Source organism: Brachionichthys hirsutus, chromosome 2 (genome assembly GCF_040956055.1).
Source record: "Brachionichthys hirsutus isolate HB-005 chromosome 2, CSIRO-AGI_Bhir_v1, whole genome shotgun sequence".
NCBI lineage: Eukaryota > Metazoa > Chordata > Actinopteri > Lophiiformes > Brachionichthyidae > Brachionichthys > Brachionichthys hirsutus.
In genome coordinates, this window is record NC_090898.1 from 7301819 (window position 1) to 7433209 (window position 131391).

The following is a 131391-nucleotide window of genomic DNA, read 5'->3' on the forward strand; positions in this document are numbered from 1 at the left end:
GATAATAAAGCTGGGTGATAAGTGTGAGAAGCAAATGAAGGAAAAGGATTTCAGGCAATTCTTTATTTTATTTCTATGTCCTTTAAAAATATATATATATATATATATATATATAATTTTACCACCTTATTTTACTTTATCTCCTTTCTTTTAACATTTTCAATATATGATGTGCATCAGTTCATGATCTACACGGTGCCTGCAGGCTGAACGGTGGTTGGCTAAAGTTACCATTCACATGTATCCATTCATCACCCCGGTTAGGGCTTCACTGAACTTAATCCAGCTTTTACTTTGAGATTTGTGTTAAATGACATCAGTAGAGAAAATCCACTCTCTTCTCTATTTCTGTAACACACATCCGCAAGCACAAGATCATTTTCAAAATGGTTTCAACCCGGCTGGAACAACAGCTTCAAATTCAACAGCTCATATAATTGACTAAGAATGAAATGTTTGAAGTCTGCCCCAAAGTCTTGGACTGTTTGAAAGCGAGGTTCACAGCTTACAGTCTTTGGCGAAGCACAACTGTGACCTGCGACAAAAACCAAGAAAGGACGAGTTGCTGCAATTATTACACCTATAAATGTTGACACTGAGTGTGTGTTGCCGTGCCTCATCCTTCAAAGGGATTACTGAGCCATCTATAAGCGAGAGGACTCACTGGTTCAAAGCTTCTGAGATCGCTCCATGCAAAATTGATTAAAAGGATTGTGACAACAAATATTTAAGTAAGAGGGGTGGGGTGTGCGTCAAGCGTAGTAATGACTTACATGAATACACTAGAGATCAGCGTATTAACACATTTCCAACATTCAAAAATATTTAAGAATTAGAGGTTTTGTTTTGTTCATCCAATTTGTAGATGACAAGGCAGTCACTTACAAGAGGTGTCATTCTGCCATGTGTGAATGTATTCACTGACTGACTCACATTGCAGCTGTGTGCCTATGTGTGTGTGTGTGTGTTGCTACTTTTTCACTGGCTCTTTTTGGAAGCGGTTCTTTTTTTATTTTATGTAATATTTGTGCTGGAATCTGTGTGTGTGTGTGTGTTTACGGTCACTGCTGGCTTGTCTGAAAGTGGCACATGTCAAGTGGCTAAACCCTGGCGATGAGAAGCTGTCATGACGGAGACGGAGAGACGAAATGAATGCAGAGAGACAGAAAGATATAGGCAGAGAAATCCCAAGTGAGAAAACAGCCTCTTCATTAGCTGCATAGGATTGTGTGTGTACAAGTGAATGTGCATCCGGTGTGTCTATTTGTGCACATGCAGCAGCAGCAGCATGCTAACCGGGACATTTCCCAAAGCCTGATTTTAAATAGGATTCTTCAAATCTTAGTTTTTTTTTTAAACCTCTGCATTGAGCTCTGTTTGATGCTACATCCTGCACAGAGCTACCTCTCTGCTACTGAAGTGTTATGTACCTGTGATGCAAGGGCTTATATATCTTGAGTCACTGATACATCACCGCCTCATCAATTAGACTTTTATTCTAAGATGAAGAACTGACAGACCTCAAAAAGTCTTACTTCTCCCTATGAACACCCTATTTACAGGTGATTTTTCTCCTTCTGTTTTCAACATGCCATTGTTTTATCCGTCCCCGGGCAGGATGCCTCTGCTGGTTTTGGGCAGGACTTCCAAAGGAAAATCTCTTAGAAATTCATTAGACAGTCCTACTCGCCTCAATTTTTAGTCCAAATTGGGTTCATGTTCTTGGCGGCGCAACTTTGAGCAGTGGTTTTAAAGTTGAAGATTGAATTAGACTGAAGGGAATCACAAGTGGAATGTAGGTATGACTGTGTGAATGTGTGTGTGTTTGTGTGTGTGTGTGTGTGTGTGTGTGAGCGTTCCAGAGTGCAAGGCAGGGATATGTTCCATTTGAAGAGACCGGGTTTTTGTGATTACACCTCTGATAAGAATTGTGGGAAACCACACTCGCAATAAGCCATCCTGGAATATCAACTAGAGACACACACACACACACACACACAAAGACTTGGACTCTCAAATGAGCATTTCAAGAGAAACACCCAAGTGGCATGGCTGTTTCCGCTTCCTCTTGCAATAACTCTGAATCTGATTAGGTGCGTCACCTCTGCAATGTTTTTCCTGTTACACATAATATATACACAAAAACAGAGGTTTGCATGTGTGTGTGTGTGTCTTTCTTTCATGCTCAAGGGTGCAGCAGGCAAAGCCTAATAAATGATTTACTCAATATACAGTGACGGTGCCAGAAAACATCCGCCTCAATAGAACAGGATTTAGAAAATCAACTCAGATATGGAAGCAGTTGATCTCTCTATTCGGGCTCACTTCCTCTTCTTAGGATCACACACGATCAGAAAGCAGGCAATAATGACTGTTTTGATGCCAACACTGTAAACGGGATGTGCATAGTGATGAGCAGTAGCTTCCTGGTGGTATTTCAGCTCTTTTTATTTGCTGTCAGGTCCATATTATATTGTTTCAGTTAGTTACCGCTGACTGTTGTCTCACTACAATTATAGGCTGCAGCAGCCTTGGCAAACTGTCGGCACAATGAAAACTCATTGTTGAGCCAATCAGGCAGTACATTCACAGAAATGTGGATATGAAGTTTTTGTCATGGCAATAGCTATTTAGAGTGCCTTTCTTGTGACTCCACTGCACCCATCAATGTGGTTTTCTTTTTTCTGTATCTGTAATCTTTGAGAACGCACGGACCGAAATAATGCAGGGTTCCTCTTGAGTAAATCATTTTCCAGACATTTTTATTTGCTGTTCCTCTTTGAGGTAGCTCCAGTGAGGCAAGCGGTTGTTTTAATTTCCCAGTGGTCGGTTGCACATTAGCCAGTGCCTTTACATTTTATGCCCATTTATGTTCCCTCTACGTATGTAAATAGAGCCATTCGTTGTTAAACGGGCTATCCGTCAGCGCCTCCGTACTTCCCTGTGCCATTCAAGATATCAATACAACCTCGGGAGTAAAGGAGCATTTCAAAAGTTGGTTTGAGGAGGTTGGCATAATGACCTACTAAAAAATAATGGCAAAAGCTGCGGTAACAATACGCTCAATAGGGGGTCTGTGAGGACTTGACGGAGAATATTTCCACTTTCTTGTTTTGCTTTTTCTTCTTCTTCGATGTGCATTTGCAGTATTTCCATTGCTTCTTTGAACTCTTCTCAGCAAATGTCCAGTGGCATTGCTCGATTTCTATCCTTTTATATCCAACCGATTATCTGAAATCATGTTTGATTTTCACACAGAATGAATCCAGAAGCTATACGGAGGGTTCTGTCCATCTTTAACCCTTTATTGCCAAACGTATCATATTTGATACACATGGCCTTTGAGGATTTTGAGACTTCAACTTCAGAAGTTTGATTCCCCCCCCACCCCGAGAAAGCTGATAGATACAAGCCAACACATGCATCTGCATTTTCCATGGAGTTACATGAATTAGAGCACTTATATAAAAATGTCTTCTTTTTTTGTTGTTGACATATTTGTCAGAAGGTTCCATTAAGACCTTATTTTCCCAAAAAATAGAGCGTTCTGACGATTAATTCATGGGGTGGGCTTGAAAGGGTTAACTGAGAATAAGTGCATCTGTATATGGCACGGACGCTTTACTAATCTGTCTTACTCTTTTAGCACTGATATCAATGTTAGTACCTCCTCACCTCACCTGAACAGGGTGTTTAAAAGGGATTAATGAAAAGCCCTTTGTTTACTGCCTGCTCAGTGCAAAATGGCAGCTTGATAAAATCAGTTTAGCAGGAGAACTGAGATAATTTAGTCAAGCCAGTAAAGCTAAATCGTTTGTTATGTCTGACGGCGGGGGGTGTGTGTGTTCATCATAGTCTGTTACTAATCATTTGTAATGGGAATTTGGTGTGTGCCAAAAGTCCACATCTGCCAGACTAAGTCTCCGGGTGCTGCAGAGTAAGATGTGTAATGACAAGATGAATTGTGGGTAACTGTTCCGATGCTAATACTAACACTGATGCTAGCCATCCCGTTCCTGTATCAGTCTGTGCAGAAATGTTATGATTGGGATGAACGCAAAAGCACAATGTTCCATTATTTTGCACACATTCTGCACTTGCAGATCAGGAGTTATGATTCGTGGGACAGGGGTTTTGCTGCGTGCAGATTTGCATGTGTCTGTGTAACTGTTGTCCATCTGTTGTTGTGTATGCTGATACGGCAACTCCATCTGTGGGGAGCTGACTATCACATTAGGAAATAAACCACACACACACACACACACACACACACACAGAGAGAGAAGAGGCCAACGAAATAATGATAGTTTAGAGCAGGAAAAGCAGAAAGTAAATTAATCAGCTGACTTCACTAACCAGCTCACCCCGAATAATTTGACAGGGTGCTAAATGATCAATGTTTGACTTCACTGGATGAGTGTCACACTGGAAATCATTTTCCTAAATAACTAAATTTAAATTGATGATCACCAGTTTACAAAAAATGAGCATAATGAACTCATCAAAATATTGCTAAAAACTCTAGGTTGGAGTGATAAACACTAATTACAGCCGATGTTTATGGATCGATTCATCAACCCTCTGCCTCAGGGTGTCAACTGGCCTCTAACAATATCACCATAAGACAACTGGATGGAGGAAGGGACGAGGAGATAATGGATGAAGGCTGGAGAGGGATTGAAGTGGGGAAAGGAAAATAATGAGTGAAGAAATAATGGGCCGTAAGCAAATATTAGAAAAAAAACCTAGACGGGTAGTGATATAGTGATTGACAAGGTACATGTTTAAGGGCCCAGAGGTGTGTCGGATTAATTCATTCACTTCATCATGTGTGTGTGCATGTGCATGTGCACGCGCGCGCACGTGTTGATGAGTGTGTGTGTGTGTTCATCTGATGTGTCCAGGAAACTCACCCTTCACAGTCTGTTGTGTTGACCTTAGCTGCTGCTTCACTGTTGCATCATTAGGTTGAGTTATCCACCATTCATGCACTGCTGCTCTCTGGTTGCTATACACAAACCAACCCCCCCCCCCCCCCCCCCCCCACACACACACACACACAGGTCATATCAATTCAAACTACAAACTGTATGAAACACGTTGGCAAGTTTTCAGCAGCAGGCTGATGACAATAACAAAAGCCACGAGGAGGGATGTAGGAAGCAGACAAAGAAAGGAAGTGAAATGTGTGAAATGTGTGACGCTTTGTTCTCAAGAAACAAAATGAACTCACATTTCTGCTAATTCACCAATGGACCGAAATAAATACATTTGTGCATCCAGGCACTCACAAACACCTGGACTAACAAGCGAATAGCGCCAGGAGTTACTTATGTTGCTGTTTGCATAATAAACTACACTGACAAGTACTTTTGGAGATAATTCTAATGTTACACTGCTAAACTGTAATACACTGTACCCAGTTAAAGACAAACATGTCGTGTAGATCAAATGGACCTGTTTTAACGACACATTACATTACACTGCAGCAGAGGCAGTTTTATATTGATATATTTACAATTATATATATTTTTTTGCTGCAACATGAAATTTATGTTGCAATGCTCAAGGGCTACGTTACTATAGAAACGGTGACTTCACCCTCGAGGTGATTTGTGACTACTAACTATTTTTTGCTAATCTCTGCAGTATTTCTACTGTATTATTTGTCTAACGCTTCCTACATGCCATCTCTGCACAGCTTCTGCGCCAGAATCACACAGAACAAATGTGCTTTTGTAAAAGCCACACAGCAACCTGAAGTACATCTGTTACCACACTATACCCAACATTCTTTGCAAATGTCCCACCTTGTTATTTGATGAATATTACAGATTAAAACATTGCCATATGACATTACGTACGTACATGGATTTCAAAATGAGCCGTTCATTAGATAGTTCCTTGTTGCTAAGTATTTTAGGGGCTGTTTGAAAACTCTTTTTGAGCATTGGTGAGTGTGGATTTCTGTATGTGCCAGCCTCAGCTCGATACACATGGGCCTACAGGGACCACCCAAGCAGATGCTTCATTTGACAAAATTATGTATTTAGGGCAGAGAAATAGGTCTGAAGCAGTGGAGTTTAGGAGAGTCTGCAGTTTGAGACCACGTCCCATTCTGATTTCTGTGTCCTGTGTGCTGTCAGAGACGGACAATATCGTTACCTCCTGCCTACCCACATCACTGATCACCCCGCCACCACCATTACACCGTCCCCCTAAAATTCAAAAAAGAAACTAAAATAATAAAAAAAGAAAAGTGGATTCTTAACATCCTAATCTACTTGAATTAATCCATCACTTTATCTTTCAATAACATTTTAGTACATTCCAAGAACTCAATTGTGGCCAAACTTTGTCAGGCTCACATTGAACATCTGAGGTTCCATCTAGCACAAACAACATGATTAATATTCAACAAAATATAACATTTGGAGCTGCTGCACTATTCACACACCACTGGGTGCCGAGGCTTCATTCGAAACAGGATCTTTCGAAACCACCCACCAGTTGTAGTTAGTATAAGAGTTTATGCTATTAATGCAAATTCCACACAGATTATTTTCGGTTTTAGTTCAAAATAAGCGTACATTTTTTTCCCCTTTTTTTCCATTGAAACATCAACAATGCAATTCAACAATGCAGACCACTTGGGGGCCTTTAAATTCCAATATAAGGTTGTAAAATCAATTTCTCCACTCTAGAGTAAAACAAGTAATGCGTTTCCACATCGTCATCCAGGTCACCCCCCTTTCACTCCCGCTCGCTCTGTCAGGCACGGTAACGCAGGGCGACAGGAGTTGGCTTGACTACGGATGACAGGGGAGGCCGTAGGATGTCTTCAGGGATTTAACAAGATGGCTTACAGGTAGACTGGCAGGCTGACAAGTACACAAGTTGCTGACAGGAAAGCAACAGGTCCAGGTGATGGGAACCTCAATACAGGCAGAACAATGAATCCAACCAACAAAGCAACTAGATAAACTCTCGAGAGCTCAGCAAGATCCCCTAAATGTCATCCGATGGGCTTCATGATCTCCTGCTTCATGTTCGTCTTTGTTTTGTGGCACATTTACGCAGCTGTTAAATCAGGATGTAGCTGAGGAAACCAGCTACATTTATGAAGCCTGCATATGTGATCTAATTTTGATTTAAAATTGCATTGCAAAGACTGGCATGATGGGGAGAACCGATGCAATATAAATACAGTAGTTGAGGATGGCGGAAAGTGGAAATGTTTTAAATTAAGGTGAGAGGCTCGGGAAAGAGGAGTGTGTGGAGCGAGAAAGAAGGAGCGGAGAAAAAAAGTGCTTTTTCTGCTGGTCATTTTTGCCCGTCTGCCTGGGAGGTTGACAGAGGAAATCAGACTCCTAATAAAAAAGCACTGGAACGGCAGAACTGGCATTCCTCCTGCAACAGCCTCACCCTTATTCGGCATGCAGTAACTTCACAGTACCCGGAGTCAAACTGAAACAACTCAGCCTCAAACAGACTCAATCAATCCTGATGTTTTTGAAGGCTTTTGATGTTCAGCAACATAGTCGCTTTCTTTATAGAATGAAACAGTTTTTCATATTTTATTTTTCTTACAACCACCACTTGTTAGCAAAGGAAAATAATATTAGAGGGATTTCAGCTCAAATCACCTAGCACTTAAATGATGCCATCCGAAATGCAAACAAAAGTAAAAAAAATAAGGCATTTCATTGAATTAAATTTCTCCTGGATAATGCTAAGCTTGCACTCTCTTGTGCCTGAATTTATCCTCTCTCAAGGATCACACTGTGGACGTTATTTGCATTTTGCCTTAATATATTCCCTGAATTCTGAAGCCTCCCCACTTTGCATGTGTTTATTTTCCTCAATATGTGTTTTTTTTATTTTCTTCTGTTGTCCAGGAATCTTTTCTGAAAATTCAAGTGTAGTCAAATTGTGATATGAAAGTGGCATTCCATGTATTCCATGGAGAGACTGACTGATGCTATTTTTACAGCCTTAAACCAGCTTACACCCTTAGTATATAGCCCACGCTTGTAGGTGAAGCCTTGCAATTCATTTTCTCTTGTATTATTTGATACTGTTGGACTTGTGGGTGATAGAAAAGGTCAGACAAATAAAACCATTTACCACCTGGATCTGCACTGTCAGCAGACTCACTATGGCGATGCGTTGTCTCTCTCTCTCTCTGTGTGTGTGAGAGAGAGTCTTTGTGTATGACCCGGGGATGTTCTAGGGGTGGCTGTGTCGTGTGTGTGGACGATGGATTCATAGTGACATCAGGATTTTACCTCGCGGTGAAAGATTTCTCCCGGTTAGCAAAGCGAGACGGAGCAAAAGTGAGGGAGGGCTGGGAAACAGATAGAGTGTGACACCTTGGGGTTGAATCAAGCTTTCGGGATGAGTTTGGTGCACAAATGTAGCAGCAGCAGGCAAAAGCTGATTTGAAAGAGTGGGATGTCAAATCTGTGACGTAGCCTCCACTGAAGTTATAGAGTTCAGTTCACCAGTAAAGGATTGATAAGAGATGGAGGAATTGAAGAGCAACGGCTTCACGCTGCTCAGAAGTATCTCCTTCGTCTTTCTATTTCCCCCAACAACCCCCCCCCCCTCCCCCCACACACACACCCACACCCACACACACACACACACGTTCTTGCATTACCATACTTGTTATATTGGATGATGAGGGGATATGGCTGCCAATGTTTCCATCTGTCCCTTTGACATTTTGGCCTTTGCTGCAAACGCTGTTTTGCATTTTTTCCCAAGCTGAGACTGAGGGGTGGTCTTGTTTGTAGAATATCTCATAAAAAATACATTCTGGCTTCATCAAATTTGACAAAGCATCCTGTATTTGTTTGGCACACATTTATGCTTGAAGCATGAATGTTTGCATGTGTGTGTTTTACATCCTGTTTAAGACTCTGCCACCATGCTGGTTGCTGCTGTGTGACTGTACATAAGCCGTCTGTATTCTGTCAGGTTGTTTTCCAAAATGTAATGTCATGCTGAGAGCAAATGTGAACGTTGAACTCCTTTTGTTACTACAGCATTTTATTTTTTTTTGTGTGAAGGATTGAGACCAACAGTATAAAATCGTTCCCTAGCAGGCTCAAAATATAGACGGTCATCCCCATATTTAAATGACAATATGCCGCCGCTTTTTTAATGACAAGCTTTCCCTTTTGCTTTGTGTTGATGATAAATGGAGAACTCTCATGTGATACGTCTTCAGCTTATAGTTCCTATCATAGCAACAACAAAAGGAGATAGAGGCAACTCTTTATCCCATACTATTAATTGACAGCGGTTAGAAGCCTTCTACCCAAATCAGCAGAAGCATCGCCATCACAGCAATAATAACAAGAAGCACAGGCAGGGTCTCTGCAGATGTTACCATATGCCTCAGGTGCACGCACATATATTTTCACATTATTATAGACCATTTAGAAAAATATGTAGTGGCTGCTCTTGCAGATTTGACAAAAAAAGTGGCCTGTTGATCTTAGCATAGCTACGCGTACTCACCGATTACCCCTTTAATGAAATGTCATTGCGGGAAAGGACCCCTGTCCCTCATGCACAAAGATGGAGAAACATACAAACATAAAACAAACTTGTGTTTAATATTGAATGATATCCTAACGTATGGTTAGGATGTCACGTATTAGGACAGTTGTTCAATGCCCAGCTCCTGCCGTCTGTATGCTTAAGTGTCTGAAGCATACAGACATGCTGAACCCAAATTTGCTCGCAGTGGTTGTTTCATTGGTGTGTGAGTGCTTGAGTGAATGCGTGTTGCTCATTGCTTGGTAACATCCGCAACCAATGCATGCTTGTCTATATAAGTACAGTCCATTTACTAAATTTGCATTTGCACTAGAGTTTAATGGAAGCAACACAAACAGGTACGGTACAATTTTATACCATGTTTTGTAACTCAGGGGAACCGACATCATTTAAAGCCATTGGTTAATCTATTTTTTAAAAATGACCAATTCAGTTGCTCAAGAGAAGTAATAAAGATGTTTACAATAAATCTTTTGAAAGTAAAACCACTCGATACTAATTGCTGCAGTAACCTGTGGAGAGTACAGGCATCCAATTTTCCGACTGGCAGCTATCTCAGGGAGAGTCCTTGAATATTAGTGCATTTGCACTACATTTTTCAACCACAACTTGGAAGCCCCTGGGATGTCTGTCCAGCCTTCGCTAAGATTCATACAAATACACAGGCTGGATATATAGAGGGGAAGCTGATCAGCCTCACGGAGCGAAGGAGGGCATTCCAAAGGGACTAATTAAGTGGATGTAACAGACTGCAGAACTCATATGACACCACTCTTTTCTGAAGCTCGATCTCTCCTCTCCTCTCCTCTCCTCTCCTCTCCTCTCCTCTCCTCCTCATCATCAAGGGTTAAGGGATCCAATGTCATTTTTTTCCCGCCACTAAATAGAAGGCATGTCTGTTGTGTACAGCAGTTACTGCAACGGTAACGATTATTTTGCAATGCACGATATCCCTCCGGTTTAGAAATGTTTCTGCCATAATGAAAACAGTAACTGCTATAATCTACTGTAAATCCTGTCACGCCTTGTGTTACATACATTTGTCAACCAATTGCTGGGTGTTATCTAAATTGAACATTAATTACTTGACCGACGTTCCTCGGGTGTCAGCGAAGGGCAAAGGGTAAATTTAGCCTTATTGATAAATGCTGCTGTTCTCTGAAAGGCTTAAAATACTTGTTTGGATAAAGCACTCATAAGGGCTGGAAGAACCCATGCATGACACGGTGTCCGCAGCAGAAACACCGGGAGGAAATAAATCCAATCAGTTTTTTGAACGTCAACTCAATAAATCCAACAGTCCAGTTTTATGTCTGTCTGTCACACAATGTATTGAGTTGAAATAATCCATAGGTATCACAAATGCACAGACTTAGAAATAAATATTCATTATCAGGCACACATTAAATTAAATACGGAGTTTTCTACCCCATGTTTTGCAAATGCAATGATAATTTCCCCCGTGAAAACCCTTGAACATAGATGGGAGAGTTACAAGTAAATGAACGGCCACACCATATTTTATGTCACACGCCATATGGAGAAAGTTTGATCAGCAGAAAAAGGATCGTAATGAGCTCAACTACACAGTTTGCCTCATGTGGCAGCGGTTTTACGGCCAAGTGGCTATGATCGTAATCCCAGTCTGAAGTACCTGTTTGCAACATTTCTGCGTGCGTGGGTTCTCTGTCACCCAGGTTGAGGTAAATCAAGAAGAAACCGGAACACTGACTGGTAGAGAGTTCAGATACTTGCACTCCTGTTTCTAGCAGAAAACAACAAGTGAGCGAAAACACCATGACAATAAGTCTCGTTAGCATTTATAAGGGAGTCGTCGTACCGCCCACCCTCAGGTGATTGAGCTGCACCCAGGTGTGGTTGGGAGTTGTGGATTTTGGGGACAGAGGTCAATGCTGCATTGTTGTCAATCAATGTTGTTGATTGATGGTGTCTTACAGTAATCCTCCTCCACTATTCAGGGATGGTTTCTCCAGTTCTCTCAAACCATCTGTTTTCCCTGGGAAGAAACCTGGACATTACTGTTCTCAAAGGAGTGTCCTGTTTCTTTCAGGTGCAGGTGGACTGCCGAGTCTTGTCCTGAGGAGTTGGCTCTCCTGTTTTGAGCACTACATTGCTCTGTTTGTGTCTGGGTGTTTTGTCTTTCAGGTGGACCAGCATCTGTCTCGGGGTGTTGCCAGGTTTGAAGTGTATGGGAATATTGTGTTTACGGCAAATCTCTTGATTTTTTCACAAACAGCAGCGGTGTAGGGGATGACAATGGGTTTCTGTTTGTCTTCCCTCTCCTCTTCCTGGTTGTTTCTGTTGTTGGATTTGTCGGTATTGACAAAAGCCCAGTTCGGAGCAAGTCCAGTCTTTTTTCTCTCTCCTCTTCTTGATTTCTTCAAGACATAGAAACAATGCAGATGTGAGCAAGTCTAAACACAAATGTCGACCAGAAACATTTATCACCAACTACCTGTGTAGCTTTTTATTATCAAAACAAATGTGGCTTTTTGAAAGGATGTTAAGCTGTAGGTATGTTGTGATTCAATTCTAAGGGCAGTGATGTGAGGACATATACCATTATTGAGCACTTGACATGCTTCGGCTCCGATGATGCAGAATGAAAGTAATTGGTTCATCTGTGTTGCAATGATTGATTTTGTATATAGATTGTGTAAACATTTTGGCATGAATTTCAATAGGGTTAGGGACCAGCAGGACTGATTTATCCTCCGTTGTTCTCACTAACACACATGGGACGGCTATGTGGTGCTTTTTCTATCCCTTCTTCCACTGTGATTGGATAGCTGAGTAACATTTGACTGTGGCTTGCCCTTTGTTTCCCCAAATTGAAAATTTTACATCTCTCTGTGACAAGGTATGAAAATGTCAAAAGTGCTGGTCTCAGTGCCTTGTTCAGCTTCTGCTGTTGGTGTCAATGCCATAAATGTGTGACGGACACAGTGCCAGAAGGTAAACAAAACACGTAGATGTTTACGTCCAACTGGTTCTGCCACAATTTACAACCGAGACGTCATAAAGTTGACAAAGGTCCTAAAGCTTTGATAATTTGTTTGGGAATTTTATATGTGAATGTGTGTGTGTGTGTGTGTGTGTGAGAGAGAGAGAGAGAGTGAGAGAGAGAGAGAGAGAGACTCCATCGGTTGCTGGGTTTGATACTGTCGGAAGTCATCGGTTAGATCTTATTGATCAGAACCCAGTGTTTGCGGTTCTCCGGTTCCCCCTGCTCCTCCTATATTACACGCCCACTCATTCTGCAGCAGACAGACCAAACAAGCAGCCAAAATGAAGTGGCACTGCATCATCACAGACACTGCTGTGTGTCTAGATGAGTGGAGAAGAAGCAGCTCTGCTTTGTTTCCCAATTATTTACTATAAGCAGAGCATAGTTGAGGAAGGGGGCAAGAAGAGGGAGAGAGAGAGAGAGTGATGAGTGCAAAGAAGGAAAGCGACAATAAATCGTATATGTATGGATGATGGACACATTGGCAGCCATATCCCCTCATCATCCAATATAACAAGTCTGGTAATGCAAGAGTGTGCATGTGTGCATGTGTGTGTGTGCGTGTGCGTGCGTGTGTGTGTGTGTGTGTGCGTGCGTGCGTGCGTTCATTTGATGCCCTCTAACCAAAAAAAGCTTTGGCTCAGCCGGTCTGGCTTTGCAGCTTCTTCCAGCTCCAGAAATGCCTGACTGCGCAGAGCCAGATGACTCACACATCCAGCTCAGAACCAAAACCAGGGCTTAACACGCACATACACACTTCCTCACGGCAACACAGTCGCAACACAAATACGCTAATATGCTGAGGTAAAAACATCAGCACAGATCCATCGGGGTGAGTGTTTGGTGTGTTTTGCTCTCATGATCATGTCTTCTTTCTTCTTCTTCATTCGGCTTGTCCCGTGAGGGGTCGCTGCAGCAAATCAACCTTCTCCACTTCACCCTGCCCTTTGCATCGTCCTCCCCAACACCAGCCACTCTCATGTCCTCCCTCACTACGTCCATGAACCTTCTCCTGGGTTGACCTCTAGCCCTGTTCCCTGGCAGTGAAAACTTTTTTAATATTCATCACCATGTGACTACCGTTATTTATATCACCACAAGAAATGGAAGCATGAAGATCCTGGAGTGGCAAAGATCAACAGCGTGCAAATAAGGGCTGGAAAGCCAAAAGTATTTTGAACAAATCCGTATCTGCCAGGCAAACTTCCTGCGTATTATTGATGTTGACATGGAATGCTCAACATGATACAGTGCCGTTCAGTGCTTAGATTGTAAAGTTCTATAAGCATACGCATTACTGGTCAACATTTGTACATTGACAGAACATTTTATTTGGTGTTCTGCGGTGCTTATTCATCATCGTTTGCATCCTGCCCAGAATATCCACTGATGATACTGCTGACTAAGATGGTCTTTGTTGTTTTTTGCTTTCTATTAGACTTGTGTTTTCTTTCATTCATGTTTTTTAGAGGGTTGGTTGCCTGTTTTGTATGCTTCAAAGCTTTGGGGCTGCTTTGGTTTGTATTACAATACTCTTCACTTTACAACAGCAGATACCCTCAGAAACCACAACAATATAAACTTTGCAGCAACAACGGAGATTGTATTAACAGAGCTCGGCTGTTTTTGATGCTGTTTTACTGTTGGCTACAGACTGAGGTTTCATACAGTTAGTTTCCACATATATAAGCAGTGATAGCCTCCAAACTTCTTTCATCTCCACATTGTCTGTCTTTGTCTTTTCCTCCCTGTGGGAGTGCGTGTGCATGTGTCTGTCTGCATGTGTGTGCATGTCACTTACCATCTCCCCTTCTGCTTCCATGTATTTGCAGCAAACAGATATTTCCCCTGTGTACATGTTCTTTATCTATCTATATTTGTTTATCGTTGAACATTTATGCTTGTGTGCTAAAACAAGGCTAAAATTCTACAAATTCTGCAAAAGCAAAATTGTGACACTATTAGATTTACAACTTTACTTTCCTGCATGAAAAGCCAACTACATTAATCCAGTTCATTCTGAAGGGAACAAGAAGGTCCGTCCAAGTTGGTTGCAATCATGCTGTCAAATATTTTCAATCAGAGCCACACATTTTGTCCTTAGCAGAAGAACCACAGAGCACTAAATTTGATAGAATTAATAGTCTGGGAATCATGAATGTCTGGATAACATTATATCCAGCTCCTTAGAGTACAAATGCCCAGGTTGTCACAGTGGAAGTGTGAAAACATTGACCGATACAAGTATTTAATGGGGTCAGGAATTATTTTTATATTTTTTTCATCCCAATAATAGTTGAGATTTTTCAATCTTGGTCTCTGTGATGGAAAACCAAAATTACCAACCTCCTCTTATCTGCATTTAAAGTTCAACCATTAGCTGATCTGCACTAAATGTACAAATGTACTAGATGTACTAAATGTACTAATGTACTAATATACTAGATGTACTAAATGTACTAATGTACATCACATTACAGTTAAATTGATTGTGGACGCTTTTCTTGCGTGTCTTTCCAGCAGAATGCGGGAAAGGGGTCCTTGCATTTATCGAGTAGGTGTGTGGAGTTTGCTGCTGTCCCTCTGTCTGGCGTTCCTTACCGATGCACACCGGAGCCACACAGGTAGGTAAATATGTGTGTGTGTGTGTATACTACATATCCCTATCGGCAGAGTCTTTGTACAGTATTTGCAATACTGGCTCGATTGTGGAGTACTGCTGCAGGCAGTCTTTGCAACCAATTTCTTTCCCGACGTTGTAAAGCTGGAGAGAGTAAGCTTTGTGCTACCCGAGGGAATGCACAGGTCAGATTCACAATGAAATACAAAGCCACGGGCGCCAGTTGCCAGAAGCAACCCCCCAAAAGGAAAGGCGATACAGGTAAACCAACAAGATTAGTCTTCACAGATTAGTGCTGTTCACGTTTTTGCTCTTCCATCAGACACGACTTGGGTGAATTACCATTACCTTGATCCATCACAGAGATCAAGATGGAAAAATCCTGTGGAAGATGCTGCAATCCTATTAAGAATAGGATTGCAGCATCTTCCACAGATATTCTTTTGAAGATGGGTAATCGGTGAATGTGTCATCGCTGGGATTTGATGATCTACAATCATGGCTTTTTGTGTGTTTGTGTGTGTGTGTGTGAGAGAGAGTAGGTGTGAGCTGTTTCTGTTTGTGTGTAATATTGACTCCACTCTTGACAAGGCAAGGGCAAACATTTTCATAAATAGGATGGTGAAAAGATGTGGACAAAGAACACAGATGCTCTCTTAATGCATTGCATCGCAGGGCTTTCAATGAAGTGCTGAGACCTGCACAAAGAAAAAAAGAGAGATTGGTTGGAGCGATGGAAATGAAAGTGCAAGATAAATGTTTAGTGGCTGCAGGTTTATGGCACTGAAGACGATCATGGTTTGGAATATGCTCTCCACTGAAAGAGTGGCTGTAATGCTAATGTTGGTAGCTTAGCAGTGGTGTGGGAGCTTTGTGCTTCTATTAAAGGGTGATTACGCAGATTAGGTTATTGTTCGTCACTTAATATACACTGTCTCACACAGGCAGTCACTGCATGATGTTTGCTGCGGTTACATTCTCCGGTCCTCCTCAGTTGATTTGACTCATTCAGGATTTGTTTGCTTTCACGTGTGTTAAATAATTACATTACATTACATTACATTAATTACATTCTAAAATCAAGTCATGATTAATCCAAATGATATTTTACATGTCTCCCGGCATGTAAACTGTGACAACGTTTGTAATGCGTGTGGACCAATCCAGTGCAGTGCCGGGCCGAGACCTCTTGACACGAATTCAATGTGGAATGCGGAACAGGAATATCCGAAAACGGAAACCGCTAATGTTTAAGGACCAGGTGATGTATCTTATTACAAGCTGTGATATCATGGCAGGCAATATAGCACTCTTTCAAGTTTAACGAACTCTGTTAACCTCATGAACAGAAGAGTTAATTAATCTCTGCACAGAAATGTATCTTCACCGACGTTAAGATTTTAGATGTATGCGACACTCTGACTGGTCAAGGCAGACATGCCACGCAAATTGACTCTTGGATCTACTTGAGGTTTCTGCCTGTTAAAGGACAGTGACAGAAAACCTTTCCCCTGTAACCAAGTGCTTGCTCAGACCTGCTCCTTCCAGAAAATGCCTTCATGTAACCGTTGCTGTGATTTTGCAGTACATAAATGAAATTTACTTGACATTAGTGTTGGCAGCAAATACTTATTTTAATAATTAATAATTGAATAATCTATCAGTTATGCATACTCAGTAATAGTAATACATTTTCAGAGAAATTGACCAAGGTTTCTTTAGTGAACAACTGTTTCCATTTTTGAAAGCGTTTCTGTTTAAGTTGTCAAACAGTGTATGTTTCTGCAGTGTCAGCATTTCATTGGTTCTCCAAACAGATGACCAAATTATTCATTATAATTATTATATAAATATATAATGTCATTATTACTTAACACATATTATTTATTATGCAAATGTTAGACTCATTGTTCTTGCTTGACTATCTTGCACATTAAATCTGAAAAACATTTGAAAATTGCTAAAAATAATTCGTTTTTTTGGTGGCCATATTGCCCAGCGTTAATACGCCACCAGATCACAGGGCATGTGCTGTCAAAGAGCAGTGGCGACCTCAGGAGGAATACTGAAGGAGCTGAGAGGAGACAAAAGAAGTCTTGGCAAATACGTGTGTGCGTGTACATGGGTGTGTAAGTGCGGGTGTCTGTGTGTGTGTGAAAGAGTGTGCATGCCTGTTTCACTTTTATTTTATCTCTGAGCCCAGAACAGAAAAAGAGGTCTCTCCTTTTGTTAAATCATCCATCTTCCTGTCTTTTTCTCTTATTCACATGCTTCATTATACACACCAGCACAGCACTGCGTGAAAGTTACAGGCTTTATGCCCAGACCACAGAGCTCTGACATCCTTAGTGGACGAGACATCTACTGCAATGAAGAGATATTTTTTGTAGACAGGCTAAGCCTTGGTTAAATGTCTCAGTGACTTTGCAAATAGCCTTAGAGAAACAGCTTGCCTTGGATTTTGAAGTTAAGCGGAACGACGATTATGCTGATCACTTCAACACACACTGTTGAGTCATTGATTCTCAGTCTATAGGCTGCAATCACCATACATTGCAGCTTATTAGGGGCTACTGAGCATTTAACTTACTCTGAAAGGCATTCTGTATGCCAGGAAAGGGAAACAGAGATGTCAAAGGATGGCAGAAAGAATGTACTAAACTTCTTTTACACAGGCTCAGGGACATGTGTACTCAGTCGGCCAATTGGGACACGCAAAAAGATTCACATGGAAAGACGCACAAAAATACATGCACACACACTGACATGCATGCATGCATGCACGGCCAAAGAGGCTCTCTAATGTGATGTGCAGAGACAGTGTGTCTGCCCTCCTTAGAGGCTGCTGCACAGTAAAGCTGTGCTTTATGCTTGGTGTAAAACATGGCTCCATATGGCTCGTGAAAACTTCTAGCTGATAATTATAAACATGAATCTTTTTATGCTGACAAACATTCCAGAGTCCTATCGCTTAGCTCGCTGGTGAAGAGACAGTTTGAGTTTGTAGTATGTTCTTATGTGTCAGTGAGAGAGAATAAAAATCAATAAAACATCTATCGGTACTTATTACAAGGAGGACGATTAATCAAAATGTAAATTTATTCTCACTTTGTCTTTTGCGATACTGATATGTAAAACAAACATTCATCCCTCGGACTAACGATCTAGTAGTTCCTGCTGCAACCTTTGTTCTCTTGGTGAAGAGCCTACCTTTCCACCTATAGATGCATATTAGATGCATATTAAAGATTCCTTCCCAGCCACTGGATACATTTGTTGCATGAATTTCTTGTGGAGAATGCTTTTGAGGAATTGCCATCCTCAAAAGCAAATATGTTTGTATCTTAATTGTGCTGGACGTCTGAAACGTAATACTAATACTACGTAATACGTAATACTAACATCGCCGCCCCCACTCAGATTTTTCTAGAAGCTATTGTAGTAAATAATATTCAGTGTTAATGCATTAGTTATTTTAATACATTTTTTCACCTAGAGGAGGACTCCCCATCTCTTCCGTGTTTGCATTAGCGAGACATAGATTACAATCATGAAACTTTTTCATTCAGTGATTCAGGTTTTAATTACCTGTCCGTTTTGTTTTGAAAGGGAGGGGATTTCTGCTGAAAATGTTGCTTGAAGTGAAAAGCTTGTGATCAATGAACACTGAATGCATCCTTTCAAAAGTGGTGAGTTCATGTCAGAGGCAGTTCGGCTCAATCTGGCCACTATAGACTGTTCAATATCTTTGGAACTGAAAGGCTGGCCGAGCCATTCTTCCACTCCATCAAATGTTGCACTGAGCTTGCATCCTTTTTTAATCCGTCCTTGTTGACTCTGTGTTTTGTCTCTCTCTAGCCATCAGAGCGGTGTCAGAACCGCTCTATTATATACTGCAATGATATTACAGTGGTACAGCCACTAATGACTGTACTAAAAATATACAGTATATTAATGTTTTTACTGTTGATTAAAATTGGGCACTTGTTGAACTCCAAAAAATCGAATAAAATAATTTATTTCACTGTGCATTTACTGTATAATATAGATTGGATCAGATTGACTGCAGATTATATATTAAGATTTGTTTTTCCTATTAATTTTATTAATGTCTTTTCACATAAATGAAATGGATAATGGATAAATGGACCTTTAGATCTAGCCTGAAAAACGACAGAAACACATGCATGTTTTTATTTAACTTTTATCTGATCAACTTATGTGCTTGATTATTCACATCAAGTGTGTATCATTTAAATTATGTCAGTATTTAATTTGTAAATCTTATAGGTATCACCAAAATATGTTTGATAGGAGAATACCACAAAGATTAGATTTGACTAAATCAAAAGCTATGTTAGGTTAGGCCTTTCAGACTTTTCAGTCTGACATACATATATAAATGAATAAATTAATAAATAGCAGGATCAGTCAAATATGATTTGGTTGGGTTTGGTCTTTCAGATGTGAAAGCATAAAGTTTAATTCATGACTCTCCCTTAGGCAGTGCTGTAAAGGGCGACAAAACAAAATGCATTGCTGTCATCAACGGTAAACCTTAAAAGATTCTGTTGGTCTGAACCCTGTCAGAAATATTTGCCATAATGTAAATACACAGTCCAGCAAAAATATATAACAAAGCTCTCCTCATTTTCAGATGATTTAATTTAAATTATATCTTCAAAGGTACATCTTCTGCAAGTTTCAACAATTTTGTTAGTCCAAGCAGGTCAGAGTAAATAAAATTGTTTAAAATAAGCATTTTTACATGCGGCAAAACACATTTTGTAATACATGTTTCCACTGACGATGGAATGCTCTTTGCCCCATTGCCCTAAAGCAACTAAAATTCTTGTTAATTAGGAGCATTTGTTCATCATTATAGGTATTATATAGCCCCAAGCAATTGCGCTCTTTTCTCTACTTCAGTCCACTTATACTGGCTGGCTGACAAATTCCAAGGAACCAAATTTCCATAAACTAACCTTCACCAATCAGCATGTCCTTGTGTTATTTTAACCATAACTTATTCAGCTATTAAGGTGCCAGGAGTGTATTGATAACTGCCTATAGGCACTCTGGCCTTTGGTAGACGATCACAGGATAATCTTTTTCGTTTATTCCTACTCAGAGATATTTACATCACGTATTCAAGGGAGAAAGTGAATATATATGAAAGTGGAACACTTATGCCAGACAGAGAGGATCACTGTGCTAAGAGGAAGACTAATTCCTGGGCGATGCAGGTAAACAAAAGTGCCATGTGAATAGACCATCTAACAACGTTAATGCTAGATACATGAGAATGAAAGAGAGCGAAGTGAAGACAACTCTGGAGATAATGGCCGGGACTATGGCATAATAACATGCTGACATAGCATCCACCAATTAAATAACAAATATGTGTTCAAGGGCTCTTCTGAAAAAATGGAACCAAATATGACCATTTTATAAAGGCTATATTTTTTATAAAGACTTCCTTGTCTTGAGAATTTTTTTTAAAATTTTTCCCCCACTTGGGATCCAAAGCTTACCAATATTTAATTGACAAACACAACACCTGAATTCAGAGGAAGTTGATATATGTGCTGTGCACTCACACAAAACGCTTAAACCCTTGGAGTTATCAATAAAAGCATTTACAGTCGGTGTCTGGATGCTGGGGTCACTGTCTCGCTATACATTTGCTATAATTGGTGTAAATGGGAAGTTTCCTCTGGCTGCACAGTGAGATTACCTCATTGGGGCCCTCTTATTGAATTCATTAATGCTAATCGTTACCTGTTAGCTCACCAGCCAGCCCCACAGAAACCCAGTCTGGTATATCTGCCGGTGTCCTAAGGAGGACTACAGCCTGCATTGATGGTCAGCCTTTAGTTAGGCAGCTACCTGGAACTAGGATGTTGTAGGTTAACGTTGTGGAAAGAGAACTAAAGGGAGACATACTATAGTTAAATAGTAATGACTAATTAGTCTTTATTGCTGTTTTACAAGTCATTAATTAAATCCATTAAATCCATGTTTCTTTTGGTCTTTGAGTTTCTAAGACTCGAGCCATTCCCCGGCATGTCCTTCTTCTATTTTGCCACACGTTTCATATTTTCCCTGGCCTCCTCTTTCCTTACTTTGACTTTATTTCACAGCTATTAAACCAGGAAATTTCAATTAGGTAGCACAGTGTGAATTTCTGCAGGGACTGGAAAAAGCTGCATTTATTTAATGCAGCCTTTCTTTTCTTTTCTTCCTTTTCTCCTCTCCACCTCTATCTGACTTCGCCTTTCTTCTGCAGCTGAACTGGAACATGGCTCTTTATATTTTCTGATTATGTTTCCAATTTGTCCTTCTCAAGTATTTGGCTGGTGACTGGGCCAGTGGGTTTTGTTCTTATGTGTTTTCTTGTCTTTGTTATTCATAAAGAACATATTTTCATGGATACAGGCATTTGAATCTCTGAGTGTGTGATTCTGTTGATGCTAAGTTACATGAAAGCCACACTGAAAGAGAATCACTCTTTCAAGTGAGCTCCTGGTGAGTGAGTAGAAATGCTCTGAAACATGTGTGACAGGAGTTTACTTGGGGGCTTGTTGGTTAATTGTGCCACTCAGACAGAAAACTAGACAATGATGCAAAATTGTTGTTAATTTATTAAACATACGCACAAAGGCATTCTGAGCACAGAAATTAAAAAGGAATATAAAAAATAAATAAAAGGGAAACATTAAAATCTTTAATTATGAACTAGTTACCAGTTTGTAAGGATCAAAATAATCCCAATAAAAATAAAATAAATTAGCATACTTTTCACAGAGTTCTGAATTGATTACATGATGTTAGTTATCTCCATATCCTTCGTTGCCCCCCTGTTGCCATTAAGGTATGTTAAACTGAGTGTTTGTCCTGTAACCTGTAATGTCAGTCGTATTATTCAGGATTTAGTTTTGCAGATTTGGAAAGTGTGTCATATCTGACACACTTTGATTATGTACTTTGATGCTTGCTAAAACCTGTGAATTAAAGACCCTGCAGGGCAAAAATCACAGCACACCCTAGATTGGCTAGTCTATTACAGAATAACATATGACATTACAGTACATTTCTGTTCATAGTCACACTTACAGACAACGTGGAGGAAACCAGAACCCAGAGCACTTATAGAACACTTTAAGAATATGTTCTGAGTTATTATTTAGTATTTGTACAGGTAAGAAGTGGAACTGAAAAACCACGACTCCCTGAATGTTATTGTATATGCAAAAAGCCAGCCTTCAAGCATATCAACGTTGTTTCCTTTGCCTCTTTGGGGCCCATTTGCAATGTTTTCCTCGCCTGTCATTCTCCACATAGCCCATATTTTCCGATTTACAATCTCAGGAGGTTCTCCAAATGCCCAGATGTTTGGCAAGGAAACAAATGCCTGGATGCTACGTTTTGAACCATTTTGATATTTCAGGCAGGTTTTCAAGAGAGGCAGAAAGCCATCCAATGTGTTTGTTGCACCCCAAGAATAATTTGGACAAATGAGTGCTTTCATGTCGTGTAATCACAAGAACAAATGCAATATTCTTCACCAATTTACCAGCTTCTTTGGTTTCGTGTTTATTGTTCCTTTGTGGCCCATGTCTTTTGCTGGCTGAATTTGAAGTGGAATAGACCTTTTCCATAGTTTTCCCAGTAGAGTTGGACCGCTTGGAGTTATGTGAATAATGAATGGAGTGTATTATATCCTATAAAGCAGCTCAGCTCTAAATGTGGGCAGAGAAAATGTAAATCAAATTAGATTAGATATTAGATACACTATTGTCACTGTCCAGTGCGCAACAACAAAATGCAATTAAGCGTCAAATCCAGAGGAGCAAGTGGGGACATAAATGCACATGTGTGTAATGTATACATGTAAACTTGAGAATCACTCATTTGTAACAAACCTCCAGACATGTCATTGGATTCATGTAAGGCAAGCTAAGCATTGCGTTTGGTGGACCAGTCCCAGTGTTGAGTCTCAAATGTATGGAGCATTAGTAGTGCCCGTATAGCAAGCAGTTTGCATTAGGTGGTTCTCCTGTGTGCAGACACTGTGGAAAGGAGCCTTACTGTTGTTTTACAGCAGCAGCCATTCACTGATAGATGAGGCCATCTTTCCTATACTGATGTACTGGGATCAATGCTGATGCAAGGAAAGACGGTGTCTGGGTGGAGTTAAGGGAAGAGAGAGAAAGAGAGGTAATATGCTGCTGCTGCAAATCTTTTATTCTCTCTCTCTCTCTCTCTCTCTTTCTCTCTCTCCTAGGCATTTTTGCTTTAATCCCCTTCTCTCTCTGTAATTCTCGCACTCTGTCGATCTGCACTCTCACCAACATCATCGCCTTAACAGATATGACACGGTGTCTCCTAGTAAACCATATGCTGCACAGGGCAACATTCAGAAGATTACTAGATTATAGGTTAAGTACATAAAGTTAAGTGTGTGAGAAAGTGTGTGCATGTGTCGTTTATAGCCCCTTTCCAGCACAAGGTCTTTAAAGGGGATACAAACATTTTGTCTAAAAGTCCAGCACGGCCGCTCATGCAGCCTAAATGTGGTTAAGAGGCTTTTATTTTTGGTCTTTTCCTGTTGTGAATTAAATAAAACAGCAGTAATGCAGCTTCACTAATCCTCTCACACAGCTAATCCTTGCAGAACACCGCTGTAAACACTCTGTGGGCGGCATTAAAGCAAAAAACCACTCAATCCCTCACTGACTGTTTTATGCTGAGAAATCTTTCTATATTTTGTCTGCTAGAGCGATGCCCTAGAAATGACGGGGCTTTCTCTGGGATGTTTGATATTTTTGGTGTGGCATTTGTTTTTGTGTGTATTTACTTGTGTGCATTCACAGTGAATTGTGCTGCTGTCAGCACATACTGTACTTCATGTGAGAATCAATACAAGATTCTGAGTGCGTGAGACAGTGATTCTGAGACGACCTGTGCTAGCGGCTGTTGACACACCATGCTATGGTAGACGTAAGTCAATTGAGGATTGCATGAGTTCCCCTAAACTGTATGATGTATCATCAAGTTGGGTTGTGTGCCAGCTGTGTACAAAATGTCCATTAAGAAGACATGAAGTGCAAGGTAACCTAATAAATCTGCAAGTTGCATCTTGTTAATAAAAGATGCAACTCAATACTTAAACAAAGTCCTGAATTTAAATGACAGATACGACGTCGTTATCGTTAAAGATAAGCATCTTCTTTGGCAGATATTATATGCTATGCTTACAAATACGCTCACAGTATTGAACATGCTATACGTGGATATATGAACTGGGTAGGGGGGAAGTAACAAGATATCCAAAAATATTTTTGTAAGTAGTGGTTTAAATATGCATGCAGGGTAATCTACAGGTTGTCTTGCATGTCCTGAAGCAATTTGCATATTTTACCTTATCAAAAATAAATGTTGTTAAGAAAACTAAAATAAATATCAAATAAATGCGTGTTTCTGTTTTCCTCGACTTCTTTAATATCTCCCCTGGTGGGTCGGAAGGGAATTATATAAGCAGCCTCAAGCAAACGTAGCGTATTTGCAGTTGTTGTCGTGACTTTGTTGTGATTTCCATTGACAAAAAAAACCCAAAATGTTTACATCATCCAATGTTGTGAGGCTATGGGAACCATAGGGATAAGGAAAAGAGAAAACTGCTGATTAGAAATCTGCTCAAGTTTATTGGAGCTATGCTGGAAATAAACATTGACCTGCCTTCAGCGTCATCAAAGGATCAGGCAAGCATCAGTTCAAACAAAATAAATTGTTTATTGCAGCAGATGACGTGATCACTGCTTCCTTGTCGGACTAATTGTGTTATATTTGATGCTGCTACTAGGGATCTGTGCAATCACTAATCTGCACTAATTTGTATGTATTCTGGAGAGTGTTGCGTTGAATGAATGAGTGTTTGCGTTGAATGAATGTGTGTCTGTTTTGGTGACTGTTTTGTGCGCCTCGAGCTGGGACCTGAGTGCTGTTTTTTGTTCTTTCATGAGAGTGTTTGAATGACAATAAACATTTCTTGATTCTTGATTCTTGATTCTTGAAAATGTATTCAGAAAGTGATGTTTAGCATCTTTAGAGGTGGCACAGGTGGAAATGGTGGCTAATGGTTGATATTGTTGAGTCATCAAATTATGAGGTTAGTGAATCTGTGATGACTGGGTGGTGGGAATTCATAATAGCAGAAGGAAGGAAGGTATATAAATAATGATATTAAAAGGACAGCAGCATAATGATAGGCTAACAATGCAGGTGTGTCACTGTCCTATTGGACAGATGCAGAGCTGATATCTCTGTTGACACTGACAGCAGGAAATTAAGACCCAGCAAGTGTCTGTGTGAATGATAATCTCCAGGTCCAAGCATGCTAGGAAATATTCTTCCTGACTAAATATAGTATCAAGCTTCATTAACACACCATCGATTTGTTCCCGTTTGTTCCTGAGGACTGATCTGATGAGGCAAAGGTAAGTGGAAAAAAACTGTGGGTGGACAATGGGCCTCTAGGGAATCTAATCTGCCTTCACTCCCACACAGGTGTTTCCACTTACCTTTGTTAAAGAGCGCTCTAGCAAGGTCATCTTTTTTACAGCAACGGAAAACATCTGATTTATTTCCATCTTGCTCGTCATCTTCCGATCACCAGTTTGGAAAATCGTTGCCTTTTTAATGAACAATTTCATCGACGTTGTATGAAAACACTCCATAAATCGAGCAAACGTAAATTTCTGCACATCAGATAAGAAGATGTCTTAATATGCAACACTGTTTAGGGTGGATTGTGGCTGGGTGCGTTTGTCAGGCCACTTGGCAGTGGCCATACAGTAATCATGATGTGTTCTTTCATAGTTTGATTGTTGCTTGCTTGGACTTTTGTGTCTTTGCAACTAGGGAGGGTTGAATCATTCCAATTTGCGAAATGTAAAAAATGGATCTCAGTGGAATCTCAATCGAAAGACGAACTTGCTGAACTTAATTGCACAAGATGACACTGAGGATACAGTCGATTGCTGTGGTTTTGAAAAGTGCAAAGTCTCTTTTTCTCTCCCACCATTTACAGTCAGTTTCTTTTCTTATTCCATTTCTTTGCCTTCATCTCCACTCCCTCTCTCCTCTCATCTTTCCACCCCTGGCTCTGTGATCAGTCGGCCCGAGACACACCAGGCTTTCCCTTTCATTTGTTACCAAGGGTTGGATGAGAGACGGAGAAAGGCAAGAGAGAAGATGAGTGAAAGGCTGCAATGCTCTGTTCTGATGAACGCAGCTCGAGACAAAGTGCTGACACAACAGAAAGGGCTTTACAAATAGATGGATTTAGCACACCAATCACGGACTCGCTCTCAATATTCAATGGTCAATTAAATGGAGGTTAAATGAGTGACGAATGCTTATCAAATAAATTAACTGAGTAATTATGTTACAACAACATGAAGTTATCTGGCATATTCTTCCATCGCTGCTATCCGGAATAAACAAAACAGTTTTAAGGACTTTCCCTTTATGCGTGAGTCAATTGTGTTTTGGCATTTACAAAGACAGAACTTAAATTAGGAATAATAATAATAATGGCTGTGACATCAAATCGAGTCATCATTATTACATTTGTTCCAAATGTATTCCCTGAGGCAACATTAATATTTAAGTATCCCAGCGGCTGCATATACAGTGGGCGATTCTTTTCTCATTTCTAGTTTCCCTTCCAACATTCCCCGAATAGCGTTTTTTCTTTTTAGAAAAAGGAGCTCAGCCACACCTGCGAGTCGTATGCTGATGGCTATTCATGCATTCTCATAAACTTATGCCAGAAGCTTGCTCGAAAAGTCTCTAACTTTTATGATGTGCAGTAATTTTTTTTATTATTATTCAGCAGAACTGAGTCTTGTAAAATTAGATGTTCCAACAAGCTTAATATGATAGTTTATTTTGAAGTGGTGCAAATATGCAAGTCAAAGTTCATCACAATTTAACTGTACATCAAGTCAACATGCAAATGTGCTTCAACCAGTCATCAAATTCATTGATCGCAGGGACACAAATGAGATTGTCCCGTCACCTCACCAGTGCATCATCATTTATTCTCCCGTATTCCTCTGCTTAGCGACAGAGACATTTAAATGCCATTCAAAATGCACTCCCTCAGGAATTAGCAACAGAGTTAAATTATCATTGCAAAAACGATTTACAATTAATGTATATGTAAGTCCTTAAAGCTCTACCTCTTTCATCGCTTCCCCAGAAATGCCACAGAAATCATCAGACCTGAAGCATCTGCAGCATTGTGTGCTCCGAGTTGCCTGGAGAAGTATGTTATAACATATTAAGGCTGGCCAGAGAGTAAACGTGCAGATAGCGAGTCATTTATCCATTTATCTGTGGACAGCACCGCAACAGAGCGACATAAATAACAGCCATGAGTCAAATACGTGGAGCTTGACGTTTATGAGTGTCTGTTCTTTGACAGGAAGTGAAATCAGACAGAATGAAATCATCATCAGCATGGCTGCTGTGCTATAGATCTCCCTCTTCACCAGTCGGTTTCAAGAAGGACAGAGAAGAACACTGAAGGAGGGGGCGATCAAAAATACAGGTTGAGAGACAGCGAGAGAGATGCCAGCCTCATTCAAAGAAATGAAAAGCGGTTGGCAGAGCTCTGAGCTCTGAGCCCCCCCCCCCCCCCCCCCCCCCCAACAATATAGATTAGAAAGCTCTGTAGGAGGGAGAAATGATGCAGACACCACCATCGCTGGATTGGTTTCTAACCACAGGGAAAGAGTGGAATTGGAAGGTGGGAGTGGCACAAGGACACAGAAATACGAATGAGTAAGGAGACCTGGCCATTCCCCAATGGCTGGTGGTGTCAGCGCCACTTAGCAATTAACAAAGGGTTAAAGTATGTAGCTTTCATGCATGCACACACACACACACACATAGACTTGCTTCCACAGGTTAATGACTAAGTGGTAATGTTGCACTAATACATCTGAGCATATTAACAATGTATACCTTACTCAACAACCCATATTTCGCCTGAAGCACAAATTCGTACAAATTGTATACAGAGGGGTGGCAGTACTGTTGAGGGGGTATTAGCGTGTAAATAAACTGCATGCGTCACCAGGGCAACCATGTTACAAACTAATATCTTGTCTGATGCAGGAGGACAGGGGTGATGATGTGCTTCATTAAAACTGCATGGAGGTCAGAAGCAAAGGCCTGGTCTCTGGGAAGCATGAGACGGTTCGACACAAGCTATTCCCGTATTAGTAAGGAAGATTAGTCCAGGGGCGGCTGGATGGGTGGGGGTGGAGAGGCCGATGGATTGTTGCATCCAAACATAATCGATTGCTTGACTTGTCAGGGTTAAATGAGTACCAGTTGCTCCACCAGAAGTAGAGAGAAAAGTAAAAGCAAGCAGAAAGAGATCTCTTGAGTATAGTAAGAGTATTTTAATCTTGAGGGTGTTTTTGGATCAGGAGAATTTTGGCAAAGGCGCATTTTCTGACAGACATTTTTCTTTGAGATCCTCCACAGCATTGTTTTTATTTCAAAACTCAATTTGGATGAGCCACATCCAAGTGCTTCTTTATCTCTGTTACCCTTTTTATTTCTGTCACAATGTGAGCAGGAACTGCTGCTGTGAGCAAGCAATTGTGGTCACTCAATTCCTCAGGCATGCTTACTTGAGGAATGGGCTGTGCGTGCACTCGCTGTGTGAATGCTGTGAGGAGAAGCTTTAGTCTGCAGTACGCTGGGTTTTGCAAGCAGAGGCAACTTTTACGGCAGACGTTTACATTTTCATTGCCTCCTTCATTGCGGTCTCAGTGCAAACAAATGGTTCCACCCCATTCACGGTTTCATCTGCACAACTGTGCAATATGTCTGCTTAAATGATTTTAGATGTGTAAAGCATTTCCAGTTTTAATTATCTTTTCTTCCATATTGAGAATGATCTTCTATAAAAAAGACAGCATCAGTTGTTTTATGAAATTCTTTGTAAATATTTATATATATATATATTAGAAGTCAAAAATAACGTGTTAATGGCATTACCTATTTTCATTAATTCATTAATTACGTCAAATTCTTTTTACACATTTCATGTATGACGAATGCAATTTGTTAGGAAATTTCATATTTGGTGATTCTCGCTGCTTTCCTCATTTCTTTTAGGAGTATTACTGCTGCCTTTCTTTGGATCCATGACTGAAGGCTAAAGAGAGCAAAATGAAAAAATCACGCACGCAGTGCGAGAGCAAAGAGAGCAAACTGAAAAAAGTCTCTGCAGGTCGACTCAAACTCAACCTACTCGGGCCGACTCCACCTTCGTTCGCATGTCTTCGGTTCTCCTCGGCTCCACTATTGTGTTCGAACTCCAAAAATCTGTTCTCCTTCCGAGGCATTTTAAAGTCTGTGTGACCCTGCGGTGAACTGGCGGCTTGTCCAGGGTGTACCCAGCCTCTCGGCCGTAGCCTGCTGGGATAGGCTCCGGCACGACCCGGTAACATACAAAGCGCTTAAGAAGATGAATGAATGGAATCATCAGTATTTTTATGTTCCATCCTGTGACCATGTAAATATCGTGTGTATGAGAGAGCGGCTGGATGTTGCTGCAAGGATTCAGCAGTAGAGACTCGTCGACTGTGCGAGCCTCCCTTTCTCTCAATGCTAATTTTCTTGGCAGGTTCACAAACTGAATTTTAATTTGCACTCTGCTTATGATTCATAACGAATGGTAGCATCTCAGAGGCCAATGTAATCTAATTATTATCACAAATACATGGACTTGCATGCATTGATGTGCACAACCCGCATACACTAAGACGTGGACACTCTAATCTAATTAACTTGGCAAGTATTCTGAACTCATTTTCCCCTTAAAAATATGTTCTTTGTGAAAAGAACACCGTGGGCCTTGGGGGGAAAGAATATTTCTATATACTGAATATGTTATTTTTATTGAGCAACTATATGCAGCACGTTTAGTGCATCAAAGCATCGTTTTCACTCTGTTAGGGCTGTCCTGGAGCTGGAACACTGCTTATTTAAACGTTTTGAAGGCACAATGTGAATGCAACGCTATCGTGAGATTGTTAGGTGGGGGAAATGCTGAGTGATGTCTAGAAGTGCAATTATTTGAATGCCCTGCAATTAAATTCACACATTAGTGTAGTCTTTATTTCTTAGAATTATATTTATTATGAAAGTAAAATGGTGTAAACATTTTCATAAAGCAATGAGATGTCAATTCTGTGTTTAAATACTGTTGTCTATGAACTGTAAGAAAACACAGTTAAATGCCCGTTAGGATTCAGATTCCTTATTTTGTCAGATTGCAGCGATGTTGGTGTTGGCACAGCTTTTTCTTTCTAATTTAAAAAATTTGATGAATGCTAAAAAGTGAGTGAATGGGCTCCCGTTTTTCAGACTCTTGCTAATGAAGTGCTTTGTCTCCGTGTGAGAGAGGCGGGCTTTAACCTTAGGCTTCAGAAGGTTTGAACTAAAGCTAACGTGGTTCTGTTCGCACAGCCACCTGCACCACCCGTCTCGCAATCAGACTCAACAGTACATACTGTATACCCTGTTCAGCCACCTATTCCCTGCCAGCTGGTTAGCATTCCTGCACCTACTTTCTAGGATTCCTGTTTCTGTTTGATCAATATCTATCGATTCTGCCTATCTCATGAGTTCCGCCTGTTTGCCTGCCCCTCTTCTAATTTATCTGCCTGTTCGAACTAATTACCTGGTTTTGTGAACTCTGTCTTTGGACATTAAAGTTACGGATTTGGGCTTCCCGTATGACAGCAACTAGTAGTTAACTTTTGTAATGTTATTATTATAATACATAAATGCAGACTGCTGACATTGCCAAGAGACAAAACAGGAACTTAATCAGATGAGAAAAGTTCCCGAAAATCATTTATGTGAACGCCCTCAAGGAAATGGTGCAAATTTAAGCTTAGTGCCATGACATTTACTTGAAAAAGTGACCTGGTGAGAGTGAGAGCGCCATCATTGATTTGTGTGTGGCTGTAACAGACACCCACAGAGATGCACAAACATATACAAACACACTGAGGTCCTATTTGTTCATCTATTATTCTGTCAGTAGCATGTCATCCTTAGTAAATGGCCTTAAAAACCACTGCTGGAGAGGCAGAAATAACAAGTCCTCTTTCCATGAAGGAAGAAGGGATGGGGGTGCTTAGAGAAGCAGAGAGTCATAAACTGAGAGAAAGGGAAATAAGCATGGGAAGAGAAAACATCATAGATGGTGTAAAAGATTCGTAGATTTAGTCCCCGATTGAGGATAATGATTTGCTGCCCTGCTGAGTTTGTTGTGCAAAGCTGAGAGTAAGAGAGCATACAGCAAAAATGGGGAGCCAGAGAGATTGTAAGAAAGAGGGGCCATTTGTGAAATAGCAGTGGGATGATGTGAGACAGACAAATGAATTGAGTAGGAGGAAGAGGAAAAGGGGAAAAGATGAAGGGAGATTTTAAATGGAGACTTGAAGTGGGAAAGACAAATCCAAAGAAGCACAAAATATCATGTCAGCATCAAGTGTGTTATATTCATTCTTAAGGATAAGAAACTTCAAATTATGTGAATTAAAAGGCATCAGGCTAAAACTTTTAATTTAATCTTCCATGCAAATTAAGTAGACATTTTAACATGATAACAATTACATTAGTCGGATCACATTTAATACCTCCTTTGATGCTCCCCATAAGACTTGACTCGAAAAGTCATGAATTTTAACTGACATCAATGATAAATAGAAATATATATAAATAAATAAATACAATTTTCCCTTGTCAGCAAGGGAAAATTAACTTGGATCATCTCCATGGGCGCTGACCATCTTGACCAGTGGTATGTGGTTATGTGACCAAAGCAAGGCATTGCTTTGATTTAATAAAGCAAAATGTGTGACCACTTTGTTTTCACAAACACAAACACACCAGAAATCTGTTGCATCCCAATGACTTTAAAATGTGGATTGTCCCAGGGGGTTTTTCACAAGAATTGCGATGCATGCATGAAAATAACATGAGAACAAAAAAAGTCCATGTTCGAGCTTGTTTAAGGATGAATAGTTTTTCCTAAATATCTCTCTTGCTCGTTCCAAGCAACGTTCAGACCACTTAACGTTCTCAATATCATAATGATGTCATGCCAGACATCAGACTGAATGAAGCACAAAGGTCACGCACTTGTTTTTCTCATACACCACTTTCAACATTTTCATAATGTATTTATTCGCTCTCTGATTCATATGACACTGCAGGAAGGCCAAAGCCATAAAACACACACAATTACGATACATAAAAGCAACACTTTAATTTAGTGGAATACAAAAATGTCATTATATCTACTCAGGCCATAATAATGATGATATTGGTGATATAAGCTTATTAATTCACTAAACCACACAGTTATGCTATGATTGTGATTATGTGTTTATTACAATTAATTACAGCACAAAGTGCCTTTAGTAATGGTTAAAAAGTTGTTTAAGAATGTTAAGTAGTTCTTAAACTGAAGGCTTCAAATGTTCAAATCAGTCTCTCACACAGCTCCATTCGATGTTTATTTAACGATATGGTCCCATTAAAGGACGTTGGCTATTGCCATCTATCAGTATTAATAATAATTACATTTTAATGAACTTTTAGCTGCAGTAAAATCCTCTCCACTACTTTACTGTTTGGATTAGTGCACTGTCATTCTCAATAATGCTGAGTCAATTACTCCTGTCGGTGTTGAGTCTAAATGAGCCAAGGTGTGTGTGAGTGTGTGAGTGTGTGTGTGTGTATGTGGACACACTACTTATTTTTATTAACTCTAATAAGAGTTTTCTTTATTTACATAGAGATTTATTATAAATATTGGTATTGATTAAGGTGCTGCATGGGTTTAAACATTATTCTTTTCATAAGACATAGTACTTGTATCACTTAGACTTGTGTCACTTTTAGCAACTGGTGTGATGAACTGGTTGAATGTTGAAACGATACCCTGATCATGGGAAATGACATAACTTAGGTATCCTGGGATCATCTGTCTGACAAAAGCCTTTCAGTGCAGATTTGATGGTAAATAATGCTTTCAAGACCATTTTAATTTTGCGCTTGAAATGCGTGAGCAAGTTCTGGTTATGTCTGACATCAGTCATCGTCAGTGCTCATTTCACAGGAATGAAAATGCTGGAGAGAATGCAATAAACGGTGTGCGTTTATTTCTTTTTTCTTGGATAATCATCTGACCTTGCCATGAAGAAGATATCCAAGTGTCTGATGATACACACAGAGAAAAAAGACTTCCTCCATGGAAGACCAAACATGAAATGAAATATGATTAAAAAAATAATAAAATTAAACTGTTCCATTTCAGTCTAAAATAAATGTCGTTTTTTTTATTTATTTTTTTTAGAGTAAACCACAAAAATTATTAAAACACAGACATTTCAAGGAAAACAGGTCATTATTTGTAATGAAACTTGACACTTTGTCCCGTATAAAAATCATGTAATAACCAGAAAAATAACAGAGACCTTGTGGGGATCATAAAACTGTGCCTTAAGTGTGGGAATAGTTCAAAGTGGAGCAGTCATAGATTGAGAAAGGATCGTTCTCCAGGGAGCATTAAAGTCCACAACAACTTTAATTTCACGGCATTCCAGCGAGGAAATACAATCCTAGAACTGTTCACCATTTGCCCCGGGAATGATTTTAGATCATATGTGGCTCTTTCTTTTGTAGAGACAGAGCTTTCTGTTTGATGGAGACGATAAGCCAACGAGAAGAGCTTCACCAGGAACCACCGTTCATTCTCGTGGGGAGATAAATAGAACAGCAATCTGTGTAGTAGTTGATGAGATATCATTCTGTGGTCCAAAGTGTTGGATTTATGGGGGGACAGATGGACGGATCAATCAACCAGCATGACTATTCTTTGGACCCCCCACTGCTAGTGGCGCAAAAAGAGAAACCAGAGGACATAAAAGGACGAAAGACAGACGCACAGTCAGCAAGATATTTGAATGTGCTTTTCACGGACTGTGCTTTGTGAGATTGCTGCTTTGTGTTTTTCTCATTAATAGCAAATTAAGAACTGTAACATCTCAGTTAGTCTGTGCAACGTATTCATGCTGTCTGAGTTCAGTTTGTCTTACCGTACTTTAAAAAACAAAACAACAATCCGAATATGGATCTTTACACATGAGCGTGTTTTCACAGAATGATGATTTTGGTTGTTAATTATAAACTGCACTTCTCAGGGCCATCTGACAATAGCGTCATAATCATGACGGATTGCCCTTTCAGACCACTTCATTATTCAGTCTGATATGATGGTTATGTTGCAAATCTTTCCCAGCTTTGTTGCAGTGACTCACACATCTGTCCATTGAATACATAAATAAATGAAAATACAACAAACCTTTTATATCCGTATTGAATAGATGACAAATTTAAATGTAATCCCATCCATACAGGTTTTATTTTAAACCCCACATCCAATGGAAAGGCTTGAAAACAGAAAAAAAGACTTTGCCTCTGATCCTTGAAAGTTAAGAATAACCAAATAATAATACTATTTATACCAATACTACTATTATCTATTATTTCTCTCTGTCAGTGCACGTGAAGGCGGGGACGTGTGAGGTGATCGCTGCCCATCGCTGCTGCAACAAGAACAAGATTGAGGAGAGATCTCAGACTGTCAAATGTTCCTGCTTTCCTGGGCAGGTTGCCGGTACCACCCAGGCCATGCCCTCCTGTGTTGATGGTATGTACCACAGTGGTGTTGTAATATTGTTGTAATACTTAAATGCATGTAGCATTTGCTATGATCATCTGATGGGACATATTAAAGCCGGTTTTATTTACATGGGTCACAGAGTTCCAGAAAATGCAAAAAATCATAGGGAATGACACTGACCCAGGACCTGAGGTAAACAAGTCCCTGTCAGCAGCATTTCAGTAAAAAAAGAAAAAGAAAATCCTTCGGGGCTGGCTAAAAAGTCATCCAATGTATCACTGCCAGCTGACGAGTAGCATCTAATCATATTCATGTCGCTGCACAGCGCAGCCGTTACAGGCCAATTCCCTCTACTGTGACCCTTCTGATATTCTCCCTCCAACATCCAACATCCAAGCCTTACATGTGCTCTAGTTGCTGCCCTTCCTCATATAGGCGAGATGCGTTTGTCGGGGGCAGGACCTGCATTTGCCTTATTTTATTGAGAGCTCCCTCAAAGACGAGCCTTTTCTTCTAAATAATATGAATCATTTTGCTTTTTTTTTGAGAGGTTTGGCTGACGTTGACTTTCCTATTTGATTGATCACTTTTGGTATTGACTAGAACCTTTGATTGACACTTGTGCTTCAAAATTGTCATTATACAATGCAGGCTGTTTCCTGACAGAATGAACCATGCGCTTGTCTTTTTTGTTGTCATTTTCTTCCCTTGCACATCTTGTAGACACACAAACTCATGAGAAAGTTTTTGTGCGTCTATGAATATACAGAAGAGGCTTCATTCAGTATATTTTGGCACATGCCTGAGACTTGTTATTGCCTAACATGGCAGTCTCACCTGATATAATTCAGACGAACATTGTCAGAGAAGCATCTTGCAGAGGCTGTTTTCAAGACTGTCGTTTGAGCTGAAATGAAACAATCTGTAGCTGCATATAGGAGGAGACGAAGTTGACGGCAGCATCACAACAGCAGACGTGAAGGAAACCATGATTGAAGTCGATGATCAATTGAAAATGCCATTTTCTGATAAATTCTGAACTGTTACCACGAAACCATCAAGGCCAAAGAAGCAGAAAATTAACTTTTATCCGCAGTAAAAATCTGTATAGACTTCATAACCGAGTCAGTAATTCCACTAATATACATGAAAATGCAATATTCTAATCCAACATAATTGCTTCTTAACTGAGAGGCAGAAGTGAAAAGAATATTCCACAAAGAACAATTCAGGTCCTTTTTCCATTTCTGAAGTATTGCAGTCACATAATAGGTAGATATTTTAAACGACATTGCGTTTGTGTTGTGCCACTGCTTTTTTGACAGTGATTTTATACATAAATTCTTTGCTTGGTAATAGTGCTACCAATTTACTACCTTTGCCAATAAAATCAGTTCACTGCACCCCCTGCAGCTATGACAAGTGCCATTCGATGAAATCAGAGACTGCTGCCTCTACATCTACTACTGTTCCTGCTTTGCTTCTTTACTTACTTCAGAATGGAGCCTTAATAATATAACACACATATATATATATATATATTTATACACACACACAGTCCAATGAAGAAAAAGTACAACTATTAGTGGCACAATTTTAACTTGCAATTGAAGTCCCTTTTACACATCCTGTTTAAGGCCGGACTTTATTCCTTACTGCCGTTAAAAGTTACAAAGCTGCAATTGCCGTCTGTCATCTGCTTCTGACCTGACAGCAAAAGCAGGAACAACAAATTGAATCAATATTTGTATTAAAGGAAGGAAATTGTGATGCACTTGGACAGACTAGAGGTACGAGTCAACTATTTCATAATAAGGCTCATTTAAGCCCTCTCATTATTAATAAAAATAAATACATCCATAGCAAATAAATTACCCATCAGCACTACATACCTCCGTGGGTTTATCCTCAAGCTTTCACTAAACAGGTACAATAAGAAATAAATGAATACAGAGTAAAGATGCGAGAAGAGTAAAGACAGGAGACCCCGTTTGAGTCCGTTTTCCATATCACACCAGGATCCTGATGTGATACTTGATACACACACACACACACCAAAAAAACACTTTGGAAGCATAACACTGCTGTTGTCTTGTCCTGTGTAAATATACGAAGGTGATCAGTGATGCAAGGGTTGTTCTATAATCTGTGTAAAATAGCGTCAGATCTGTTGTTCCATTGAAGCTGAACACAGTGGGATCATAAATAATTTAAACAAACAGGAATCATTTATCTCCTTCCATCAATGCTTTCCACATTGCATTTGTTTGAGGTTAGACTAGCTCTTTTTTTTAAATTATAATTTATAATTAGAATGAACGCTTCAAGCTATTATTGTCCATTAAATCTGTATGTCAACTTATCGACAGAAAATTCAGCATTCACAAAAGCCTGCCACACACACACACACACACACACAAACACACCAAGTCATGTCTTTATCAGAATCATCATCGGACATGCTCTCCTCTGCTCCTCTAGCCTCCATTGTAGCGCAGAAGTGGTGGTGTCAAATGCAGCCGTGCATGGAAAGTGAGGAGTGTAAGGTTCTCCCGGATCTCACGGGATGGAGCTGCAGCACAGGCAACAAAGTCAAGACCACAAAGGTTTGTAGACACGCAGTCATCCTCTCTTTGATATCTGTTACACAAACTTCACACTTTCGTTCACGCACATGCATGATCAGACCCACAACAAAGTCACCCACACGTCTTCCTCCCTCTTTGCCTCTAGTCCCCATAAGGCTTGAATAACCTTTTCTTTCCAAGGATTGAAAAAAAAACAAGCATGTATCTGTCTAAGAATTTCCAAATACAGCCTAACAGGGGGAAAACCAAATGTCTCATGACTCATTGGAATATACAGTAGGTGCATCTGTTCATGCACAATAATTTAATTGGTCCTCATACCCTGTTGAGGCAAAGACTTATGTCTTTTAATAGCTTCACTGAACACACACACACACACACACACGCACACACAAGAACACAAGGAGGATGTGTGAGGAAGCTGCACTGGGTTGATTCACATCCATCTCATTTCCCCTCAAAGTAAAAACTAATGGGCTTCAGTTTTAGAGATTTTTCTGCACGACAGCTTCAGCCTCCAGTCCCCTGTCAGGAAACACAGAATGTACCCGTGTGTGTGTGTGTGTGTGTATTTGTCCAGGGCTGAAGTCTATTCTTACCTTGGGCATAAACCTGTTTTCCTTCCAGCAGGACAGGACTTCTCTTGGTTTTCTGGGCTGCTGCTTTTATTAAAGTTCTGATGCACCTTCATCGTCTACCAGATGGACAATTTACTGCTATCCTGTCCCTCTCATTCGCATTCACCGTCGGCCCGTTCATTCTCCCTCCCTCAGTCGCATTGACACGAGTCACCGGCTGTTAAATTATTTGAACTTATTCACCATTTTTTTGAGTGCTGTTTTCCTTCCTCACGCTGACTGCATCATCACAGAAACTCACTGAACTACTGTGGAATGCGGGACTCCTCGTCTTCAAACAATTGCAAGGAATCGGTTTGTGTGTGTAATTAGTCTTCTGAATGTGTGTAAGGGGTAACTGAGTTGAATACTCATACTGCCCTATTTTCATCTCTCTTTTTTTTCTCTGTGAATGATACTTCTTACCCAATTTCGCAGTCTGTACTCTTCCATTCTGAAAGTATTGGATCTAACATCAAACAGCCCCCAAAACAAGGCCAATAAGAACAAGGCTGATAACATACTCCGCCCACTCCCACAAAACACACACACACACACACACACTTAGCACTCGATTCCCATTCCTCCCACTCGCCCTGCTTTCCTGCATCTGACTGGCATGCTATCTGACTCATTGCAACACAACTCACCAGGGAGGATTCATGATTGTCCTCGTAAAGTTTTATGCTCACCCATAAAATAGTTTGCGTGGTGGTAACCTGTGTGGAAGTGCATTCTTTTCATTGTCGTTTCTTGCCTGTGTGCTTATGCACATATGTCACAGATCTTTCTTGCTGATTCCTCATTGGTACCTGTTAGCATCTCTTTAGTGACTCGACCTTAACAGGCACTTAGCTGTCTGTTAAGGTCGAAGCAGAAGCCTCCCAGAACGGGAGGCTTTTGCTTCTAACCTCCATCCTTCTCTCTGCCTTATCAACTTCCATTATTCATGGCTGGATGCAGACCTTTGTTTTCTGCTTAAATAATTGATTGAAGGTATGGTTAGAGGAGGGAGAGTGCATCTACTTGGGCAAAAAAGAGGGATGACAAAAGCTCTTAACACTTAGAGACGCTTATTAAAAATTCGTTCCCCACTTTTTCTTCTGCTCACCTCTCACCTAGGAAAGAGGATCTCACCCATTCCAGTTACACTTTGTCCTTCCTTTACTTTCTGAGGACCTGAAATAGTTTTCTGTTGTTCTTGCCAGAGCTCAAGATTTCAAGTGCAGTCTGTTTAAGAGTGTAGCTGATCTTTCGAAATTCAACACACGCATCAAAAAGAGATGAAGCCACAATAAAGAGCTATATCGGAACACCGAGTGGAGGGAGCTGATTAATTATTTTCTGAATATGTGAGTGCTTTTTTTCGTTTGTCTGATCACATGCATTTACATTTAGATTTGCACCTTTGTAAGTTTGTGAACAATATTGCATGCAATGCTATTTCAGAAAGAGACTCTTTTATTATTAACTTGGTTCTGTAGTTGTTTCAAAGTGCAAAAATATTTGCTGCCTCTTGCATTCAGGTCTTTGATCAATGATTTGTGAGCGCTCGCCCGTGGATGTGTACACAATGTGTTAGCTGCTGTATCTGGCTGATAATGAAAAGAGTGGTGTTTTGTCTCCTGTGGTGTGGTGCGCCATGGTCAAGATGTGCCAACATCCAGACCAATAACATCGAACGCTCTCTCATAGTCCCATTAAGCTCCGCTCGTAAATTGAAATTGATGATGGAGCGAGAGGGAAAGAGGATGACAGAGAGACAAGAAGAGCAGCAAGAAGGGAGAAAGAGATGGATGAAAAAGAAAAAAATAATAAGTGGAAAGTGGAGAGGAAAGGCTTATGGCAGATGTAATTGGTAAATAAAAGCAGGAAAAGATGGCACCTGAACACAAGAAACCGGAAATGGTCAGCTGAGAAGGGGCTTATGCTTGTGACTGGGGACACAGACCCAACAGGGCAGGAGGATTTGGCACACACTCTCCTTCCTTCATCCATCCCTGGCTGCAAGCAAAGGAAAACGGGAATGAAGGAGGGCAGAGGGAGGAGAGAGGGAGGGAATGGAAGACGGCTCGATCAATGCCAAATAATATCATATGGATTAAAAGACAGACAGGGCTGTGCTGCCAAACCGCCAAGCTGCAAGCCAAGTGAGTGCACATTTGCATCAATGTGTGTGCACTCACACACATACATTGACAACCAATATGGTGCCTGCCGTGCATGTATGTTTCACTTTTTATATTGTTGACTTATATCAACCTTTCCAGCTAAAACATTACGAGAGCATTTTTCTCTCTGATAGAATATCAATGCAAACAATGAATGACGTCGTCTGCAAATGTAGACATTAAATGCTTGTGATATAAGGAAGGAGGAGAACATGTGGCACTCATGGGTTTATAAAGGCCAATACGTACACACACACTCGTCAGTGGTGCTTTTGTTCTTTGTAAATCAAGGACCTAAATCTGCTTTCTGGTGAGTTACACATATTAACACCAACAGGCTTATTTAAGCCGGTGAGGGGCTGAACTCCTGAAGCATCTTTAAACATAAACACAGGTATTGAGCGGTGTGTGTGTGTGTGTGTGTGTGTGTGTGTGTGTGTGTGTAGTGAACTGGCATGACAAGAAACACTTGCCTGCAGTCTCTTTGATCAGGTGCAGGAACAGCTACCCAGAGTTAATCGGAGCTCGCTCAGTCGAGGCTGCATCAGAACCGTTTTGGGGCCGACGTGGAGGAAACGCTCCTCCGAGTTCTCTTAGTATTGGCTGTCTTTCACGCTTTCACCGGGGTCTGACTCTCAACAGGAAATACTGGGGGGTGGGGGGCATCATGTATTGGTGCTAAAAGCACAAGGCAGTGGGAAACACAATGAGAGAGAAAGGCATTCAGAAAAACAGAATGGTCTTGGAGAGTCTGGTCCATTACACCGCCAAGCATTGGCAGTTATACAGCAATTTGTGTCTGTTTGGCCATTACCTGGTAGATGTCTCCAAATAGACCCCCCCCCCCCCCCCCTCCCTCCCCCAGGCCCAACCAAAAAACCAACAAACAAAAGAAGAAACCAAGAGCAAAGAAAAGTGAAAGATAGATGGATGAGGTCAGGAGACCATGCGATTAGTGCAGCTGTCAGGCAAACAGCAAAATGACACGGCAGCGGGTCAGGTGCTGAGACATCATGCCGACTGCCATGACTCACGCTGTGTCTAGATTAGTCTCACTATAAGACGTAGCGAGTGTGCTAGCCACATCATGCATGCCCCATTAACAACAATCGCTTCTTGTTGTTACCTCCGCCAAACATTTAGTTGTTTTGCTTGCTTTGACAAGCTATATAGAAATGTTTTTGACAAACTGTTGCGTTGGGGTTGATCAAGAGTGGACTAGATTTTTAAGCAGATGCAAATTCTGGATCATTTTCCAGTCTCTTTAAGATAATTACTCTGGCATGGGTAACTCATGATGGTTCATCAGTATTCACAACTGGATGTAGCTCTGAAATATAATCCAGATTTGGGGAATTAATTTGTTTTTTTTATTAAGGCAGGAAACTGGTAGCAGAGAAGGTTAAAGCAATGACATTGACATCAATAAGTAACAGAGATTCAGAGCTAATTAGAGGTTTTGTTTAATTGTGAGAGGCAAAGAGTTATGTCTCGACACAAACAGTTAGTGATAGATTTGTTGGGTTACAGAACTTTATTTGGCATGAGGTAGAATGTCCTGTCGTTGTCCATTAAGTAGATATAAGAGTGAGGACACTCCCCAGAGTGGCCCAATGGTAACTTATTATTCTCTCCCTGTTCCAGGTGACCCGATAGTCCCGCTCATCTTAAGAAGACAAGAACACAAGTGGCGGAGTTATTTACACAGCACAGTGGACCTACCAGTGAGGAGGACACGCGCTCAGACGGACATCAATGGAAAACCAGTCATTGTTTCTTTGTTCTGTGGATACAGTGGCTGAAGAGAAAAGACTCTGACACCGTCCTTCCATCACCTTGCACACGACAGAGGGTCCGTGGTCCTTTACAGCAGGGGACTGCATCACCCACAATCCTTTACTGATACGACAAATAACACCTTGAGAAAAGTGAACTATCATTTAACAGCACTGAATTAGATGACGAAAAAATTATTGCAACAATCTGTATTCTCCATCTTTCTTTCTTCTATAGCTTAACTGTATTCCATATGCATATTGGGAATAAAGGGGATCCGGATTTTAGACAAATGTCCCTCTGTACAAACGGAAAAGCAACAACAACAACAAAATAAAAAGAAAGGATCAAGTATGGCTGATGTAGTTTGGCTGACAATTACATTTAACTGTGCCACATATGAGAAACTTGATGCTGTTGAAATGTTTCTTGGCTCTGAAACTGAACCGTTTTCATTTTTTCCAGATGTCACCTTCATGAGAATATTTTACCTTTAACAGTTTGTGGCTTACCACATGCCATTTTTTTTTTATGGAGAGACATTTAGTCAGTTTTAAATATATATATATATATATTTCTTTCTTTTTTTTTTTCTTTTTTTTGTTATTTGGAAAATACTTTCAAGGGTGAGGTTAGACTAATACCAAGTAGATGTTATGGTATATTGAAACATGTAAACGTGTTAAAAAAAATAAAAATAAAAAAATAAAAAAAGGTTAGTGGAATGAGTGGGGCTGAAAATAAATGGATGATCTAATGGTTTTAATATCTGTGTTTTTAAACGCCTGTTAACCGCTACTGAGTACATGTGTCAGTATTATATTAAATAAATAAAATCTTTGGAAAGAAAAAAAAATAAAGACCTGCATTTCATTTAATCCTGACATTAAATAATGTAGGGCACACACAGCCCACCACATGTGAAACTGTACAAGTCATAATAAAAATATTTTTAAAAAACAGTGAACAATGAAGACATGGAGCTAAAGGCATCAATTTGAATCAAGTTCACACCTTGGTGCAACAAGGAACTTAAAATAAATGTATAACTCCTGCTGCTTTCTGCATCAAAGAAAAGCCCACAGTGAATGGTGACTGCTTTCCTGTTCATTTAAAACTTCATCACATTTATTTCCTTCAACAGGCACACACTGTGTGAAACAATGGCAGCTGTTTAATAAGAGGCATGAATACATACTGTTTGTCTGCAGGCCATCAATGGTGGTTCATTTATCAGCTGGTTAGACCTCAAAGAATAACATTTGCTGACATCTGTGTAATTAAGAATGGAAGGACTTACAGTACATGCATCCCAGACAGATGATATAGATAGAGACAATGTAAGACAAGAGGTTGAATATGAACATGATGAACGTGACACATTAATTTTTTCCTTGAACTTGATTTAGAGGAGGTAGTAAACATAGTATTGCGTTCAATGAAAACTCTACACAATTCATTCAATAACAAGTGCAGGGTAATTTGTACTATAAAATGTCATTGTCATTCTCACTAATATATTGACATATTTTAAGATCCCATAAAGGGATTGAAATTGGTCAATTCAAAAAAAGAAGAACATAGATTGAGAAAAAAGAAAATAATTTCAAGACAGAAAAAGACGCACATGAGATACTCACTTTGGTCATTTTACATCAAATAAATATGCTTCCTTGTCAGATTAATTTCATCAAGCAAACTCGAACCAGACCAAGTAGCATGGAAATAATCCTATTTCTATGCATGCACCTGGTATGATGGATTATCACCCCTGCCTCCTAAGAAGCCCTGAGTCAAAGCATGTTTTGTGCTGGATGTCTGCGCTCCACTCATGTTATGTGAATAGTATACATTTCCCAACCCTGCGTGCCATTGAGTTCCCCAAGTCAATGTAAGTACAATATACTGCTTCTAACCAGGAAGACCACTGGTGCCATATTAAGTATTATAATAAGAAGAGCTTGATTAAATATTGAGCCGTTCCAAGACTTAACAGCATGAAGTGGTGAATGGAATCAAAAAGCAGGATAGACTGTAAGCATGTAACCGCTTGCATTAGATGTTGATGTTGAATGGCAGAGAGCCTCCAGACGAAGAAGGGCATGAAAAAAAAGTGGGATGCAAATGAACTGCCGGGTTTTAGGCACGCACACACACACACACACACACACACACACACACACACAACCAACGTGTAATCAAAACATGTCGTTTAAACTTTACACAGAATAAAACAGACAGATTCTTACACGTATACCCAAGAGGCAAGTAATAGAAGGTGAGCATGAAGCAGACCGCGATACTTAGAGCCAGAAAATGTGTAAAACGGTTTTGACATCATTGTATGAATATTTTGAGTGCTTATTAATGCAAATCTTTTCTCAAGCTTGTGTGTGAATCCAATCGTGAGGCGGCGATGTGAGACTTCCACAATCAGCCCTAATACCAACCCGTGTTGGTACAGGACGTGTTTAACACGGTCACTGATGTGACTGTCTCTTCCCATCTGTCTAACTGTTCTGATTTACTCCGCTGCTAAACATTAATCCTATCATTTGTGACTATACCCGGCATATCCAGATGATGCCCAGATTAGTTGGGATGCTCACTGGTAAAACAGTAGCAATAATGTGGTCGCTGCTAATAACAGATTCTAAAAAAGCTGCTGCAGCACGCCAAATGATGAGATACTCAAACATGTGTGCTCCTAATACATCACTGGTTGGACAAGTAGTCCTTACTACTTTCATATACCGCACTGGGATGTGCTGTGACTTGCCAGAAAGACTTCTAGCAGAAAGCCTTTAGTGTCAAGCTTGGGATCGGGTGTCATATCATTTTAAAGTATGCTTTCAAATGTGTTGCTTTTGTGTAGATCCTATGGTTAATAAACGTTGCCTGTTTTGAACGTATGCACCTATGCTTTTAATTGTGGAACATGGAAAGCCTGATCTTGCTTTAGTGCACGGCTAATGGAAATCCTAATAAATAAACAAACATACAGTAAATCGGGAAGACTGGGATTTGCAAACCAGAACTTTTTAAATAACGGTTTTCAGTTTTAATTTCATTCCGTTTAGAGGAACGGTGGGGGAGGGGGGTAAACATAAAAAACCGAATTAGTCAATAAGAGCTCTAAAGTTAAAGTGCACACATAAACATAACACTAAAGCAGTGTGACATAAAAATCCACTAAGCATAGCTTGGTGTGGGAACATTTCCACCAGCGAGTCAAAATCAAATGAATGATAAATGATACTACACTTAGGTTCAGTTGTAGAAATTCCACCATGATGCATGAGGATGGTTTACAGCCAGACTTCATGTAGCTGGGAGCAGGAAGTGAAGTTCATCAGTCGAAATGGAATGTTAGTCAAAAATGGGAATTACATTATTTTGACTGAGGGGTTGATCACAACTATATTAATCCTTATTATAAACAAAATGATCCAGTTATTACCGCAACTATTTATTTAACAAGCTCTGATGTAGCATTCTACTTATTATTGTCTATTCATATTGAAAATGGAAGAACAACTATACATTTTCCAGAAAGGTGCAAAAATCGGCAGTCATGTTTTCGAAATTTAAAGAATTTGTTGTCGTCTCGCCTCTAGAAAATGTGTTAATATTGCTATTTTGCACATAATTCGTTGAGTCTTTAGATGAGGTTAAACAAACATACCTAATTGCACTTACACTGTGCAAATATGAAGCCCTGCTGTCTTGATAATTTCACAAGGCATCATTAATGTTAAGCTCCATGACGAATCATTACATGGGAAAACATTGCTACCATTCACAGCATGCAGCACAGTGCCAGGTGACACGAGTTAATCAGCTGCCAGTTTTAATTTTTCTCTTGTGCAACATAAATCCATCTCAAATAATGAGCATTTTGTTTTATCTCAAAAATAACTTTGAATGATGAGTTTGCGGCGGAATTCGGCGCTTGTTGTCATAGCCGGTGGAGACGTGTTGTTTGGAAAGAGAGCTTGGAAATTGTATGATGAAGATGAGTTAAAAAAAAATATTGTCATTTCCATTGACATGGCTTCAAAGAGATTTCTGGCTTCCACACAGTTACTCCAACCAAACAACATAACTGGAACAGAATTACAGTTTATGGTTAGAACTGACTGGCAGCGAACAGAAATTAATGAACAGCAAATGTTATTAATTATAATCATTTTAATTAGCAACATAACCTTAAATGCACTTGTTTAGCACTGCACTTCAGACAGCAAGTAGCAGTCAGGATGCCAGGTTGATTTTGGCAAGTTTTTAAAAAAAATATTTGCTGTCCATCCAATAATAGAATACATGACACCAGAGTATTTTAATGGATGGATAAATACTGATAGCAGATTTGTTTATGTAACAGCATTACGGCTACAGTTTGGCTACAGCGTACCAACAGCTGTCAGTGCAAATGGCCTTAAATAGCACTGAATTGATGTGGACATTTATCCAAAGGGCTTGACAGCAGCACTTCTTCACTGAGTCACCACTCAAGGCCCGATCAGCTGGACAAATCTCTTGATGGACTTTAATGATCGCTGCAAATTTAAATGTTATAGCTGCAAAGAACAACTCAATCTTGTACAGTGAGCCTAAAAACAATTCATCTGATTCTAACAAACAGCTCAAGACATGAGGATGATGAGGAAGGAGCAAGTAGACAGAGCTCTTGTGAGTCCAGTGGCAAAATATTGGCCCTTAAACTAATGAGGCTTCTGTTGTGAGACTGGACAAAAGACCTGAGGGGGCTGCAAACTGACTCGAAAGATCAGCATGACATTCATCTGAGTATGTTCACATGTCTTTGTGTGCAAGACTGCTACCATGCAAGAAAGGAAGAGTGTGTGTGGGAGCTGATAAGAGGTGCAGGTCTAAAGGGTTCTTTCCATGCCGGCTTGAGCCTGTCACTTACCTCAAAGGCAGATCACTGAAGCCCCATTCGCATCAAGGGAGGTATAAAAGAGAGCAGTGCTTCCTTTAAATTCCTTATGATTCACTCCTGAACAGCGGTGTCTCATTAATATAGGATACTGGTGTAGTGTTCCTCTCTGGAGGGAGGAAATATACCAAACACATTAAACACAGATCAATTAGAAAAGGCAAGATATGTGAGAAATAAAAATTACAAGGTTTGCCTCCATAGCCAGCCTAGCAGTCCTTTCAGCATGCAGTTAAACCTGTTTGTAATTGTACTAGATCATGCGCACATGCATGAGGTCACACTACATTGTCATTGCATTGCACATATAATGCAGAGAGCAGTGGCTCTGACATCTTCAAGCAGTAGTTTCCATAGATGTGGTTGTTTGTTTCTCACAAGATCTGGCAACAAGGATCCAACTTTTTAAAGCTAAAGCTTTATTTAAATGTATCTTCAGATTATGCATCGGATTACATCTTAAAATCATTCAAAATCAAGCTGTTAAAGTAAATTTTCATCAGAGAAAATTCGCGGTGCGCCTTGGAAATTTGGAGAAAAAGGTGAAAATCCTCTGAGCGCTTTGATTCACTACGAGGGCGGAGAAGCCCAATATTGCAGGAAATTACTATTCTAATATTAGTAATGGAAAATATTCAAATCTGAAGCTAATCAGTCTGTGAGGAGAGAGAGAGAGAGAGAGAGACAATTCTTCTGGGATGAGATTTGGAGAGGCGAGGGAGGGATGTCAGTGTTGTGATGAATATTCAGTTGGTGACATTTAGTGTGGAGCTTTGAGAATGAGAGGTGGGATAATGCCTTGTTAAATAAGAGCATTACAGAACACATAGGACGAAGGGGGACGTCGAAAACAACACACACACACACACACACACACACACACTCACTGTACAGTAGTGTACATACACACATGTCTTATAAATAATTATAAGACAAATTATAGTCACATGAAATCTAAAGCTGTTAGGGATAAAGTTTCCAACATTGTGACATCAAATCTCAAACGCATCGAAATGAATCAGGCAGAGGCACGGATGCTTTCTCTCTCTGGCGCAGCCAAGACCAGGTGGTCTGGCGCGCTCCTCAAAACCAACTCCGTTCCGCTTTCCGGAACTGTTTATTTATCACCTTCGTAGCTCCACCTCTTGACCCAGTGACATCACAATACCTTTAGGGCGCAAACATCGCTGCCCACCAGATGGGACTGTTCTTCACCTAACAGTTACATTACATTGAAAATTAGCTAATTGACTCTATCATTCCCTCCTGTATTTTCATTGTAAAACTAACATTCTTCTGGTTTCTACAAAGCATTCAGTGCTAACTAAACATGCTTGAACTAAACTATCAGAAAACAATCACATAACAAAATCAATACAATCAAAATCAATACCTGAGTTATTACATTCATGATCTGAGTTCTTACATTCAAGATCTGACCTGAATCAGGGAGGAAGGCGAAAAACCCGTAGTTTGCAGATTCCATCTTCATATAGCATACATCTTTCAAACGGGAAAATTCCTTCCACAATCCAGCTGCACCTGCGATTATCTTAATGACCCCCAATCCAGGCATTTTAACAATCCTCCTAATACAATGTCAAACATCTCATTCCTCGTCAACAAGGAAAACAAACATGAAAAAACATAAAATCAAATCAGTACAAAAACAAACATTCATTTCCACAATCTAAATGTTGCTGTCAAACCCTTTATTCACAAATCCTACGTTAGAGCATTACGGATATTTCTCCTAGTTTGAATTACTTTAATATTTTACCAGCATTATCTCCTCTACACTGAAATTTGAAAACAGTGACATGATTATTTTATCTTCATTGCTCCAAAGTTTTAACACATCTGGAACATTCTGAACTCTAAATTAAATTATTACAATGTCTATATTATGGATGGATAATCATAACAATCTTTTACTGTCTTATTAACTCAACTTGTCACTATAATTTAGCTACTTTTACTTACTCTAATCAAAAGTCATACGCTTATACACTTTTACGTTGTTGTAGACTTATTACTTCTATTTTAGTATAATTGTTAACCTATCTTTCTATTAGCAATTGTTTAGTTAAATTTAGTTTATGAATTTAAATCTACATCCTGCTCATTAGTGTTATTTGATCTATTTTAGGATTCTAATTGCATCGTACGCTTCTCCACTTAATCATAAATTACTGACAGTTGCAATTAATACAGTATAACGATACCAGGTGTTGGTTAACTACTCCTATGAAACTCTCCTAACCTGCATAGATTACTTTATGACGTTCTTCTAGTCACACATCTCTAGACAAACATTCAAACAGATTACACTTTGGAACCTGCAAACTGTTCTTGGTGTTAGATCAGTCTCGTTGTTCTCGTTCCTTGTCCATCAGCAAATCTTCTTGAAAGTGATTCAGCTTCACTGTCAGTGTTCTTGTCCTGCGTTACACTGTGAGGGTCTCTTCCTCACGGATCTTAAAATGAGTGTGAGTCAATCTCTCACCACCTCTCTCTGATCAGACTTCCTGTCTGCATCTCTGGATCAGTTTGGCAAGAGCCGTTTCCTCCTACAGTGCAACGGATGGATTCAGGAGGAACTCTGGATGTTCACGTCTCGTTGGTGTCGTCAGCATGACTCTGAGTGGTCCTCCGTTCCTCGGTCCGGACCGTCTGCTGCTTCCCGATGGTTTCCATGAAGACGCCGACACCAAACACGCTCTGTAGATTCGCCCTCCTGTCGGGACAAAGAAAAACTTCGGCAGATCATTTGCTCTCTGGACATCGTTCAGAAAGAGTGTGCTTCATCTATTCACTCAACGCTTCCTCTTCACCAAATCGATGTACTGCATACAGGCTTTTGGTTTCTTCCGTGCATTGGCCAAACCTCATTTTAGCCTTCTCTACACTAGCCTAGCGCTCTGATATGCAGTGACATCTGATCTGCGTGTTGTTTCAAATCTTACCACCTGATTCACAAAATCATTACCGTTATAACTAGTTATTATGGCTACTGGAACAGGATTTAGTGATTCTACATATATATACAGCAAACAATTTTTTTTTTAGTATTATTTTTATTCTTCCAGAGTAATTATTGATTTAATTACTGCTGTGCAATCCCTCCTGTTTGAACTATGAACGTAGTCCATGGTTCAAACTTGCTTCCATTAGTAAATCTAGTCTACTCTATCAGCATTAGTCTAACTTGTTTAATACAATGTCTCAAAATAATTCCTACTTACCTTCGTCCATCGATGCGTATTTCCCGCTGTTCTTCCGTCACACGGATCTCCGGTCGGACCGAAACGTGAACGGGGCCTTCTCCGAGGACCCGCTGCGCTGCCGACTCACCATCGCCATGCCTGCGCAAAAACCGCGTGCGTTCGCGCTCCTGCCGCACGTTCCGGACCGTGGATTCACGTGATATTGGATTCGCGGCTCGAAGGACCAATAAATGTTAGGGATAAAGTTTCCAACATTGTGACATCAAATCTCAAACGCATCGAAATGAATCAGGCAGAGGCACGGATGCTTTCTCTCTCTGGCGCAGCCAAGACCAGGTGGTCTGGCGCGCTCCTCAAAACCAACTCCGTTCCGCTTTCCGGAACTGTTTATTTATCACCTTCGTAGCTCCACCTCTTGACCCAGTGACATCACAATACCTTTAGGGCGCAAACATCGCTGCCCACCAGATGGGACTGTTCTTCACCTAACAGTTACATTACATTGAAAATTAGCTAATTGACTCTATCAAAAGCTCATGAGAGTTTCTGTTCTAGAGACAGACTCAACCAAAGAACTTTGTGTGTGTGTGTGTGTGTGTGTGTCACTGAGAGAACATTTTATGGAGTAGAATAAGCACAAGGACAGACACATATGGCTGAATTCATACATAACTACTGCATCAATGTTCAAATTAAGCTGATTTGCATTGTAAACAACAAAAAAGAAGGTAAAATGAAAATACAGCAGCAGCAGGGTCATCAGGAGGAGGAAGTGAAAGGAGAGGTTGCAACATCTGTGAACAGCCAGCTCTGGTTCCTTGTGATTTCTGTTTCAGGATTCATGCATGAGGCCAAGCAGGCGCATATATGTTTGGATCCCAGAAGTACATTTTCCCACCTCCACCCTTCCATTTGAAAGGACAGGGGAGGGATGTGATTTTAAGAGATGAATGGCAAATATTTGCAAGCACACATCAATATATGCACATACCTTTTTTGCCCAGTTGCATCTGCAGAAAAATCATCAACGAAAACTGGGTACACCTGAATGCCCCTAAATGAACACATTCCACAAGACTGTGGATTAACTACGGATAATGAAGTCCTTTTGCATACTGAAAGGCGATGAATCAAGAGCTAATTTACAGTGCATGCTTGCTAAAACAGATTGAAAAGGCAAGGTGGGAAAGCGATCTAGCAAACACCCTCACTGCAGGTAGATGTATTTTTTATTTTTAAGTTGTGAGTAAAGTGGGCTTTTTCAAAGTAGCATCATAAGAAAATAAATCTTTGTACCCCAGTGTGGCACACATTATATTGCAGTCATGCAAAACCCTGTGGAAGCAGGGCTCCAATTCTTCACACATATAAACACAAAAACAGTCCTCCATTTTTCCTTTAATCAATTTTTCCCATCTATCCCCCCCACCTCTCTTTTCAGTTCCCTCTCGACCCATCTATTTCTCTGTGCTCTCCACCTCCCCGCCCAAACCCTCCAGTCAGCAGTCAACTATAGAATTCCATTACAAGCTAGTGATGCAGCACTTCAAAGGATGGAGTTGTTGCATGTGTGTGTGTGGCGGTGGGAGTGTGTACATGTGCAGTACATTGGGAGCAATTTATTTATTTATTTATTTACTTTACCATTTGCAGGGAATCTCATCATCAGGCTCACAACAGTGACGTTCCCCAGCCAATATTTATCTTGCAGTGTGGGCAAACTTGGGGTTTTGCTCAGAAGTGTGTTGCCGTGTGAGCATCTCTGTTGCATGTGTTTGTTAGCAGCAGTAATCATACATCTCCACCCAATTATTTATTCAAATCTACATTTTAAATAAAACACCACCCACAAAAATATAGAACTTAGAAAGTCTAAGTTTGCTGCGTCCAACTTCATACAGAGTGTTTCATTTACGCACGCCATGTTTTTACTGTTTAGTCCATTAGATGGGTTAGAAATGACTTCTGCAGGCAGTATTATGAAGCAGCATCCAAGCTGGATGGTTTGGCAACATTTGCTTCACACAGTGTAAGTCAAACAGCCTGTGAAGCAGACATGCATGGCATGCTGATATGTTACTCAAAGAGGAAGGGTCATTTACATTGTACTAATCCAGAGAAGCTGCAGACGGCAAAGCTCTTAGAGTAAAAAACAACAACAACAACTGAATCTGACAGCATCAACTGTAAAGCAAGAAAGTTGAAGATAACATTTCCTTCTCTTCTGTTAGATTGTTCCTGCATTTCCACCAGTAAATAATTCACAAGCAGGACCATCAGCAGACGGACACGGCGGCATAAATGTTTTAGTGTATGCGTGAAGAGGTTAGTGAGTGACGTTGGAGATGATGGTGTGGGTTCTGCCGATGGAAATAGTTTTTAGTGGTAGCTCCTAAGCTTTCAAACATTTCCCGACCTGTCTGCCAAAGCCGTCTTCTCTGCTGCTCCCCTTGGATGGACTGGACGAGGTGGATACGTTACATGTAAAAAGGGAGGGAAACAGACAGTCAGACATAGATACAACAGTGGTTGGACGTATGTTACACAACAAAGGAACTGTAAAATCAGTCTGACAACATTCTCAGTTTATATCAGAAACAGATTTATTGTTTGTATGTTTGTGCTTGTGACTCATTCCTGAAGATGGGGGATGGCTCCTCACTCATTCTCATGAGAAATCATTTGTTTTTAATTCGATTTTTTTTTTATCTTGACGAAATGTTTAACATTAACTATTTCTGACTTATGGCATAGACAAATATACAATAAAGTATTATTCATGTACAATCTTTCGACGAAACATATATAAACTAGAAACTGTGACCAAAGATAGCTGAAGTTCTGCTGTACTTGTGAAGCCAGAAGGCAGAGCAAGTAAAACTGAGTAAGTAAACAGGGTCTGATTTAAAAATGACAGGAACTATATTAGCCAACACCAAGTTTGTGGGCTGTAGCCACCAGAAACCCACCAGGGAAGGTTTTCTGAAGATATCAATGAATAAAAGATAAGGCTTTGCTGGGCTAAATAACTCAATGTGTATTTGGGCAGACAAAAGCAATACTATGTATTATTTCAATCGGGAGACAGAAGAGAATATAGAGTTAATTGTTTATTAAAGAAGATGATGTCTGATAGTTCTTATATCTCTATTTAAAACTATTTGATGATAGATGTTTAAGAGAGATCATGTGATCAGAGGACATCTGACAATGAAAAACAGCAAGACTGATCCCCTTGGAGTTAAAACCGCAATGGTGGTGGTGATGGTGGTGGCTGATGACACTGCTGAGATCGATGAGACTGATGAAAAGGTTGATGAAATGATGATGTAGTTAATCTGCAAAGGCTGGATAGGAGGAATGAGCTTTAGTGCATTCAAGAAGTATGAATGAACAAGAGGCACAGAAAGAATAATAGCTAAACAGAGCTGTTACAAATTTGTAACAAAGACTCCACTGTGCAACGTTTTTTACGTGTAATTTTAAAAAGAGCATATAACACAGCAGCATTTTGTAATCAATGGACAAACATGGCAGAAAATGATCACTGACCCTCCTCGTTACACGGTGGCTGATCGTGTTCTTGTAAGATGTTGCTGAATCTCATACTGTCATTCTAATCTCTTGACATTTTCAGATATTTTTTTTATTTTTGGCTGCTAAAGTGAATGAGCTACACCATGAAATGTCATTAGAAGGTCACACCTCCTTGCTTTCCACCTTGTGTTTAAATGTACAGGTGTTTTAACTCACCTCTGTTACTGCCTTTTGTGATCTCTCTGAGGCAGAATGACAAATATCCCACCAGCATTGTACCTCATTTGCATATATGTAGAATAGTTTTAAAAAATGAAGTAATGGTGCTAAACAAAACAGCTAAACACTGAACCAACGGTTTAAAGACAGCAAAAGACGGAAAGAACTTAAGACTGAGCATTCGATTATTTTTCTTTTATGAAAAAATTATAGCCCTGCTCTTAACTACTGTAAGGAAACATGTTAAATATAGCTCTTATTAAGCAGTCTCATATTCAGTAACGACACAAGGCATATTTTCCCGACTCCACTCATGTCACAAAGTAAATACAATCATATAAGCACAATTATGGTAGAAAGGCCGCTTCTCCTTTCAGCTTGAGGCTAGTGGCTACATTATGCCTACAACGCCTGCTTAAATCTCAGTAAAACTATTTGGAGCTGAGCTGAATTGTGGGTAATGCAGGTGGCACACATTGAAGGGGAGCACAGATGGATCTGTTTCATTAAAGTCTAACAATAGACCAGGGGAGCAACGCTGTTGTTTAAGCACGATACGTCCACATTATATAGGACACATGCATCTTTGTCGAGATAGAAGTGTAAATCAATAACCTCTGCCACATGTATGTAGGGTGGGACTATAATTACACCCAATAATGCATTGCATCATCCATTCAAAACGTGAGCAACCAACAGATAGATCCATTCTCGTGTGTCTATAGCTCCATGTACAGTTAATGTAATATTTAATGGCATTTAAACTTAGATAGAAAACCCACCTATACATTTTAGGAACTTCCATTTACATGTGCAAAATTTCTAATGAAAGGGTGTTTTATATTTATTAGCATTAATCTTTGTATTCTGCAGCCCGATGGACACGTGCTCAGGTTGTTTGACACAAAGCAAGAAAAAAAAGGAAAGTAAATCATACAGAGAGTGAAAGGGGAGCGGTCGAAGACGGAGTGAGAAAAGGACGAGAAGACTTCACTCACATCAGACGCCAGATTTACACGAGAACTTGTAAAATGTGGACAAATTAAGAAGAGAATTGCGTCACCTTGCTATGCAAATATACAGCAATAACATATTGTCAATTCCATCCATTTGTGTCGCTCGTCAGAACATCCGTTACTTTCCTCAGGCAGGCAGACAGCCTGCCGTCCATCAATGCAGTGTGACAAGAACAGATCCAGTAGTTAGCAAGCTCGAGTTTGATGTGTCTGCCACATTAGATGGAGACACAAACTACTGTAATTTTCTCCTCATGAACTCAGCATATTAATGCCTGGCATTAAAAAGAATAACAGCAATAACAGGTTATGAACAAGAGCTCTGTCCCTTCTCAGCGATTTGTCAGACGATGTTGTAATGGCTACCTTCCACAGTTTATTTTCTCTTTTATCCAGGAAATTCCAAGGATGTAACGGCAACTCCTCCAAACATTAAGGGTGCCAGGTGGCTGATTAAGTGAAAGATGAAGAGATGAGGATTGACATTGTGACTGCAATTATATATTTTCAGCTGTTAATCAAGGATAGGTCTGTGAGTGTGTTAGTACCTGTCAGTGTGTGTGAATTGAAGAAATTGATCAGAGCAGGTATCTCACGTCAATGCCCGTCAGCTGCCTGTCAAATGCAGATGGAGGGTATCTAATAGAGTGCTGAATGAATGTGAGACCAGTCTAGCACACACACACATACAGTATATGCTCAAGAGGCACAACTCTACTTTTCATCTATTGTACTGTACGTACCTGTCTTTTTTCAGTCTTCTCTGACAAGTAATTATTTTCCATAGAGGACACATATAAAATATTATATTATATTATAGCGCTGTATAGGTTGCTGCTTTTATCTTTGTTCCATATTGGCCTCATCCTCATCATGTTGACGTCTCATTTTTAGCCATCAGTTCTTCTCTCGCTGATTGAACGCAACTGTCAGACGTTGCCGCTCAGCACTCACGCAAACATTTTGTCCTTTGTATGTTGCCGTGTCAGTGTGGCAACCTTGAGATGATCCGAGTTTGTCCCCGTCTACCGGCAGCTGGAAAAGTTTCTGTCACAAACACACACACACACACCCACAGCAATTGCACACACAACAACACAAACACAGAGCCATCTGCTTGCTTCTTCCTCTCAACTTGTGATCTGTCCTAAAGCCCCGAGGATGGTAGGTGAGGTGTCAGCAGTGATCCGATAGCACCGAGGTTGTACCAAATACATGATTTCTCTGAACTGCATACATTCAGAAAACCCTTGCCTGTGTTGTCCTGCAAGTTGCTTTCGGAGGAAGAGCTTTCCATCCCCAAGGCAAAGGACTTAATGCTTTTTATTTCCTCTTTTACATTAAGGTAATTTGGCAATTTCTGCAAAGGTGGCATGACCATTAAATGCAGTAGTTGAACGAGAGGACCTTGAAAATATTTTAATTAATTCTTATTATTAGTCTTTCAAGGAAATGATTGCAGGTCGGCCAGAACCTGCAAGCATGAACTGCCTGGGACTGGCGGCCTTAGAAGGCCTTAAATGTTTGGGAACAGAAAGGTGTCTTGTCAAGTGAACTCAGAAACGTCCCCGCAGCAAATTTTAATGAAGAGTTAATCATGCGGAAATTACAGATGAGCAACCACTGATTAATAACTGCATGTCTTACAAGAAGGTCAGGGATTGGTGAGCCTACAGTGAATTTCTCAGATTAACTGCTTTGATTGGTTCAGTAAAAACTCAGCCAGCCATGTGTGCAGTGACTGGAGTTAGATAAATGGGCCCACATCTTCCCTATACTTCCTTTTTTCTTACCCTACCACCCCCCCGTTTTCTTCATTTGTATGCAAAGTCTGATCCCTTAGGCTCCCTTTCCTTCTCTTTAATTTTCAGCCATCTTTTTTTAATCAATTTTCTTTTATCTCGGGGAAGTTATTTTAATTCTCCTACATCTTATTTCATTCTCAGCTGTGCGGGGATATCAATTATTCAATGGAGAGGGAGCTAAGGAATATGTTAATATTGATTAAGCTTTCGCCACACCTAAAAAGATTACACTTTCTTATCACTATTCCAGAGTGCTGCATTATCCAGGCAAATTAAAGGACACACAGATACACTGTGTTAGATACAGTGTTCTAAGGGCATTTATGTGTCTTCCATGTTCATAAGAGAGATTAAAAACATATTTACATGACAAGATAAGCAGTGAGAAGACATACCCTGCATTTATAATGTCTTGCTTCAATGCTTTGAAGCCTAATTAACCCCTTAATTGCACCATAGAAATATATTTGCAGATGATTCACAATATCAAAAGAAATTAAATACAACATACCAGGAATTAGGATTAGAGAATAGGAATTCACATTCGGTATTTAGTTCTGTACTGCATTCAGCATCATCTTGGTATATTGTGGTGCATTCTTTGCAGCTGTTGTTTTATAGCCAGGGGCTGCAGCACTGGTTTTGTGTAGTGATTCCACAGATACTGTGGCATTTGTGTCTCATTTCCCAAGAGCCCAGTAGGGCAGCCAGCAGCTGTATATCTGTTGAGGTACAAAGCGGCCAGTCAGAGGGCCCAGGGAAAATGGAATGGAACAGAGGTGCGCGGTCAGGGTACAGGATGTCGTTGTTTACTCCAACAGGGATGCGAGACATTCAAGTCATGGCTAAGACACAGCTGGAAGAGGCTTTCTGAGTCAAACGGCTGTTTGTGATTCATGACTGCATATATGAAGTCATACATACATGCACAAGAGTTTCCATCTAACAGTGTGCAATAATGTGCGTCTCTTTGAGCACACAGCAAACATGCACATTAGTGAGTGTGCCATTTAACGCTTTGCATCAACCCCTTCGGCCAAGCCTGTTTTCATTCCCCTCGTCCTGAACAGATGTGTTCCTGCTTGCACTATTTTATTTATTTAGCCAATCATTCTCTCGGTCTCCCCGTCTCATTTATAATACCAAGCATGCTCTCATAAACACACATACAAGGCAGCATAGACAGATATCCGCATAGGGGATATTCCACCGCTCTGCTGCAGCACCACCATTCTTAAGGTGCGCTGCTGCACATATCTGCTTAGTCATTAAATATGTGTGTTCGTGTGATTTGATTTGTGCTGAGGGAAGACTCACCTGCCCCTTTTTTTTTTTTTTTTGATGGTTATTACACCAGAAATGATAGACGATTGGTATTCAGGAAAAATTCGGGACAACATCCAAGTATTGTCACGGAGACCATCAATCTGCTTCTTGTGTTTCACCAGCCTATCTGCAAACTGTGTGCAGATGTTGTTTTGTTGTTTTCCACAAAACGAAACATGATAGAAAATTAGAGGGAGAGAGAGAAGACAGGAGGGGAGAGGAAGGACATAAGAGAGGGAGATAAGTAGAGATGGAGACCAGAGGAGAGACATGGAAGAAGAGGCCCCAGCTATGTACTAATTCTGTTTGCCAGTCAGATCATGCTCTTTCAGATGAGATTAGACTGATCAAATTAATATGTATGCATGTGGCTGCACACTCCTTTGCATGCATATACACAAACATGTTTCTGTCTGTCTATGTGTGCGTGTTTGAGCTAATATATAAACACCTAGCCTGTGAGATTAAACTGATTTGTCAGTGATGCAGGAGTTCATCCATGATTAATAGCCTGCTATGGAAACAATGCTATTTCGCATTAGCTACCCGTGGGACACCCATATAGCCAAATGTGTGTTTCAGAGTACGTGTGAAACAGTGTGAATATCAACCAAGACATCGTGTTCCAGACGTGTTAATGCTGTAAATATGTTGATACACAAGTCAGATTTGACTCAGAACAGCTGGTTGGTGTATAGAACTATTCTGGTGTGTATTATTCATGAGAAACACCATCTAAGTTGTTGTTTTTAGTGGGGCTCTATCAGTGAGTAGTGGTAACATGTTTCCTGCTGAGATCAGTAGATTAAAATTCTATGCACTGAAAAAATGATGGGTTTGTAACCTGCCTTCTCCACACTGGAATAAGTGCAAAATATTGCTCATTTCCAGTGAATGTTATCATCTCAAAAATAATAAATTTATTTTAGTCTTAGAACCAGAAATATGAGAAGGCCAACATTTATTTTCAGGCAAATTGAAATTTTGACCATAAAAGTTATGATGAAATTACATCTTCACGATATTTGTCATTGACAAATACGTGAAAGGAGATTTCAAGTGAAATAACACAATATACAACCATTAAACCTAGGTGCACCATTTTAAACAAAAACAAACTACTGAGTATTTCAGTAGCAGAAAGGATATATAGTTTAATATATGGCCTGAGTCATAACCCTGAATATCAATGGTGATTAAAAGGGATGGTTAGTCCAGACTTGTGGGTGATAATTGTTGTTTTAAGATTTGATTTTACAATGAATTGGCTAATTGCAAGGCAGCGGGATTAGAACAACGCAGCCTCTGAAATAAAAGACCTGCAGGATTGTGTGCGACAAATTCTGTCTAATTTAATTTCCCTAGGCGTTAACGAAAGACTTCGTAAAGAGGTTCTATTTAAGTGTGTCTCATCACCAAGGTGTGTGTGTGTGTGTGTGTGTGTGTGAGGCCAATGGATAAAGACACCAGTAATAGCTAGTATAACTATGGGAAGCACAGTCTGTGAAGCCAAGGAAAGGCAATCAATACAAAATGTACTTTGCTGAGACTGAGACAAGAAAGTCTGCAGCCAATTAAATAGAAAGATCAGAAAGATCAGAGAGAGAGCGAGAGAGAGAGCGAGATGGAGTTCATACATGTCAACGAATATGGTTTCAGTGTATTTTCCTATGGGAAAATCGGATGTTTGTGCAGTACGGCGTACTGTGGAAATTAGTACCGTCAAATCTGTAAATACAGGAAAATTTAAAATAAAGCAGTGATTCTCAAAATACCGGGGCAAAATGAAAAACAATGTCGCGAAAGGAAATGTTAGCAGTTGGTAACGCTGACGACCACTTTACACTTCCGTTGTGGTCATCAGCACATGCGCAGAAGCATTTCTGACACTTTTCAACTGCGATTCTACACAACCTACAAATGAGTTGATTTGTACGGCTTTAATGGGTTCTGAGTACGGCTGGCAGCGAAAAGGGGTTGACAGGTACGGGCGTTGGAGTAGAAACTATTTTTAATACGTAAAATACATAACACACCCTGTCTCATCCTGCATAAAACTTGCAGCTTCACCAACCATAAGAATCACCAGGTGAAATTAATCACATCATCTGTTGTCCTGCTTCATTGATTAAAAAAACGCGAGATGTTTTCTTTACTTCATATCGTGTGATGTACGCGCACACAAACACATCCATGCAAATACTCAGATATCGTGACAGAGCGACTGAGTGCTGTCACGTCATCTGCATTTCCTCGAGCGATGGCTTGACTCAAGCCCTCTGTCACTTTCATCATGAGAGTATCTCGCAAAACAACTAACTTCTCTTTCTTCAACTTCTGCTGCTTTCAGCACATGCATTCATTTTTCAGTGCTGAGCATGAATATTTTATTGCTGAGTGACAGATCCAGTGAAGAATGAAAAGAGAGGTGAAGTTTACGTTTGGTGTGTGTGTATGTGTCTATATGGGGGAGTCGGGAGGGGGGTCCAAGGAGATATGGGTAATCAAATTTCGGGTTTTCAGATCTCATAAATGACTTAAGCCCCTCAGATTTAAATCATACCGTCATATTCATCGATTTCCGCGTGCCGTTGGTTTCACTCTGCATCTTCCACTCGTCTTTCGTCAGTGTGGCATCTTACAAGTGTAAGACATTTTACTGATCTTTCATACGACAGAGGGAAAAGCAGAGGGGCAATCAATCGGGAAATATCTCAGGAAAAAAAGTTCAATTCAAATCTTTTAAAAAAAGGTTGTGTTTCCTTATTCCGCCTTTGCATTTAAATGGTTTTTATTCCATTGAAGATATACAGTAGCTGTAATAGCAAAAGCCTGAGGCAGGCAGGTGGTTAAGTTGGAACTTACATTGTTTACAAACACAGCAAAGGAGATAAGAGTAATAGGTTCATGCGTTCTTGCAAATGGAGATATGATTTTAAAAATACACAACTGGTATAAAGTCCATTTCTTCTAATGCTGCAATGACCGACGCTCCATCCGGGGCAAGGCAAGAATTGTTTCTCAAAAGTGCGGTGGGGGGTGGGAGAGTGTGATGGGTTGGGCACAGAGAGTTTAGAGACATTTGGTCCTACAGATTTCTGAGGATTCTCATGCAAACAACAAGACTCTTAACTAATTGGTGCAAGGGACTGGTAGCAAACTCATAATGGTAGTTGTAGTAGTCACTACTGTGTGATTACAAAGACGGTATCATCTAACAAGGGAACTGTATGAACAGCAAAAAGCCTGCAGACCCGTCCTATTTTCTCTGTAGTATCCTCAAAGCATCAGATTGATCACTCTCTTTCAATTATTTTCCTTTGATAGGAAGAAGAGATTGGAGTAAAGAAACAGCTTGGAAGTCAAATTAAATATCAGATGAAGGGTGTCGCGTGTGTCATTTCACAGCGTTGATATTTTAAAGCGTGTCCTGCTGAGCTTTGAGAGCTTCAATTTAGATAAGAAAATATGTTGGTCATTTTTGTGGCTTTCATGGCCTGCTCAATTCAAAAGTTGGCTACTTCCAGTTTCTTCTCTAGCATTTATAAGACTACCTCTTTTTCGTAAGGCAGGAAATTACCAAAATATATATTATTTCCAATGTTCATTGAAATCCACATACGACTTTTCTTTTAACAATTTTAAGTTGCATAACAATTTCTATAAATGAAATTTAAATCACAATTTGAATATATTGGGGCCCTAAGCAGCTGCTTAGGTTGCTAATAGGCTGGGCCGGACCTGTGTGTAGGTTACATTAATAACAAGTGAGGGCTGTCTCCATGGTAACTGCAGATTGGACCTCAAACTATTCTCACCTCCCAAAAACCTGCGTTTGACACTCGTGGTCTGTGTAGTTAACCCTTGATCTGAGAAACACACACAGATATCTATTCAGATGTATGATCACAGAGGAACACACACACACACACACACACACACACTCCGACAGTCCGTACACAAATAAACCAGGCTGAGCTGAGATGGATTTAACTGTGAGCTACCATTAGGCCTCTGACATGTAACATGCAACACTCTAGTGCTCCTCAAAGCCCCGACCGAGGTTAACTAGGCTTTTTACACACAGCCTTCCACTCAAAGAATGGTGAAAGAAAAAAAACACGTGTCGAAATAATAAAGGCCATCGTGGAGGGAATACAATCTTTCTTTGATTTCCAAAGAATACAAATTGTCTACTTCACTTAAGTCCATTGAAAGGTGTGCAAATATAAAACCACAAACTTCGTCTATATTTGCCTGCTGTGAAGTCTCACTGAGGATATTATCACTTTTATACCGGTAATGTAAAAAAAAGTGTGGCAGAAAAATCAAGTGTGCACAGCACGAGTTGTATTCATGGCAGGTTTTCTCTCTGTGCACGTCATCTTTCAAAAGACTTTTATCTTGAGCCGCAGTGGCTGGGTGACGGGAGAAAGGTTACCTCAAGCTTTTGTTCTAGCTGGGCTCATTTGCTAAAAGTTGCATGTAAATTTGCAATGGATTAGCATACATTAGCATGCGGTTATCAACTTGCGCTGGGATTGGTTCAAACTTGGAGAGCAGAGGGAGAGCGATCCAACTTTTTGAAGGAGGAGACTTGCATGACAGGTGATGCAGAGCAGCTTAAGCATTTCTAAGCTATTTATTAAAAAAAAAAAAAAGTCAGTAAATGCCAAGACATTTTTTAATACTGTAATTGTGACAATTTTTCTTTTCTTTTTTTTCATTGGTCTAATAATTATAACCACAAATGACATGTAATATGAAAACGTGCAATGCATTAACCAGATTATGGCATCATGCTAATCTGATTTCTCTGTGGGCTCCATCTGCTGCTACGCTTATGTCGTATTGCAGAGTAATTCTTGTAGTAGTTTGTGCCACATTGAATTTTAACGTTTTCCAAGTTCTTTACCCGCAGAGCAAACTCTATCCAAACTTTGATGTAGATGAAACATTTAAGTTGTGCTTGTGAGTGCTTCTTGGAATAAAAAGAGAATGTTCAATGAAATGGGGGGGTATTCACGGGTGTTTTTGTGTTTCGAAATGAGCTTATGAGTGCTAAGACGCTTCAACAGCCGTACAGAAAATGACAATCGATCCTCTTGCATGGTACAAATTGCACACCACTGTGATGAGCAAAGCCTGTGGACTCACTCGAAATGCGGCCCGTCCTTCCACATTTTCTCTCCATTAAAATGTTTCGAAACAATTTAATGCCGAGCCCCGCTATGCTCCCTCCCTCTCTCTCTCTCTCTTTCCACCCCTTACATATTTGGACATGCTGTCTGAATGCGTTGTAGTCAAACACATCTTCCTGTCAACAGTATTAGGTGTTCGGAGGCTGAAGATCCATTAATAATGTTTCACGACTGCAGCGAAAGCTATGACCAAATAATATTGCTGTAATTGATCTATTTTCCTAATCTTCATAAACTTATGCAGCAACGACTTCATATACGTGTTATGCTATGGGCATTCATCGTTGACAGTTTCATCACCACTGAGCAGTCCAGACAGATGGGAAAAAACAGGGTTAAATCTGAAACTTCCCCCACTGAGCGAGAGAGAACAGTCCTCTGGGGCAGAGTGGTGGAAATGTGTGGTAAGAATGTGGGTCATGGAGGGTGCATTTTAGTTCATCTGTGCCTGTTTGAATGTGTCTGTCAGGAAAGAAATTCTGGAGTATCAACACAGCACAGTCATCGCACCAATGCCGTAAACCGGAGAGGCGTTTTAAAAAAGAATAAGAAAAGAGAGGTACTGCAATTAATGTCCGTCGGTCAAAGGGGCTACATGTGGCAATGAAACTCAACAAAAATGGCATTCAAGCCTCACGACTGAGCAAACAATCACTCACACACACACACACACACACACACACACACACACACACACACACACACACAAACACACGCACACAAAGATGCTTCAGTGAATCTATCACAAGAATTAGGTGATTATCACGATGAGGGATTTTGAGGACACGTTGCAAAAAAAACATTTTGGATTGTGTGACGGTGCTCAAGAAAGTACACAAAGAAAGTTCAACAAGCACACACCTTCCTGTCTGCATTCGTCTCGAGTGAGTCATGATAGGGGGTCACGAAATGGCCTAATTCACAATGCTCATTTTGAGAACTTTAGTTTTCCCAATAATGCATGAAGACTCTGACGTGTGTGTGAGAGAGAGAGAGAGCGCGAGAGAGCATCTGGAATTGTTTCTCCCATCATTAGCGTTGTTTCTGCAAGTCATCTGTAGGTGTTAGATAACTAAGTCTTTATTGGGTCAGCTTTTCAGCTTCCTGTTATCAGCACAATTGTAAAAGGATTTTAAAAAGGTCTGTTTCAGCATTAAAAAGATTTATTATACAAATACATCAAACTTCCTTTAGCCAGAGCCCCAAAAAAGAAAGCATTTCAAACCAAAGTGTCTAAACTCCTTTTTTTCTTTCTTTATAAAAATACATCAAGTGGCTATTGAGTCATTTAGGAAGGAAACAGAAAGATGGAGTACAGTACACGCATTTCTCTAAGATCTTATCCTAGTGCTTTAGATTATACCAGTGAGGTGGGATACAGCCTGGACAAGTCGCCAGATCATCTCAAGGGCACGTAGAAAGACAAATGATCGTTCACACCACTGGCCCTCAGAGTCCCTCATCCCCCCCCACATGACATTTTTGGACTGTGGGAAGAAGCTGGGCCACCTTGCAGGGAAGTCACGCTGATACGGAGGAGAAAATGCTCCAAGTCCCAGGAAGCTCCACCTTCTCGCAGCGATTTTCGGAGTTGGAACACACAAGTGGAGCCGATGTCAACCGAAGACCCGCGAACCAAGGCGGAGTCTACCCGAGTATCCAAACACATGCATGCGTATAAATAAAGATCCTTAAAGGTGGGGCTACAAAATTTCTGGCCCATGGCTTTGTAAATTCTGATATGTGTGTTAAATGTAAAGCATTGATTAAATAGCTGGAAAGCTGTTGTGCTTGCACATGCAGTTACACACAAACACACACACAGTCATAGTTACAACCTCGTTTTAATTATAGGTTTGATAATATGTTAATTTTGCGATTGAATTATTGTATTCTTTATATATATACTGAGCAGCAAACCTAATTACAGTGACAGGCCTAACATGCATGTGTGCATCTTTGAGAACCATGAAAAAAAAAAATCAGTACAAGATTGTTTTTACAAACTCTCTGTGCTGCTCTCGATGCTGTCATGCTGTTTTGCTCTCCATATCAATTACACACTGATGCAAAAGAAGATGACGATGTGAGGCAAGGAAAGATAAGGTGGTGATGCAAAGAGGAAGGTGAAGAGGAAATCATTATCACCCCTCTGGTCTTATTGCAGCTGTGCAAATTCTTCCTTTGACACACAGCACATGGATTCATAGACGCCTCTGATGATTAAGATCTGGAAAGAAAACTCGAGGTATTAAAATGGGTGTAAACCACGGATGGATATGGAATCAGAATGTCAATCTGGTTTCAGGAGGAGGACAGGGAGACATCCTGAACATTACAATGATGCACTGTACCAACACTCGCATGCAGTAATCAATGCTGGATAAATTGTGAGGCTGGAAAGCAGAGATTTGCCCACCTTCCAAAGGGAGACACAGGAGAAGAGACAAGACTAACCTTTTAATAACAAGAGAAGTGTGTTTGTGTGTGTGTGTGTGTGTGTGTTTTTGTGGGCGAGGCTTCTTAGCATCAGTTAGTCACCTGCCGCTGACAGTGCGCTAGAGCTGAGCTACGGCCAAGTGATCTGGGACCTGCTTTGACATTTTCAACTTGATTCATTAATTTTCCAGCTGGCAGGCCTGCTGAAATGCACATTTAAAGTAGCTTTTCAATGCACAGTTTCTGAACTCATTCAGAGTCTGGGCCATGAAGCCAATGTTCATTTTAAATGCTGACAATAAGCCTGAGCAGTCACCACCTTCTTCTATCCACCACTCAAAGGACATTATCTATGTTGTGACTTTGTTATTGACATGCTCAGACAGCCTTTCATGACCATAAATAAAATAATAATAATAATAATAAGAAGAATGCTTTTGCATATAGACTTGATAGACACAAGTGTTTCCATCCTTTTTTGGTAATTCTATTGTAGCAGATTTGTCCCAGGGGCTCCTCTTTCTAAGCTGTTGCCGGTGGTGGGCTGTTTACAGTAACATGCTGCTCTGTACAGTAGTAGGCCTCACCTGCGCTCATGCAAGAAGAAATTAAAAAAAAGTAAAAATTGTTACATTTATCCAGTGGTTTGTACTTATTTTACAATTAACTTGATCACTTTTAGATAATTTTTCCTTTAAAATCACTGAATGTTCACATTTATTCTTTCAATACTAAGAAGAAACCTGCGGTGAGGCAGCAGCCAGAGAAGACTCACCAAGGATTGATCAATCGCTCAGCCAACCGTGCTACATGCTATGCAGCGAGACCGTATTGCTGTCTCTCTGTATGTCGCTATTTACAGTTACAGTAGTTCAGCTGATAACGCATAACTGTATATGTGTAACGTGTTTCTTGCCACATGGTACGGGGCACTCGTTATCCAGGCCTTTTACAGTTTTAATTAAGCGACCTATCTGTTTCAGAGAAGAGCGGACCTTTGCTTATACTGAATGTATCTGAAACTATAAATAAGCTGAGCACCTGGAAACAAGATCCAGTTTTTGCACCCAAGCATTTCATTGCAAAAACAAACTGGCATAGAACTTAAGTCTGGGGTCAACAATTTTGTATACGACATGATATTACATTAACTATATGAAAAGTTGCATGCGAGAGATCTGCTCTTTTACTGCCCCCCCCAAGCAAACCATTTTTTTTAATTTTATTTAATAAATTCTTTCATATTCATGCAGCAGTGAATGTATTCTGTATATTTATATTCAGTATTCTGGGTCAAAACGTGCTGTTCATCATCCATAGGCAATAAAATGGCCCCTACGGTGGTTGAGGAATCGGTAGTCGATGACTGTCTGCCATAAGAGATGGCATCATCCATCAATTCAATCTCGATGACACATACAGCCTCCCTGTCCATATGCACGCCGTCTTACTACGCAATGCTCAATAAAGTTTGGAATTCAAAAGTTTAGACAAGGCCCATAAATCTTTATCTCCTGGGTTTGCATCCGCGCTATATAACCACAGGTCCTCATATCACGCATGTGCTCTATATTGTGTGTCTGTGATTCTACGCTTCTACAGGAAGACACACTCTGTTCATGCATGTCTCTGTGTGTCACTGGATGATATATGGCTCAGTTGTATCTTGATGCACTCTCACTGATTCAGACAGCTCCATAATAACAAAAACGGCAAGTTCGCTCAGACTGAGTAGATTTTACTGTGGATCTAACCACAGAAGTCAACCCAGATTCTCCAATGTGTGGGGGACGGGCAGGCCATCATAATTATATAAATCATAGTGTGTGTGTATGTGTGTGTGCCTGTGATGAGAGTGGACAACTTCATGTGCAAAAGTAAATATGAAAGTTGGAGACAACGGGCATCCTTGCATGTATAAATAATGCAACATTAAATCTGTCTCCGAAGGTAAATGATGTTTGCCATCACTGTACAGACAAATGCATCTCATTCTTTCCCCTTCACTTGGTTGGCTAATTGATTAAGAGGTTAGAAATGATGTAGCCAAATGTCACCTCGGTGTTGCCTCCAGTCCCATCAAATGAAGAAAGAAATTAAGCAATGCTCTCTCCACCATTAGCCAATTATTTCATTGGCATTCAGTCATCAGGACGTCACATCCAGCAGGCGACTGTCCAGAAGCGTGAGTGCAATCAACAGCAGGTTTATGGCTTTGAGAGAGAGAGAAGTTGTAATGCTAATTACAGGCTTTCATCTTTATTTGAGACCGTAATCTGAATAAGGATTTAAAATACAACTACTGTATCGCATTTCCAATTCATAAGGTAAGTTACAGTATAAGAAGGGTGGGAGTATATGTGTTTTTTTTAAGTTCTGTGATTTGTTTTATATTTGTTTCTTTTTTACCAGATTTATTCTGAATGTCTTTCTGTATTTTGCATAATTTTTAATAATTGTTATTGTATATTCGAAACAAACAAACAAATAACCGAGGACAGACTTTAGCAAAGCACAGCACTGCAAACATCTTAGATCTCCCAGATCCTAAGATGTTGAAAGGACAAGATTAGGTGAAAAATTCAATATTTTATGTTTTAAATCACCCTCCAATATGTTTTACACATTCATGAAAAGCATCCTGTACCATTTAATAAATTGTGCAAATGTTCATTAATGGAATATTGAGTTAAATTTTGTTATTAATAGGTCTCTTTTTTCACAGAGGAGCCCTGGCTTTATATTTAGGAGGCCGTTGTTCCTTATTTTAAATGCAAACTTTAATTAAAATTTTGGTAAAGTCACTATTGTTAACATTTTGCCACCATTAATTCCACAAGTGCAACAACAGAGTCAAATTTAACTCATCATTAAGTCCTTTAGTTCCAAGTCGGGTTCTGTCTCTACCTGCAGGTTATTCCCTGCTACACCTGTAAAGTGCCTTGAGATAACTTTCTATGATCTGTAGCTATATAAATACAATTGAATTGAATTGAATTGACTGTTCCATTTATCCCGACAAGCACATTTTTCAAATTACAAGTACTGCCATATTTCAATTATTGATAGCTTTTTAATGCGAAACATCTGCAAGATATATTTCATTTCATTTCATTGAGAGCAGCTTATCATTGGTGGTTAAATTGAAAAGGGGAAAAATTTGATGTAATTGTTGGATGAGACAGATGACAGATGGAATTAGTGCTGTGGAGTACACCATGCTGAATTTATTACGTCAGCCATTGCAGTAGGATACACACAGTTTCACACCAATCAAATATGCTTTTTTGGCCTTGCCCATATTAGAGGCCAGTCTTTTTTTTTTTCCATAACAAGCTGATGTTTTATTTGCAATTTAAATTGATTTAATCTCACATCACAAAAAACAGTGGCAGCAACGATTGAGCCAGCATTGTTGAATTCTCAAGTCTCCTTTGTTTTCAGAATTAGAGGACCTTCTTCAACTGAAGTGAGTGACCGTGTCGCAGGACATCTGCAATAATGCTGCGGAATTTCAGCGCATTTGTCATATCCACTGTTCGTGTCGGTGCTGAAAGATAAAAGAATGATGGACACAGGAATATTTTAACAGGCTTCTTTATCAGGTCCGCTGTTTTGGGCCGCGCTGCAGCTTCCGTACAACAATGCGCATCCGCGCAGACAGAGCATGTGATTGGCAGAAGATAGAACATCACAGCATTACGTCAGGTCCTGTAACATCTCCCTTTCCCAAGAAAGCCCAACAATGTAAAATGAACCATAACTACTATGAACATGAACATAATACTATAAGCCTAACAAACAATAAACACAATGTGGCCCTTAAGTTCAGACGTCTGCACTGAGCGGGCAACAGAGAAAGCAGGGGCCTCCTATTTGCTCATAATGTGAGTCGATGTCAGTGGGAGGCGATATTTTCATAATCTGAGCCTTTTTTCATTACCGTACAAGCTGGAAGTGAGTGAGAACTGACCTTTAGATCACATGATAGAACGAGAATAAGATTTAAGGATCACCCTGGTGACTGAAACACATACACACACACACTCACACACACACACACAGAGAGAGAGAGAAAGAGAGAGGGCGTACCCACAAATTTATGCACAGTCAAGGACACATGCACAGACTTCATAAATCCTCATTAATAGTGCACCCATGTGTGTACAGGCAAGCAAGGAGGTACAGGCAAGATACACACATATTCAGACCTATGGAATAGACACACAGAAACACACACTCACTACTCCTGACACCGACAGGTGAATGCGATAAAAGTAATGAGCCAGATGAATATGAGTAATATCTGTCCATAAAAATGTCAGGTCCAATAATGCAGTCAGCAGAAGGGGGACTGATTCAGCTATAGCCGGAGGATGCTTGGAAGTAATTACCAAGAGTATGGACACAGATAAGACACACACATGGTGAAAACAATGGCACATACATGTGCACAAATCTACACGCACACACAGGCAAACAAAAAATTAACGGGCTTCATATTTGATGAGAGGAGCCGGAAAGAAGAAGAGAGAAATGACTTTAAAGGAGACAGTTCATGTTTGGCTCACAGAAGCAAAGCAAGATCGAGATGTGATCGTTGAGGTTACAGGTAGCTGCACTTTCTGTCAAGCCATATATTACAGTCGGAAACGGTAAAAAAGTTTGATAAGGGAAGGAGAAGACACAGAGAGGGAAAGATGAGAGTTCTTTCCAGGTCAGCCGTCAGCTGCCAGGATGTTCTTACCTTAATTAGGAAGTGTTGTGTGTAAGTGTGAGAAAAACAAAAAAAGAGAGGCAGAGAAAGTGTGTGTATTTTCACATGTGGATATCTGTGCATTGTATGTGTGAGCATGCTAAGGTGTGTAGTTATATGGAGCAGGAAGCAGTGTGTGCAGAGGGCAGAATGAGGCCCTCTTCATCCTCCTCCAATATTCCCTCGCTGCCAGTCATAAATCCAGATAAGGGTTGACTTGACAACAGAAACTGACCTTTTCTTTCATTTAGTCCACACTATCCCTGCTGAATACTGAGAGCAGCCTATAGACAAAAAAGAAAGAAAGTCAAAACAAGAAAAATAAGTGGCTTTATATGTTAAATTAAAAATAGACTGCCGATTTAAAAAGGGGCTCATTTTCTGAGTGGATAACTCAGTTATCTTTATTTGATTATTGATTGACTGGAAGTCTGAATTTGCCAGTTCTTCAAAGCTATCTAAAAGTTTTATAAGCAGCTCATGATTGAAACATTTTATGGTGAACCATAACTATCTTAATATTAAATTATTTAGTTGAAGCAGCAGAAACGTACAACTGACCCTTTTATCGGATGATCACGTGTCTTCGGTGCTTAAACGCAAAATCCTTACTGAGCAGTCGCGAGATAAATATATATAAATATATATATATCCAGTTAGTATCCCTAATATGTTGCCAAGTTTGCAGACTCAAGTGCAAAACACGTCCAAAGATAAAGTTTAACAGTTTATTATTATTCACTGGAAAGACAGTGATGAGGCAGTTGGTGGAAAATGGTGGAATGCACAATCCGAGTGACCACTGTAGCACTGACGGGGGTCTAGTGATCTGGAATTGAGTGGATAGAGATCTAGAACCTTTGCAGCAAAGAGGCGGATATGATATGATTAAGGCTGGGCGGAGCGATGCAGACCCATGAAGTGTAGGTGTGATACAGACACACCTACGGGAAGAAACCAACAGTTATTGGTGATGATATTTTCCATGAACCTTTTCTCTAGTTTATGCATTACTCGATTTTTGCATTTAAAACACAGTATTATATTAAACATGTTTGTTTATTCCTCACTTAAGTAGAAGTGAAGTTGCCTGTGTAGAGTAAAAAGTGTTGGGATAATACAGTTGACCTTTGACCTTTGCTCTGCCCATCACTGACAGTCATTTAATTGGCTGCATCACTACAGACAGTAATAACACATTGATTTGTTCACATAGTGTGGATCTTCTAGTCAATTAGATTAAGTAAAGTATGGAAACAGAGCTGAGAAGACATTAATACAGCAATCTAAGATTGTCTAAGTAGATTATTCACTTCTTCAAGAGCAGCCCAAATCGAATCACATCTTGATCCTTGGTTTTATTCACAGGGATTAAGACAATCGCTGAAATGTGAAATCAAGATGAAATGCGCAAACTAAAAGTAGATTATTTTATCACAGAGTTTTGCTGGACAGAAAAAGACCAGTTAGCAATTCCAGCAAAATATATAATGTGGCGCAGTGGTAAGCACCGTTGCCTCACAGCGAGATGGTCGCGGGTTCGTCCCCGACTTGTGGCCATTCTGTGAGGAGTTTGCGTGTTCTCCCTGTGTCTGCGTGGGTTCTCTCCGGGTTCTCCGGCTTCCTCCCACCACCAAACACATGCAGCCTAGGCTGATTGGTGACACTAAATTGTCCGTAGGTGCGAGTGTGTGTGTGGCTGGTTGTATGTCTCTGTGTTGCCCTGCGATGAACTGGCGGCTTGTCCAGGGTGTCCCCTGCCTCTCGCCCATTGACCGCTGGGATTGGCTCCAGCTTGGCCCGCGACCCGATAACGGAATAAGCGGTTAGAAAATGAAATGAAATGAAATGTTTAAAATAAATAACAGTTGCAAAATGAGTAATATAAACATCAAGAAATAGTAAATTAACAGTAAATGCAATCATAATAAATTGTGGCCGCATTTGATATAAAAGTAAGTTATGATGGTAGCAAATAGGTTGGCTTTTCTACAAATTAGAAGCAGCCACGGCAAAAATCTTGCCCCCTTTTCAAACTTGGATCTCAGAACAGCCAAGAGCAGCTGGTTGGTTGACCTCAGTGCTCTGACTGGGTGGAGTTTGTGATCTCCGTGCCATCATGCATATTTAGCAGCTAAATGACAAAAAAAAGGATTTTAATAAAGATTTATTTATTTATTTCAGAAGCAGCTTGTTAGGTTGGACAATTCACATTTAGATTTCTGCACCTTGGATACATAAGTTTGACATTTACAAAGATGCATGAGTAAAGCAGGAGCTTCACAAAAACAGAAAAGTAGCTAATCCCAGTTTTTATTATTATTATTTATGTTATTTCCATCGTTCTAACATGGAAAGTGAGAGCTTCGTAAGATGACAGATGCCGCAAAAAAATATGATCAGAAAAATAAACTTTATACTTACTTACTTGTAAATTCTGATAAATAAATGAAATGTTTTTGTTGGAGGGGCATTATGCCGTTCATACAAACGGGGAGAGAGAGAATGTGTGCGGACAGAGAATAAGAAGTGCTACTGATCGAGTCAGAGAGATGAACTAACGCAGATACGCTCATAAACTGGAGATGCACTGAGATCAACAAGCTGTGTGTGTGTGATTGAGAGAGAGAGAGTGAGAGAGAGAGGGAGAGGCAGGGAGCATCTGGCACAGGTTTCACACCCAGCCTCCAATTAATCTGATTTCATGGCACCTCATTACACTGCCTATCACTGATCATCAACACCAGTGTGATGAGTTACACATTTATACACATGTGCACAAATGTGAACACTTGTTTACGCAGTAGTGACGGTGAGTGGAGATGGATCATTAGGTGAGCAAACAGAAACAAAGTCTGAAGAAAATGAAATGCCTGCATTCCTTCGATGTTTGCTAGATCATTAATCTAAGTCATCTATGTTTGTCAGCTTCTCATAGAAAGTACTTGTTTGTGTGTGTGTGTGTGTGTAGTCTCAGACACCACTGCCATTACTGAGTTACATCAGTTCCTCACAATATATTGCATCCAGATTCTCCATATTAATATTCAAATCATGCATTATTCTATCTATCTGCTCTCCCAGAGGATCATCCCTCTCCTGCCAATGTAAACACACAGACACACACACACACACACACACCTACACACACAGACTACTCACACTTATATCTACCTCATAGCATTAAATAGGATAGTCTTGAGACATTAGTTAGAGTTATGGGGGTACACCTGGCCTCTGCACCACCATGCAAAATATTTTAGCGCCCATAGGCTGATATCACTGTCTTGCTATGTGTGATACAGTTCTGAACACACACACACACACACACACACACAAACAGGACCATTAGCCCTTGCTGCATCACCTCACTAAGCAAAGAGCGGAAACGAATGGGAGACCATTAGAGTTTCATTACGGGGAGTTGGCTCGAGTGGAAGGTAGAATAGAGTGAAGGGGGGCAGGAAGAGTAATATATGAAGAGAAACCTGAAAAGATGAGACGAGGGGACAGAGAGCATGTGTGTGTATTTGTGAAACAAGAGAGAAAGCAATGAAAGAGAGCGCAAAAAGAAAGAGAATTTGAAGCCATTTCGTAAAACATGAGGTCTGTTTATATGAGAGCTGTTGTCCATGACCCTCCTCCCCTTATTTATAGAGCAACAGTCAATTCAATTGCCTGAGGGTCTTTTAATATGGTCCACCTGTTTACACACACACACACACACTTGCTCTGTCTCGCCCTCTCATTAGCAAGAGCTTTTTTTCGCCCTAAACACACGGACAGAGCGAGAGAGTGAGGGACGCACACAAAAACACTTACACCTCCAAGGTTAATAGCAGCTGTCATGGGCAGGGTGAGCAGTAATGGAACACACACACATGCCCCGGGGAGAAGGCAAGTCTGTGGATAGACAGAATGTGGAAATGATGAGGAGAAGGACTAACAGGAGTACGACTCCCGGATGAACGTGGGGAAGAGGAGGTATGAGGGGGGGGGTCCTCCTATATGAATCAATTATCCCTAATACAAATGAGAAGATAATCTCATTCATCTGTTAATTAGCACTAAATTATTCACACTCACCCTATGTTTGTGCGTACTCATGCACTTTCATTGAGAGTGTGGGGGGGGGGGGTATAAACCTGCATGGGAACTGCATCATCTTTCCTCAGTCATGCTTGTTCCTCATTAGCTAACACTTAAATACCAAAGAGCCACCCCTCTTTGGTATTCACGTTTAAACTGAGCGAGAATGGCATGCATGGTGGCTGAAGACTACAGAAGGCGCAGCCTTCAAGTGCTGCCGGAAACAACAGCCTGCAACAGCAGTATGACAATGGCAGGCACTGGACTAGATTCTACTTAGCTCTCATCGTTACTCCTAAGAACAGTTGTTCTTTAGCTCATTCTTTTACTGAAAAATTACCAAAAAGCAAGAGGTGATAAGGAACAATCTGAAAGCAAGCACTGACTTCAAAGGAATTATTTATGAGTTGTCAAGCCCTAAGGGATAGAAGACGTTGCACCACCACATTACAAAATGAATGGTTTTAAAGATGCGAGACAAAATTAGTCTTTTTTTGTTGTTGTTGTTGTTGTTGTTGTTGTTGGCGCACTTACTTTGAAAAATGTGTCTCCTTCAAGCCTCTGTCTGAGTCCTCACCTGTGGAAGTACGAGCCACCAGCATCAGTCTCCACCCATGCACTCTAACGCTAAGAGCCAGACCTCACTAAACTGGCATTTATCCTGATGATTACATTACACAGCCTCCACTGTGCAATACCTTTTCTCTGATTACCGTCACCAAGGAGGATATGATTTCACCATTTTCCCTTGGCTGATTGGTTGGTGTGTGTTTTATGCAAAAAAGAAATTATGGGACAAATTTCCCAAAGTCTTGTTTGAAAGTTTGAGTATGGGTTAGGAAAAACAATAAACTATGGCATGATTCCAGTTAAATGGACAGGTGCATAATTTTTGCATTTCGTTTAACTTCGCGTTGCAGATAGACTATTTCTCAACATTTTCCTTAGTTATACAAAAACTACCAAATTGATTTTTTTCATGAAACATAGACAAACTAAGTATTGTTCAGGTTAGATGTGAGCAGTAAAAGAAGATATAACAATAATATAGGTGGAATTTGTGCTGAGTTTTTATATTTCCCACAATTTTAAATGATGAAATTAAAAATTAAACAGAAATATCTCTCTGGAAGGAGCTCTGATTTCCCTCATTAGAAAAAATGAAACTAAGAAACAGCTTCATAAAATAAATTATCTGTGATGTGATGACTAGGCCTGAAAATATTTTTGTATAATCTTCCTTTATTTCCTCACATCCTTCTTACTGATTACAGGCTGTTTTGGTCAGATTTATGCATATGTCTGCGTCAATGTCTGTTCATTTTGTCAGGCTTCTCCTGTGAAGCATCATCTGCTCATTCTCTGAACAACTACTAACATGCACCCTCTGCCAATTTTACTACAGATCATTAGCGCTTTCACAGGACTGTGAAGGCTATGCAAAAAAAAAAGAGGTTAGGAGGCAAAATAATGAATATGGTGATGGAATATTTCATCAAATACAAGCTGGCACATAGGAAGAGGAAGAGAAAGAGGTCAGAACTGTGAAGTTGTGGCTCGCGAGTACCTGAAACAAGAGGTACCGTCCTCTAGGCATCATATGTATATATTTCACCATATTCTGAACATCAGATAATCTGCTACGACTAAAAAAGCCGAGCTCAGACTGAATCAAGAAATATCCTCGCAAACAATTTTTTCTTTGATCACTGTAATTTCTAGTAAAATTTGCACCCGGCTTCTTTTCTTGTTATCCCTTCAGCTGTTAGTAACAATTACGGCTAAATAAGACAATCCCAACTCTTTGCTATCATGCCTAATATTAATAATATTTAACCTTCCAAGCCGGTAAATGACCTCAGATGGCCGAGATGCCTTTTATACTTATATATACACAATATCCTGTACAGTATATCGATTGCAATGACGCTTTGGTGGAATATACTCAACCTCAACTAAAGTGCTGCAGCATCGATGCACTCAGATACAGTAGGTGTTTTATGTCTCGGACGTTTCGTTGAGAGAAGTATATCTGGATGTATTGTATTGCATTTTGTTTTTTGTTTTTTTTTTGGGGGGGGGGCATTATAAACACTATTGAAGACACAGTTTTGCTTCAATATCTTAAATTATTATTAGCAATCAGTTGTGAAATCTGTATCATTGTGGTCTGTAGCTACTGGACAGTATCAGGTCCAAACTTTCCCAGGTCTGCACTGGCCCGAATTTCAGGTTTCAATTAATAGATGGGTGTAATTTGGTCAAGGTTGACCAAAACAATTACCATGAAAGTGCACGGTTCACCCAAAAAATGTAATTCGATTTTTTTTCCAGTAATTAATTGACATTTATCTTGTATTTGGGAAAAGGTAGCCACACTTAGAGGGATTATAGTCTCACTTTCTTTCTCTGTATACCCATGATAGAGAAGAGAAAGAGAAGACACTGAACCCCTAATTGCTCCCAGTGGGCCATGCATGGCTTTGTATGGCCTTGCATGGAGTTTGAATGAGTATGTGAATGGGTGAATGTTAGGGGCTAGGGCTAGGGTTAATTGTAATTGTTAATTGTAAAAAGCACCAAATAAGTGCAGTCCATTTACCATCAATAGTTAAATTGTCTTCCTGCTACATTGTAGAATGTCACTGGGATATGATCAGTTGAGGGAACACTTTAATGTAATATTTTTCATTTTATCATGGTCAGTTTGATTTTGGTCTGATGCTTTCTTTTACATCCCGTGGATGGCTGTGTGTGTGCGTGTCACTTACCTGGGGAACACATGGCATCAGGATGCACTATGGGAAGAAGGCAGGCGGAAGGGGGCAGTATGATGGTTAAGGCAATTTTCTGCGGGGAAACTTGAGTAATGACATCCATGTGGATGTTACTTTGTCTATTCATATTAGAATCTCAAGTAGCCAACATTGAATACATGAAAGGGCTGAAGATGCCTGCAGAGTCAGAGGATAGAAGGCCAAACACACAGATTACTCTAGTGCCCTGCAGCAAAGCAGCGAAAGTCTCTCGCAAACACAGCTCTTTTTCCACATGGCTGCTCCGCCTGTCGGGTAGTTTGGAGAATCTTGCTTCTCTTTGCCGTCTTTTGCAATGGTCTGCTGAAAGAAACAGTGAAAGTGCACGGTTCAATCAACCAGAGGTTTTCAGTCTGAGGGCCTCAAGGCGTCTGTGACGCAGGTCAACTGTTTAGTTTTTGCTCTTTCCCTCAGCACTTTGAGAGAATTCATAAAAGAATCAGCAGCTAAGAATAAATCAAATGAGTGCTATGGATATGAAATGATCAGATATTGGATTTATCACAAAGGAAATACTGCAACTCTCATCACAGCATCTTTTAAAAGACAGTAGATGCATGCTCAACACAGACATGTGTTGCTTTCTGTCATTATCTTCTGATTTAATTTGTTTATATGCTCATTAATTAATGTTTTCTTCTTTCACTTCTATCTGCTTTTCTTCACTATTGACACTACTGGCAGCCACCATTCCTAACTCGCTAATGTGCCCATAGCCCTATATAGCCTGCAGGTTGACTGAGAGAGCAGGAAATCCTCCATGTGCTTAACCTGAGCCCCCAGACTTTAACCCTCCCCTAAACCGGCTGAGACAGAGGTCTTTATTACGGAGGAGGAGAGTGCTAAGGAAATAGGAGAGGAATGAATGAAGAGGTACAGGCTGCAGCTCTTTGACCCGATCTGTCTTTACATGCAAGCCATGTGTGGCGTTGGGCATATGGGGCCAAACGAAATGCTGCCAACAACGCCACTTTAGGACTTGCAACCTAAAGATCTATTTTTTTTGTTCCTTCGGTCCCCAGCTCGTTTTAGCGGGTTTCCCCAACCACAAGTCCACTCACAGCGACGACCAGCACGGCATTCAACAATTCAAAACATTTATTAACACTCTGAAAACTTCCTTAAAAACACTCTACAAACAAAAGAAAAGGAGAGACAAGGCAGTGAAGGTCAACGGCCAAGACAGGAGCAAGGGAAGGGAAGCACCTATATACGCCCCCCCCCCAATCAGTGGCAAATGGGCCACAGGTGCTCCCTCCCACACCTGCCTGCCTAATTACATCCCATCCGGTTACATATGCTTAATCATTCTCAGGACGAAACTCAAACCTGGTGAAACCAAAGTGTTTTTTGCGATCATCTCATGAGGTTTAATCTGACCAAAAGCAGATAATAAAATTTTCTTCCTTCTTTTAAAACTTAATCTAACTTGCATCTGAGACAGTTTGAAGTTCAGTAAATGCGCGCTCTGTTAAATGAGTACACCGATTCATTGGCAGAGATCAGAGGTGTGTCTGCAACAATGAAGCACCACTTTCTATTTTACCCTTCGAGTGTCACAAAACCATTTTAAACGATTTTGGCACGATTAGAAAAGAGTAACCAAGCATGTTCAATAACCCAATTGTATTCAAGGTGCTTTTAATATTAGGTTGCTTCCTCTGAGCCATGCATAAGGAAAGGGGGAAGTGATAACAATGCCAAAATGCTTAGAGCGAAACGTTATGTTTGTGTGTGAAAAGAAAAGTCAGTTGCATAAGGATGTTTGGGAGACTTCGCTTCCCATGCATCAACTATAAAGTGTAAGATAATTAACAAATGAAATCCATGCACTAGATTTCCAGGCATAATTTCAATATTTCCTGCATTTATCAGTTTGTGCTGGCCTGTCACTATACAAACATTGATACAGACAATACGTTTGCATTTGAATTGAGCAACCCAGGTTGGTGTCCAAAGTAACTTGTAGTAATTTGGTGACTCAGTTTAGAAGATGTTGCATCCGAGAGAAGGACACGTTCAAGAAGTGGTCCAGCCCCGCTTGCTTCATCATTCAGTCTACGCTCGGTCACACATGGACTGCTAAGAGGAATACTGAGAGAAACACATGCAAACAGATGTTCTATGTGTTTATTGTGCCTTTGTCATAAATTTGAACGGCACCTGAGTGGAACTGGTGCAATGTGGTACCATAATGGTTTCGATCATTTCTATAAGCTATGTCAAACCGCCCTCGACACGCAGCTCACCTGAAGACAGTATAGCAGGAGAATAATTCGGAAACCCAAACAGATTTTTGGATGGCTATAAAGCATCCCAACCAGTGGAAGACAGTCTCACAGATCTAAGGCTCATTAAATTTAGAGCTTTTGTGTTGTGAAATAGGGCATCTACAAATTTCCCCTGAAGATTAAAGTGTTTCTCTTTTTGTACTAGTTGCTGTGATGTAATTAGAAGTTAGCTTTGTGTTCAGACACAGCCCATGACTAATTCTCAGACATTTCTTTCCTCTTATTCTGTATGAAAGTGGACAATAATGTAGCTCCAAAACAATGCATGTAAAACACAGCGGTGATGTTGTTTAACCAAGATATCAGCTATGCTATAAAGGTCTTGTCATGCAGTTTATTGTCTGCATGGGTTTGGGCTATATAAAAATGCCACTGAGCCATCTGATTTCATTAAACAACAAACATGTGTTGAGCAGTGTTATTATTCGCTGGTGTAATTGCTTAATTTCCTCACAGCAATCATCTCATCAAATCTAATAAATACCTTTTTTGTGTGACAAATCTACAATTTCAAGCCTACACATTGCCCAAACGAAAATCAAGACGCGCCGTCCGCAAAACTTTGCATCACATGCTAATTATGATTTCTTTCCTGTTGCTCTGAATGAGGAGGATCTGCTTATGATGGAGAAAGCAACGGCAATAATATCGGAAGTGAGCAAGCTTGTGTAATCGCTGTGGCATAATTTTTGTTCCACCTCTCTTATGCCTCTGCTGGATTCCTCGGCACGGATGTGATCAACAGAGATAAATGGTAATCTCACTAGGCATTCCCACACATGCAAGAACATGAATAAGTACACATGCACAATCTCATGCATACACACACACACATGCAGAATCACGGTTTGATGATAATCCTGAATACATTTGAAAGGGCACGCAAGCAGTAGTATGGAAAATAGGTTCAGGGGAAGAGAGGAGAGAATCGAAAATAGAGAGGAGCGCAGAAAGTATGGGTAGTGATGGAGTGAGAGGGAAAGGGAAGCGCCAGGCTTTATTTAATCTCAGCAGAAGTGTCGATAGAGCAGAAAGTTCAGCAAGCTGGATCGGTGGCTAAGCTTGGAGTTTTACTTTAACTGTTCAGCTCCTCTGGCAGTGTAGTGTGTGAGTGAGTGTGTGTCTGTGCATGCAACTTTGTTTGTGCATGTATGCATTTGCAAAGACACGAGAACATAGTGTTGCTGGAAGAAATGCATTTAATCAAGTTAGAACAAAGCAGTTGTGTTATTTTCCTGTGGGGGCAGGAAGAACACCAGCGCCTTCTGAAACAGGATAGCTGACTTCTTCAGTTACAGTACAAAAGTGTCTTATCACATAATAGAGACATTTTTCACATCCTCTGACAGGCCACTTTTCTTTCACCTCCTGTACTTTCGGCTTGTCCTGTGAGGGGTCGCCACAGCAAATCAACGTTCTCCACTTCACCCTGTCCTTTGCATCGTCCTCCCCAACACCAGCCACTCTCATGTCCTCCCTCACTACGTCCATGTACAACATCCTTCTACCGATATAGTCCCCATCTCTCCTCTGCACATGATTCTTCACTTCATTTAATTTCCACATTCTCCATCACTTTTCTATTCCCTTTAAATTGTCCAATCCCTAGAATTCATAAAAAGTCACATGGTGTGCTTTGCACACCAACTGAACTCTGAATGTTGTCACATGGTATCGCATGGCATAGGAAGAGTATTTCCCTCACGTTGCTCAATTGGATGTTTTATATGAATCTATGCTGGGCTCACGTAAGGTAACACATGATAACTATAAACATAGGCTATGTTTAGGCAATGCAAAAGTAAAAACTCTTTAAAAACTTCAATTAATTTCTACTTCAAGCTTTTAATGTACGGTCGATTCAAAGTTTAAACAGCAACCACTTAAACAAAAACTTAAAACGTTGAACAATTTGAAAGGAAAGTGCAAGACAATAAGAAAAGCAGTTTCATAACAGAATATTTTAAAGGTGTAATCAGATCCAGTGGAATTTTCTGAAAAAACGTTTGAATGTGTTGTGGTTCTCAAAATGAAACTCCTCAGCGTGTAGTTACAAACACAATTACCCTTGCTTACAGTGTTTGTCAAGGCCTGACCCGTAAACTTCACATCATGGGAGAATACCTGCATCAAGCACATGTTGAAGGCCAAACAAACATCATCATACCTTGAGAAACTGCCTGAGACAAAAAAAAAAAAACATTTTGAACCATGTCTTTTCGTTTCAGCAACGAAGTCTCACAATTAATGCTGCAACTAAACTACTCCTATAACCTTCAGACAATCATGCCCACCGTGGTATGTGCCAAATCCCTTAGAGAGCCCCATTCAGCACCCTTCATGTGCCCAGCCATATCGCTCTAGTCACTGATAGGAGTTTGGTGTAAATACACTTTGCAGGTAAACAGCGGGGAACTATAGTAAATTATGCCGAAGGTATTGACGTGCCAAAAGCAGGCAGCCAGCGTTCCCATTGTTTTCCTGTGGAAGGAGCAGTTTTGTCCAAATAAATTATTCATTCATCATCTTTAAAGGTGGACTGGACACTCAATTCCACAGATAAAAAAGGAATGTAAACAGAGTTTTAGCAGGAATATATCTGGAAATTAGCTCATCTCTGATGGCCAAGCGTTCCTCTGGAGAGATAGGAGGGTGAAATCCAATATTCATATTGCTGATCAGATCTTCAATCACCTGCAGGAGGATATCAACGTTTTCTAGTCCCACCTAAAGTATCAAAGGAACCTCTAGTCATCGAATTATCTGCCCGTGTTAAGACAACAATGATTCATGCACCCGAGCTATTTATGGTTGATGCTGATATTCATTGTCATCTGGACTGAATAACAATTAGAAGGATTTTATCTTTACCATTAATAAGCAGATAAGGTCAAAAACAATAAAAGGAGTCCAACTTGTAATCTCATGTAAGAAGGTGCAGACAAGGAAATCCAAAATCCCGTTTGAGACGAACATCAGGACAGAGATGGTATGAAAGTAGAGAATGAACGATAAGGCATGAAAACAAGCTTTTACAAATTAATAACAAGAAATCAGGTCATGTAAGAGGGGCATAAGAAATGTGCAGCATAGAACAGGAAATGGGGAAATAGATGGATTATATCAATGTATAATTGCAGGGCAATAATTGCGGAAATGGTTGATTGCAGTGATTGTCAAAACCCAACTTCAAGGACTTGACCTCACTTTAACTATGTGCCTGGATTAAAGCAAATACTTTATGTGAACAAGACATCCAGATTCAAAAATCAAATGACCCTGTGATGAGCTGGCGTCTTGTCCGTGGCTTACCCTGCCTCTCGGCTGTAGCGAGCTATGACAGGCTCCAGCAAACCCGTGACTCGCAAGGCGGATAAGAGGCTGTAGATGAGACGATTGAGGCCATCTCCTCTACAATAAAATGGATGGATGGATGGGTAAAAGCAAATGTACAAAAATCGGACGTGCAAAAGGAAAGTTTCCATATAAACAATAGAAGTACATTCAGCTCAGACCACACTGCTTTTAAAATCCTATCTATGTTGAAATGTGATTGCGTCACACTCATGAAGAGAAACCCAAACATCAAACACACATGCACAATATCAAATTGGAAAATGACGGTGCTTCACACTCTACATAAAATTATTTTTATTACAAATGGCAGAGAGAGCACCTCTTCGTGTGATCTCAGAGGAATGACTGATCGATGCGGTGCAACGGCAAACCTTTGTAATATTTTGAAGACAATAATATAATGTAAAAGAGAAACAGGATGAAAATGGTTTCAGGCTCTTGAGCAACACACGGTGTGAAGTTTGATCCTTTAAAGTGCTGTCAACCGGCGCAGGATTTCTCTTTGATTGGCTATTAAAGTACTGATGTAATAATCCATCTTTTAAATAATAAATATGAGATATCTCTAATATTAATCCTGAGCAGGTCAGGAGTTCTTATGAGTGGATTTGCAAGCCCCTCACTTTACCAAAATAATCTGTGTGGACCATCAGTACCAACCAAGGTCCCAGACCAGATTTGTCCTCTGCTTATCAGGAGGGACAAATCAAAATTAAATAGGGTTGAAACTCCTTCTTTCTTTATTAAAATCTAGAGGGTTATGTAGATGTGATGCAGCCACTAAATTACCCCAGACCGATCTTCAAACAGGTGATATTAGTGAATAAATCACCTGGCTGATGTCTCAAGCCTATGGTTTATGCTAAATGGCTGGAGCAGCCTGTGGGAGCCTGATTGGGAGGTGGGGGTTTCAACTGCAGGCCTTTTTTCTTCCCCTGAAACTCAATCAATCAGCAGGGACCAAGGCAATGCCCCCGACGAGGGAATGGAGCAAAGCGGTGGGGACAAAAGCAGTGCAAAATCCCTCCAGGGGAAATTCACACAGTTACAACGAAGTATAATAAAAAAGTATTTTTAACAATAGACATTGTAGGTTTCACGGAAAATGTACAAAACCGTACAAACACAATATTAAATGAAGTTGTTTACCAATGTGTACATGGATCATGCTGTCATTTCCTGTGTCACGGTTTCGTTGCTCCTATTAGGTAACAACGTGCGCAGACAGCTGCCCTGCTGTCGGATACATTCTGTCATCATAATGTAGGAGCTAGATTGACAGCAAACTGACATGCATGTAGAAAATGAATACTTGAGAAAACAACAAGGCTTCCATGTGCCTCCGCCTACTGTTTACACTTTATATCGTGTTTCCACCATTGCTAACGATCCCATGTAAGGCCCACATGCGCTCCATCGGATGTCTGCAGCAGAGCGCACAAATAAAGCACTGGCAGCACCAGTAGGGCTGTCAAGGGACAGATCGACCTCAAAACGGACGGCATGGTCATCTGTCTGCATTAACCCACCAGCACCGACTTCAAGGTCTGCCATATTTATCAAACAGCAATGCAGACAAACACATATGAAGACAAGCACGACCTCACAGACACGCTGGACTGTTTCCTGGGGCCGACGGAGTTCATTCATTACCTCGACAGTGAGAGGGGGTATAATCACACCAGATTGGTTAATCCAGTGCCAAACAGATTTTTCACATGTCACTATTAGTAGATTAGAATCCATCCTTAACCATAAGAGGCCAACTTCCACAGTGACCGCTTATATTGGAAGCCTAATAAAAAGGAGAACAGACCATAATATGTGCAGTGTTCGGAGAGAGTATATTACAGGCCATTTCTCTTGATTGTTATTTTTACCAGCATCCGATTAGAGAAATGAGGACAGAGCTATGGATAGCTCATCAGATAGCAGCGCTGTAAAGTCAACCATGGAAAAGCCCCTAATGTTAATGTAATGGGGACATTTTCTACTGCCTTTGTTTCATATTTCAGACCAAAAATAACAGCTAGAGTCTATCGGTGAAGGTTTAAATGTGTCATTTCTCAAGCGTAGACAATTAAGTCGAAAGCCTCCGTCAGGAACACAATTTCAATGATGGAACTGCCACTGGGTTTTTTTTTTTGCTTTGGTCTTTTATTCGAAATTGTTAGAATGTGAAATGACAGGTTTATGAACAATTGATTGTGTCTAAACATGCTTGAATTAGTTGATGTGTATTTGTGCATTGAACACAAAATTCACTTCGGGTTTGAAAAAACTGCTCTTGCAATAACTGCAAACACACGTGCAAGAGGAGATCATGTAACACCTACGCAATGGATAAGAGAATTAAATGAAGCATCCGTACAAGGAAAATCACAAACACGACAAGACGTATTTTGCAACAGCTAATTTTATTACCTCTGCCGAGGCGAGGCGGAGGTTATGTAATCACCGCCGTCTGTCCGTCCGCCCATTAGCAAGATAACTCAAAAAGCTCTGGTCAGATCTGGATGCAATTTTCAGGAAATGTTGAGAATATAACCAGGAACAGATGATTAATTTCGTCCGGATCGGATCCAGAATGAAGTCAGTAAAAAATATTAAATTTTAACATTAAAAACTCCATTTACTGATTCAAAAATCTGTTACAAATACACAGCAACTCTGATTGACTTTTACTTTTCATGGTTGGTGCATAAAGATACCAAGAACAAATTATAACCTTTTGGTGATGATACAAATCACGATGCGGCTGGTGTAAATCTAATTAGGAGGGGAATGAGCTGCTCGGCGGAGGTCTGTGCTCTGAGTGCTTTTCTAGTTTCCTATAATTAGATTTGTTTAATTCTGCATGTAGAAAGCAACAGCAATCACGAACTGCAGCCTGTACCTTCCACTGCCACTGTTTCAGGAGAGCAACATTCCATAAGAACACGAGTTCCTTTTTTCAGAAGCATTAATCTCTGAGACTGACACACTGATTTAATGTAGTTTATTCATGCCCACGCACCAGCTTTAACCCAGGAAATTAGCATATTTTAATTCCCCGTATTAAATTTCACAGGTTCAACCTTGAAGTTAATTTCAAACATTAGGCACGAGTGAGCTATCCCACTTGCTGTTACTAATGAAGCGCTGTGAAAGTACAAACTACCACCTTCCATAAGCACCAACCTTCGCACTCATCGATGTGATTATAGGGGCTCGACCTGCAGCATGCTGCTGCTTTAGGCTGGAAATAATATCAAAGATGAAGGCCATATAAAATATATATTGAAGGAGTTAATCCGCTACTAAAAGTTGTGAGCACTGCGCTCCCCAGAGAAATGTTTCCACAGCCGTAAAATGGCTGTTGGCCAAGATTTAAACGTGGCCATTGACCTACAATCAATATATAATTTGGAGCTGTTGTTGTTGCAATGACTCCTGGACTGAAGTGACCATAAGTGAGCTCATGCAATGATTCTATCTTTGTGAAATATGATATTTAACTGAATTATTGAAAGATTGACAAACATCTGGATAATTGCAGTGTGGCCAGTGGCAAATCTATTCTGAATGTACATTATTTATATTATAGATACAGATAATTTGCAGTTTATTCTGATTTGTTATGTATACAGAATGAACAGTCAATTTAATAGATATAAAGACATTAAATGGACACATATTATACCCTTTTCCCACAAGTTAACACAGTTCTCAGTGAATTGATCAGGAGTTGCAAAAATAACTGAAGGAACTCAAGTTAATCACATCATAGAACAGCAAACAGAGACATGGAGCACCAAGAGCTGATGCAGTGTGACAAAAACATTCATGATATAATATATGCAAAGCAGTGGCATACATAATAATAATAATAATAATAATAATAGGGCATATGCCCCTTAAATAACTCTAAAATATGCTGCCATCATTAACACAGCAGACCGTTACTTTTATTAGAATTTATTGCTACATAAAAATAATGAGACCTTCATGTCAGGGTGAAACCATAATGTATAGTTTTCAGACAATATTAGAACCAATTTAGTCCCATAAACCTAGAAGGAACTTGTTCATACTGGGCTCCAACCCATTACGAATATATAGAGCATCTTCCTCCCTTTTCCTTGGCCGGCACAATGACCCAAACTGTTACATTACGTTAAGCAATTACCACTCTGCAGGGGTTAACACATTAACGCACAGCCAGTGAGCTGCTTCTAAATTTCAGTCTCCATTTCATGGTATTAACCTGTCGACCTCTGTAAGCGGTGGTAATGTGCAACCTCTAGCATGTAATGTGGCGTGTGTGTGTGTGGGGGGGAGGAACGCCACTGACCTCCGGTAAAAGGCCTATTAATGGCTTATCTCCAGCTGAGGCAGCCATAAGGGCAGACCTCTGGTGGCAGTGCCATTATGGAATACTTTATTAGCAGGTCGTGAAGTCATCTGTGCAAGCATACATACAGAGTCGCACACTTACTCATTAAAGCATCATGCATTTTGAAATATATGATTGCACACAGAATTAATTGACTGGTTTCACAGGGAACGGCAGCGCTCCGGTTCCCTTAACGGTCCCGGTAACAGTGACAGTGAGCCAGCATACGCTACAGCAGGATGGCCTCCAAGTGGAGTTCAGCAAGCATAATAAACCTGCATGTCAAAATGTCTAAGCGGTGGGAATCACATCATTATAATTACAAACAGGAACACACAACACACACACACACTCAACTTATTCAATGCTACACCTAAAGCTAAAGTAAGTCAACAATTTAAAAACATGCAACATTCACAAACCGAAGTGATGAGGCATTACACCAGTGACTTAAAACACAGAGATGCTTTGGCAGCCACAGTGCTGGGATTTCAACTATGGCTGGTCTAAAATTAATTTTGGCTGGGCTCTTGAATGGAAGCGGTTAATATGATTTGCTTTTCTCTGACAAATAGTCGTGTAAACGGGGAAAACTGATCTTTCTGTGGAATAGGGTTCATTAAAACAGTGTTGGAATATCTTATTATATACCTGCGATAGATTATACTTATTGCAAGTGCAACATGTGCACTTTAACTAATTAACATAGAAGTTAAGAAAGTAATTTAGGATGGGACAGTTTTGTTTGGCTCTGAGCTCCCCCCCCCCCCCCCCAGGCAGTGGTGAGATGAATTATTTAACTATGTGCTTTTCTTTCATGCATTAAGTTTTTAATGAATGAATATAAATGATATCTCTGACTAATGGATTTTTACATTTTAATTGGAGAAACCTGTAAAATTGCTTCTCAAGAATTACTGTTATTATTACTGTGAAAGCTGTGTTAAGCACAGCATATTAGTACATAGTATTTTCACTTTTCTGTTCTAATAATATACCACAATCTCCCTCCCCATAAAAAATAACCATAAAAGTGATCAACTGACGAAGATTAAATGGCTTAATCGACTGCTGCATTAAAGCGGGGAAGAATGCAGGTATGTTACAAGGAAAGATGGATGAGTGTCCTGTATTCGTCATGTATGGCTTTTAGCTGTGCTTTATTTGACTCTGAGTCAGTGTTATTTAAATCTTGACCTGTGCTCTCCTGAGCTCCAGCATTCTGGCTTCAGGGTAGCTCATTCCATTAACACTGCACTCCTGGAAGTCACAGGGGGAGCTGAGCTCAGTGCTATTCCACTCTCAGTGCTATTCCACTCTCCTCCCTGGTATTCTTTGTACGCTGTAATCACACAGGCTGCGGAACAGCGTACACAGCAAACTAGATATTTCAGGGTTTTCATGCTTAAAGTTTCTTTATCAGCACTAAATCAGGTAGCTGAGATCCGTCTGCACCTCTCCTGGTCTGATCGCTGCTGTATCTCTAGATCCAGTGAACAGAACACTATTTAATAGATGGGAATCGAGGGGGGAGGGGGGGGGGGCTGAACACTGTGCTCCAATAGTCTGCTCAATGTAACAAAAACTTTATTTTTGTCAAAACAAATATAATTTCCTGCAATTCAAATGTGTCTAAAAGTGTTTTTTTTTTAGGACACAGGGCTGCTTTGTGAGTGTGTTAAATTGTGTGCTAGTGCATATATACCTGATTGTGTAAGTGTGTGTCATTAGTCCTAAGCTGCCCATAACAGTTCAGTAAGCTGCAGGCAACCAGCTTTTCAGATGACATCTTCTCTATTGTGATTCATCTCTCATGCCACTGGCCTGCTCTGGCCCATCATGGTGCAGCAGCAAGGTCAATGTGACAAACTACATTTGTTGGATAAAGAGCGATGAATAACAGACATGTCATGCACATTCTCAAACATACATATAAAGGCGCTCTCGGAGACAAAAAAACCCATCTGTAAACTTATCAATAAAGCATCCCAGGATTCTCCTGATGAGTTAGACCTGAAGAAGTGGTCCACCAGAGAACAACAATGAATCAATACATTATTAAGTTTCTCGTCACCATCGCTTGGTGTGACACACACACACACTCACAGAGAGAGAGAGAGACACACACATGCTGTGCGTTGACATTTTGGACTAGCAATGCAGTCTTGTTGCACCAGCTGGCATCTTCAAACTCAGTGGGGAGGAGAGATGTCTCATATCAGCTGCTCAGACCGATCAAATGCAAAACACACACACACACATGCGCGCACACAAAAGCATGAAGATGCCAGCACAGCAGCAACTATATAGGTACTGGTGCGTAAAGAGAAAGGTGCACTGCTCCGCAGATCGCCTGCCTGAGCTGGATATCAGCCATTACGTTCATCTCCGGTCTCCTTGAACTCTCCTACCATTTTCTTTCATTCCATCTGTACACATGGCGAACGCTCACAGATGCCAGAATATCTGTATGTAAACTCAAACACAAGCATGCTGTTGCACACACATGCAGAGAGATGAACACAAACACAGCCGAACTCAAAACAACAACTCCGTTACTGGAGGGACATGTCACTCTTTAGACAAGGTCACTCGTTAGTAATCTACATATTTGAGTCACCAACTCACTCTTAAAAACACACACACATACACAAACACATAACCTAGCCCCCCCACCCCTTTTTTTTCAGATGTCACTTTATGCAGATTACCATGATTTCAGTTCATTGTGAATGATGCTCTGAAAGCTGCAGAACACATCTGTGACTCCAAACATACTGATATGAAAATTCATGTTATCTCCGATTAGCATAAATATGTCTGACCATGAAACGCAGTAACCCCCTTGAAGTTCCAAGTTTATTTGTAATTTGACACTCCTGCAGCTGAGAACAGTACCAAAAGAAGAGCATGGAAAGAGATTTGATTAATGTCTTTAATTGAAATGTAATTACCATCCATTGGCGTGGCATGGCTCTCCTGCTCCATACCATGAAAGGAGAGAAAATTGGATGTCGAATAGCAGGGGTTTAGCCATGTCCTCTCCATTGTAATGACAGGATTAATTAAAGCACTCTGTTGTGTGTGTGTGTGTGTGTGTGTGTGTTTTGTCAGACAAATTGTCCATTATTTTATTCTATTCAGTAAGTCATTGGCTGCTACCCTTATCACAAGTCCCTCAATTTATTGTAAGAGGAGAGCAATCTCAATTTTTACTTTATTTTAACATTTTCATCTGTCATTATTGTAATTAGTGTCGGACATAATGTTCAACACTAATCATTGCTAATTTTTAGTGATGTTTGGTTATTTTGCCTTTAAACCTTTAATTCATAAATTATGATACCCTCAGTCGGATCTTTTCGAAGTGTCTTTACTCATCTTTAGGCATAAAAAAAAAAATCAAATTTGAAAAAACAAAAGAATTGAATTGCAACACATTTACCATGAAAATAGGAAGCAGTTGACAAAATAAAAGGTTCAGGTTAGACAATGATGGTAATCAATATAACAATTATAGAACAGTTCCACACACATCCATGTAGAAAAGACCGTTCTTGTTGAATTTCACCTAACAATCTATTTTCTAAACCTAAATTTGATTTGAAATGTAAAAAAACCCCAAATGTTGTGTAATACTTGGAACACTTTTCCAACTGACATCCAAATGCTGAATGTTGTTCTCCATGGAATAGATAGATTGCTTTAATCGCTCTAAACATAAGCTGGATCTGTTGACGCCTGTGGTCAAAGGCTCAGAGAGCCCCCCCCCCCACACACACACAGTGCTGTATGCAGATTTGCTGCATAACCTTGTTGCTGCAGAGGGAACGATGACTAGTGCTGTGAAGCCATCGTGAGAGGTTGTGTTTCTCTCAGCAGAAAGGAGGAGTAATGGGATGATAATCAATGAAGGTGACGCATGAAAAATGAGGTAACATGATAAATTAAACAATTGGATGCTGCTGTGTCAACCATGTACCATGTTTTACATTTTAATGATTCAATTGAAATGGATCAGAAGCATACTGTAAACTCCGTAAAGTGACAGACCAAAGATGATGCGGGGCTTGTACACTCCACAAATGCAAAATGGTTATACTGGGCCTGCATTAATGGGGTCTGCTTTAATATGGTAACAAGAAAAAACATAGTATCCCCTTGACATTCATTAGTCTCTTTGGTGTGTGTGTGTGTGCGTGTATGAAGAGCCCTTCCTTTATGTTGTTTCAAGTGGCTGCCAGATGATAAAAAAAACAATCCAGGAAGGATGGTTGGAGTAATAAATCCAGGATTTTGAACATTTGTCAAACAAAGAGGTGTATTAGCCTCTGTGGAAGGACATCACCGCTACACCAAGTCCTTCACCCGGGCTGTGCGGCGGCGCTGGTTTACGTCACGCCGCTTTGTAGCAGAGACCGAGCCTAGTCCCGTTGCAGCAGCCTCATCGAATTTAATGAGGGGAAAATTAATGAGCCTGAACACGGCCTCGGTTTCTGAATTCATTTAGTGCCCACAACTCTTGATCTGAACCACTTTCAATCTGAAAGTTTTGCAGGTGAGTGATAAGAGCCGGCAAATTTGTCATGCATAAATTGAACAAGGAGTTAAACCTGTGAAAGAGCCATATTTCATAAGATGCATATATCTAAAGCATAAACTGTGCAATTTAAAATGTATTTCACTGTACACTTGAGCTGCAATAAAGCCAGGTCCAATCTGTGCCCAACCCTGAACGCAGACAAGACTATACAGTTCACTTCTGGTCACCATAAAGTCACTAAAAGGGTTATTAAAAAACAAATCCCCTGAATGATGGATCATATCTTTTGAAGAGAAATTCTGGAAAACAGGCACGTTGTCATCTGATGATTCCTTCTTTTTATATTATGATAATAGATTAAAGATGATGAAAAGATCAGAAATTGTTGAAACTTTGTTTTAAAAGTGTATTGTTGTTGGTTTTTATATAAACTACATGCTCACTCAAGCATTTATAGTACAGAAGTCCAGAAAAATATGTACAATCACACCCCGACGATGGTGAGCCTTGTCAAACACCAGCCTCGTGTTTGTGCAAAGTTGGAGAGCAAAGTAAATCAGCATCACAGCAGCGTTCAAAGCAAAATGCCATCAAAAAATTCATCCTGTTGAATGTGAGATTCAGATAATTGGAAGACAAAAAGCATAAAAAAAGGCCGGCAGAAGCAGCAGCAGCAGCACATATGGTCAAACACTTGTTAAGGAGGCAGGTGACAAATGAGGCCGACACATTTTCTTGGCATTAGAGATGAGCAGAGGTGTGGAAAATGTCACCACAAATAGCCCCTGGTCACAAAATGTCACCTCTCCCCGCCGCTCCACGTCTCCTCCTCTCCTTCTCTTATGCTGCTCATGTGAACCCTTTTTCTAATCTGACTTTTTTTTTATTCACAAATCCTTCCATCTACTCATCTCTCTTCACATATAATTAATAATCAAGCGAATCTATGTTGTGGTAATTGGGGAAGCCTGAAAAGTTGTTTTCACAAACAATCACTTTTATGTCTCCCACCCTCCTCCGACATCCCCCATGAGAGCGCGACAGATGTTGGACGAGACAGTTACTAATACAATAAAGATCCTTCACAGGGGTTGATTGGAAGGAAATTTAAATCTTTCTTTTGTGGGAATTATTTACTGGATATATTCAAGAAAACCGGATAAAGAATCCCTGAACATAGCAGTGTAAAAAAGTAACAAATAGTTTTTTGTTTGAATCCAAAGAAATGCACAGACATGAATTAATTAATTAAAGAGTTAACATGAAGGAGGAGGGTGCACTGGTAAAGGCAGACAAGACAGAAGGAGTGGTGAAAAGGATGGAGGAGCCTGAAGAGGACATTCATTCATTAGGAATAAAGAAAAGTTTCCATGCAAACACAGCTATTGAATCATCAGTAAGGATTTGGCTATTTTAATCTCTTGTAAAATAAGAAAAAATACAATCCCAGAAACATGTGCATGCGCGTGTGTGTGTGTGTGTGTGTAGGTGTGATTGCATGTGTTATTTGTAGGCATACATTGAGATTTTTCTATGGGAATTAACCATATATGGTGGGTTGGTATTATTTCATTATGTGGTGCTCTCTGGGATTATTTGGATTAAAGGGCTCCAGATTGACTGATCCAGTCACTGGTGCGAGTCGTGGGAGCATCTGACTCCACAGTGTCGGCTATTGATAACTGGAACAATCCTATAGAAAGCAGTCTGAGATATACCTTGTTTATTGGTGAATAATTGTGTGCTTTGAGGGATTAAACTGTTTATGCCCTGAAGCAAAAACATTGTGTATCAGAATTCCCATGTCAGATAGGTTTGGCAGACTAGATAAACTCTTTGTTCCAGGAAGATTCATTTTTCAAGCAGAAAATAAAACCCACGATTAATGTTGTACCTCATCTAATTAATAAAATGTTCTTATTATGAATTAATTATGCAATCATTTTTGACTGCAATTGAATCGTTTCGTTTAATTTGGAAAAAACTGCATTGTAAGTGGAATAAAACAAAATGGTTTGCAATAACGGCTGTGAAGTGCATAATAAAATGTATGCACATTACATTATTATGTATGTGTTAAGAATTATGTTTCACGACCTTCCACTGTGCCAGATGGTTGGTTCTGTACTATGAGTTGTTGGGGGGGGGGGGGGGGGGGGACCATGGGTTTTATCAGCCAGTTTGAAACAGCATGGCAGACATTTGATTACAGATTAAAGGCCTCATAGAAAGACTGCAAATCTGATTAGAACCTGTGAACTAGCAAGGTTTTTCTTTAAAAAATAATGTATGACATCATTGTGTTGGTGGGATTATTTTTTATTTTATCTAAAATATGTTTAAATGGAAGGCAGGATAGCACCGTTGCCTCACAGCAAGAAGGTCACAGGTTCAAATCCAACATGTGGCCTTTCTGTGAGGAGTTTGCATGTTCTCCCTCCATGTCTGCGCAAGTTCTTTCTGGGTTCTCTGGCTTCCTCCCACCACTAGAAACATGCAATTTAGGTGAATTGGTTACTCTAAATTGTCCGTAGGTGTGAGTGTGTGCGTGAATGATTGTCTGTGTGGCCCTGTGATGAACTGGTGGCTTGTCCGGGGTGTACCCCTCCTCTTGCCCATAGACTGCTGGGATAGACTCCAGCAGGTCCCACTTTCAGACTGAGTGAGTGAGTGAGTGAATGAATGAATGAATGGTTATTTCAGTTGCTAAATGTAATTTCTATTTTTCAGAACTCCTCCCTCCTTATATCCTTTAATGTTTGAAAAAGTACTATTGCCTCTACATTAGTATTAACATGATTAAGTAAAGGAGCCTTTAGTGACCCAATATGTCATATAAAGTGATCAAGGGCCCTACAGGACAAAACTTAAAGAGTAGCCTCTCGGGGGCCCTTCCAGTGGACAAAGTGTGAAGCAGTGCACTAAAATGTGCCCTCCATATGAAGACAATAAGATGCAGCACCCTGAGGGTGCCTCGAACTCGAGGAGCCTGGTGGCCAAACAGTTCATGAGAAATATGTCGTAATATATCGCCTGTCTTTTGTGTTTTCACATCAACATTTTGACCTGTGATTTTAGAACTAAAACTGACAGTGCATGGAAACATTTGGGGCCGATCAAACCAATTATTTTCACCCGTCAGACAAGCGTTTGAGCCATCTGAGAATCCAAAACCAAATGTCAACCTATGTTAAATTGTAATAGTGACTTAACCTAAATAAAGATTTCTGTGTTGGATTACTTATATAGTGTAGTTTTCATCAAAGGGGAACTAGTAATATTATTACAACACTACACTGTTTACTTCATCACCAATGATAGATCCTGACTTTGAGCATTTTAACCTCTTACCTCTTACAGTCGGTACAGTTTGGTAGTCTTCAATATTCATGTCATCTATAAATAGATGGGCTTCCCTAATTCTGTGAATCTTGATATTCAAATATTTATTTTTCAAAAAAGTGAAGCTCAAATTTGAAGACGTAATTGTATTGAAACTCCTCCTCACATGAAAGCAAAGAAAATAAACAACAACCTTAGTCAAAAGGCATTTGAATCGTTTTTTGGCCCCTCTGTGGATCAATTTGTGAAGAACAGCGTGCGAAACAAAATATCCAAAATATGTTTTGAGAAAATGAAATAGTGAAAAATTGTTATGCCCTATGAGTGAGTTCATGTCTGATGGCTGCAGGTATCCATGTGGTGTATGCATTCTCTCTCACACACACAAAACACACACACTGAAATACATGCACACTGTAAATATTATAAACAGAATAAACCAAGAGAGAGACCTAGGGAGAGATATTAGCTGCATGCTTCCACCCCCACCCGTCTCACCAAATATAATGTGGCCATATAAAGACAGTGTGCAGCAGCGAGAGAGGACTGCTGATGCACAACATTTCTGCCGGCTAAAGTAAAGGGCAAGAAAGAAAGAAAAAGAAAGAAAGAGCTGAGCAATCCTAATATCTGAGGGTAAAACCTGCAATCTACTCTTCTGTTTGATCTCAGTCATCCCATGGCTGAAGCCAAGAAATATTTTGAGATTCTCCATGCACATTAACCTCTACCACTTCTCCATATGCACCCACACTCCTACTGCATCATCTCATTTTGCTTTTCTTTCACTCCAAACATTCTGTCATAAAGAGCAAACTGACATGTAGGATTCTTTTTTGCATTCTTAGCGCAAGGACAACATATGATATCTGCTACAAATGTAAAATGTGACCAGAATAGGCTATCATCCTACTAAATAGTAGAATACAACAACCTGAAATGTTTTCTTTTATCTTCCTCCAGATAAACCAGCATTAAAGTTACACAAATGCACACAAACACTCAACATTTTTACCTTCCTATCTACAATGCAACAATTATGTTGCACTTTTTTTTTTTTTTTACCAGGATCAATGTTTAGGTAAAATTTGGCGTTTGAAGGGGGACATTCGCATCTCTCTCATGCATGATGATGACTGTACAAGAGAAAATGCTTTGGCAAAAAACAATAAAAGATCTAAACTGTGCATAAAGTGAGCTTAATATGGCAGTTAGACTGTGAAATTCATGGTGCATTAAAGGTTGTGGAGCTAAAAACAGGGGATCTGTGAAAAGAGTAGCTTTTCTTAATGGATAATCGAGACAAACTTAAAATGACTGTAACTCAGTTTTTTTTAATTACTGTCAACTTTGACAATAGATCAGAAAACACTCATTTAAGCTTTTTTGTTTGTTTATTCAAATCTAGTTTGAATAAGATGCGAAATCTTATAAGATTTCCTAAAATATTAATTTTTTTGAAGAGAATAAAGGGGGTGGAAACATGGGTGTGTGAGCAACAGGGGAAATAAACTGGTTGTTTTTGGCTTGTTTATGTTATTCCATTATTTGGGAAGCATTGGGGTTCACATCAGTACCGGTAAGTCATAATGCTAGACGACGTGTTGCGCTATTTGTGAGCAAACAAGGCTGTTTGCTTGCAATACAGTGGCTTACATCTTAACACACCTTAGTTGCGTTGCTCCATTGTTGCTGTGTCCACTTTAAATGAATAATATGCATTATTGGGACGTATACTTGTTGTGACGCTGTTGCACGAAGGCTGTGTTAAAAATATAAGGGTGTGGATGTGAACACAACCCTGTCCCCGTCCAGGTAGGTAACCCAGAGACACTCAGCATTGTGGCAGCACCATGGTGTCTGTATTATGTTCTCCCCCGTCTCTCCAGGTTCCACCACTTCCTTCACAGTAGAGAGTGACCTGCAGTTGAGGCCATTTTGTTAGCAAGGCCTGGAGCTTTAAAAAAAAAAAAAATCCTGGCAGCTCATAGGGATGGTGGGCGGTCGGCAAGTTGTTCACGTTGCCCTTGTTCGATCCACCCTCTGTCAAGTCTTCATCACTAAATGAAATGCCAGTTTTAAGCTACAGATAGGTCATCTCTTGCTGGAGAGTCAGGAGAGGAAGGAAGAAGAGGCTTAAGAGTTTCACCTCCTGCAAGAGTTACAAACGAGCAAGTTAGAACATCCATTAAGAAGCAGCAGTTGGAGCAATAAAAGGCCGCAGAATATGTTACTGTCAATGTTACTTTGGATTCCATAGCCAACTTTGATGAGATTAAACGCATCTCTTTCGTCACAAATATTTAATTGCTGTTCGATATATCGTAGTCGCTTTGCATTGGGCATCTGTTAAAGTGTAAATCAATGATTAAGACTCAAGGGGCTTGTTTATCGCGCAGCTTGTTCTCTGAAAGCAGCTTGGTCTAGGAAATGTTAAAGGGAATATTCTGTTTGCCTTTGAAATGGTGCCTGAGGCATGCCAACAGTGTTCTAGGAGCAAAAATAAAATGTCAGGCCAGACAAAGGCTGACTTTGATTGATGGTGCTCTACATGTACAGCTGAAGATCTTCCTTCAGCATATGAGCCAATGCCGCTTGAGGAATTTAAAAACGGTTTATCTGACCATGTTGTAGTTGATCTAATTGAGCAGCAGGTAACCATTCTGTGCATGGCTTCTTTTGCAGATGACTTTGCTCCCATGCACAAAACTGTTTTTCGAGTTTGATGCTTCGCAGACGCCGGATGACATGTTGGTCATGCCAACATTCCTTCATTCATGCATTTTATTGCTGCTTTTCTGCTAGACTATGAATGAATGAATGTTACATAGCCATCTATGCAACAGTGAAATCAGCAGGCGGAAATGTCAAAGAGCACTTGAGTATTTATAGCTTCATCACCAGGATCCTTAGAATTTTTTTTTTTTTTTTTGCCAGGTATGAAAACTGAAGTAGTTTCTTTGTGCAAAATCTCCACTTTTGAAATGCATGCAAGTAAGATGGGACAAGCTTTTTATCTCAAATGTAGAACCACAATCAGCAGTTAATGCATTAAGCTCTGTTGTGATTGCTCCATTCTTCTTTTTGGATCATTTTTATTTTGATGGCAAAGTACTTTGTTTATGTACTAGCTATAAATATCCATATTTCCTGCTTCTGTGTAGAGCAATATCTTCCTTAGAGGAAGTTTACTTTCTGTCAGATTTTGTGTTTCGAATCTTTCACTTTTGTTGTGTTGTAAATGCATTATTGGTATCCAGGTCCCACGGGCCCGGCAGGATCACAGCGACCATTTGCAGAACTTTCTAAGGGGATAGCAAAAGGTGAGCAGAAATGTTTTCAGTTACTCTGAAACAATCCGGTAGCAAAAATCGTAATCTTTATTTTTGCAATAGCAACACTTTCCAGTAGTATTTTATATTGCGCATGACAATAAGGTAGGTAAGGAGCTTTTAATGTATGGCTTGTCCATTAGATAAGAGCCATAGAGCTATAGACAGAAGCAGCATTGTGCATGTCCTTGATTTAGCAGCATTGATTCCCTATCTGCGCTTTCATTTAGTGTGTGTGTGTGTGTGTTTATGGGGGCAGCCCAATGGCTATGGCGAGCTCAAGCAGAGATAAGGTTATCTCCGAGCACCTAACTGATGTGATTGGCAAGGTGACAGGAGGCCACTGTGGACCCAAAGGGGTTGACTTACCACCGATATGACCACAGTCACACACACACACACACACACTGACCTTAAAATAAGTTTAATCTTTAGTTTATCCCCATTTCAAATGGATTCAATATCTGCATGAAACACCACCGAGATGTCAAACAGCCATTGCAGACTTCGAACGATGCTCATTATTATTTCCTGCTAGTGAGCTTTCGTCACTTTTGATAACAAAACTGCCGAGAGAGGCAGAGAAAGAAAAGAGGGGTGGAGAGCTAAAGAAATCAGAGAAAGAAAGAAGAAAAGGAGAGGGAGATAGAGTTAGAAAAGCAGGGGCCTCTGTGAGATAGCTAAACTTGGGTATAGTGGAAAAAAGCTGTGCAGACAGTTCCATGGAGAGATGAATTAGTAAAGTAACACAGATGATACAGGGAAAGACACAAGATGGAGGAAGGGAAGTGTGTGTATGTGTGTGTGTGGGGGGGGGGGGGGGGGACATATAGGAAGAGGCGAGAGAGAGCGTACAAATAGAGAGGAGATTGATAGGCCCTCTGTATTTTTGAGTGACTTGTGATGGGCAGACGGCAGCCAGGAAAACATAAACCCAGACAGAGTGAGGGGATGGACACACACAGTAGTTTCACTCCCCATCGAGGTCCCTGCTGCTTGCTTGTCCATTGGATATGAAAGGGCTGCATAACAGGAGGAGAAGCTTTTTTCCTGTAAAGCAAAAGTACAAGAGAAAACGACAAGAGACATGTGTTTTGTATATTATATATATCCATCACTGTTTGCAGAGTGTGATAGTTTCACACACTGTCTATTAGTCTCACACGGAGAGAAAAGGTGAAAGGAAATCACACTGTACACTTCTGTCTTCTCTACAGCCTCATTCACCCGTGCTTCCTATCTCTATTTAAATCACATTTCCACTTTATTCTAGCTGGGATCTCTGCTGTTGGTAAAACACACCCCTGATAAATGGCCCCACATAATCATCCCTTCACTTTATTAGCATGCAGAGGGGGGAAATGAGTTGTGCAGGGCTGAGAAGAGAGGAGGAAGGGGGAAGAAAGAAATAAGAAACATGGTGGAGGGATTATCAGTAACATATATTGGCCATGGGGTGAAGACGGGAAAAGTAAATAAATGAGAATGTGAACGGCAACAAGGTGAATTAGTGAAGGATAAAAACAAGCTGGTGAAGGATGGTAATGAGACATGTACATAAAATTAGGGGGGGACAGGTGGTAAAGTGAAGGCAACGAGATGAAGGAAAATATAATAGAAGCACACATCAGTAATGGAGGGACAGAGGACGGCAGGGTGGAGGGAGAGATGGATTGGTATTCCTCCAGTAGACCCGGAGGAAGGAATGAATCTATATGATGCATGATGCCAGGCAGTCCAATAAGACAACCAATCACAGACTTTGGTTTAAATGGGATAACCAATCATGGGCCTTGGCCGACATCATCATTCCCTATTTCAGATACGCCCCAGTACATCATGTCTATTTTTTACCCACAGCAAGCTGCACCTCTGTGTGTGTGCTTGTGTGTGTGTGTGTGCATGCGTGCCTATCAAAGACATACAGAAGCCACTCAGCGCTGAGTCATCTTTTGTGGCCATGATGCAACCAAAAGAGTTTCATGGCTGTTCAAGCCTTGAAAGCGCTTCTACTAACTAACCACTAAAAGTAGATATTCAAAGTGGAATGACAAAAAAAAAAGTGTTTCTTCCAAAAGCTGCTGATGTAATACTCACATACTGAAATCAAAGTTAACTTATTGATCTGGGAGTTTTGATGGGGAAGAAATGGGAGCAGGTAGATGATAGCATATTTTGACAAAGGGGAAAAAAAAGACAAAGAACATAAATATTACACTGTCCGTAAACATTGATCACTGACTGACTCCCTGGTTGAACTTTAACCTGTACACACAGGTTAAAGGCACCAATCTTTTGAAAAGGTAAAGAGTTTATATTCCACATTGCAACTAAGTAGGTTAAAAAACTTAAAACGGTGTATAGGTGTCTATTAAAAACTTTCCTTTATGTCCAGTGATATTAAAACGTGGGGTACCAAAACGGTTCTCGGCCTGCGTCTCTATAGCATAGGCCTTAGACTGTCAGCTACAATGCCTTCTGTGATCAGTATATTTGATTGGCTGAAAAGAAGCTTCTTTGCAGATTTTCAGTCGTCGCCTTGAGGCAGCGGAGACGTCAGCCCGACGACTGTAGCATGGCAAAAAAAGAGAGGCATCCTGCATGAATGTTATTTTTCTCACTCTTGACCCAACTGCGTCGTTCAGTGTTGATAGGAAGCTTCCGATGGTGCTTTCGGCTGAGTGTACCACCCTCCGCAGGGCGTCGTGATCTTCAACGCTACAGTTTCGCTAACAGGTGGGAATGTACCTACTGAAAATGCTCTCAACATCTGAGGAGCAGAACGTGCCAGGATGCCAGGTGATGATACTGTGGTTCATTTATAACGTTCTGCGGGCTTGTCGGGGAAATGTCGACCCAATGGTGATAATCTGCTGGTAGCGTGGTACATAATGGGCAGGTGTTCCAAATAGTGGAAGCAGGCCCAAGAGAGAGCTGTATTTTTATTTATTTATTGTTTTCTAACAGAGAGCTGTAATATTCCTCAGATAACATCACTTTCTTTAGCATTGTGTGTTATGACTATTTTCAGCATTATTACCCAATAAACATGAGTAATTGATAGATTTTTGTTCACGAATGCATTTTGAATCAAACATGGTTGGAGTGTGTTGAATGTACCAAAGAAGGAACCGCTGAATTTGGCGCCTTAAGGGCAGCATTTTGACAATGCACGTGTCGTGTTGAAATTGAATTAGGCTTTAGATAATTAAAGGAGACTTGCTGACACTGGCAGCATTGTGATTCTGCCGTTTTATGCTCGACTTAAAAATCATTTTGTAAACATTGAAAATCTAGCAGGACTTTTGTCCCTGATATTTTTGTTTTGTTAGCTCATAGTTATGTGGTTCCTGCTTTTGGGTGACTAACTACACTTCATTTTAACAGTTTTCTTGTTAAGCAATGAACAGGCACAATTTAATGCAGCGCATCAATTGATGTAAGTTGCATTGGTTATGGATTGTTCATTTTGATTAAGTGAGGTCATTGACAGTGGTGTTGGTACAATATGTAAGTTTCGGGCAAGTTGTACCGGGATTTTTAGAAATGCTGTGCTAATTATAAATGTGGAATGATATGTCCACATTTTATATTTTTAATTAATGAATCACATCTGGGTCCAGAAAAGACATCCAAGCAAGAAGCATCTTTTATTGACTGAGGGGATAGAAAATTTATGGGATGTGTGTGTGTGTGTGTGTGTGAGAAGTGAGTACGTATGAGAGGAAGGCACTGCAGGACACTTTATTCATGGGAGGTGTGAAGGTCAAAGCATCAGGATGTGCTGTAATTGTTGGAGACAATTTAATTAAAGCATTTTGAGAAGGTTTTCAAGGGGTTACAGCCTGTGGGGTGCAGGCTGATCCTCCTGTCAAAGAAACTCACAGAGACTAGTGTGTGTATGTGTGTTGGGGCGGGGGGGGGGCGTTGTGTGTACTCACACATATCACCGAGGGAAGACAGACAGCTCAAGTCCCCTGGCACTGTTGTGACAAGGCTTGTTTGAAATCTTCTAAAATATATATTTTTTTCTTTCTCCTCTCTATCGCCTAATTGCTTTTTTTAATATATATATATATTTTCCTTTTTGCCCTCCCTTCCACCAAGACAACCTCTTTCTAAATAATGCTTGGTTTCAAGACGACTTACTTCTCATTTTCAGTCCGGTTAACATCTTCTTGAGATTTGCTATACTATTTATAAGCCCACAGTGATCTGTGGCATAAAGTCGTTTCAGACAGAAGTCAGCGTCCCTAAATCGATATAACGGTGAGCTAACAGCACAGCTTAAAGTTTAAATCCAGCTTGAGAATTGCTCGCTAAAAGTTTGTAAAGGATACAGAGCACATAAAATAGAAGTTATCATCCCTGTAGCAAATTTCATTTCTAAATTACATTAAATTTATTATTTAAGGTTTTATTGAAGTGAGTTATCATGCACATTAAACATTTGCCATGACGATAGGAATAGATGAAAAGTTCTATCAAAGTTTTACAGTTCATTCGGAGTATAAAAATGTTTTATGCAATTTTGTTAAGACAAAGCCCCAGATCTTTATTTAGGAGCATTTCCACATTATATTTGTCCATAAAGTCATACTTGGCACCACCATAAGGAGGGGGCACAGACGTAATGAAATACCAGTGTAATTTTACCCACATAAAATCATGAAATAGTGCGCTCATGTTCAAACAAGCTCAATAGCACGGCAGGGAAATAAAGCCATTGACCGTTTAGCTAAAACAAAGTATCTCATTAAGAGCATTGGTCAAAAGCCTGCAAGAGGAGGCCAGATAGTGCTGGTCTAAGCACTTAGCTGGACAAATTCTGTCCACCATGTCTGAAAGGTACGAGGATGAATCTATGCTGAAATGTACAGACACAACTGTGTGAATGCATGTGTGTGTGTGTCAGCCTACAAACACGCACGCGCACACACACACACACACACACACACACACACTGATTTGTCTAATGGAAAAGAAAACCTCAACATGATGATTCCTGATTTAAAATTGTAATAACTGATTAAATTTCACTTAGCTTCAAACACAACAGAAAATAACTTTTGCAGAAACCTAATCAACACGACAAATAAATAATGCTAAAGTTAAAAAATATTATGCATTTAAATCAAGAAACTCAAATGTCATAATCTCAGTTTCAAAGGATGAGACATCGACATGCTGGTTTGTTCTCAGCAGGGGGGTGGATGTTACACCTGAGCCAGCTGCTTTAATAGACCCTGGGCTCCACCCACCAGCAAGTGGGAGGCAGGTAGGTCAACTAGTCTCATCTATTTATTACAAAGATAATATGTCTCACGATTTTCGCACAGCCCAGCATATTCCTGTGGTCTGGATTCTCACACACTTGTCACAAGTACCCTGCTGCCAAACTCCTCAACTGAGCTCAGCCGCCCTGCTGAAGAAACTCACTTAGCCGAAATGAGTTACGAGTCTGTGTGATCATATTTAATTTATTACATTATAACGTAGACCACTTATATAAAATGAACAATGAAAATGTATTCATAGCATTTCATAATTGGAGCTAACCAATTCACCTGAATAATGAATATGTCCCTTTAACAGTTGGCCCCCTGCTTCCCTCCTCCTCTCCGAATAAAACGAAGTCACATAGCAACAACGTCTTCACAGCAGAGCAAATCACTGCTGTAAATGAAAGTTCAATGGTTGGAGCGACAGTGGTCCTGTGGGGAAGACAACGTCATCGTGTGGCCTGCAGTAACTTAACTAGGACACTTCATGAGTATAAACAGTCATCAGAGTACTAAAGTTGCAGAGCCGCTGCAGAGAGTTAGGCCAACAAATCCCTATCGAGTACGAGTAAAGTTTGTTCAACGACACTGGAACTTGAGTTGTGCGATCAGATGAAACAGTGTCATAAATAGAGGGCACTACTAGGTCAGGAAACAAACAAGCAATCTAATCAGCAGCAGCGCCCACATCCACTGCAGTTGTGAATATTCAAAATGTGGAGCTGTAATACTTTTAATGTGGGGATCTTCTTTGATGGTTAAACTAAAATTAAACAGACAACTGAGTTAAACAGCATGTTAACTAATTCAATGTTTAACAAGATTTTAATTTTTTTTAGTGTGACAAACAATATGTTCCAGTATTACTGGAAGACGTATCGCCCGGCTAGCTCAGTTGGTAGAGCATGAGACTCTTAATCTCAGGGTAATGGATGTATTGGCACAGATAATTTAATTTTAGAACGACAAGATATAAATGAATATCCATATATGTGAAATCATAATTATCTATAAATGTGTAACTTCTCAAGAAAATACATACAGAATGACAAGTCTGTTTTTTCCTCATCTGGTTAGCACTGAAAAAGTGATGCGTCTTTTCCTGCTTGAGCCTCGGGTTTTGAGTACACGCAGTATTTTAAAGAGATCATCACGAGTGAGATTAAAGAGACACGATGAACTAAGAAGGCCCCAGTGGACAACATCGTCAGAACTACTGCTCTGCATGCCTGCTGTGTATGTGATTATCTGCTTGCAATTTGTCATGCAAGCGTGTGTGCGTGTGTTTGAATATTCATCTGCATTTGTGTGTCATACCAAGGGAAATTATGCTGATTGCCTCAATGAAGGAGGCATAAATCATAGCTAGCAACATGATCATGTACAGTAGTGTAGGTTTACCAGGAATCTCGCCTCGACTGGGTTTCTTTACATTGGACTGACATCTGCACTACTTCGAGGGGTTTACGCATAATATGGCAAAATGCTCAATCAGTGCCATTTCATACTTAAATAAGGATCTTCTTTTCTTTTTTTAGTTGATGTAATGTGTAGAGACGACACGTCTGTGGGTTCAGAGGCATTATCAGCTCTTGAGAAAATCAATATTGAAGTGAGAGTATTCATGAATGTTTAAACATCTGTAGATGCAAGGCCTTTCCGAGAAGATTGCTGATCCTCACATTAAAGGAAATAATCACACAAACACACAAACAGAACGTCTGTTCTTAAGGAAGCCACAATTTAATTGACTTCCTGGTAAAATCCTCCTTCATGTGTCATGGTTCAAAATCTGCCCTCTAAGCGTACTGATTCTATAAATGTACTGCTTGATCTGCAACAACCTGCTGCAGTCCTGTCAGTGTGTTCACACGTGTTGCTGTGCATGCGTAGACACATTCATGAATACATTTACTGTAGCCCCCATTTGATTTTCATCCTGAATCTAAGATTATCATGAAATAATTTCCCTTTCAACATAGGCTCCAGGTTGCCAATGTCACATAGATTTTTTTTATTTCTATTCTATTCTGTTATATAATGTACCGTGTGGTCAGAGGCTACCAATTATTGGCCCTTGAGCAAAGTCTAGACTGCAAAGCCTTTTCTCCAAACAGAAAAAGAGACGGATTACCTATTATTCCTTGTTTTTAATCAAATTTTCATCAAAGGAATTGTGAACAGGCATGATACTGTCATCCCAGTAGATCCGCTGGTGTCCCCGGACTACTGGTTGCTGTCAAACTGCAAAGTAGGCGAAATGCACCTAGATGCTGTGGCTCAGCAATACGCAACATGCAGCAGATTCTTGTTCTAAATTAAGTCCTATACCCAAATTGAGATGCTGTATATAAGAGACTGTTGTACCAGAATTGGGTCTAGAATTTTTTCTTACTCTAATCCAGTGAAGATTGTCCACACCCTGGCAAAGAGACACTAGTGCAAGAAGCAGAAAACCTGAGACAAATTCATATAGGGTTTACAAGGAGCCGCACATAAACCGACTGCCCAGAGCATCTTTCTCACCAATGTCCGCCCTCTCATCAACAAAGTGGACAATATGCAACAGTGACTGAAACTGAGAACGAAACATGGCTGCATGAAAACATCCCGTTTGATCAGTTTTTGAAAGGCGAGGACAATGCATATGTTCTGAACTTCCTGGATTATATGGCAACACACCCAAATGGCCTCAATGTATAATTACAAGGCAAAAAAGACTATGTGTGCACTTTGATTACAGTTATAGTGTACAGGCATGGCCATTTTTCCCCTTGCTTGAAATAGATAATAACTTTTCATCTTGTCTCATTGACAGAAGAAGTGTTCAATAACAGATAAGTTTTTGCTATGCCGGCTACATTTCATACTTTGTGAGATACGAGTGTGACTTCTGAAGTCTTGCAAAAAAAAAAAAAAGTATATGTAGACATTGCATCGTTTGGGCCTCAGTGGTGGAGGGTCGACTTCCTGGACCGCCTGCATGTTTAATTGAAGATCACTGCTGTAGATGTAGGAGAGTGTTTGCATTTTGTGTGCGTAGGCCCGCTGGAAACAGAGATGGTTTACTCGGAGCACAAAAAGACAGTAAGATTGCAATTATGGGCTCTGACATTTAAACACCCACCTTTGTTTTAACATTCACATATAGACACACACCATATGTATGCACCTTCTCATCGAAGGAAGCCCCGACATGTTTGTCTGTAAGAAAGGATAAAAATTGGAGCCTTAGCCTCTTCCCACACATGATCTCTGGATGGATGGCATTTGTGCTTTCAGACAATGCAGCGTGGTTCTGAGAGAGCAGATTAGCGTGCCTCTGTGTGTACTGCATCTGTATGGATGTGTGTGTGTGTGTGTGTTTGTGGCTGTCTGGAGTTCATCCATCACGGTTTTGCTCCCAGTCTGTCTCAGCTGAACACAGATAGTGAGGCTCATTGTGGTTAGCAACCAAACTCCTGCTTAAGGCATGCACTACTTTCCATCAAATTAAAGTATTAGTGATCTTCATAAACTCTTTCAGCATCTACAGAATTGTAATTGTAAAGCTTGTTTTTCTTCATGCAAAGTAAGATTCAGCATTTTGAATATGTCAATCCAGTAAAATGATTACCGGTACAATTTGAACCTGCAGTGAGTCACTTCAGATTTGCAGTACCAGGCAAAGGTTTGGAGGGGGAAAACATATTTTTAGACAGAACCATAATGCCCTTTAAAAATGAGGAACCAGCTCTAGTAGATTGGCACAGAGCCTCATTTAAGTTAACTATAAATACTGGACACCACATGCACCATAGCGACGTCGTATCCATGCTATAATGAGGGCTCTAAAGCTTGAGGGAGGTAAACTTCAATGTTTATTGGTAAATTATAAAGTTTAGTTTGCAAGTGGACTGCTGGGATTGGCTCCAGCTTGGCCCGCGACCCGATGACGGAATAAGCGGCTGGATAATGAATGAACGAATGAGTTTGCAAGTGGAACAGAGGGACAGAGTTTTTGCAGCTGCAGCAAAAACAACTGAAGATATTGTGCAAATGGCTATGCAGCTTTGCATAACCATATTTCGTATGTGCACAGTTATGTCATCAGCCTATTTGCGATACAGTAGCCTCATCCCAGATTAACTCAAGCGCTTTGAAAACAAATCAATTGCATCATCATACGTCACTTAATTGTCATCTGCTACATATTTTTATATTTGCTTGTCATCATCCAATAAAAGAATCTCAAGAAACTGTCAATTGTGATGCTTTCTTAAAAATCGAATTCTATTTTAGAATATTGTTTGTAAAATGTATGAGATATGGTTTAAAAAAACTGCATTAATTGATCAATTTAAAAAAAACAATACGACAGTAAACGCATCAAAGATCATGAAAATGTTAATGTACTCTATGTGTCTTTTTAATTTGAGGGCGAGGTGAAGTCCAGTAAATTCCAGTTATCCTCTCGGAAAACTATTTATAGGAGCATAAACAGACTACTTAGCTTATCTGCACGGCTTCCGATTATTACACTCAAATTACAATTTACACTGAGTCCCATCTGGGGATTTGTTTATCTCTTCCTTTTCAAAAAGCCTGTCCATCCTCTACACCATTTGCTAATACAGGAATAGAAGAATACGATGAATAGATTGTACCGACGAGCTGATGTTAGCAGTGATTACGCATGAGAAATGACAGGATTTGGACATTTTATTCTAATCTAACATTAGTCAAATTGCCAAAATAACTCCTTATGTGATGATTTATTATAAACCTTTTGGCCACATAAACACATCAGAGGTATTATGTGTATATAAAATCAGCTCATGTTTGATAAGAAGACTGTAAATCCATAAAGCTTCAAATTTATAATCGGTACTCAGGAAGAGGTTGTCAGATTGTTCCACGTCTCATGCAACAGAGCTTTACTGTATGTCTTTATGTGAGATTGCTCGCTTCCCACCCTTAGGTTGTGGTGCTCCACATCACTGCCCACCAGCGCCACTGGCCCTTGCCTCACTGTGGAACAAAACACACTCTTATGACAAGCTCACGGTTTCTAATTGCATGACACCCACACCAATAGATTGTGACAGGAATGGGGTATTAATGGCCCACAAGTCAATTGCTAGGTCATGGTCTTCAGGGGGGGTGTCAGTTCCATCATAACCAACTCACTGACATGCAGAGCAGCAGCAGACTAATAGACAAGTGCATCCTATTATCAATCATCCATAATGTATTGGCAAAGTTCATGTCTCACTACAATGACATGGCACCATATGGTTTAACTGTATATGAAACTTTGATTGTCCTTTTTTGCCCCAGCAGCAGAAGACTAATGTTAAGATGCTGTCATTAAAGTTCAAATCCATTTCCTCTGGAGAATTTCTTCTGTCCTGTCTGAGCATAACTATAGCTCTTAGTTTTACTGTTTAATTGTTCCACAGTAATTTTTGGCATACAAGTAAATCTATGTCTCTACAGAGAGCAAGTCCTTAAAGAAAACACTAGACCGGCATTACAACTATCTGATGTGCACCAGATCCTGCCTTCCATTGAAATTAAAGCATAATTCACTTCCCTGTTTGGGATTAAATGTAATTGTGAAAAAAAACAGAGACAGAGAATGAGATTAAGCAGTCACATCTGTGGTGCCTGAAGAGTGTGGTGACTTTTATTTTTATTGCATGAACTATGTTGGCACATTATTTAGTTATTTTTTAAAGTTTAATCATTTGACTACACTTGAGACTGTGTTTGTGCAACAGACTGACCAACATTATTTAGTTCAATTATTAGGATCCTTGATGCAAGATTCAGTGAGGTTCCAGGCCAGTAATCCAGATTTAGAATGCATTTGCATGTAACCCTGCTTGCGCTGGGCTGAATAATATAAAAAGGTAGCACACAGGAGTCGGAAGACGTGGAGTGAAATGTGGATGTGGTCCCAAAACAGAGAATAATTAGGTCAGGCTTTTGGTTATTGGACAAAAAAAGACACATATGCACATCTAGATGAGGTCAATCATCATGTGGACATTCATTCATTCATTTTCTAACCGCTTATTCCGTTATCGGGTCGCGGGCCAAGCTGGAGCCAATCCCAGCGGTCAATGGGCGAGAGACGGGGTACACCCTGGACAAGCCGCCAGTCCATCGCAGGGCAACACAGAGACAGACAACCAGCCACACACACACTCACACCAATCAGCCTAAGCTGCATGTGTTTGGTGGTGGGAGGAAGCCGGAGAACCCGGAGAGAACCCACGCAGACACAGGGAGAACATGCAAACTCCTCACAGAAAGGCCACAATTCGGAGATGAACTTGCGACCTACTCGCTGTGAGGCAACAGTGCTTACCACTGCGCCACCGGGTCGCCTCATGTGGGCATAGGTGAGGATTTTGTTTCGTTTAAAACACCATTGCTGAAGCTGGTTAAAAGCACCAATTTATATCAGATATGTCACATCTTGAGGAATCCTCTGTATTTTTACAAATACTAACCGCTCCTGTCTTCCTAGATCCTCCTCCTGCAATCAGTCCTGACGCGCTCATCAGTCCTGACTCTGCTCCTGCCACACCCCTGCCAGATTGCTGTGACCCGTTCCATCATTCCAGCACTGCATTCCTGATCCTGATCCTGATCCTGATTCTGATTCCTGTGTGCTTGCCCTGACTGTTTTTCGGATCCATCTGCCTGCCGCTTTGGACATGGCTGCCTGTATATCCTGATTACCCGGTAATTCTGACTTTGTGTGGAGCATTGTTGCTGATATAATTTCCCTAATGGGATTATTAAAGTATTCTGATTCTGATTTGTCTGCTGGTTTGGGCCAACTAGCTGGTTTTGAATAATAAATCTCTGGATTCCCCTTCTCCTGCCTGTGCCTTCTGGTTCTTGCCTGCCTTGGCCTGTGACAAGATATGCTTTTTAGATGAGGACTAACCCCAACTTGTACAAACACAAGGAGCTAAATTTATTTTTGCCGAAGTGTCTGGGATATGGTGAAAGCTTGCAGGGAAGCTCCATCATCTCACACAACCCCCGTCTCTTGCAGTCTAATCAAATTTGCATCTCTCTGCTTTGCAGCCAATCAGATTAGCGTCTCAGCTCCGTATAGTAATAGCAGCAGGTTTGACCTGCTCTTTTTGTCTGGGGAGTGCACCTAGTGGCAGAGGAGCAGCACGCTGCGTTTCTCTCCCTCTTTGAAGTGATTGAGAAAGGATCTGATCCAGGGAAACTTGCTGCTACACCTCCTCCAGTCTGCTTGGGTTTCTCCTGCAAAGGAAAGCGTAGCTCAAGTGGACATGCTGTCAGATTATGTCTTTGAAAACAGGCCGAGGATGCAAAACCGTCCTCTCTTGTTCCGTCTGTCTGACTCTCCCTCCCTCACACATGCCACAGATTGTAAGAGCTTCCAGTGATGTGGGGCCGACCTTTCCCTTGAATTACTAAACAATACACTGGAGACTGCCTACAAGACACTTGTTCTGTGAGTGTGAGTGGATCACCTTTCAGTACTATTTGTCCATCAAAGGACTTCAAGTGTTCAAGCAGATACCTTTTATGTCATTGCTAAGTTTTTTCAGGGATGCCACAGCCTGCCAAGGAGTTGTGTTTCTGTGTGTCTGTGTCTCTGTCTGTGTGTGTGTGTGTGCGCATGTTCACCGAGAGAGAGAATACATCAGAGATTCTGGGGACCTGAATGTGCAGCCCCGTTAAGAATCCAATGATCCCTCTGAGTTTTTATTTAGAGGGAGAAGAGAGGACTCAACGCATTAGATTGCAGGATACGAGGGGGGGGGGGGGGGGGGGTATCTGTGCTAATGGTTAATATTGAATGGCTTCTTTCTACCCCTACACAGCCGCCTACCTCTCAAAGCTACACTTTTGCCTGTGCGTATTTTACAACATCAATAGTAGCAACGTCATTCGATCACCTATAGTCTTAACACATGCAGAAATCCAAATCTACACCGACTTGAATCAGAAAATGCAGAGAAGGCGACATTGTGCAAACACAGCATTGTATATCATCCTCAGCCTTTTCACTGGGTTTTTATAGTATTACAATAAAGTCGAGTTACAGTGGAAGCAGATACCCCCCTAGCCATCATCGTAAACAGATTTATCCTTCACTGAGCTGATGAGAGCAAAAAGCAGAGGAGAGAGAGGGGGGGGGGGGGGGGGTAGGATAGGGCGAAGGGCTGATGAGCAGGGGACACAGCATTTGTAAAAAAAAAAAAAAAAAAAGTACTTTGAGAGACAGATAAAGCAGCAGAATAGAGGCATGAGTATGGAGGTCAAAACTAGGTGAACGCTATATCATGGGAATATTTAGGAGAAGGAAGAGAACAGTGTGACAGATCAATATGACAATAAGGACAGGACGGCATGGATATGCTGAAGTCGATTGGCTTTAAAAAATACATTGCAAAGAAGATGAACTGACGGCAGAAATTCTTCGAGGAAGCTTTATCAAATCTCTCACACAAGCTCTTTTCAGCATGCAAAACCTCCTTTGTTGGGATACGAAGCCAGTTTTGTCGATTCCCAAGGCCTGCATTACTAAATTCCATCTGTTGCACTAATAAAATAAACAGAGATGCTAGCCTGGCCCTTTCAATATGTACCCCACGGCTTGCAATCAGAAAATTCTAGACACCTTTTAGAATGCTAGCAGCAATAAGACACCTGACAACAATGTATATTAAGGATGCATGTTTAGTTTTGGCACCAAAATCACAATGTGCATTATTTGTGCTGCAGGACAAACATGTACTTCAAAGTAACTTAATCGTGTCACGCTACAGCTTTAGGCTGCTCACTATACTACAGGAAAACATATATGTTCTCATTTCCCCTAATTAGTCCACAAGAGTGACTCTAGGTTGGACCAGTTCCTAATAATCTCTGGGGTGTTTCAACAATTTGCCAAACGAGCTCCATTACTTGTATTACTCCGATTTGTAAATATGCACACAACAACGTTACTTATAAGTACTCAATGATAAACTGTTCACTTTTAAACCAGTAGAGTACCTGGAGTTTGGGCCTGGCATCCAATGCATTATTTTTAAATCTCTACTTTAGTAATAAAGCAATCCATTCTATAAAGAAGTTATAACACCAACATTGTTTTTACTTGTACTTGATGGAATATCAGAAGGAGAAAATCTAAATCACAGTCAAAGGAACACGACTGATAAACAACACAAGGCAGCAATTTGTCTTTGCAGTTTCTGTATTATCTGTCACAGGAGGATGAGGAGAAGAAGCTGTTATCCATCAAGGTCATTAATTAAATAATGCTGTTCAAATTGTCGATGCCTAATTTCATTGTGGATTTAACTGTGTGAATGAGCGCAGCACCGATTCAGGTTTGCTGAAGATCTAAAATGTTACTCTTCTGCATTTATATATTATTTTTTTTGCCGAACCAGCTGCTTCCTCATGTGTTGCCCCGGCCATTTTTTCCGTTTGCTTTATAAAAGGTTGTTGCAGCCAGCAGCGACGAAGCATCAATCCATTACACGTAGTCAAATGGTTTGGGAATGCTGGAATTTTTGTTGCAATGTCTGAGTTGCATAGTTCTGATTCTGAATATAGGACAGGTTGATTTCAAATAGGTTTGTGCGTGCCTTGGTTTGACAAATCTTGTATTCTCTTTTTCAAATGTCAAGTTTCACCTTTGCCTTTCCACCAATAATTCACAGCTCAAGTTGGATTTGTCTGTCTTTTGTTTTGGTCTCAACCCTAACCCGGTTTAGTTTCACTTGGCATGGAGGCTTAAAACAGAGGGCAAACAAATGGGCTGTTGAAGGTGATAAAATATTTTTGCAACAATTGAGGTTTGCAGGCAACAGGGAGGAGATTCTAGGAAATCATTACTCCAAGTCCCTTCTAATTTATTTGCCTTAAACATGTGGCACAATAACCTTTGTTAATAGGAACACATTCAGAGTGTAATCCTGCACTATGGACCGCAAATGAATTTGAAAAAACTCCTCACAGAGCCTTATCTAGGCTTGAGTGACTGTTTAACGAAGACCCGGCCGAATAAGCCTTTGCTCCCTCTGTTGTGTGCACAGACGACCTCTTGCATCCAGAGTGAAGTAAACAATATAAATAATAATAAACACATTGGAGTATTTAGCGGCTGAATGTGCTTTAAGCTTGCAGGAAGTAAATGGGAGCTGGACAGTACAGACGAGGGTTACACTCTAACTAATCCAGAGAGAATGCGAAGCGTAAAATGCAAAGATAAGAATCAGAATAGATTTGATTTTGTGTTATCTGAAAGACTTGCGGATTGGAAATTGATGGCTGTTCCTTTGCAAGAATGGAAACCACATTTGGATTGACTGATAGATTTGCCACGTGTATTCAACTGTAAATGTGGTCATCCTTTATACCCAGGCTCCAACAATTTTTTCGAGGTGTGGAAGAGGGCAATTTAATTAGCCCCTCCCTATCTAGTCCATAGCGAGTGATATGGGACCGGATTCCATTACACAAACTCTTTCTAACTCAGACTGTGGCCTATCTAAACTTCATATCTCTGACAACACTCCATACATCAGCCACAGGCTAATACACTCTCACCCACTGAAAGACCATAAGGCCCGTCTATCGTTCTCATCCACAACGAGTACCTTCCATCTTTTACCCAGACCCTTAATATTGCAATCACTTTCTATGGCGCTCCATGTCAGTAAGACAGTACTACTAATTTTGTGTATTTTAACTATCAGTTTATTCTCAGTTGCTCTTTTTTGTCCTCTTCCACTGCTATGGAAGTCACTGAGCTGAATCTACACCTGGGTCAAAGAATGAATGAGCAAGTTGACAAGGTGCAATGTGTGTTGCCCACCACTAGAATTGAGCAGGCGTTAGCACTGCTCAATTAACTGGTTAACACAAAGAACCAGTTATCTCCAGATTGAGGAGAATTCGTGCTCTTCAGATCTTTATGCTCTCAGCGATTACATAACTAACGAAACTGGATGGTTGCCATTATTATTATTGTTTGGAACTATCTGCACAATGCAGATTTCATACATCAACCTAAGCATTAATGTTGATGTTGGTGTCACGCATCTTTTTGCCATCTAAAATCACATGCTGGTTGGTGTGACGTGACATTGTCATTATTCATTCACTCTAAGCCTAGCCATGCGTCATGCTCTTTTTATTAAAAGGTCAATTGACAAGAATTACAAAAGGAATGAAGCATAGCTGCTACCACTCAGTCGCAGCTAATGTGGATCCGTAACTATAAAGAACAAAGAAGATGGGCAAAAAATATAACTAAAGTAAACAATATCTATAAAAAGTTTGTAACTATAAGCATACCCCAGAGTGAATAAGACTATAAAGCCACGAAATTAACTAAGACATGGGGGGTGTACATTAAAAATGCATAGCTTTTTGTTGACTGAAATAAAGATGTTGCAAGAAAACGTACATAATCAATTAATTTGAAACCATACCCAGTCCTGAATCAAATCAGAATGAGATTTGTCACGTGTCTGTACAGCATTTTTAATGTCCGTTAGCACTTGGCTACACGCGCCCAACAATTTTAAACTTGTACAAACCATATTTTTCCTTTCCCCAGACCATTTCTTTTCATGTCTTTTTTGCTTTACTCTCTTTCTTCCTGTTATTTATACGCCTCCCCCCCTCACATCTCTTATTTTTTCTCTCTTCTCCAGTTCCCAAGTTACTTCTCTCCCTCCCTTTTCTGTTTACCTCCAACCTCACGCGGCTCTCTCCACCACCCTGCATCTCAGTCTCTCTCAGAACATCAAAGATCTGTGTCAGAACCAAAGCTCAGCTCAACACTGGCGTGGCTGACCTTGGATGCTCACTAACAACCCAGGAGAGAGAGAGAGGGAGGCCGATGAAAAGGAAAAAGAGAAAGAGATCACATATGTAAGGAATACTAAGCATGTCTAAGACAGGCATGCTTGAAGTTCTGTTTCCGTGTGGGCCGTTTATTCTAAACTCTGGTGAAGACAGAATTAAAAGTCCAATTTGGCTGCAAACTTCTAAATTCAGCGGCGATGTTGGTTGAAGAAGGCGGTTGTCAACCTCAGCTACACCAAAATAGTAACTCCTCTCTTTACCTGGTTAATGTAGGAAAACACAACCATCAACATCAAACCGTTATGGAGATGCTTCATTACAAAAGACTTTGTGTGCAAATAGCAGTAAAATATCCACTGGATCTCGGTGTATAATTCTGACGTCAGAAGGCCAGAAATAAACTACTACTTCAGTTGCAGTAAAGTAATCAAGGTGTCCCCACTCAGACAACTATCATTTTCAACTCCTATCAATACACCTCTTGTCAGGTCAGTAGATCGTTCACCAGGTCTCCGCTGCTGATTCAGAGCCGTGAGATGATCAGTGTAAAATCCTCTCAGCAGATAGCATCAGAGTCCGTCTGATACCGTTGAGTTACTATTCACCATTATGTATTAAGATTACTGCGATTCTGCATCCACAAAATGTTTTATTTTCTACAGGTCTGAAAATCCAAACATGCATTGAATCTTTATATCTGGTATAGATGTTGCAGCTGATGAAAAAAAAAGTATTTTTTGAGAGACTTTAAAAAAAAGTTATTATGTTAAATGTAAATGCAAATCGCTTCTAAAAGTGCACACTACCATCTGCTGTATTAGAGTGTGAAGACGTTAAGCTTGTCAAGACAATGAAAGGTAAAAGGTATTTGGATTCATATTATTGACTCCAACATGGTTTCATTTCACGATCCTCTGATAGCCACCATCTTATTCTGATGATGATTACTATTAACCGCCTTCTCTACGTCATTGACTGAAAACTCACCCATTCGCATGAAAAGAAGTACGTTTGACTACCTAACTGGCTGCAGGCCTCATCCTTCGTAAACTATAGTTTATAGTATCTGAAGTACAAGTTTTTCTGCAACATAAATTTCCAGAAAGAAGTCATTGGCTTGGTGCTCTGTCCGTCTTGATTAACCAATCCCATTACACATTGCCCAGTCATTACTGACCTGCTCTATTACTGTGGCTCCAACACTGTTCCAGTAGTTTTGTGGTATATTGTGCATTTGCAGTTGCACTGGGCTCAAGTGTTAGGGTTAGGCTGAATGCATTCTATAACATGACAGTTGAAGCGTCATTTGAAAATCTCTTGAAGTTTCAATGTTAAAATGTGTTATTCTTTACAGGGCGATCCAGACTTTGAAAAAACACACCAGAATAAATAAATCAGAATAAAAGATAAAAGCGGTTTCATGGACAAATCAGTGTGCAGCATCCTTTTTATCTTGTGTTGATGACATTGTTTTTGCCCTCTCTCCTCTCCTTCCATTCCTCTTTTCACCCCCTCTGATGTCAGTGACTCCTCATCAGGGACCACATTAAAACTCAGTCAATTATACACACACTCACATTCACGCACACACCTCGCAACAGCCGTCTCTCGATGTCATCTCCAGGCTGAACGCCAGCGTCTCTCTCTCGGTCTCTGTCTTCGTAGTCTTGTCCTCATCTCTCTCATTGTGATCCTGTGGCCTTGTTGGCCCTGGCATTCAATTAAGCTGTCATCTAGATGCATTCCTCTCTCTCCCTCTCTCTCTCTCTCTCTCTCTACATGCACACACACACATTCACACACAGATAGATTTCCTGTCAGGGCTGTTTGAGACCAATCAGACTGTGGTATTGGAGCATGCCCAGATGAGGGATAATTCCCCCCCCCCACACACACACACACACACACACACAAAATCAAGTACTTCCATTTATTAGAGACACATACTGTAGTATCTTACATGAATACACAAACCTATTGCATACCAAATGTTAAACATATTAAAACACAGAAAGACAATAAGCACACAGTCCTCTTCAATAAAGACTGTACTAATATTTACCACCAGTGTTATTGAATTTGATACGTATGTGAATGTATTTATGAGAAAGAAGCGTTTTCTCATGTGTATATGTAGGTGTGTGCGTGTTTACGTGTACTTGCCGGGTTGCCTTCAGGCACAATCACAATGTCACACAACATACTGTAGCTGCGGTACGCCCGGGTCCCACAGGAACTGAAGAGTGCCTTCTCTCTTTCTGTGAAATCAGCAACACAAAAACAAAAGGAGGAGTGACAGAGATGCACGGAATATGACAAAACAGCAAAAGGAATGCGACACAGATAAAGAAAATGGGATCAATACAGAAAGAGAGGGTTGCCAGGTGGCAACATGATGATGGCATGGGCAGAAAGACAGCAATTAAATAGGAAAATATGAATATACAGGAAGCGTGCACGGTACAGTGGAGGAGGAGGAGGAGAGAAGAGGACACAGCACAAGGTGGAGGTGGATCTCCTTTGCACAAAGGAAGCTGTCGGGATCATATGGAGGAGACTGAAAAACAGAGACAAGGGTCCTTCAGCTTTCGCAGAGGATGATTCATCTTTCAATATGGTGCATTCAATGGAACCATAGCATATGACATACTTAATCACTACTCCACCCACCTGCTATTTAGCCAGTGTTGTTGGTGTATTTTATATCGTTGACTCACTGTTACCTATTTGTAATGCTCAAGATGATGACAGAAGACTCGCCTCTATTGAAACAGGCCTAACCAAACACTGAATCCAAATCCCACTGAGACATGTGCAACATTAGATAGCCGAGACGGGGTTCTCCAAATGCTAAAGAATCCCCACCCTCCCACCCAAAAGAAATAATACAAATCAGTCATTCAACCTCATTGGATTAAAGATTCGTACATTCATTTCTTATATAATTGTGGCATATGGGGGAAATCCTTTGCTGCATATCACAAGTGGTTACTATGCAAAATTGGAAACAAGGCTGAGTTCTGAAAATAATCAATCCAGTCGACCAATCACAAACCAGGCGTTTTCAGGAAGTGACCTTGCAAAAGGCAAAAACAAAGAATGGACAAATGTAATGCAGCTAAACATGAGAAAAAATACGTTTTCAACATTAATGCATGAAAATCTATTCGAGAAGACCCTCCAAAGAAAAGTATGAACCTTAAAATGAGCATGATATGTCACACCGACACCCCCCACCATACCCCCCCAGGGGGAAGAATATCAGTGTGTGAATTCTGCACCAGGAAGGTTGGGAGAGAACGTGCACCACCTCTCTTTTTACCATGAAGGAAACACTGAATTTCAAATAAAAAATATTGAAGCAGCAACAGAACTTGACCTGAAATACTAAAATAGTTTTTTTTTCACCTGAAGCATTTCTGCTCCCGTCACTAGCCAGCATGAGCTGCCAGTGTAAATATCAGTAATTGAGGCTGCTTGCTGCTATTTGCTTGGTTGTGCTGCTTCACGGTTCACTAACTCCTAATACTGTGCAATAGAAAATGGTTTCAGTGATGAAGCAGTCTGCAATGGGCCTTATTTTACAACCTACGTAGAAAGTAACTGGTTATTATACAGTAATACATGACTGGAAATGGGTCTGGCATCATCAATGTGTTGCTATTTCTAAATATAAAAAATAATTTCTCACTGATCCGAAGCCAGTAGGATAGATTGGAATAAAATCTTAGGGAGGAAATGTGGGGAAGCAAGAGTACCCATTCCTCTCCTCCCTCTTCCCCCACAGCCACAGACCTGTACATGGATGTCATCAGCGACAACGATGAGGCAGCCTACAGTGAGGACGTGCAGCATCCGACAGCTTGGTGCAATGACAATAATCTGCTACTCAAGACCAGCAAGACAAAGGAGCTCATCATCGACTTCAGACGTCCGTTGGGACCCACGTCACTGAGGACCTCTCCTGGATCACCAACACCGCCAGCCTGGTCAAGAAGGTTGACCAACATCCACAGAGTGGAAAAGCGGTAGAAAATGAATGAATTCTCAATTAAATAGATACCTGTGTTTCTGCTCTATGTAGTTAAAATGTCACTTTTCATTCTATTGTGAAATCCACTGTACAAGGAAAAATAAATAGCTTTAATCTTATCTCTCAGTGACTCCAAAAAAACTGAGGTCCTACTCCTACATAAACACATTCTGGAGGCCTGACTAACTACTAAAATGTATTCATGAAAGCTGTTACTAATTAATTAGATGGAATAAAAATTCATCTGGGTTTAATTTTTAACAGCCTAAATTTTGTTCAGCCTGATTCCAAAATGTGTGGCTCTAATTACATTGGCGGTCTGAATTACATTTATCATGTACACATGTGCACCCTGCATGTTTCTCTTCTGTGGCATGTATTCTGGTGTGTTTTTGCATGTGCTCAACCGTCAATTTGGGTGCAGGCCAGAGGTGCTGATTTCCAAGTGACTGCAAGGCTATTTTAAGGCCCAGTTTAATTTGTGGTGATTGATTGTGATAATTAATTTGCCCTAGGTAGATGATTGTGGTAATTAATTTGCTGCAGCTTGATGATTAACGGTTGCTGGTGTCCCATTGTGACCAGTGCCGTTTGGCCGATTAGCTCTTTTTATTGTTGGAGAACACCTCTGCTCACAGCTGTAGCTGAGGCCCACATTCGCCCAAAGCATGTGGCCTTAATGAGAAAACTTTAAAATAACAACAGTGTAAGATGCAGACAGTAACGTTCTCTCACCCTGCAAATGAGAAATTAAACAGATTATGCTTCACTTTTATGATAGTTCACAATCTGAATTCATAATTCTCACACATTGCATAAAAGTTGAAACACATGGATAAATATGTCATATATATATAATATGTTATATATATATATATATATATAAAGTCTTAAATACATTCTCTCAATGTATTTTTCTCTTGTACTCCATGAACTGCTAGACTTATTAAATATAGTATAAATATTTTCATTTATATCCTTTATCATCCTGGTAATTCCCCATAGTCATGACAGGATTTTCGAGCAGAGAGGTACCACGTCTAACTAAATGAGAACAAATGGGCTTTTCTAACAGCAATATTATTAAATGCATGGAACAGGTAATTCAAGCGCATGAAATTGTTCGCCTGACTGGTGGAAACAATGAACTCTGACTAACATTATTAATCGGAACCATAAATCAATTTCTCATCTGGTCTATCAAATAATGAGGTATGGGAAACCGAGCAAAGTTTCCCATTAAACCATGAAATCCCACACAACATATATATATTCATATGAACACACATTCATGCACAATACTGTACTAATACTAAAGAATGAGTCAAATGAAACGCAAAATGTGAAACAGCGGCAGGAGATCTTTATGTAAAAAATTAATTCATGCATGATCCAAGATGGGGTTGCGTAATACAAGTTATTATGAAATAGAATGCAGTTTGGAACAGAAGGAAAAATGCAGAGGGAGGGGAGAAACAAACTGAATAAATCTGTGTAACAGACATTATCAAAGTCTTTGAAAATGATCAAACACTGCATTAAAATCCAATTCCTACCCAAGCTAATAATGGAAACCTGTGAGTCACTCAGACCCCTTTTATTGATAACAACCTTCAAACTCCAAATACATGAATTTTTGCAAAAGGTTCTGGCTGAATGTAAAATTTTACTTGTTTACTTTATGGTCCACACATCAAATATTTTTCAAACCTATCTCTTATATGTTTCTGCCCCCTTAAGACTGAATAAAGTGTGAACGTATCCAGTCTTAGCCTCAACCAGCAATTCTAAGACTTTATGGCAGTGGACTATTGCAGCGAAAATGGAGTAAAACAAAGTTGAATGACTGGATGTTTAAATTTGATTTTGTGTAATCTTGGTTTTGTTTTTTTTACTTTTCCATGGATAAATTATTTTTCAGTGACTCTGAAAGTTGGTCATCTTCTCCATAGCATATATGAAAACCACTATCCATATTCTAGGCTTTTGAAAGGATTATTCACTAGTGTGTGTTTTGGGGATTGTATTTGGAGGTTATATCATTTTCAGAAGGCTCTTTCTCAACTTGGATCTATTTTTATAATAGTTGATTTGCCAATTATTGCTAACAATTTAAAAAAAACTTGTTGGGAGTCGGGCATTAACTTTTTTCCCTTTTGAAGAGAACATGACAGACAAACATTTGTGGTCACTATCAAACAAAGACGTTGCTCGAAAACTACTGAGCAGCATGACAACAAATGTTCTATGGCTGCTACTTGTTTTTGATGATAAAGATTAGCGCAACAATCAAGAGTCTACACTCATCATGTTTCTGTAAGCATGGCTAAAAGCATTCAAACTAATGTGTTGTTTTTAAACTGTATCTCATTTTCTGTGTGTAATGATATTTAGAAATGAAAAAAAACCTATTTATCCCTGCTTAATTTCCATGCGTCAGTTTTGAAATCTGTCAACAAGATCATAAATGTCATAAAAAATAACCTATTATTGTATCATGATATAGTAATAAAACAAATAAAAATACATTCAATTGCAATTCCATTCATAATAAAATCATGTTTATGGTAACAGCAGGTTTATTGAAAGTGGAATTGTTGAAAAAGGAAGATACAAGCACAATATTCGCTAACTGCTTATGTGTGGGAACCTGCTGACAACATGGAGAGAGCTGGAAGAAGCTGAAGACAGGAAGCGCTTAGCCCTGTTGCTACGCTGATCATTTAGTGTTTCTGTTGTTGCTGTTTTTTGTGATATGTGGAAGTCTGGTCTGTATTAAATTAAAAGGTTGTGACTGCTTGTAACAAACAAGGAAGGAGAAGAAATCTGATGGAAGAACAGGGGCCAGACAGCTGCCAGAGAAAATTACACAAAAACTTACAGGTTCAGCTGGTCATTGTCGTAATTTATGGTCCTCATGACAGACGGCCAATAACCTTTCAGCAATTTCTTTTTTTTTTTTTTCAAGCAATAACGACGTTTCGGAAATGGGTCAAAATGTAAATGAGACTTTGCTCATGTTCGACTTTAAGACACCAGTCTTCCAATGAACTTCCTGTTTTACATGCAGTCTTATTATCCTAAGTCTAATTCAACATAATAAAACCCAACTATAGTTCAAATGTCAGGTCTGTTTTATCATGTTTTATGTCAGATTTTTTTAATGAGGGATTTTTAGAGCATCAAGTATACCTGTTTTTAAAAATGTATTTGTGAAGCTCCTTAGCAGAATTATTGCATATTCATTCATTCATTTTTGTGAACTTTGCGTAAAAATGCCACTTCCTTTGAAATATTCCCCTGGCGTTATGTGCAAAATACCATCTGTTCACTGTCTGCATAAAAACCTCCAAAATGTATTAAGGCTGGGATAGAAAACAAAATTACAAAATACTGTTCTATGAAACTTCTGAATGTGTGTATACACACACACACACCTACACACACACACACACACACACACACACACCTTCCATGGCCTAATGAAGTTGTTATGATTAAGAGGGCTGAGAAATCATTCAAAATCTGAAAGGCCATTTGACTACCCAAAGCACTTCAACAGACACATGCAGGAAGCTCAGCCCTTGGTACTTAATGGAGCTCTCATATGGGTTATTGATCAGGCAGACCACAGCGTGATTAATTTATTCTTCCAATAAAGCTTTAATTAATAGCAGGACACTGACAAGATCCCATTAAAAGTTGTGGTCATTACTCACAACAGGAACATAGAAGTAACCAATAATCAAAACCTGGCTGATGCTTCTGTATCCCATATTCAAGGCTTCAGCCAGAAGGACAACTATTTGCATTTTCAGTTTTAAAGTAGTAGCAAGAAGATTTACATGTATTCTGATGATATTGATTTTGTTTAGGAAAGAGAGGAAAAATACAGATTAAAACACCAAAGCAATACTATACAGATATCCAACACAATAAAGCAGTGGATACAACCTCAACGAGAAGACTAATATATATAAATATATATATAAACTAGTAAGTTTCACAGTTATTTCAAAATATGACTCTATGACATGTTAAGATATATTTTCCGCCATATAAAATTTGCTGCCAGTTCTCTAATAGAGTAATGAGCAGAAGGTAAATTACCAGTAGGTGTGGATGGTATGGGTGTTCGATTAAAAACATATTTCTGTCATTAAGATCCAATTCAGGATGTCATGGTTTCTTCCTTTCCCAATTCTTTCACCAGCTGCCATAAAAATTTGGGGGAGTCGCTTTTATAATAATAATAATAATAGTGTAAAAATAACTTGCCAGACTGTACTCGGTACTCAGCGAACCATAAACCTCTTTTGCTGATTCAGATTCAGATTCACTTTATTGTCACCTAGATGTGCTGTTTAGGTACATACATGTGGAAAGACTTATGCTCAGAAGCTCCAAGACAATAATACCTGCAGAGTGATTACCGGTGTACTAAAAGTGGATATCAGACCTCTGCCTGACGCTGAGGCCATCAGCAGCCAGGAAGTAAATACTTATATACAGAAAGTGAGAGAGAGGAGAGATGCTTCCTCTCACTGAGATGGACCTTTTAGTCCTAAATGTGTGTGTGTGTGTCGGTGGGGGTGGGGGCTGGAGGAAGAACTTTACAATTAGTGCTCATAATGAGATCAGGGTTCTCAGATCGCTTGCTGGTCACGGATGATGAAAAGAACACTAATTCAGTTTGTCTCTTCCTCTGTTCCTCTGGACCTCACTTCTTGCAAACTGATGTACAGAGAGAAAGACCAAGGGTTGAGAAATGTCCATATCAAGAATAACTCCTATCACACATGTACTAAACTATATCTGCACTGTAATTTCATTGCTTACCAATAACCACTATGCAATAACTGCACATTTAAGAAGGCATTGGGGAAATTCTGTTTTTGCCTATCTGCAGTGATGCATTTTATTCCAAAGTAAAGTAGGTGTTTCTGACAATTAACACAAATCTACAAAAAAGAAAAAACAGCCTAAATGATGTCAACACAAGTTTCATGTGTTTTTCTTCCTTTAGCTTTTCTCCTGTGGCTGATTGGCACCTCAAAGTTCATCACGGATGCAACTCAGCTGGAGCTAAATGAACGTAAACAGCCCCAACTGGGCCAGAGATGGACGAGTGGCAGCACTGAGGGAGGACACCAAGAGATGGCTAGCCATGCAGATATAGGGAGGAAGGGACAGTCACACTGCTGTCTGAAGACTTATTTGTGACAAATGGCCTCAGTCTGTCCCTCCATGCCAGAGAGCAGACGTAAGAATACTGAGTAGTAGCACTCACCCAAACACACACACATTTTCAGAATGTTGTTTAATCTTAAATGCACTTTTGTCTAATCCTGAATTCGACAGGCTATTGGTGGAGTGCATCTCCTGTTTCAGAGAGTTTGTTGTCACGCCCAAGAGCCCCAATCCCATTTTCATCAATGCACCTCATCAATGGAGCCTAATCATTAAGACTGATTAGGAGACATCTCAATGTGAAAGGAGCCCTACACAATCCATCTATCACTAACGTACACACAAACAACCACACACACACACACACACAGGCTTCATCCATCAGCCTCTGTGGCTGGACTGTCTGAGGTCTTAGTGATTAGTTGTCCTGCCTTGCTGAATTATGATGTTAATAAGTCACCATTAGTTTCCATCTCCACACCCACTTCACATATGTGATTGAGAGCACACGCACACACATGCACACGCCTGCGTGCACACATGTCAACTAAAATATTCCATTTTACCTTCTCTTTTTGGGGTCATTTGCACAAAAGGGAATTCATAAAGTCCAAAAATGTCTTGTTCTTGTTCTACCAAAATTATTTTGTGACAGTTTTTAATTTGTCTTTTTCAAAATGAAGATTTTCATGTTCCCTATGTTGGAAAAACACAATTAATGAATATAACAATTTACTATTCTCCTTTTAGTTGAGTTTCAGGGTCCTGTTTGCTTGCTGTCACACTGGAATGGTTTAATAGGATAATTCATGGAACCGACCCATCGCTAATGTTGTTAGTGAAACCTGTGTCAAAACACAGTTGGTTGCTCAGCATGGCAGCCATTGATCAATCAGCGGTCTTGTACGGAGATCTTTCATTTCCAATGCGATTAACGTTACTTAATTAATGCTAGGACAGAAACAGCAGGAATACATAAAGAGTGGCTGTAATATATATGGCCTCGGTCTTTTTAACTCTTTGATTAATCGATTAGTATGTGTCGATTCAGATATGCATCAATGTTTGATAAGGTGTAGCACCATCTGCACATAGCCTTAGAAAAACATATAGGAATAGATTATTGATCAGCTCATATGAACTATTCCTTGATGGCAACTGAATGTCGGTCAATGAGATGTTTCAAATTATGTCATCCATCAGACAATGAGTCAATAGGGAATCCTTGTATGTCCTATTCTGGCTGATAAAATCCATAATGACTCCGTTTTAGTTTTGCATCTATGCTGAATTCACCTGGAATGCGCTGCTTATAGGCACATCTGTTTTTGTTGTGTACAGCATTTCAAAATGGAATATCTAAAATAACGTCCATGGTCTATTGTCATTTAAGTCTGTATTTTCAATTTTGTCAGTAAATTCGATAAAGCATCCAAACTTCTCTTTCGGATTCGGGTTCAGATGTCGAGTACAAGGTGCCTCGCTGAGCAGATTGCCTGCGTAATAGACACTGCTACGGACACCACTTGAATTAATTGCAACATAATGATTTTTAAGGGAAGATTCACATAATCTCTTCTACTTTTTCGTACCCAAGGGTCATTACCGACCAAAGTAATGCATGAAAAATAATGAAGACATTCCAGGCGGGGTTTTCGAGTGGCATCTGCTGTTACGTTCTACCATAATGAAATCTCTGTGCTAAGATTTGGCTCCATGTAGGCAGCAGCAGACAATGAGCATCGTCCATATGGGAGACACAGCAAGGCCATCTTTCAAAGTGCATGCAGACACACACACACACACACCCAGTCTTGGACAGGCTTTAAAAAGGGTTTTCAAACAAATATGCAACATAATAGGAAAGGCATTAGTTATTTCTGACACCACACAAAAAATACCTGATTCAGTTGTACTGTAGCATTAAAGTATTGCATTGTTCATCCAACATGATACAAACCCACAACTTATGCTTTATGTCTAATTCAAATTCCGGTGTGGAGAAAATTCCAATGTGCGTGAATAATCGTGACTTTTTTTTTACCGAGGTGTTAAGAGCTGGAAGGCCTGGGTGAAATAGTGAAATAGGATTGTCACTCCAAAGAAAGGTGTGATCTCATTATCGTGCTCCACGATGCCAATAGAGTCTTAGTAAGTTCAGCTCGGCACAGATACACACATACGTACAAAAACGCACACAAAATTGACATCCCCAGTGTGTGGCTTCAGTTTCTCTCTGGCACGCAGGATTACCCGAGGTTAATATCAGCTTAGAAAGGAAATGGAGAGTACTGAGTGTGTGTGGTGTGTGTTTAGAGAACACTGTGGAGTTGGCCACTCTCTCTTCTTCCATAACTTCATTAAAGAAATATAAAATGGCAGGGCATTAGGGCAGATGCATTCACCAGCCAGTTATTGAGAGATGCTTTTAGAAAAATCTAATTCACTGCAAATCTTATGGCACTCCACACATTCCACAAAGGCATACGAAGACTCTTCTCAGTCATCCTGTAGTTCCATTAGCTCCCTGAAGGCTGCAGGAGGAGACAAAGGAGGCAGGCCACGCTGCGTTTCCATAGTAATAAAGTGACACCTCAAACATGGCTGTCTGTTCACCCTGCCCTCTTATTAAACCATACAGAATGAGAACAGAAAAGTGAGACGCCAATGTATCTCCCAAAACAGTAAAAAAGAAAAAGTAGCTTCACAGGCATTTTTTCCTTCCTTTCACCAAAGAGCCTCCATGTTCCCGCCTCCGTTTTACTGATGCGCGCCTCCATCTCTCCTCCTCTCCTATTCTGTCTGAGTTATTATCCATGAGAGGAAGTCATTCTCTGTGTGCTTTTATTAGTATTGATCTGAGCACCGTTCAACCATCGTTTCCTGTTGATTTCCTCTCATTCTCCCTCCCTCCCTCCCTCCTTTTACATCTTTTAATAGCCCCTTTTACCCCCACCACCACCACCACCACCACCATCCATCCATGCGCTCCACCCGCTCTACATTGAAGTTTCAACATAGTATAGTACTTTGTCTGCTGTGTGACTGATTTAGTGGATATTGTGGCCCTAATACGGTCTAGAATGCTCATCACACACACACACACACACACACACACACACAGTCACTCATGCACGAGCACATTTTGCTGTAGACCTTTTCTTCTGCTCCCATGTAATCTTGTCAAACTCTGCTTTGTTGGCTGCTGCTGAGTCTGTTCGCAGACACACAGTAACAGAATGACATTTCAGCAGCCGTCACGTTGAAGGCCGTAGTTCAGCCTATTGTCTTCTCATTTAGTTCATTGAAACGTTGTCAGCTTGAATCACACTTTCTGACTGCAACTACAGTACAAACACAAACGCCTGCATCCATTAGCAGAGCTGATGCTCTAGACCGGCATGATTTAATTATTAACGTATTTAAATACCGCATCACACGATATACCCCTGCAAGCATCGCCTGAAGATGCTGAAGCAAACTTCTCTCTCGCACACACACACACACAGACACACACACGTGACACATGTCAGAATCGCACACAAACGCAATTAACAGCCAGATTAATTAAAAGCGCTTGTGCTGCATGTTTCTGTGATCAATGAATTACCAGCGTTCCCTCCGTTTTGCTGCTGGTAACAGCTGACTCCGGCCCCTTGACGCTCTGCTGTGGATCGGAGTCATTAAACACCGTCAATTCTATCCTCTTCACCAGCTAGATTGTAACTCCAGCCCCAACCTTTAGCCAGAGGCTCAATCCTACAAGACCATCCAACAGATCGTTAGCTCTGGCATATTTAGTGCTACCGACATATCCTTCTCTGTCACCATGTCTATTAGTCTCGGCCAATAGAGCGGCTGCTAGTAATGGAGACGTGCAGCATTGTTCCTTATGGCGTGTGGAAGGGATGTAAACAAGGTTAAAGTACCTCATCCAAATGACAGGAAAATACAGATAAACCATCTTCACAACCTGAACACAACGCTACGAAGTAACACACAGAGCCATTTGTAAAGGGAACAAGAGGCAGATTCAAGTGGGAGAACTTCTTCCAGGCATGTTATCTGCTCCTGTCGAGGAGCAGAAGAACAGAGCCGCCGTCTCTCCGATGGTTTGTGTTACGCTGTGACCACCTATTAGTAGAGCTTATAAATAGGAGGCCAGTTTCTGAGGGACAGCAAGGACAACTGCTCTAACAGAACACAGTTGGTGTCACGCAGCCAGGTAGGGACTGACCCAGATAAGCATCACGCATAGGTCAGTCGCCGTTTTGGTTTTTGAAGTAATGTGCAATGGCAGCTCAATCAGGAGATATTTAAAGAGTAAAGAAATGTATTTAGTAAAACATTAAAATGATCAACAAACACATCTTGACGTCATTCTCAGGATTAAAAACAATACCCTGTATAAAAATACATCTAGTAAGTTCTGATGAAGGTATAAGGTTGTTTGGATTTGGCCATTGCTGAGATTCATTGATTAGGTAAAACTATGATAAATCTAGAAAATTATCAATGATTTAAGTATCATTTAGATGTGAAATTGACTTTCTTAGACGGATCAAGACTGTTCCTTAATTCTTTTTGCCAACTTGTTGCTTCAGCACATCCCAATCAGATCATATTTATGGATCAATATCATCATCATCAAAGGGAGAAGAGTTGAATGGACCGTCATTGGAAAAAGTTGCAATTAACTTCCATTTCCTGCTAAAACAAATGTGTGCTTTTAGATTGTGACAGTGACGTGATAGAATTTATAAACGCATGCACACAAATGCAACTTATTCACTGTATCCATCAGCGTGAATATCAATATGCAGAGACACAAGTCCCCAATTATCAAAATCCAATTAGCCGCTATATTTAGAAAAGGTGACAAGCCGAAAAATAAATAATTTTTTCAGCTGCCATTTTTGCAGTCCTTGAAATACAAGTTTATCTTGGAGCAAATATGAAAGATATTCACTTGCACACTAATCCACCCCGGATATTAATTACAGTCTTCATTAACATTTAATAAATACTTCCCAGGGGGGGATTATTTCTGAGTGAACTGAGAGCCTTATCAAATATTAGGCCTTTAATTGGCCTTTCACTCCATGAATGGGTCGTTAATTAGTTTGCAGTCATCATCCCGGCAACAACCACAGAACCAGGCTGATTAGCACACGCAGATGAGTGAAGGCATCGTAATGACCCGAGGTGCTCCACTCATCGCCTGATACTCCGCTCAACACCAAGGGAGGCATCGTATATGCGCTTCGGGTGACAGGCCACAGACAGGTATTAAGTACTGGTTGGTCACAGAAATGCAGTTTTTCCAGTAAGATATTTGTGGATGGAGGTGAGTGCATAGAAAAACAAGCTTTCATACCAACCCAACTTCAAATTACTGTGTAGTAATTTAGTGCAACTCAGTCAGCAACACTGTCAAATGCACCTATGTCATACATGTAACTATGTAATTACCGGTACGCTTATTCATTGGCTTTACTCTACTTTAACATTTTTAATAGACTTAAGCATGAGCTCATTACAGAACAAGAAGTCTTTGAGTTTGTGCACTGAGATAAGAAAGAAAAGAAAAGAGGGGGAAAGCATCACTGCTGTCCATCCAAATGATCTACATATCAATTATACAATTAAACTTTATTAGTTATTAATGAATTCATTCTTCACATAGGGATATATTCAAGTTTCCTTGCCATTGAATAAGTGCGAGCAACCTTAGGTGAGATCAGGATACTTCAATCTATCTCTGTTTGTGAAGACTGGCAAACAAACTCTTGATTAAATCAGGAAGGAGACTTCCGACCGCCGTGATGACTCAGACGTGAGGTATTATTGTATCCAGTCTACCGGTGGTTAGAGCAGGTTCCAGTTCTGTGGTCCTGCGATTACATTTTCTGGGGATGCAGAGTTTTCTGTTTCACTTTAGACTTTGTTTTCTCAGTTTGGGAGTTTTTGGCTGTGTGTGGTACACATTCTGCACAGTCACACCAATATATAGAGAAAACACAGCAGAAGAGTCTGACTCCCCAGAAATGCATCCTGGTCTCCCGGTGCTTTAATTAACTCAGGTAGAGCAAGACGTGCCAAAGGGCATTAGGAAGAAACACATCTGATATATTTTTGGTGGAACTCTTCAAATCAGTCAGAATATAGTAACTACAAAATAAGTCTGTTTCTGTTGTGCGGGTGCATTCGCACACATTCTATAGC

General features: G+C 40.2%; 1 protein-coding gene across 1 annotated transcript; it reads left to right on the forward strand.

The window, feature by feature from the left end:
• Positions 1-15122: 15122 nt before the first annotated feature.
• On the forward strand, positions 15123-119975 carry LOC137907920 (chemokine-like protein TAFA-2). Its single transcript, XM_068752285.1, has 4 exons — positions 15123-15222; positions 34888-35037; positions 37492-37620; positions 119731-119975. The coding sequence occupies exons 1-4, from the start codon at positions 15123-15125 to the stop codon at positions 119973-119975; spliced, it is 624 nt and encodes a 207-aa protein (XP_068608386.1).
• The last annotated feature ends 11416 nt before the right edge of the window (positions 119976-131391 follow it).

Bases quoted from the DNA above. Each gene is read 5' to 3' on its own strand.
- LOC137907920 (XM_068752285.1), top strand. From the start codon at position 15,123: ATGCGGGAAAGGGGTCCTTGCATTTATCGAGTAGGTGTGTGGAGTTTG. The intron at 15,223-34,887 runs GTAGGTAAATAT...TCTCTCTGTCAG, and splicing joins TGCACACCGGAGCCACACAG to TGCACGTGAAGGCGGGGACG. The intron at 35,038-37,491 runs GTATGTACCACA...CTGCTCCTCTAG, and splicing joins CATGCCCTCCTGTGTTGATG to CCTCCATTGTAGCGCAGAAG.